Source organism: Miniopterus schreibersii (genome assembly GCF_964146895.1).
Source record: "Miniopterus schreibersii genome assembly, chromosome: 6".
In the NCBI taxonomy this organism is placed as follows: Eukaryota; Metazoa; Chordata; class Mammalia; order Chiroptera; family Miniopteridae; genus Miniopterus; species Miniopterus schreibersii.
In genome coordinates this window covers 86,683,395-86,798,497 of record NC_138107.1, presented here as the reverse complement: position 1 = coordinate 86,798,497, position 115,103 = coordinate 86,683,395, and the positions used below count along the sequence as shown (strand labels likewise).

The following is a 115,103-nucleotide window of genomic DNA, read 5'->3' as shown; positions in this document are numbered from 1 at the left end:
TCAATCTACATTCAACACCTCAAAAATTAAGTGCTTTAGCAAGATGACTGCATTTAAGATCAATATAAAAATCAGTAGCATTTATATTATAAAAATGTTATGAAGGAACAAAGTGTAGCAACTGGGTGAATCTTGGGGAAAAAATTGAGTGCAAAGGCAAGTCGAAGAAGGCTGGATGTTCATCATGGAGCCACCATTTTAAAGAAGCTCAAAATCAAGGACAGCTAGCCAACGTGTTGCTTAAAGACACACACGTGAACCATTTTAAAAAGTAGCAACAAGAAACCCAAGCTTTGAGAGTTTGCTCTCATAGGCCAGCCAGTCAGGAGGAGACATCTAGGCCGTTTTAAAGGTACTGGTCTGGTTCTTAAGTGGAGCGATGATCCTCAGACATTCCTTTCATAATTATGTCTCACAGCTGGTGAAGGCACAGAGTATTCTGCGTTAATGAAGTATTACATTCAATATTTCTGGCACAAGCTAAAGCATCAAGTGACTTGTTGGTCATACTGCAAGTTTTGGACTTTGTTTTTCCACTGGATTCTTATTTCCTGTGGGACTTTCAGCCTCCCGAGCCAGGCCATCATGACATTGTGAACGTTTCTGCCCCCCAAATAGCCCCTTCTTCCTTGTAGTCACACACCCTTCTCTCTGCCCAGCTCCCTACGAATCGAAGACCTAAAGCTGCCGTTGACTGGAGAACTTTCTCCCAGCAGACCTCTTGTTAAGACGTGTCACCCCTCCCCTGTCAGCAGATTGACTGACTGTCCAAGGCTCAGGGCATGGAGCTGTCCTTGAAGCCCTTTTATGGGAGAATGGGCTTCTCAAGGCTTGACTGAGTTTGTGGGACCAATGGATTATGAACATGATTCAGTTAAAAGCGTCCTCTGTCCAGAGAGCCATGGAAAAACTTGAACCGGGAAAGTTGAGTTTGAGGCCCTGGCCAAGCAGGTTTGTGGGGCCTGCCTGTCCCCTTGCCTCTGCCCTGGTCAGCTTTGTGGACTTGCTTTCTCTCTGCCTTCGTTTTTCTTTCCTTAAATGAGTTGTGATCAGATTAGCAGACTCTGTGGAGCCATCGGGATTCCTAGTTAATAAAACCAGCTGGAAATGTAAACAAACGTGCACCGAAGCATGTGGAAGATTTCGCTGTCAGCGCCGCCCGACCCCCACCTGGGACTAGGTCAGTTTTGCACCTGATGCCCAGAGCGCTGGGGCCATGACCCGCCCGTCACCTGCAGAGCTGGGATGGGCATCGCGCCGAGCTGCTGGCCGGGCAGAGTGAAGACTGGTGTGCGCACCTCACCGACAAAGCGAGGGGGACCCGCGCTCCCTCCAGGGCTGCCGTTGTGCGTGTGTGCAGCCAACTTTCAGCTGAGTAACTCCACAATTGGCAAGTGCCGAAACCATGACTGAGTTCATGGGCCGAGGAGTTAGGAACATGATTTAATTAAAAGCACCCTCTCCGTCCAAAGAGGCATAAAAAAGCTTGAATCGGGAAAGTTGAGTTCAATGCACTAAGAGGCCAGTGTGGGTTCAATGATACAGGTGGAGCAAGGGGGCCGGCAAGGGGCCATGGCCAAGTCCAGGCCAGAGATGGGACGGAGCAGGGCAGCCGGGGCATGGTGGTGGGAGCGCCCTTGCCAGGGCTGGCACTGGGTCTTCCTCTCTGCTTCTCACGCTAAAGTCTGGGTCCGCCCGCGTCTCACTCCGATTAGTGGCCTTTGTGTATTGGGTGACGTGGTTGGGAGCATGAGCAGGGTAGTCAGCACATCACTCTGGGTTCCCAGCAGAAGCTGACTTTGGTAGAATTCCTTAACCTTTCTCAACAATAGACTGCTGCTTATCAGTTTTTTATGATGTTTACTTTATAAATATTTATTATCATTAAATCCCAGCCTTCCGGATCTTCATGGGTGTTGGGGTGATGCTGTGATGCTCTTTGAGTTTACTCCCTAAAACTAAAACTACTCTTCAGTCACCAGGTGTCCACTGAGTCACTCTCACTGTCCTCCATGTTCCTCACTCAGCTCGAGGTCCTCTATCCGTCACCATTTCCACTCTGAACTTTCCCCACAAGGTGAGAAAATCGTACACCATCAGGTGGGGTCATATGTACAAAACCATACTTTTCATAGAGCCCTTTAGAAACTAGAAAAAAGGAAATTTCAAGACTGCTTTTTTTCTTCCTCCCCATGCACCTGGGGATTGGGGCAAGGGGAGCTTAGAGGCAGCAACACCTACAACTCCGGAGGTAAACTACAACTCCATGTGTGACAGGTTCAGAATGATTGATTGTGTCACTTCTTAGAGTGAAAGGTACTTGAGCAATCAAGCTATGAGAGGCTGTCCGCTTGTTGAAGAAAAACTTGAAGTTGAGATCAGAGGGAAAGCAGTGCCGACCCCGACGTCCCCTCCCTGCTCACCTCCACGGCTTATGTATCTGAGTCCCTGAACCAGGGCAGCTTAGTGCAAATACCCCGGCACATTTTAATTGTTTTTAAGAGGACCCGCCATAAATGTCTTTGTGATAGCTCAAATTCCCAAAGTGAAGGAGCTCTCTGAAGTGTCTTGACCAGAAGGTGTTTGTGTTGGGGCCAGAAAAACAAAGGAGAAAGCACACCCATCCCCACCCGGGCTGTGTGCAGGGCTCATGGCCAGCCCTGGTCCACACGCAGGAGCCAGAGGCCAACAGTGACCTCAGCTCCACTCCCCCACTTCCAGGGCCAGGCACGGGGCCTCAGGGCCTTGACCTGGACGAGACTCTGAGCCCTGCAAACCAGGCCGCAAACCACAAGGCTCTCCTGCTCCAGCCTCTGAGGAGAGCCGAGGTGGGCAGTTTACTGACTGACCCACTGTGGGACTTTCCAACCTGGAAGCCAGGCTCCTCTTCCTGTTACAACAATAAAAATAAGTACTGCCGCTGTTGCAGTTTTGCACTAACCACCAGGTCCAGACATCCGCATCACACTAAGCTGCAGGCCCTTTAGTGGAGATTTCCCCACAGCTGCAAAGCTCTGCAAAACGAGAACAGCTGCTGCCGCCTCTGCAAAAGCACGGCAGGAATGAGGACGGTCCAGTAAGAGAACTGGCCAACGGTGCGTGTCCTCACGGCCGACGTGGACAGTGGTTGCTTTCGGCTAAAGCTACGGAAATGAGAAACGAGCCATCAGTCAGTACCATGAAGACAGGACCTTCATTCATCGTACAGAAAATTGGTGGAAAGGGGAGAAAGGGTGGTCTTGAGTTGGATTTAGATTATATTCAAATTGAGAGGCAGCCTGAAAAGCCTGGGACAGATTAGCAACCTTGTTTTGGTCAAAGAGGAAGAATCAGCTGCAGGAATTTTGGAAGGGACCTATTTCCATGCTGTTCTTGAGTATCCAGTTTAGTATTATGCAAGCTAAGCTTTATCATTACCTAATACTTGTTGCAGTAAATAGACGAGGTGGTCATAGCTTAGAGGAGAATAGTTAATTCAATAGGAAATCAGTGACCCTTTTTAAGAAGAGCACAGATCTGTAGTGTTTGTAGCAGTGTCTCTGCCTGTCTTGCTCTGCACTGAGACATCACCAGGCCTGCGTGGCCTGAGCAGGAGAGGTCCCTTAGCTGACTTGGCCGCTCCTCCCCGATCTTAGACTTTTTCATCTTTCCAGTTGTCCTTTTCCTTGGTCCTGTGAGATTACTTAGGGGGCCAAAGCCAGGGTTCTCTGGAGAAACAGAACCAAGAGAACAGCTGTATATATATGAGAGAGAAATGTTGAGGAATGGACTCACACGATTATGGGGCTGGCAAGTCCAGCATATGCAGGGTAGACCGGCAGGCTGGAAATCCAGGTGGAGTGTTTATGCTGCAGTCTTTAGGGAGAATTCTGTCATTTTAAGGAAACCTCAGTTTTGGCCCCTAAGGCCTTCAGCTGATTAAATGAATCCCACCTACATTATGCAGGGCAATCTTTACTTAAATAAAGTCAACCAATCAAAACTGTCCACTACATCCACAAAGTACCTTCACAGCAACATCTAGACTAGTGTTTGACCAAACAGCAGCACACCACAGACCAGCCAAGTTGGCACGTAAAAGTAGCCATCACACCTCATGTCTGCTTCACACATCCCAGAACTGTTGAATTCCCAAAGGAACCAGGTCCCTAATGCTGAGCTTTGAGGAGAGCAGGTGGGGCCCGGGAAAGTGTGAATGTGAGGGGGAATGTTCTGAGCACTCTCTCCCGGGGGTGGGATAAATGTCATCTTCCCGTGCTCAGTGTTAACATTTCCAAATTCTAGGGCACTGAAAGGATGCAATAAAGGTGACTGAGGGCTAGAAGGAGAATACCTCTTAAAATCCCGCCGCGGGTGGCTGCCACTGTGAGGCCAGACTGTGGAAGCGTGAAGGTCGGCCTCCCGTTTGCTCCCTCCCTCTCCAGGGGTGGCCCAGGAGCTGGTGGAAATCGCAGGGCTCTCCTGCTGGCGCCCTTGAAACAGTCCCAACCCATTCCTAAGAGACACACATTTTTAACTAGAATGGATTCAAAATTTGATTGTGTAATTTCTCAGATGAAATTATGAGCCTAAAGGTTTTCTGAAGTTGCTCTTTTTAGTCTTAAAAATCTTCTATTGTTTACATCCTTTGATATTTGTAAACTAAATTCCCAGAAAGTCAGAGGAGCATTTTTTTTTAAATGGGGGTGAGGCCTCAGTGGTTATGTCTGTCCAGCTAAAACCCATGTTTCCTAAACCTCACACGGTATTTCTCAAATCACTCACTCCGCCCTGTGCTCCTGAGATCTCACAGCTGAGGCTGTCACGGAAGAAGGCGGGACTCTGAGCTCTGCCCTCGCCCCTCTTCTCTGTGCGAAATCTAGATGTTCATGGCACTAAGGACAAGAACGTGTCCACCGCCCAGTTTCATTGCGGTTCAGCTGCTGGTGGGCATGTTTCTGCACCGTTTCTCCAGTTCACAGAGAAAGGGAAGAGGAACGGGGTGCCCAGGTGAAGGCCGAGGCGGCCAGGACAGGTCAGGGGGCCTGACTCTGGCCTTCAGCCCGTCAAGGCAGACTCGGCACGGAGCAGCCGGGGCCGCGAGTGACGAGTCCGGCCCTGCGGACGGGCAGTTTCCCGAGCGCCCTGCACGAGGCGGCCGTGGGGAGTGTGGGCTGACCGCCGCTCGGTATTATTTTGCTTTGGATGCTCCTCTAATTTGCTCTTGATGAAAATGAGTCCTCTCCATAAGTGACAGTTGCAGAGTCAAACAATTCACAGCTTCACTTTGCCAGGGTGAGGTTAAATCCATCAAGTGGCGAGTGTCTGCCTGGAATATAATCACCTAGTCCCTGGAGCTGAGTGGGAGAGAGGGTTTCCCTTACCTGTGAGATTGGACCCGCTCTGTCTTTGTCATCAAGCTTCTTTGACCTCAGTCATGTTTTCTTCTCTGTTTGTGTTGTATCTGTGTGTGTGTATGTGTATCTGATATATACATGTGTATACATAAATTACATTAAAATATATTTTTGGGACAGGAGAGGTCTCAAAGTTTGCTGGATTCGAATTTATATTTTGATTAATCAGAAATGTATGTCTGCATTAACACTGTTCTTTGAAAAGTCCAGAGAAGAACTTAGCCACCTGTGTCCTGGTTTCCCAATCTGACCTTGCCTTTTGTGGGTCCACTGAACTGGTACCAGTCTCGTCCCTTGGCAGTGGTTTTGTGGAATTACATTTTCTGAGTAGTGGGGAAAGGCTTTTGGCTCTAAAACCAGTGATCAGATTAAACTGAGGTGAAATGCAATTTTAGGACATCAGAATTATGTTTTCTACTTTGCTGTCTATAATACCCATTTTTAGCTAAATCACAAGGATTCTTACAATAAAGGCTATTCCTCTAACCAAATAGAGATAGTGATTTTTAAAAAAATACAAAACCTACAACTTCCTCATAGAGAAAGGAGTCTAGTGCGCACATCTCAGTAAGTTAGTCATTTAAATAAACAACAGGCTCCCAAGCCCTAAACTTAGCCCCATTCCCTTTTTACAGCTCTGAACCAACCTGTCCTCTTCATCCTCAGGCCTTGAGAGCGGTTCACAGATTTCCAGGAACAATGGCAAGTTTTCAAACACTCCCTAGGAAGGGTGTGGCCACGCATTTCTCATTACTCTCCTCCCGGTACGTCAGTGACACACACAAGCCCAGGTTTTTTTTTTTTTCTTTTTTCCCCTCTTTACCTCAGTTCATTCAAGGGTGAACCAGAGATAACAGCCCTTCTGGGCGATGGAGGGGGAGCTGTGAGAACCAAGGAAGAGGCACAGTGTCCTCAGGGAAGAAAGCTTGGCTATATTTCTGTCCCTTCTCCAAAGCTGTTAAGTTTCTAATCCGTTTTCCTATACATTTTGATTCCTTTGAAAACATCTTGCTACTTTCCTAAGAGAAGCCTCCAGGGGAGCAAGCTTTCCAGGCCCCCTGCTGAGTGTGTGCCAGCCCAGCACTGGAAGGCCGCTGGCCTGCAGAAACGGGTCAGCTCACCGATTGATCTTCACCGGCCCTGTACCCCCGCTGATACTTAACCAGCACTGAGACTTGCAGGCGTCTAAGGAACATTCTTTTTGGAAGCCATTTCTTCTCTGGGCTTCTTGACTGCTATTATGATGTCATTCACGCTCCCCTGGTTTTATTCCAGATGCATAACATTAACACAAAGCGCTGGAAGTCACGATAGTGTTGGGCTCCAAAACCTCATTGCTTGTCTTTTCATAGCCAGTTCCTCAAATGGCTTGGATTTCTAAACCTGAAGCTGGCACCTCTTAGCGTTTATACAGTTGGAAGTCCAGTGTGTGGGGGAGGGAGTGGGGATGGGGTAGGTCCACTTCTATTCATTGGGGACCCCAATAATATTATAGACCCAAGATTATGTCGTTCTCAAGGCAGTAGCTTACTGTTATTATAGATAAATCTAAAGAGCTTTCGATTGCCTTCACCAAGTTATGGAAGGGCTAGTAAATACACTGGTAGGATTATTTACCTGCAGGTATGTCTGCATAGGCACAGTGACACCGAGTCCCACCTCCAGCCCCCCAAGTGAAAATAGTGTGCCTGGAATGAAAGCATAGCTCCAGTGCAAAGCCCCCACACCCTTCTTCAAACCAGATGGCCAACCCCTGGCCCCATGATTTCTTATATTGAGAATCCTATATCCTGGGAGTGAAATCAGGGTAGTCTCCAGAAGTCTGTGTGTTAGTTACCTGTTGCTGCATAACAAACGACCCCAAAGCTCAGTGGCCGAAACAACCATCCTCCTTTATCGTTTCTCACAGTTTCTGTGCGTCAGGATTTCAGCTGGGGCACAGCAGGGATGGTCTGTCTCTGTAGGGTGACCTCTGGGGCCTCAGAGGAGAGACTAACAGGCTGGGGGTTAAAGTCATCTGAAGGCTCATCACTGTCATATCTGGCAGCTGATGGTCGCTGTTAGCTGGGGGCTCAGCTGTGACTGGGGGCCAGACACCCTCATGTAGCCTGGGCTCTTTACCACATGGTGACTGGCTTCTAAGTGTGGCCGTCTTGGGACAGAGAGGGCCAGGCAGAGCTGTGCCTTCTGTGACCTTTGGCATGCAGTCACTTCCACTGTGCTCTACTGTTCGAGGGGGTCACAGAGGCCTTGGTTCAAGGGAGGGAGCACAGACCCCACCTCTCCTTGCAGATGTGTCGAATCACACTGTGAGAGCACGGGGGATGGGAAGTACATTGGTTCAACCACCTCTGAACAATACAGTCTGCTGTGGGTACCCCTCTGTGTACATTGGATGTCCTGTGGAAGTGGTGGATTCCTTGACATTACATGGCAAAGGCACATCCTGAGTAAACACTAAAGGAGCTCTGGGAGACCTGCAGGGACTCCAGTCTCCTGTGGGGTCCAACAGTGGTTTAGCAGTTCGGTGAGAGCCCAGAAGAACTTGCCGACTGGACAAAGAAGCCAGCTAATTGCTGGGCTCTTCTCCCCACTAGGCTTTGGATAAACGTCTGGAGAGCACAGGGTTCAGCAAGTCAAGCGCCAGCTAAAGCAGCACCACCCTACACTTTGCTGAGCTCGATGTTTTTATAAGCCTGCTCCCGTCTGACTCACCAGACTGCAAGCGATGGAGGTGTGGATGGCCTTTCACAGGGATTCAGTGGTAAACAAGAAAGACACTCCTCTGTCCAAGGATTTTACATTCTAGTTGGAGGAGATGCACAATAAACAGAACAGAATAGACAAAGTGACCAATGAATAAGAAAATATGAGCTGGTTGGGCATTTTGGAAACACGCACAGCATCATCCCTAGCACAGCCGTGCATTCAGAGTATTCACTAATCACCTCTCTGGACTCCTGGGATATGTGTCAGACACGGGACCATCCTGTGGATGGAGGAACTAAAGTCACTGGGCCTTCATGACACCAATGCCCAGCAGAAACCCCACAGGGTGGCTTAGCAGCACAGCCAAGGTGAGAACTCCGGATTCGGGGCTGAAGCCCTCCCCCCCCCAGGCTGCATGGCCCTGGGCTGTGGTGGCCCGTCCAGTGCCTCGGGTCAGTGCGCAGAGGGATTGAGGCTGCCATGTGCTCTCTCCATCTGGGTCCTCAGGGGCCCTTTGAGAACTGGAGAATCATTGAGTAGCCCACTGAGAAGTACAATCTTCCCTATCCATTCTGATCAGAAAGTGAGCTAACACTTATATTTCTTTACATAGCACATTTGCTCATGAAAAGTTGGATGTAAATATAATTTTTGTGGATTAAATTGCATTTTAAAAGCTCTCTGACATCAGGATTGACAAAATGTTGATAATCATTGAAGGTGAGTGAGGGGTGCATGGGGGCTCATTATACTATTCTCTGTATTTTGTTGAATGCTTGAAAATTCCTTAAATAAAAACTAAGTACTGTACATAAGTAAATAAATAGCTGTCCTTCTGGCAGTGGCTCTCATTCCCCGCCCCCTTCATATGAGAACAATTAATTCTACTCTTTTATGCACAATCAAATTTTTGCAAAATAAATTTATAGCTGTCCCTGCACCCTGGGTTTTTCTGAAGCCAACATTAGAATATTGAAATGATTTGCAGGATTAGCTCCACCTTTCATTTCTTTGATAGTTAAATAATGTGAATAGTTTTTGCCTATTGGGAATTTGTTTATGAAGCATCACAAGGAGACACAAAGTTGTTAGATAAGAGACGAACCTGGAAGTTACCAGAAGGGTCGGCCCCGTCTCTCCCCAGCCAGGTCTGTGGTCCTGGGCATGTGTCCCTATAGCTCGGGCTTTCAGTTTTCTCATAAGCAGAGGAAGAGCCTGCTCTGGGCCATTTCAGACAGCTCTTTCCCACGATGGAGAGTTCTGGGCGTCAAAGCCTGTCGTAACCAAGGTCACTTGACACAGAAGACAAGGAAGAGAGATTAGAATTCCCACTTCTTTGGACTAGAAACCAGCACAGCCCCTCGAGTCCTGTAAGAATTTCTGCATCACCCATAGGCTTCTCGCCTCCGCCTCCGCGGCGGAGGCGTCTCCTCTCCCTCCCTGAGGCTGAGCTTTAGTCTTCACGAAAAGGAAGCCAGTAACAAGGCGAGGAACAGCTTCTGGCTGTTGACAATATTTTCACAATAGTTTTGAATTTCTCAGACAACACTGCACACAATGTCATTTGCTTCACATGGGAGAGGTAAACGAGCCTTCAGCCACTCCCGCACCCCCACTCCTGGCACCCGCACCCAACTCTTGCACCCCACCCCTGGCACCCTCACACCACTCCCTGTATCTTCACCCCACTCCCATCACCCTCACCTCACTCCCTGTACCCTCACCCCACTCCCGCACCCCACTCCCTGCACCCTTACCCCACTCCGACACCCACACCCGCACCCCACTCCCTGCATCTTTTCATGCTTGTGGAGGGAGTGAGTCCCACACTCGGGTAGTCCACGTGCCATGAATGGGGGGTGAAATGATGGAAGTGGAGGGGCCCCACAGAGTTTTGAGTTTATTTCCTGCACTGGGCACCTCACAGGGTGAGTGGGCTTCACACCCACGCCAGCTCCTCCAGCCCCATGCCTCGTGCCCCGTGCCTCGTGTCCTGTGCCTCGTGCCCCGTGCCTCATGCCTCGTGCCCTGTGCCCCGTGCCCCATGCCTTGTGCCCTGTGCCTCGTGCTCTGTGCCCCGTACCCCGTGCCCGGTGCCTCGCGTCCCTTGCCTCGTGCCCCATGCCCCTTGCCTCGTGTCCAGTGCCCCGTGCCTCGTGCCTTGTGCCCCGTGCCCCGTGCCTCGTGCCTTGTGCCCCGTGCCCAGTGTCCCGTGCCTCTTGCCCCGTGCCTCGTGACCCGTGCCTCGTGCCCTGTGCCTCGTGCCCCATGCCCCTTGCCTCGTGCCCAGTGCCCCGTGCCTCTTGCCCCGTGCCTCGTGACCCGTGCCCTGTGCCTCGTGACCCACGCCCCTTGCCTCGTGCCCAGTGCCCCGTGCCTCGTGCCCCGTGCCTCGTGCCCCTTGCCTCGTGCCCCATGCCCCTTGCCTCGTGCCCAGCGCCCCGTGCCTCTTGCCCCGTGCCTCGTGACCCGTGCCTCGTGCCCCGTGCCTCGTGACCCACGCCCCTTGCCTCGTGCCCAGTGCCCCGTGCCTCGTGACCCGTGCCTCGTGCCCCGTGCCCTGTGCCTCATGCCGGGCTGCGCCTGGAGCCAGGGGCGTGGGGATTCCCGCCACCGCCTCGGGGGCTAACGGACAGGCGAGTGGTTAACGGGGCGCCGGTCTCCCCACCAAGCTCGATTCCCCTGGGTCCCGAATCCTCTGCCCTTTCTCCAGGGTTTGGCCAGCCCTGGCCCTGGGCACAGTGTCACCCCTCAGGAATGCAAGATGGTCTTGTCCCCACGCAGCTTCGCCTAATCATATGCTGCAAATTCAGGGAGCCCATCTGGGTGAAGCACAGCTTTTCCTTCCCACGAGCTTGCCGCTTTCTCCAAACGTTTGAGGAAAGCGCAGCGTCAGCCGTTTGGCCACTTGGGGCTGGAGCGCGAGCCCAGCGTCTGGAATTCCACGTCTCTTCTGGTTGGGAAAATGAAAGCCTCTGAGGCGTTGGATCTGAGCTCGGCAGGGCTTTCGTGGGGCATCGGCTCAGTTTTCACGGACCAGCTGACGCGGGGACATCAACCCCCCACCCTTCACCGCCGAGACTGCCCGCTAACCCTTCACACCCCACAAGGGTCCTCCTGAGGAGGGGGTGCTGCCCTTCCACCTGGCCAATGACAGACAGGGGCCCCCCTACTGTCCCCTCCATCTTCCCAGCCGTCCTCTCCCCACCCAAAGTGACACACACAAACTGGAGGGCCAACGCCAGGCAGCGGGTGAAATGCCTTCTGCAGTAGCGGAGGCTGGAGAACGGGGCAGCCCCCATCAGGCAGTGTCCCCTCCCTTCCCCTGTGGCGCAGGCACGGAGCCGCAGGCGTTTGCCGTGCGACAGTACAGGAGTTTCAGGGGCGTGGCATGGCGATTAGACATTTATAGAACCTAGGCGGCGGCCACCCCGATCTGACACTGTACATAGTTATTACAACGTTATTGACCAAGTTCCCTGCGCTGCGCTTTACATCCCCGTGATCGTTCTTATAACTGGCAGTTTGTACTTAATCCCTTCTCGTTTCCACCCGTCCCCTCACCGCCTCCCACCTGGCAACTGTCAGTTTGTTTATTCGCCTATTTTGGTTTTTAGATTCTACATATAAGTGAAATAATCTGGCATTTGTCTTTCTCTGCCTGCCTATTTCACTCAGTATAATACCCCCCAGGTCCATCCATCTTGTCGCAAATGGGAAGATTTCATCTTGCTTATGACGGAGTCGTAGTCCATCGATGCACCGTGTCTTCTTTATCCACTCATCTGTTGACGGACACTTAGGTTGCTTCCATATCTTCCTTATTGTAATAATGCTGCAGTGAACATATGAATGTTACGTGTCTTTTCAGTTTAGTGCTTTGGATTTCTTAGGATAAATACCTAGAAGTGGAATTTCTGATTCCTTCTTGTCTCTTATTATAGCCTTTGTTTTAAAGTATTTTGTGAGATATTAGTATTGCTACCCCAGGTGTTTTTTTTTTTATTTCTATTCTCATGAAATATCTTTTTTTGGCCCTTCACTTTCAGTCTGTGTGTATCTTTGGGTCTGAAGTGAGCCTCGTGTAGGCAGCATATGTAAGGGCCCTGTTTTGTTATCCATTCAGCCACCAAATGTCTTTTGATTGGAGCATGTAATCCACTTGCATTTAAAGTAATTATTGATAGGTATTTAGTTACTGCCATTTTATTGTTCCTATTTTTGGACTTTTTTCCTTCTTCTTAAATCCCTTTAACATTTCTTGTAATACTGGCTTGGTGGTAAGGAACTCTAGCTTTTTCTTGTCTGGGATCTATTGCTTTCTTAACTAGCCCCCAAGAAGCCATGTTGGAGAAGCCCATGCGGCAAGGAGCTGAGGGTGGCTTGGCCCACAGCCAGCAGGGAACTGAATCCTGCCTGCAGCTACTTGAACTTGGGTAGGGCTCTTTCCCCAGGGGAGCCTTCAAATGAGACCTCAGCCCTGGCTGACAATTTCATTGCAGCCTGAGGCAGAGTACTCAGCTGAGCCACGGCTGGGGTCCTGGCTCACAGAAACTGTGAAAGATAAATGTTGTTTTAAACCTTTAATTTGCAATTATTTGTTACGCAATAACTGATATAAGTAGTACCTTAAAAACATGTTAAAAATATCTGGGGATACATGATTGGGAGGTGCTGTTACTGATAATTAGGGCACCAGGGAACTATTACTGTAAAAATATGATATTTAAAACAAGAGCAATTAATTATGTAGTCACAGGTTGGTGAGGTTAGAAGAGCCTGGTTACTTGAGAGTTGCTTGTGAATTCTTTATTTCTCAGAATGATTTCTTACCCTTTGCTCAGTGCCCCCCCTTCTCTAGTCATTCTACTACTGCCCTCCTGGATGCTCCTTTCCTGCCTTCCTGTGGACCAGTGACTCAGTTGGACCCTGTGCCTGTCTTTGATTTTAGTTTATTCAAAAGGACTTGGTCCCATTGGCTCCTTTCATGGCATCTAATGATCAAGGGCAGCTTCCCCGCCCCCCACCAGCCCACGCTCAGGCCTGGGTCTGGGGACTTCACATCCCAAGGGGAACCAGACCCTCCGAGCCCTCGTCTGTGCAGAGAGGGGGTAGGCGCGGTACGCATCTGTTCAAGAAAGACTTGGAGCAGTAAATGCACAGCCAATCAAAGTGGGTTCGCACAGGAGGCATTTAAGGGGATAGCATCCAACTTTAAAATCTGCAGCCTCTGGAGGCCAGCCAGCCCCCCACAGCCTGCTGTTGGGGTCAGTGCTGCAAACGGAATTCGGATGGAACACAGGCCAGCCCACTTCAGCCTGTGGTCCTCTCACCACATGTGATCTTTGGTATCCGTTCCCGACAATTCCAAGCGGCAATTCCAAGCAGGGCCCCTCACTGCAAGAGTCTGGAGCAAGTCCCGGGGACCTTTGTTGTCCAGGAAGTTGCTACCTCCCCCCACTCCATACGCCCCAGCGTTACTCTGATCAAGACCAAGACCTGCTTCCTCAGTGTTTTCTCTCGGTTGAGATGCAGTTGGGGTGGAGAATCTGCGTATTTCCAAGTCTGCAGTGGGATTTCGAGCATTCTTAATTCCTCCTTGGCCTTTCAGCTTTATCTCTCAGATGTGGTGCCCGATGGGCACCCTTTCTAGGTGCCTTCGTGATGCTGTAAGTTCTGCTGACACTTCAGGGTTTGATGAAACACTAGAAAGATGTCCACAGTGAACAAAATGCAGTGTTAGGAAATTACCCACACTGTGTTGTCAAAAATAGGCTGTTCTTCTTAATTTCTTTATATAAAAGTATTTGGATTAACATTATTTTAAACATAAACTTTTGGGGAGGTTTTCTTTAATACATCGGCCACTTGTATCTCCTTATTATGAAGCCCCCTCCCCAATACATCTCCACCTAGACATGAAGAAAGATAAAAGGATCCATGTGCGTGACCAGTTTCTCATGCCTGACCTCCACACAGAGCTGGGTGCCACAGGGTGCTGGGGATGCTGCCGCCTCAGGCTGGGTGCTGGGCTAGGTAACTCTCAACTCTTCTATCCTGATAAACTTATTTGCCAAACGCTGTCCTCACACCGCCACGGGAGCAGGTGGGCTGGGGGTTCTGTAGAGTGGAGGGTAGAGTGGCTGTGCTCAGCTGGGCAACGTGAACTCTCAGACCAAGGGGAACAGCAAAACCGAACCGTGTATCCAGATTTCTTTCTTCCCTTGCGGTGGGTCTCCAGGGGCCTGGCCTTGCACGGAGCTGTCCTTGCATGGAGGAGGGTTGGGGCTGCAGACCCGGAGGAGAAAATCAGCGTTCAGAATGGAACAGGCAGAGCAGGAAGAACAGGAAGGGACGGCAGAAAGGAGGAAAAGTCCCGCAGTAACGGCTGCACGTGGGGACAGCAGCATGAGTGGGGACCGGGCGGGAAGGTGGAGACTCGGGAGCTCTGGGAGGTGCGGGACCTCAGCAGGGCCCACTGGCCTTGCCTCTGGCAGAGAGGGAGCGGGAGGCCAACTCAGCACAACAAATCCAGGGTTCCCGTGCCAGGCACGGAGCTTAGAGAGCTGCCAAGACAGAAGGGCAGCCAGAAGCTGGTGTCGGGGTCATGATCTAGAGTGAGCAAGACGAGACCACGCTCAGATGAGGCCCAGTAGCGAGGGGAAGTGCAGGGTGGAGGGAGAGCCTTGCCTGCGTGGTCTCGGCTTGCGTTACTAAGTCAACCGGCGCAAGACCGGTGGGTGGGTCAGGTGGGTGACCGAGAGGGCCGGGGCTGCAAGCGGTGCTGTTAGCTCAGTGTGGAGTCATGGCCAGAGAGCGGCAGAGGCTCTGGAGAATCTCATCCCCCTCGTGGGAAGAAGAAACACAAACCACGGGGCCTGCAGCCCTCGCGTCTGTTGCTCCCCAGTGGTTCATGGGGTGCAGTATCTGCCTGTGGGGAATGAGCCATCTTTAAGGACCACAAGGCAAAGGCAGGATTTCATTCTCTTGCCTGGAGCTCTAGGGGCCAGACTGAGGTCCTGCAGGGGGAGAATTCGGACGTTTAGTTGACATTTTCTGGAAGCCTGTTTAGTCCCTGTGATCCAGGCTAAGCCCTGGGGATGCTACTGATGCTGTAAGAAAAATGGCTGAGGACTGAGGATGCAAGCCTGGCGGCTAGAGCATTCGTTTCCGTAGCTGAATTGAGCATTTTCAGATTTTCCTGCTTCGGTTATTTTGCTGTTAGGATTTTTTTTAACCTTATTTTTTCTCCTTTGTCAGTAGGAAAATGTGTGTTTCACATTTTTCTTGAATGTCTTCTTCTCTTTCCCCCAAGGGCAGGGGTGGATCTGGTTTTGTGGGGCCCAAAGCTTAACAAGTTGGGAGGGTCCTCTTTACAAAAAAGAATATAAAAATTTGAACATAAAATTAGCTACAGAAGTGATGATATTCATTTGGAGAAAAGAAGCCGCAATATATTACAAATTTTTAAAAGCTGTCAAATGTAAAACATCACAAGACCTAGAGAAACATCATATTGTTTTTATTAATTAGCCGTCTGACTCTAATAACTATTTTCCTACATGTTTGACTGCATGCTCTGATCACCTCTTCCTATAACAACAATTTTTAAATTTTATTTTTAGAGGGAGGGGGAGGGGGAGAGAGAAACATTGATCGGTTGCGCCCCAACCGGGACTGAGGATCAAACCCACAACCTAGGTATGTGCCCTGATGGGCATCGAGCCCGCAGCCTTTGGGCGGACAGGCTGCGCTCCCGCCAGCTGAGCCACGCAGGCGGGGCGGGCGGGCTGCTTTTAACTTGCAGCACAAGCACAGAAGAGAAGCCTCCGAGGCTCCTTTGCCAGCAGGAAACGAACATTTTGCAGAAACGTTTGTTCCAGTGAGAATGAACTAAAGCAGCTGGCTCCTCATTCCTGTTCCGCAGGACCCCAGCTCGGACCCTGAAAGGGGGAAAGCATTTTCCATTTAAGAACCTCCAGATGGAAGAATCCAGAACCCCTTCAGTCAGTCAGTCAGTCGCGCAGGGACTGTCTGTTTAGCGCTGACAGGTGCCCTGGTGCGGGGCTGGGCTGGGCAGATAGGAGGCAGCCTGTCTGGGCGAAAGCACGGAAACAGTCCCGGCTGGTGGCGAGAACCGAGGGGTCACACGCACTGGTGTCCTCGGCCAGCTCTGGCTCCCCACACGTTTTGTTTGGCTTGAACAGTGTTGTGCTCCATTCATTTTTAAAATTGTGAAATAGTTGCCAACATATAAAGATTTGGAAAATGTATGCACACCCACGAACACTCCCTCCCTACACATTTACAACCCAGTTTCCAAAGTCTCTAAAAACTCAGGCGAGCTAGGGACACTGGGCCCTTGGTCCCCCCGAGCTGTGGGCACGTGCCTAGGCGTTCTGTGGTCCCCACCACTGACGGGGGAAGTCTCAGGGCAGTCACGGTCACCTGGTCACCAGCCAGCCCATGTGCTCCTTTGACTTGACGACTATGGTAACTTTATAGCCACGTTAATAGAAATACAGTGCCGGCCTCAGATGCGAGCAACACATGCAACATAGTTTCCAGCAGCCATTTTTACAAAGGAGAAATAAACAGATAAATTTAATGTATTTTATTTAACCCAATATGTCAAAAATATGATGCAACCAATATAAACATTATTAGTGAGCTATTTACATCATCCATACTAAGTCTTCAGGGCCCAGTTTTATTCTGACAGCACGTGTCAAGTCAGATTTCCCGTTTCAGGTGGGCGCAGGCCCCAACGGCGCAGGGTTATGCCTGGTACATGGTGGAGGGATGCATGGTGGGAGGTGAGGTTGGAGGCGAGGGGACAGATCTTGGGTGACCCTATAAAGCAGGTGCTTCTGGTACCTCCTTCTGTTGACAGCTGGAAGGCACTGGAATCCTGTTTGGGAGCTTCAGCCCAGAGTTATACAACTCCTTCATCCTATCTCACCCTCCTCCTGCCACATTTTAAATCCATTTACTCTTGGACTGTCTCAAATGTATACGAGCAGGAGCTTCTAGAGGTTTCCGAACTGTTTCCTTTTGAGTGTGGGGCTCCAAGCAGGGAGCTCAGAGGAATGGTGGGTGGGAGCTGGACCTGGGCACCGTGCCAGCAGCAGCAGGGGCAGCTCCACCAGCTTTCCATGTGAGGTGTGTGCGAGACTATATTTATAGAAAGAGCTCTACTGTTATGTTAGCTTTTTACTGTTCAAAAAACACTCTTTTATGGTATAATTCTCCAAAATATATAAAATAGTCTCTTCCATGTTGGCTGTTTAAATACTTGGTGTGTTTCCATCGCCTTCATACATCTTTTATGGACCCTTTATTCCCTTTAATGCCTTTATTCTGGGTGGCCCAATATAAATTGGGTACCAAGTGTGGTCATATTATGCTAAGAGAGGCCTTTAAAGTCCTGTCACATGTAATGCTTCAGACCTAGAAGGCTATTTGTTACCAAGTATCTTCACAAAGCTGACATCAATGAGGAACTATGGATCCGATTGTATAAATATAAGCTTTTAAAATAACTGTTAAGCCCCATTTTTTATTAAATAAATGTGAACAGTAGTCTTTTGTAGAAACAGATTTTCTACGAGGAGGAAATGGACTGTGAAGAAAGAATTGGCTCTAAACCTTCTAACCAAAATGACCAAGTTTACCCACTCCCTCCCCAAAACCACAGTAAGCTGATCCCCTAGCAAAAGGAAAGAAGGCTCTCCATTTTTGTGGCTTGTATGGAATAAGAACGTCCCCGCCTCTAGACTGACCATCTCTGCCTTTACTGGGCTCTGTGGCGAGAGGGGGCTGCAGAGGAATCGCCCCTGCACTGCCGCAGGTGGGCTTTGGGAGAATTGATCTGCCTACGATGCTGAGTTGTCTGGTCTCCTTTCTTCCTCTGCTCCTCACAGCCTTTCTTTTTATTTTAGTTGGTAATTGATTATTACTTACCTGTCAACCAACTGGAACATTTTATGATGTTTGTAAACATAGCTTTATAGCACCAGGTGGCTTAACAGATTCTTTCAATATGAACCTGATGTGTCCAGGCAGAGCCGGGGCAGAAACCCCGCCGAACCCAGAAGTACTTGCAAAGGAATTCCCAGGGCGTGTTCTGTCCACTTTCTCAGTATCCCTCACACTCTTCTAAAGGGCCAAAGGGAAGCCAGATGTGTCCATGAAGTAGCAATGGCTAATGTAACAAGGCTGGGGTGGGAGAGCATGCTTGGGGACTCTGGGTGGGACAGCGCTGTGCCCCCACACGGTATTGGGTCATGCATTCCCTGCAGTGTACTGAGTGAGGAGCTCATTCATTCAGGGGCGGGCACACAGGGCATCCTCCAGAAAGGGGAGCTGAGGCCAGGAAATCTATTCTAGGGAGAAACATGGGAGACCACAGGGTGGTGTCACACCCCATCACACCCACAGGCAAGTCCAACTCTGACTCCACCCCTCGCTCTTGTACAAGGACGTGCAGAGGGATGCAGGGAAGGATGATGCTGTTATAGACATGTATTTACATCAGTTCTGACAGAATTAAAAAAGTAAATCATTTGCAAACTTTGGTACCCGAATATCAACCTATCACATTCCTCAGAAATGATCCCAGCAAGGAATAAATACAAGGGCCAAACCGACTCCAAGCATCCCAGCAGGAAAAGATGGCACATTAACTGGGGACAGTTAAGGAAAGTTTAATACTGTGAAGTACAGTTTCTACGAAATGCCTATCACTTGCCCACAGTTGTCAAGTCATAAAATTGTTAAGTCAAACCATGGTAAGTCGGTGACTGCCTGTATTACAAATTACAGAGGAACCAATATCTTATGGTACTGGCATAAAAATGGACATACAGACCAATAGAACAGAACTGAAAACCCAGGGATAAACCCATGCATATATGGTCAAGTGGTATTTTATAAGGGAGCCAATGGGAAAGGGTAGTCTTGTCAATGAATGTTAGGAAAACTGGATATGTTCATGCAAAAGAATGAAGTTGGATCCCTATTTTACACCATGCACAAAAATTAACTTGCAGTGGATTAAGGACTTGAACATAAGACCCAGATGGTGAAACTCCTAGAAGACAACACAGAAAAAGCTCCCTCACATAAGTCTTGGCAATGATTTTTTAGATATGGCACTGAAAGCACAGGCAGCAAGAGCAAAAATCAACAAGTGGGACCACATCAAACGAAAAAGCTCGACACAGCAAAACAATCAACAAAATGAAAAGGCCACGTACGGAAGGAGAAAGCATTTGCAAGCCCCGTGTCTGATAAGGGATTAACATCCAAACATACCGGAAACTCATACACTCAATAGCAAAAACCAAATAATCTAATTAAAAAATAAGCAAAGAACCTGAATAGACATGTTTCCAAAGCAGACATGCCAGTGGTCAGCAAGTACATGAAAAGCTGTTCAGCATCACTAGTCATAGGGAAATGCCAATGAAAACCATAGTGAGACGTCCCCTCACATCTGCTAGAATGGCTGTCATAAAAACACAAGATGACAAATGCTAGCGAGGGTGTGGAGAAAGGGGACCCTCGTGCACCGTTGGTGGGAATGGAAATTGGTACAGTCATTACTGAAAACAGCATGGAGTTTCTTAAAAAAACCCAATAAACCAATTAACAGAACTACCACGGGATCCAGCAATCCCACTCTGGGCATTATATATGAAGAAAACAAAATCCGTCTCTGGAGGGGATACCTGCACCCACATACTCCTGGCAGCACTGTTCACATCAGCCCAGGTACGGAAGCAAGCTAAGTGTCCACTGACAGGTGACTGGGTGAAGAAGGTGTGAGACACATGCACGCTGCACACGTGGAATATTATTCAGCCACGGGAAGGAAGAAAACCCTGCCGTGTGTGACAAGGTGGATGGACAGAGAAAGGAAAATACTGTATGATCTCACGTGAAATATTAAAAAACCAAAACGTAGAAACAGTAGAAAGACAGTTGCCAGGTGCTAGGTGGTGGCAACTAACTGTCTGGGATGTTGGTGAAAGGGCACAAACTTCCAGTTAGGTAAGGTAAATAAGCCCTGGGGATGCCATGCACAACACGATGGCTGTGGCTAACAATATTATATTGTGTGCTTGAAAGTTGCTAAGAGACTAAATCTTAAATGTTCTTCCACTGTCACCACAATAAAAAAATGGTAATTATGTGAGGTGATAGATTATAACAACCTTATAGTGGTAACCACTTTGTAATATAGACGAGTGTCAAAGCATCACACTGTGCACCTTAAACTTACACAGTGTCATCTGTCAGTTACACCCCAATAAATCGGGGGGGAAAGAATGGTGTGGCGCCGACTTGTGGATTAGTTATCAGGGCGAGAGGCATTTAAGTGGGGTTAAGATGATTATTGCTACGGCTGAAATTGGGGCAGTATTTAAGATCCCAAGGCTTCAGGGACCCAGAGGTGTGTTTAGAAGGTTGAGCAACCCAAATGCTAGCAGGTGGGGATCTCAGTGGGGCCTCGAGGGTTCACATCACAGCCAGCGGGAGCATGAACAGGCCTCTCTGTGGGCTGAACTACAAGCTTTACATCTCAGTGGAGGGCGAGTTGAAAGCCTGTTGATAAAATCCTGACACCAATGTGGACCATAATAGATGGGGCAGGCCGAGTAACGAAGGCAAAGACTCCTGTGCCTGAACTTGAAAAGCATATTCTGAGTATATAAACATACAAAATACACATGTTTATAGGGCTGCAAAAATGACAATAATTTATCCATTTTTCCTGAGGACTTAAGAAAATAAATGGGCCATCTCTCAGATTCATTGTTTTTGGTAAAGTAACATAGATGTGCACAGATAAATATACAAGTGTTTGCAGCAATCTGAGGTTTGCCAAGATAGTTTAACTCTGTAAAAACTCTATAAAACTCTGTAAAACTGGTGGTTCTGCCTCGAGGGCACCATATTTACCCTGGGATGGGGTCTCTACAGAAATGCACTGGGTGGGGAGGCGTATTGTTCAATAGGAGGACCGCCACCCATCCGGCCTGGCTGAGGCGTGTCAGTCCTTCCCGAAGCCGGGACCTGGACCTGAAGCCCTCCCACGCGTGATTTTCTTAACAGCTCCCAGGTTTGGAGATGCCGCTTAGGCAGCGTGAGAGAGCTGGTTTGACCCGATTTTCCCACAGTGAGGGAAGAGTTCCTTGGGACTCGTGTGGCCCTGCAGGGAATGTCTGTTTCTCTGCTCGTTCACTTTCTGTGGGTGTATCCAGCATCACCTTCTCCTCCGAACCCGTGAGGAACTTGCCTCTGGTCGTTTTCCTCCGTCGGCATCGGCATCCCCAGCTCGGGCAGATAGACAGGACGGGGAGTTTGAGGCCAGCCTCATTCTGGAGTCTGGGATCCCACTGTACCAGGAGGCAGAAAGGACCGGGCCCCAGAGGAGGTTTGGCTTAACTGCCTGATGCTGCCGCTAGAAGCATCGGCCACACCAGGCCTTGCCTCCCGACGGGGCGGGCCCGGGACTCCCGCTGCTGTCCTCGGAGACCGTCAGGATGAGGACTCCCGCACGCAGGGGTGAGGACAACTTGGGACGCCCCTGGCTTCTCCCGGCCTGGGGCCTGAGTCTCCAGGAAGGAGGGAGCCCAGGCATCTGGGGGGGCTCTGGGTGGGCTCGGGCTGTATTCTCTCTTTGTGCACAGAAATCGGAGGTCTGATAGAGTGTTCGCTTCTCCTGAGGGACCCAGAATTGCCTTGTCTGGCTTCAGCCCTTTAAAAGAGCCACCGCTACAGGGACGATTGAACAGTCTGATCTGAACCTTGGATAAAAGGCTCTGGAATAAAGCTGACGCCCATTAGGGGTCTCTCTTAAGGCAGCTCTTCTCCCTGGTCCACTTATTTTTGGAAGATTTGCTGTCCTCCCTGATTCTGTCCCTGCTGGTCGGCCAGGCTGCTGTCTCTGTCCCTGGGCGACAGCCTCTCGTGGACACAGTGCCCTCCATGTAGCAGCTCACCCAGGGTGGCCTCACTGGTCTGTTCAGCTCTTTTGGATACTTTCAACCTAACAGCTTCCGAGTAGGGCTGAGTCCACCCTTGACTGGCAGGGTGTCATTGAACCAACCACAATGAAGAACAAAAAATCCATTGCCCTTTCCTACAGGATCCCTCTCAAGAATGTGAACACTGGTTTCTCTGTCAGTTAACTTAAAATACATATCTTTTCACATTACAAAGAAATTGTTGTTTATTTTCCCATAAGGGAGAAACTAGATAGTTCACACTCCTGAACGTTACTGGGTAAAGGTGTGCCAAAGCGGAGGGCACTCAGTACGTCCCTCTCAGTGACCTCTCTGGGCATCTTCCGAGTCATCCTGCTGAAACTCCGAGAGCTCATTCCCGAGGAAGCTTGTGCAGGGATGGTACTGCCTTTTAACACTAAACTTCCCTTGAGGCTGTTCTACGTTAATACAGCCATCCATGGAGCAAAGCGCTTTCTTCTAAGAAGTTTCCATTTAGTGAGTGAGGGGGGAAAAGACATTTGATAACTGCTAGTCTGATTCCCATGAGGTCTAAACCCATGACCTCAAATGTCCTTCTTATCTCACATGGTCTCTTTGTTCTGTTTTGTTAAAAAATGAAGGTTTGTGTTAATGAGCTTCCAATCGTGGCAAAGTTGCATGAACAGTAGGGATATAGAAATGGCTTTGGTTCACAGGTTCTTAAGTAACTCATAAGAGTAACTCATAGGAGTTCGCGGTTATAAAGCCCCAACCTGGTGCCGAAGACCACAGCCCTCCCTCAACCTGCCCTCCCCCAACCCTGTCTCCCCACCACCCTGGGAGGAGGTATTGTTTCTTTTGCTCTACAGATGAGGTATCTGAGAGGCTCAGAGCAGATAAATAAAGCCTCGGGTTGGACAGCTGGTAAGTGGCAGCCACCAGGTGTGTTTCCTTCTTGGTGCCAGACCCCAAAGCTTGTGTCCTTACCCCTCTCCTTGTAGGTTTAAGCCACAAGTAAGCAAGAAGCAGCCCCCAGCCTCACACCACAGCGTCTTTGTGCCATATGAAGGGATTAACGTGACAACCTGGAGTTTGCCAGTCCCAAGGGCGCTACTCACAAAAATAACCCCAAACGAGGGAGCAAAAGTGTTAAAGGGAAGTACATCTGCCTAACTCCCAGCAGAGCCGCGCTGCTCCGAGAGGGTTTTCATAGTGACTATTAAGATTCCTGTTTGAAACCCAATACGCTTGACAAATGGTACTGGCTTCAGGCCTCTCCCGAGTTTCCACATGGCTGGGTACTTACGCTGCAGTGACAATTTAGGGATTTTGTCTTGTTCCAAGTGCACTGTAACGTGGAAAGTTTGCTGGGCCCTCCCTCTCACCCCCCACCCCCACTACCTCCCTTGTGTTTTCAGTCCCTGGCCCAGGACACAGCTGCAGGAGTTCACTGGCACCAAAGCAAGGCGGGCGTCTCGTTTGTGTTCAGCCGTGGGGAGAACCCCGGGACTGGGGACACGTGGCCGAGCACAGTGGCTCTGCTGGCCTTCTGCACACTGTTTCAGGCCTTCGCTCTCTTTCCTGGGGAGTTCAGTTCACACGCACAAGGACTGCCCATTGCTAAGCTTGGATTCGAAGGAAGGTAAAAACAAGCTTGCATGCCAGCCAGTCCGCTCTCTAGCACTCGGTGAGGGGAAAATCTATTCCCTGAGGCTTCAGGCAAGAATGTGCCTTCGGGCTAAAGTGCAGATGCCCCAGGAGGGGTTACGAGGATTTGCTTTTAATAAAAATTGCTGAAACTTGCCCGGCCGGGCGTGGCCCAGTGGTTGAGCGTCGACCTAGGATACAGGTGATCGGGGTTGGATTCCCGGTCAGGGCACATGCCCGGGTTGTGGGCTCGATCAATGACTCTCTCATCATTGATGTTTCTGTCTCTCTCTCTCCCTCTCCTTTCCTCTCTCGGAAATCAATAAAGATATATTTTTTAAAAAAAAAAAAATTGCTGAAACTTTGTTCTAAAACTCAGGTACGTTTGTGAGGTTTCGTTTTTAACCTGCCTGTTTACAATAAGCCCACCTCGCCTTTCTCAGGGTGAGCAGCCGGCTTCTCAAGCCCGAGCCCCAGTCTCCAGCCAAGAAAGAAAGAAGGCAAGCTGACATTTTCACAGACTTTAGGCTTTGAGTAGCTTTTTCGAACATGGACATTTTGTCCCTGTTATTGTCGTCAAGTTAAGATAAAAGCTGAGCTTCTGCGTCTCCTTAATCACGAATTGACTCAGCAGGTCCCCAGCCTGTGCTCTGCCCCGGGGCCACATGGACACCTGCCACCTTCGCCATGGCGCTGGCGCGGAGAAGGGAACAGGCGCTCGCAGGAGAGAAAGGCGGGTACAGCAGGGGAGCCCCAAGGAGCACGGTCTGCAGGGTGCACACTGAGCCGCCAGCTGCCAACCGCGCCCGTCCTGTGTCCACGTGCAGCCCCTGCCACCAGGAGGTGGGGTCCGCTTCCCTCCCCGACTCGGCTGCCGGACACCGGCTTGGGCTTGACCACAGGGTGAGGCAGAAGTGACGACGCGCTGCCCAGCCTGGCCTCGGGCTCCCAGCTCTCCTTTGCACCCCCTTTGAAGGCAGCTGGAGCTTGGAAACTCGGGCAGGACCGTGAGCGGTGGGAGGTCACAGGTCACAGGGAAGGAGGGAGGCCACGTGGATGAGAACCGAGGCACCCAGCTGACGCCCTGGGAGGGAAGTGAAGCCGCCTCGTCTAAGTCCCGCCCAGGCCCCCGACGCCCCAGAGCGCGGGCAGCGGGACCGCTGTGGTTCGGGGGCCGAGCTCTGGGTGGTCTGTCGTAGAGCAAAGATAACCGAAGCGACACAGGTGGTGACCTCTGCAACACGGAGTGAAGAGAAAAGTCAGTTCTACTGCATCCCCGGGAGCGTGTCAGCGGCTGTGTGTTTTGGGACAGGGAACCGCAGTTACTGTCCCCGAGCTCCCAGCTCGAGACAGATTCACGTGCAGCCAAGTGAACACCTGCGTGACGCTCTCCCACGCCAGGCGCTGGGCCCACACGCAACTCATTCAGGCCCCATGAAGAGCTTCTGAGGCCGGGGTGCTGTTACCAATGGGAAGACAGGCTCAGAGGCTTAAGGAGCTTGTCCCAGGTCCCACAGCCAGTAAGCGGCCACCATCCTTGGCCTCCAGGCCTCCAGCGCCAGCTTAGGCTTTCAGCCTCCACAGGTCTTTCTGCCTAAAGCCGGAGGGCAGGAGGAGCCCGGCTTTGGCCCCTAACTGTTAGAATCCTGTTGAGGGAAAGATTTTGCCTAATGAAGACACATTTGAAAACCATGGCCTGCCGAGATGATCAGCCAGGTGCTGGGCTTCTGCAATTGATTGGCTGTCCCCTCGGACCCCAGACCACTGGCTGCTGGACGTCCCTGAGCACATGGCCTCCTTTCCTCTTCCCCTTTCCTGCACCCATCCGGCCATTTCTAAAAGGCACAGGCCCAGGGATGTAGTCTGATCACCCGGTTGGTGTGGGACCCACATGGAGGCAGGAGGCAGGGGACGAGGGTCTCTTCCAGTGATTTGATCTTTACATTTTGCACCAAACCAGAAAACAGCTGTGGCCAGAGTATAGCCCTGTTAGTATTTTGAAGTTTTATTCAGATTTTTCCAGGTAAAGGATTTTTAAAAATTTAAAACATCATTTAAAAGTTGTATTACATGCTTAGAAGTTTAATGTTTATTATTCGGGGACCCTATCCATAATGGTCTGTAAAGTTTGATAAAGTTTACTTCTGAGGATCATGCTGATTCCACGGAGTGAGGCACCCCACCCACATGCGCGTTCTCTGTATTTTATACCCAGTAGAGCCCCCGACTTGGCTGAGTGCAGTAGGCTTCTAAAGCTCTCATTTCTTCTTGTCGGTGATTGGGAGCAATTTCTGTGCCCTAGAGGAGGGTCCGGCGGGGGAACTGCAGTCCTGCCTCACGTGACCCAGGGTTGAGCAGCTCATCTTTTCTGAAGCTGGTGAGGAATCACACAGCGTCTGGGGAGCTGGGATCAGCTCTCACAGTCGCCCTGGCTCAGTCAGGCCTCCTTGAAAAACACACGAGAACCGCACCCTTCTCTTTTGGGCCCCTGCCTCCTTCCCTTTCTGTCCCTTCCCCACGGAGTTCCTGCTGCAGTGTGGTGTTGGTCCTGTTCTCCATGGGCTAAGGACCACTGGCTTTAGATCTTCACCACCATCTCTGTAGGGAACTGAGAAAAACAGACCTCGGGTCGCCATGGGCCACACCCAGGCTGTGGAACGCTAGTCTTGGTCATCTGACCCTTTACCATATGAAATTACCCTCTGCACTCTCATATTTTTCTTCTAAAATGTACTTTAATACTAATATAGCTGCCTTAGTGTTTTTTTTCTGATTAATGTATGCCTGGTATATCTTCTTCTAGATTTTTGCATGTAATTTAGTTGTGTCTTTACTACTTAAAGTGTTTCTTGTAGGCAGCATGTAGTTTGCCCTTGCTACCTTATCAGTCCCGGCAGCCCTGCCTTCGCATTGAGGCAACACCCCTCTGAACACTCAACCCGACGCCCCAGAGGGATGACCTGTCCTGCCTGGCTGCTGAAGCAGTGTCCTTACACACCCCCATCAATTCCAGCTACTCTTTCCTCCCGTCTTTTTGGAAGCTGCTTCTCCTTGCATCCTGTGTTCTTGCACGTGCACAAGCTGATCAGTTCTCTGCTGATGCTCTAGTGGACTCTGCAGATTACGAGGTTTCTCTCGCTGTGGAGTCCTCTTCTCGCTAGTGTTTTCACCGTGAGCTCTCACTACCTTGGTCGCCCTGGACTTCAGTCCCCACATCTTTACTCAGGCTGGCTCCAAGCTCCACTGAGGTCCCCCTCCCTGTCCTACATCCTGAAGACTGTCAGGCAGTAAGTTGGGGCAATTATAGGCCTTACTTCATTTGTTTCCCATTTCTCAGGGATTGCTGTCTTTCATTTCCTGATTCCCAGAGTCTTGAAAAAACAGTTTCCTATATTGTTTCTGTTTTATTAGTGGTTTGAGGTGGGTGGGTAAATCTGTCCCTGCTACTTGGTTGGAAGTGGACGTCCCAAGACAGGGAGAGCCCTTCCCTCTGGAGTGAGCAGAGCTGAGCCCAGAGGGCAGAGGTGAACCCAGGGGGTCTGATGAGTCTCCCACTATTCAGCTATGAAGAACAGTGTGCTCTTATTTTTTAAACAAGTCCAAAGTATTTACAAATTGAATTAGGCCACTTAGTAATTAGCTATTTCTATCTTTTCTTAGACTTTGTATGCTCTGTGATTTCCTTTTTCTGTGGAATTTAGAGATATAAAATCATGGGGAAATAAGTTATTATCATTTTAAATGTTTTTATTGATTTCAGAAAGAAGAAGGGGAGGGAGAGAGAGAGAGAAACATCAACGATGAGAGAGAGTCATTGATCGGCTGCCTTCTGCACACCCCCTATTGGGGGTCGAGCCGGAGACCTGGGTATGTGCCCTGACCGGGAATCGAACCGTGACCTCCTGGTTCATAGGTTGACAGCTCAATCACTGAGCCATGCCGGCCGGGTAATTTTTTTTTATACAATTCCCAACAAACTAACTAATAAATAAAACCTCAAGGGTATGTGGCAAACATTTGGGCCAGTTATGGGTGTATATTTTCACCTTATAATCAGGAGTCAAAACCACTACTTGTAGAACTGTGGTCACACCTCACACCAGAACACGTTCCATCATATAATTCTGAAGTGAGGGGACATAGCTCTGTGGTCAATTTTCTTTATAATAAGGACTACCCTCAAGTAGAAAAATATAGAAAGTTAAATCTTTCTGCAGGAATCATAAAAACTAGATTTGCTGCAGTTTCTCTCCCCGTTGAAGATGAGTGAAAATGTTTCATGATTTTGTAAGGACCCCGGCCACCAGCTGTGCTACAGGATCTCTCTCTTACCAGGGACGTGTCTGGTTACAGATGCTCAACAACCTTCTTGGAGAGGCCAGATGGATATTCCAGTGAGAGAATTCAGAAGATCAAGGAAGGAGGAGTCCAGGAAGTTGGAAATGAGGAGAATCTGTATTGCAAGAAGTGACAGGAAACTCGAAAAGCAATGACTGAACTGTCAGAGGACGCCCGAGCATGTTGATGACAATGAGGCCCAGACCTCAATCTAACTCACTCCAGTTTCCTTTGTTGTTAGAAGTTAGATATGTAAACACACTGTCTCTAAGGGTGTTTTAACTGCTCAGAACATTTGTTTGATTTAATGAGGCACCGGAACCCAGACATCTTCCAACTCAGCCTTCTGCAGAGCACGCTCACTGATCTGGATCCCTCATTTCAGATCCAGATGGAAGAAAAAATCAGAGAGTGGGTGGGACCTCAGGGAGGTCTTTATCTGAGAGGGAAGGGACATCATTCCAGCAGGAAAACACTTCCTGTTGCCTAGCTGTTGATCAGTATCCAAGACAACCTTCCTTCCCTGCCCCACAAAATGCACCTAGAACTCTGCATTTGTAGAGGTCAGCTCTAGAGAGATATGGAACAGAGTTTTGGAAGGATGCTTTACCTTTAAATCTAAAAAAACCCACAAAAACATGAGTGGCTGAACATTAAAATAATCACAGGGAATTAAAAAGAATCTGTTTTGGGGTAGATTTTTGACTGCATTAGACCCTAGAAAAGCCTCTCTTCCTATCCCCTAGGGGGTGTTGGCAATGGCAGTGTGGGTTTCTCACCCTTCTGCACTAGCAGCTGGCTACCTTGAGCTGCTCTATGCTGGTAGTGGGGAATTGTGACCCATCTACCATTCTTTTGACATTGTTTCTGTAAATGCTGACCCTGACTAATACGTAGCTTGTAGATAAACAGCATGCTTGTATAAGAATCCTAGGAACTAATTTCAGAAGATGCAGACTCCAACCTTCAGCCCTCCCAGTTCTGCAGATTTGCTGACCTTCAACCATAGGACCAGGATACGTAGAACCAGGCTGAGGAAGACCAGGGTGACACACTCGACCATCTCCCCCCACCCTCCGATATAATCTTGTATCCATGGAGTCAGAAATGGGGCAATGTCAAAAAGTAACACTTTTAAAGTAACTTACATTTTAATCATCTTAACAGCATCTATATACATGTGGAAAATAGTGCATGCAGTATTTGTTGTCCATATGAATTTATGGACCCCTTTGCTCTCTCCCCACCAAGGAGCCATTGCCCACAGTTTGAGGACCACTGGTCTATTTAGCGCAATATTGATGGTACTACAAGGTGAAGTCTGGGAGGTCCTGAAGCCTTTGATGTTGACCTGATAGGCCTAATAAAGTCCTCTTGAATCAAAGATAACAAGGGAATTATATATCCTTTGAGCTGTTAATAAGTAACAACTTGGTTTCCGGACAAAATATGAATGGAGATTACATTTCTAGAAGCGGAGTAGGCAGTCAGGCATGAGCAGAGCAGGAACGACGGGCCAGGTGCGGGCATCACAGCCGGGAGAGCCCAGGTGCCCAGCAATGGGCAAAACTAAAGCCCCTGCGCGACCGCTCCCTGAAGCATTAACCCGGAGATGACATCTAGGCCTCAGCTGTGCTTCAGCCCCAGGCCCAGAGAGGCAGCAAAGTCAGACCGAGTGACGCCAGGCTGCCAGCAGGACCAGCTGCGCTGACTGATGACCCCAGGCGCGGGCCAGTCAGTGGAGACGTGACCCCGAGGAAAGCCGGTGGATATTCCATAAAAGCCCTCAGGAGGGAGGCGCAGGGGGCTTTCCGGTGGGGTACGCCGGCACTGTTCCCCGGGGAGGCTCCCCAACCTCTCTTCCCCCCCCCTCAAGGCGCGTATTTCTCTCTCCCCCCAAGCAACTAGGGGCCTTTCTTTTGCTATAGCTTCTCTCCGGAGTCCATTTCTTCCGCCTCTGTGACTTTCTAAATAAGCTTTCCCTTGTAATTGGAGTCTTGGCCCCGAGTTCTCTCTCAGCCGGGACTCCAGGGCTGCTGTGCTGAGCCCGGCTCGCGCTTGGTGCCGTTTCCCTGCTGACAGGATTCCGCTCAGTCCAAACCTGAGCCGGTCCAAGTTTACATCTGTCTAGACGGCGTTGGGCCCTTCTGCTAGTGCTGCCATCAGTATTTTTGCGTGGGAATTGCTCTGATGAAATAGGCTTTCCCAATTAAGTGTTTTTTAAAAGTCAAGGCATTTATTTTACTTTTTAAGCTTTGATAGCTCATACTTCAACAAGGAAAACATCAAGCGCCATTATTCAAATGCCTGCACATCTCCATGAAAAAGTCACAGCACCCTTTTGTGTTGGTTGGTTTTATGGGTCGTAATAAGGGAATTTAAATGACTGGTATTTGCAATAAGCTGTCCTAGGCACTGTGGACAGACAAACCTTCCTGTCCCACAGAGCCCGAGCCAGGCCTACCTGTCTACACTTGTCATAAAGCCACCCACACTGCCAAGCCACTTCCAGCCACTTCCTCTGAGGTCAAAGAGGCACCCAGAGATCCTGACCTGGCTTCCAGGGAGGCAGGTCTGCCTCTCACAGCTTCGTTGGAAGGAAGTAGGGACTCTCGGTGGCTGTTAAGTGGCCTCAGGTGGACATGATCTTGGAAACACAATGAAGAGGCCCACTGGGGGAGGAAAACGCGTCACTCTGTTCTCTCAGCCATTGTTTGGGAGGAGTAGGGAAGTAGATGACTGAAGTGGAAGGACAGACATTTAGAATGGAAGGAGCTGAGAGGACTCAAAGCTAGGCAGAGAGGAGGGACGCTGGCGAGGAGAGGGGAGACCACCCCCACTCGTGATTGCCACGTGCGCACGGCCTCCCGTGGGAAGAGACCACCTGAGTCCACCGGAGGTGGGAACCTGGGCTTGATGGGATGGCACGTGGACCCCGGCCTGAGGCAGGGCCCGAGCAGACAGGATGGGGCGCGGGGCGCCTGTGCTCACCAGGATGTGGGGCTGGAGAAGACAAGTTAATGGGTTAAGGAAGAATCCAGTAAAACGAGAGGGATGCAGAGGCAATGACCCAAGTTAAAAAATAACCCAAGTTTTCCAAATCACGGACACACTTTCCACCTGTCTTAAATAAGCGAACTCTAATCTGGTGGTTACGACAGGCACCTGGAGTCCCTGGCATGGTCAGCCCACAGGTGTGGACAGAAAGCACAAGGCGGTGCTCTCTGCAGAGGGGACCCGTGCGGTGCTGCTTCACAGGGCCCTGAGGCTCCCGCCATCGCAGACTGTCCCTCTTGCACACAAGGGAGCCATCGGGCGCATCTGTCTTCCCTACAGTCCAGCCAGGCTCCTGCTCACAAAGCCCCCGTAGCCTCTGCCGCTGGGAAGGTCACCCAGTGATCAGGCCCCACCCTTCCTGCCGCAGCGCACTCGTGTCTTCGCCCTCTCTGGCCGCCCGGGGTCCTCTGGCCCAGGTGCCGCCTCCTGCGTCTGAGCAGGAGCCCCGGGCTTCCCTGCGCCGTGGCGCCTGCAGCCGGCAGCGGCTGGGCCGCGCAGTGAGCCAGCGACGGAAATTCAGCTGCCGAGCGGGGGACTCCAACACATGTTCCTCCTCGCCACAGTCCTGCGGAACTTCGCAGAGATGCACATCGCCCTTCTGCAGGCCGAGCCTTCTGACAGGACGCAGCCTGTCGCAGCTCTCGGCGTTCACGCTGCTCTTAATGGTTTGATCAGTTACCCAGCGCAGGATGTCCCTGTAACCCTCTCGTGGGCCACAGGCAGAGGGCCGGAGCAGGCCAGGGTTTCAGAAAAGGCCGTTGGCCACATTAGCCGGGGTTTCATGTAACTCGCCTCCTGTTCAGGGCCCCACTTAGCACATTTTCTCCTGTGTTCAGATTCTGATTTTTTTTTTTTTTTTTTTTAAACCCTCACCCAAAGATATGTTTCCATTGATTCTTGAGAGGACGGGAGCGGAGGGGGGGCGGGGGAGAAACATTGATCAGTCGCCTTCTCTACACGTCCCAGTTGGGGACTGAATCCCTAACTGGGCCTGTTCCCTGACCAGGAATTGAACCCAAGACCCTTTGGTGCGTGGGATGACGCCCCAGCCAATTGAGTCACACTGGCTGGGGCAAGACCTTTCTTTATCCTGACACCTCATTGCTGTTTCCTACTGTATTGGGGTACATTTAAGTTCTGGCTTCACAAGGCAGCGTTTCCATAAACCATCTTTCTAGCCTCTGTTCGTAAGTGGATCTCCAGCAGAGAGGGCTGCCCGCTTAGGCTGACGCTAATCCTGCAGGACAGGACGGAAGTGAGAGCGAGCAGTGACAGCCCCGGGTAGCTGCACGAAGTTCTAGCAAATTCCAGAAATATTTTATAGGCTGCTGATCTCATGTTGTCTTTGGCCAAGGAGGCTGACTGTGCAATTACTTTTCTGTATTTCTCAGACTAAAACTCGGAGCTCTCGAGTGGTAAAGTCAATTTCTTTGTCTTGACCTTAACCCTTCAAAGTGAATCAAAAATAGAGAATAGGTCCAACATGCTTCAGAATCGATGGTGGGATTTCCCTGAAATTATAATTTTCTCACTTCTGTGCCCAAACAAAAACTTGACGGGGAATTTTGCTTTGGAGATGTAATGGGTCATATACAGTACGGGCTCTTCGAGGGCAAACTGACACACAATTATCCTTCTCTCTGGACACCTCAAAAAGTAGTTTTGGACTCTTCTCCTTTTAAAGATAGTTCTTGTAAAATAACTTCTAATGCTCATCAGCTCAAGTGAGGACTCCTGACATTGGTTTCCAGTCCTGCTGGATGTTGGCTAAACTGCTTTCTCCTCATGTTCTTTTCTGCTACTTACTAGTGTCTGCGAGGCCCTGGGTCCCCTATGAACCGATCCAGTTTCTTCAGAAACCTAGAGTTTGCAAAATTAGTTGTGAAAGTTTATCCCAGAAGGGATGTTCAGAGGTCTCCTTAGCTGTTTATGAGGGAGCGATCAAAAAGCAGGATTCTGTTAATTGATTTAATTTGCCTTTTTACCTTGGGTGAATTCAATTTCAAATTGGCAGGACTGAGTCTTTAAGTGGGATGTAAGGCTCTCCAGCAGCCCCTAGCCAGGTCAAGGCCTAAGCAACTCGAGACCCTGAATGAAAGAACCAAATCACCAGGCACCTCTGACGCTACCCTAGAGCGCAAACTTTTATACATTTTTACTCATCAGATTTAAAGAAGGTAGACACACAGTAAGTTTCAGAGGCCCTGACTCTGATCTTGACAGCCCAGTGACGTGCGGGATCCAGTGAGTCTGTTTGTGGCTTCGTAAATACAGCCCTTGGAAGGTCTTTTGTTATTGAACTGGTGTCAAGAAGGAAATGTCAAAATACCCAAAACAGACTGAAGTTAAAAATCTGGCCTCCAGTTCATTAGAAGTTGATTCATTCCTCTGATTTTAAACACAGAGGTGACCTCACCCTGTCACATGCAATGGGAGCAGAGGCATATGAAAACAATCAGATGGGCTGCACAGAAGTTCCAAGGCCAGGACCCGTGAGTAAGCGGGTGCGGAGGTGAAGGGCCCTCGCTGAAGTAGAGGCCTGGCCCTCTGCTCCTCTGTTCACATTTCCCCGAGACCCAGGAGGTCCAGGGTTCGTCGTTGCCACCCATGCCCAGCATACTGCATCACATCAGATCGGGCTTATTTACATTCGTTAACATGTATGGAGTTGGAACAGTATTTAAAGAATCTCTTGTTTAGTTTTCAAAGCTTGTTCTTTAATTGCAAACGTTCTTGCAGAAATTCCAGAGGATTCCATAAGACTGGGGCGGAGGCTGAGGGGAAGACAGCGGGGGTCAGGGCCAGGCTCCAAGCCTCATCTCCAGCCAGACACCCAGACACATTGCATCTTATCTGTTATTTATATCAGGGTGTCAAATTCAGATCACTTTAAAAAATGCTTTAAAACACTCCCTAACCCATGGCGAAGCTCAAATGTACAGAAGGGTTGATAATTGCCCAAGATCACATAATTAATCACTGGAAAAGTACAATGGAATCTTGCTCCTCTCAGTCTCAATACGCTTTGCAGATTTTGAAATTTCAATCTCAATTTCAGGTTTCAAAACTCTCATTAATCTCTCAAATGCTTTTCTGTAGTCGTGTATAAATTCATGCTGTGAGTCGACTGGAAAAAATTCAGGAAAGATTCATTTTGTTCTAATTCATTCTCCACCAACAAATCCTTGTAATTACCAAGCTACTCTGTTTTCTTAAGCACAGAGCCTATAGGCACAGACACAGGTGAAATTCTCTAATTTGGAATCCATCTGACTTTTTATGTAACTTATTCCAGGCTTGGGTAAGCGGCTTACGTAACATACCAATGCTGATCGATTGCTAGTGACTGGCTGAGAAAATTCCTGGGACACCACTGGCCAGAGCCAATGCAGCAGTGGTCAGCAATGTCTGCCGTGGATGTGGAATGAGAGTGTGGTGTGATTGCTCATCTGTCAGTCCTGGCCTCTCCTAAGGACACGCTTTGGCTTATAAATTATCTTAGAATTTCCCCTTCCCAATTAGACTAGGAGTTCTCAAATTCAGGGGCTGCAACTGAAGTGCCTAGCAAGTCGCTCGATATAAATGTAGGTCTTAATAAATATTAATAAGCCTGATGGAATTGAGCTGAGTTGAACTAAATCAAATTGACTTAAATAGTTTATCTTCAACAGAACAAACACTCAACGGGGAACACACATCGACTCAGAGGCCAAAAATATTTGTAGCAATACTTAAAAATCATTCTAGATTTTATTTGAGACTATGTCCCAGCAAGTTACTTTAAATCGGCACAGAGTTTCCAAAAAATTTTTGTCTGTAGGGTATCAAAGCACAGGGTCTTGGAACAAAATGAAATCTAAACAAATGAAATGTATTTTGTGGTTGTGCTGTCCTTGGCTGCTGAGTTATCAGAAGTCATGAGAAACTGGGAGTGTGGATGTTGAGAGACTGATTCTCAGACACTTTTAAAAGGATGGCTAGAAACAGGATGGTTGAAAGGATGGAATGAATTGGATCAGAGAAAGGAGCGGACACCACAGATTTGCAGGCATCACGAGGATGGGATTTCTCTTCCCAAGATGTTATTTTTGAGCTGCCTTCCCAGAGGCCTTTGCCTCTCAGCTCTCCTCAGGAGCTTCCTACTCTGCACAAAGCAGAGAGTAGACTGAGTCAGCTCTGGCTGCTCGAACAGAATACCACAAGCCGGGGCCCTTAAACAGACCTTCATTTCCCACAGTTCTGGAGTCTGGAAGTCGGAGACAAGGGTGCCAGTGTGTCGGGTCCTGGTGAGACCCTTCTCCTGGTTTGCGGCCAGCCACCTTCTGGCTGTGTCCCCACATGGCAGGGGAGGGAGAGAGCAAGCCCTCTGGTGTCTGTTCTCAGAAGGGCTCCACCTTTACAACCTAATCACCTTCCGAAGGCCCCATCGCCTGACACACTCACATTGGGATTAGGGTTTCAACATGTAAATTCTGGGGGCACACACATTCAGTCCATTGCAGTGTGAGAAGAGGGCTGGGTCTAGGCTGGTGAGTTTGCAGAGGTGGGAGGAACCTGGGAGGGTGCAGTGTCCCCTCCTCCTTTTGTGGGGCTGACCCCTGCCTGGTGAGTGACAGGCCGAGGCCTGCTGGCCTGCTCTGACGTGCAGATCTGTTAAGTTTGCTTTGCTGGATTTTAGCATGGGTTTCGAGTATACAATGTCTCTAGGAAGTCTTATCTGATCCCCATAGATATAAATCTCAGTCCACCATGTGAGAAAAATGTAACTTGATTTTCAGCCTCACTGCCCTGACTCCACTTGGTGGCATCAACTGAGTGTTCCTTTCTCTGGGGTTGTGGCTGAATTCTGTGGGGCGTACATTAAACCAAGACATCGTGCACTTGGGAGGGGGACAGGGACACAGTAGCCTCAATGCTGTCTGTCCAAGCAGGCGTCCACTGAGATCTCTCCTCCCATCGGGTCTGTGGTTATCAGTCCATGTAGGTCCTGTCCACCTGGCCCCTTGCACACCCAGGGACTCAGCTGCTACTTCCATCCCTCCCTGGGTTCAGGACAGTTTTGCTCCTGGCTTGGGAACCTTGCTGAGACTTACCTGTCTGCCTGGACTTGCTGGTCCCTCCCCAAGATCTGGCCATTTGGACAGGGTTCTAGAGGGGCCACTACATAGAACCCCCATCTCTGTAACAGAAGAGCCTTGGACCCTATGGACACCTTTCTGCAATGGTCATGCCAACCTTACACCATCCCACTGACAGGCCCAGGTCGACACCTAGAGCCATAGACCCAACTCAGAATGAGCGCATCGACGCCAGCACCTCCTCTCCTCTGCTGCCCTTTTCATCTGCAGCCTCCCCCATCTCTACAGAGATCCCTGGTGCTTTATTACATCTGAATTTTCTCCTGCCTCCAAAAGAGACGAGACTTCGGAGTCGATGAGGCTTAAGATTTTCCTCACTGCGCCTCTGTTCGTAAGGCCCTGTGTCCCACTTAGCTCTGTGGCCGACGGGCCCTGGCATCTGGGCAGCAAGGAGACGAGTGGTCGGAGGCTCTGGGCATGTGAGGTGCTTGGTACCTTTAACAAGCAAAGGGCTTTGTGTCTTGTAGAAGTGAAAGTTAGCAATCCGTTTTTATTTCAAGTCTGGCAACAGACTTTGATTTTTTTGAAATGAGAAAACAAAAAGCAGAGACTGTTTTTAAAAATCCTCTTTTTAAATAGGTCTTTCCACATTCCTGCTCCATGTGCAGCCTGCATACAATTACATGCACAGTTACAGCGCTCAGTCCACAACAGTTCCCACACGTCCGTAAGCAGCCACCATTAAATACAGTGCCTAGAAAATTCTCCCGGTGCCCAGGCCCTGCTGCGCGCGGGTTTACAATGTCAAAAAACGTTACACAAGCAGCGTTCACTCAGGGTTTTCTCCAAAGACACTGATTAATGAAGTTGACTTTCCTATAGAAACAGGCATATATAACTTTATAATTCCTATTTTACATACATAGACCTTATTTCCACATTTAAGAAATCATTTTATGATGGTATCAAGATTCAGGTGGCTTTCTTTAAGGGGGTTCCGTCTGCAGAATTCGATGACATTTGGAAATGTCTAGGAGCATCTTGGTGGCTTTTGAAGGGAATGAATCTAGAGATGTTGACTTGCACCGGTATCATAGCAAACACCGAGGAAGTATGAATCTTTCATAAGCTGAGGGCCACCCGTATGGCCTGGATCAGAAGCCACAGAAAATTAGTGAGTTTAGGATTTCAGACTGAATTCAGATGTTATTCCTCGATTTAAAAATGTGGCTTTTGCTTTCTCCACAAGGAAGTCTTCTTGGCTCCACCTGAATGGGATTTTAGTCGATGAGATGTAGATGGATCATCCATGTAGAGATCAAGTTTCTAATAATAGGTGGATGGCATTCAAATTACAGAAAAGGAGCTGTGTAAATGCACTTGAATTTTAATCTGACTCAAAGCACATGAACAACAGTCCTGAGTGATTAATGAGCCCATAACAATCTAAGGGGTTCACCCACCATAACGTGGCAAGTGACACGGGAACCCTCACGTACTTATGAACACGTGGTTGGCTGTCCGAGACCAGAGACCTGCGGGTAGACTATTGCTCACCAGGCGGTGGCTGCAAGTTATCGAATATTGACTACACGCAAGGCCCTGTCTCAGCCCTTGAACAAATTCGCTTGCTCAGTGCTCGCAGTGGTCTCCTGAGTGATTCCTCGCTCGCACCCCTTCCTGCTGAGCAGCTCCGGGGGCTACTCGGCCCCCCTGCCTCGGGCTTGGCGCAGGCACAGGGCCCGGCGCAGCCCTGGAGCCCCCTCAGCAGGTGCCGACACCGTCGGGGCCCTCGGCACGCACGCCCGGACCTCCCCGAGCCCCTTTCCTGATGGGTAAGTTTACATGTCAGCGCGACTGGACTCTTGGCTGACGTCATACTTGGTGGTGAAAGGCCAAACGCTTTCCTCCTAGAATCAGGAACAGGGTGAAGCGCCTCTTTCATCACTGCAGAGGGGCCTACCCAGAGAGAGGCCAGAGAGAAGAGGCAGGCAGGCCGAAGGGAGGATCGGCACTGTCCTTTTCCACGGGCTACTGGAATCCTGCAGTATTTGTCCTGTGACTGGCTGGACAAGGACAGTTGGGACAAGGCGAAACCAGAGACAGAAAACAGATCAGTGGGTGACAGGCTGGGGTGGGGAAAGAGGAACTTGGGGGGCGGTGGAACTGTTTAATTAGAGTGATGCTTACATGATAAATTTGTCAAAATTTAGAAGTCGACACTAAATTTTTAAAATAAAAACATGTATGTACACATGCAATGGAATATTATCCCGCCCTTAAAAAGAAAAATCCTGCCAATTATGACAACATGGATGAACCCAGAGGACACTGTGCTAAGTAATAAGCCGGTCACAGGACAAATGTTGCGGGACTCCACTTCTCTGGAATCTGGAACAAACTCTTGGAGCAGCGAGGAGGATGGAGGCTGCCGGGGTGCGGAGGGGCAATGCAGAGGTGTTGGTCTGTTACGCGAGATGAGACCGTCCCAGAGGTCCGCTCTGCACAGACCTGCAGCTAATCCTGGGGTGTGGGCAGACTTGCTGAGGGCAGATCCTGTGGTGTTCTTATCGCACGCATGCAGAATGGTAAAGGCTGGGAAGAGACTGTTGAAGGTGATGGGTGTGTTCCTGGTGCAGACTGTGGTGATGGTTTCACAGGTGTAGACTCATCTCTGAACTCGCCACATAGTATAATTAATTATAGCCTTTTGTATGCCAGTCATGCCTCAATAAAGTGGTTTTTAAAAAATCAAAGAAACCCCCCCACAAAGAATGAAGCTGTCCTGGCACCTGGGCAGGACTTACTAAGGTTGCCGGCTATGAATGTGTAAACGTGGGCGCATTAATAATACCTACATTGTATTTGAACTGTGACCCAGGACACAGCCATTTTCCACTCAATTACAAACGACTGCAGAAATAGCCCGATTACAGAGAAAGCCCTGAATTTACACCGAGGATCAACTGACTGGTCAACAAGTTGCGTACCTCTCAGACCACCATCTGTTTCTCGTTAACTAGAACATTCCCAGAGGACAAACAGCGTTTTCTGATTCAGCATCAAACACAGAGCGGAGTTGTGGTCACCAAGCAAATATTTCCAATACAACAGGCAACCAGAAATGTGAGAGGCGGTTAGACAGCCCCAGAGGAGCTGCACGTCAGTGGGACTAGAAAAAGGGAGATGACAGCCACAAATACACATGCCGGGCCTGTCACTTAGGTAGTACTTCCCCAAGCTTTAGGCAGGTCCAGCTTTTCCTGTGCTGTTCAGGGTAGACTGTGGGCTCTGAGGTGGACACTCCCTGGCACGTGTGGCCACTGAAAGTTTGTGAGAGTAAAGAAAGGATGGATAAGTGCCCCAGCCACGAAGAGAGCCTGACATTGCTTCTGAACATCCCCACGCGCTGAGGGCCGGAGCTGGCTGCACCCACTCTCCCCATGTCCCCTGAGTCTAAGTCGGAGCCCACAGGTGCTGAGCCAGGCCGGGCACGTGGCGCGGGGAGCTCCGCACATGCACCTTCATCCCAGAATCTTGAGTGTTTTCCAGAGCAGGACTAGTTCCCACTCCCAACTTTCAGACCCATCTTTGACACCAGCACCGCGTCCCCCGAATTCCCCAACTTTTTCATCCAGAGGCACATCCACAAATTTCCAAACCTTCCAGGAGGTGGGAGCAGGGTGGGGTTGTTAGGGGCTGAGGGTGGGCGATAGCTGTCAGCCATGCCTGAGGGCCAAGTGGAAGGGCTGAGAAGGGGGGTGCCTGGCCCCCCTGAGGCAGGCACGAGGGGGGATGCAGTCAGAGGTCACAGGAGGCGGCTGCAGGAGGCCACTGGGAAGCGTAGCCCTGCGGCCAGTCTAGGCTCAGAGGAGTGGCGTCCATGCTCTCCCCCTAAACCTGACTAAACTTCTGAGGGTGACAAACACACCCTCTGTCCCTTTGGCCTCAGCAGCAGCTAGCACAGTGCTGAGTACACAAGGGCTTAAGAAATCCTTGATCAACTGAACAAAAAGAGAACTTGGAACCCAAATTTGTCAACCAAACCAAAACTGGATCCCCTTGGGTGGAAAAGTCTGACATTTCAAACTATCACCCCTCCTCTATTCTGACCACATATCGAGGGGCCCTGGAAGCGTTAGTTCTTATTAGGAATAAAATCAATGGGCTAAAGGTGAAGGGATCAGCTACAGAACAGGTGAGCAGAGCCCACGGCCGGCAATTAGTGTGTGGGGGGGGGCGAGGGCCGGGTGGAGGTGGGCGGGGGAGACAGGGGCACCTGTAACGGTGTCAACAATAAAAAACCTAGACAACAAAACTAAGATGTTTACAAGGATGAGGCCGCGGAGGGCCGAGTAGGTTTGAACTTGACCGCTGGCGATTCATGGGGGAGAAGTCCTGGGGGTCTGACCCAACGCAGATTCCCTAGGAAACCGCCTTCGCTGATCAGCAGTGCCTGTTGGGAAGAGGAGCGGTGGCCCGGTGCTCACCCCTGTCACCCCTGCTGGGGGACAGCAGGGCTTGGAAGCAGGTGCATGACTTCGGCAGGTGATTCCAGGTCCCAGGGCCTCGGCTTCCTCAACTGGTGGTTTAAGCTGAGCACCTTGAAGGCCTCCACCTGCTCCAGGAGGAGAGGGCGCGGGGAGGCCCTTTCCACCCAGCCGAGCGCCCCGCCAATGGTCCCTACTCATGGCGCCTGCCGCCAGCGACATCACCGCTGCTGGAGGGAGCCGGGGCCTGGGCGAAGGCGCCGTCACCCCGAAGCCAGCATCTCTCAGGCTCCGTCTCCTTCCCTCGCCCTGCTCTCCGCCAAAGGGCTGGCCCCTGTCGCCCTCCTCGCTGGGCTTCCAGGTGGGTTTGGGTGACCGGGACGCTGGCAGGGGGGAGGGGGGGAGGAGGCCTGCTCCTGCCTGCAGGGTCCCCTTGGTCCCCTGAGTGGGCTCATCGCTTCTCTCACACGGCTCCGCTGAGGCTCTCCTGGGTCCTGCTCACCGCTCCTTCCTCTGGCCTCCAGGCCCCATTCGTACAGACTGTGAGGGTGGGGTGGGTAGGGGCTGGTGAGTGATTCGGGGGTTACTGGGGAGCTTCCCAAAGACATCTGAGGAGCAAGGAGACCTTTTCCCCAAGACAGGCGAGTGCTACTTGGGGTTCCATGAGCAGGGCCCTGCAGCCCCCAGGGATGTGTGGAGTGAGGATGACTGTGGTGAGCCAGTGAGGCTGGATCTTGGGCCTGAGGAGGTTTCCAGCTCACCCCAATCTGAGCACCCCCCACATGTCCTGCAGCAAGGGGGAGCTTGCCATTGGGGACCCCAGAGGCCTGGGCAGTGGACACAGCAGGAGTGACAGTCACTCCTCTCATTCACTCGGCAAATGTCAACTGATTCCAAGATAGGTGCCCCACACCATTCTGGATACTGTGGTTTCGGGTGACCAAAGTGCCCGCGCCTGCCCTCGTGGAGGAAGCTGCCTTCAGGTCCAAATCCCCTTGATCGAGAACAAGGCCTGGCTGCTGTCTGGGAGCTGGAGGGAGAATCCAGGTGGGCAAGGGTTCAAGCACAAGCTGGGGCACACTGTCAAATGCTGCCCAAAGTCAGGCAGACACAGACTGATTTCAAGCGAGAGATGGAGCATTTGCTGGAAATGAGTCTGAGTTGTGTGGTAGCCGGGCACCGCGGTCACCTCCAGGATCCAGCAGCCCCTCCCCCACGTCATTTCCTGTCCCAAGAGTGTGTGGCCAACCCTACTAACTCCTGTGCTCAACATGTGGGGCATTTCTATTGCTGGCCAACAATTTCTGCTTGGGAGAGTATTACTTTCCCAATTTGGACCAAGAAATTTTTTGTGTGTGTTAAATTTATTGGCTTCCATTTCTATACTAACTTTATTTCACTTTTTATCATAAATCTTTATGTGCTTAGCTCTCATTGTGACTTAAAAATTTTGTATATTAATAACCTTAGAGCTGAGATTTAAAACCACACCTCCATTCATAACAGGAGCACTCTGGGTTTTCATACAATTTCACTGAGCTCAGCCTAACCTGAGAATTGGGGTATGGGATGTTTGGGAAGATGTTTTGCCTTTTAAACTCACATTTTACCTCCAATTGCAAAGTAGTTCCATCTCGAGGAGATGAGTTAGGGCATCTACAGCGTGTAGGATGCTACAGAAGCTGTGCTGGTTCTATCAGTAGAGTCGTTTCATATTTATGTGTTGTGACTAAGACCTGTGCCCGGTGCCCAGAGAGGCAAACCCATTCTAATTCCATTCATTGTCACACTCTCAACCCCCCACCCTCATGGACTACCAAGATTTGTGGCTCGAATAGGTTAAAGAGAAAAAAATAAGTCAAAAACTCACCTGGTCAAACGTTGGGATTATGTTTCCACCAAATACTAACATTAAATATGCATGAAGCCTCCTAAAGAGCATAATACCCCCGAGACCACAGCACAAACACAGGGCTTGCCAGATGGGAAACGGGACTCCAGGGTCCAACCACTCAACAGAGGCCAAGTTTACGAGTCAGAAAATAAATGCGGCTCAAGTACAAGAAAGGCAAACAAACACCTGTGAAGTAGGATGTGACGGTTTTAAGTTAGGACTTTGCTTACACTGTCTTTAAATCTCAGGAAAACTAACCCTCAGCTACGCAAACTTTCTCTTTAGGGTGAGATAGTAAACATTCCAGGCTTGTGAACCACATGTGGTTTCTGTCGAATATTACTGGGTTTTTTGTTTTTGCTTGTCTGTTTGTTTGGTTTACAACCCTTTAAATTCAAAGAAATCATTCTGAGCTCCCCGGCCACGTGAAAGCAGACCGGGGCCCCCACGTGCCAGCTCAGACATTTCCCGTCGTGTGTCAGGCTGTTCGGGAGGGCCGTCTCCCCGTTTGCCAAGGAGGCTCGCTCTGCGTTGTGTTGAGTCGCAGGTTCTTTCCCTTTCGTTCCCACCATGTCCACTTCTGACCTCCAGAGCCGGTGAACTCTCCTCTTCTCCGGAGCCTTGGGAATGAAGGCTCCTGTAAGGAAACGGCCCCATTCATGGCCTGACTTGACATGGAATGGTTTTCAGGCCCTCGGCATTCCTGAACCGTGGCCCCCAGAGTTTACACACAGCTGGAAGCTGGATGTGACCGTGAGGACTCATGTGAACTGTGACGTAACCTCGTTTGGACGGAATATTGGTACTGATACCCCCTTGGCTTAGATTCAGTGTTTTTGTTTTGGCTGCTCTATCATCTGGGGTTTGTAGTAATTTCCATCAAAACTTGCACTTATTTTTAATAAAAGTTCAGATTTCTATAATCAAATACAGCCTAAGGTACCAGGCAGGGCTCAGCAGTCATCGCATGAGTGAGCTCCAGTGAATTCTTTGTATTTCTGGAAGGGAGTGAGCGTGAAATCCTTTAGTGTGAAATGAGCGCAGAGCCGGCCGTTCGGTTATGAAAGTGCGACCCGTGAGGGACAGAGAGGTCCTGCCCCTCTGCCGTCGGCTCTGTCTCCCAGAGGCGGCCAGGAACCAGGCCCCGTGCGAGCGCCTCCGGGAGGCTGCGACCTGCGGGCCGTCCCCGGGGCCTCAGCTCGGCACCTGCCTCTTCTCGCCCGTGGCCGGCCAGCGGAGGCCGAAACCAGACAGATTTGGAGAAGCAGGTAGGAGAAATAAAGGAAGCAAGTTCTGTCCTTAGTAGGAAAATTCACTTATAAAGATGTTATCTTTGGCGTGGCATTGTAGAGTGTGTTTGAGCATTAGTAAGAGTGAGAAATAAGGGGCGTTTTAGACATCCTTTTAAAAAAAAATCCCCCTTTCATGTACAAGAGCCCCAAAGCTACTTAAAGATTCCTATCCTAGTTTGCAAATGAAAATGGAGTGACACGAGCTGGGTGTCTGATCTGTCCCCTAAGGGCTTCTCCTGCTCCGGCCCTGCAGCTGGAGTTTTCACTGCTGTTTGCTGTCGGAGGGGGATGGCGGCGGAGGGAAGCGCCGGCTATCTCAGCCCCAGCACAGACCCGCCCAGGCACTTGTTCGCTGGTAAATGGCCTTCACCCTACGAGACACACCGGTTTCACCTCAGCGTGGTGGCTCCAGGAGCGGGCTGCACCCTGCTGTGACACCCTGCATGGGAGCGGTCAGCCAGGGCCAGCAAAGCGTCTGCCTCTCGGTCCCAGCCCTGCTTCCCTTACGGGGAACCTTTACGCGAGACGACAAACCTTGCACTCCGCAGGGCTGCCGGAGGACACGGAGGAGCCAGGCACGTGAAACGGACGCGGTGCTTTAAACAGGGTCCCGTGTCTGTAAACACCCCCTCGTGCTGCAGCCAAGAGGGGCAAGGTGCTTACAGTTCAAGGAGTAGACACGGAGACGGGCAGGGGTGGGAAAAGGAGCTCGTTTGTTTGTGATCCTCACCTGAGGATATTTTTTCCTGTTGCTTTTCAGAGCGTGGAAGGGAGAGAAAGTTGATGTGAGAGACATGCTGGTTGGTTGCCTACTGCACACGCCCCAAACAAGGTACATGCCCTTGGCTGGAATCGAACCTGGGACCCTGCAGTCCATGGCTGACGCTCTATCAACAGCCAACCCAGCTAGGGTGGAAAGGGAGTTTTTTTAAGACTGGATTTTCAAATCACTCAGGATCTAAACTCTCAATCTGAAACACCCTGGATATAGAGACGAGCAGTATGTTTTTCACATGGGCATGGAAAGATAGAAGACACTCGGTCTGCAACAAGCTTCTCACCCGTCACCCAGTTTGGGAGCACTCCCGGGAACAAGGTGTGACTTTCCCTTGTCATATCACCCAGAGTACACATCCTCTGGACACTTCAAAGAGATGTTAATAAACAGCACCTTTGCTCCAAAAAGTCCCACACACACTTATCTAGTGAACAGGTACAAATTCAGAGACTTTAATCAACATTCTTGCAGACAAGTATGGATATGTATATGCATATATACATATATATACCAAATGGGAATTTACAAAGATTTGATACATTTGGTCTAGCAGTGGGTGGGTCCATGGGGTAAATCTTAAGCAGGATATTTCCTTCAGTGGTGACTTGAGTAATCCAGTTCTGCATATAGACCCGAAGTTTAAAGTCAGCTAGTTTGGGAGGAGTCCAACGAGAAAAGTGTGTAGCATCTGCTGCTGTTCCCTGGGGGGGTCGGACTTTGTGCCTAAGAAGCGTGAAAGGAGCCTGAATCAGTGGGCATCCCCTGCAGGCAGGTGCTTTGCTGTCTCTGGGATGAGCTATTACAAGCAAAACGTGTGGAGAAGCAAAGTTAACAGCAACGTTGAATCCTGTGTGTGGCCCAGGCCAGGAAGTGGGGCCAAGTCCAGACTGAAGATGCCCCAAATATCCAGTGTCCGTCTCATGGCCTCGCTGGCACCGGGGCAGGAGGCTGGGGACACTGTCCTCCTTTTCCTGCTCACGGCCCTGAGTGCAAGTTAGTCAAGGGGGCTGGGCAGGGCGAGCTTTCCTCGTGCTGTCCCGTGGTTACCACTTCCCTGGGATGGAGACCCCACACTCGTACCAGCCCACGTAGTAATAGGGGGTCCCAAAGCCAATGCTGCCAAAGCTGACGGGCTCCTGGCGATACTGGCGGTAGTAGCCTGGAAGGGGAAGAGGAGGGGGAGAGAAAATGCACCTGTGATACCGCAGTTTCTAAGAAGTACGTTCATCCCTGTCCCTGGCACAGAGCTCCTAAAATCCCTGGGACTTCCTAGGTGATAAGAGCAGTGTAGGTGTCTTGATACTGGTAACAAACCCCTGTCAACCACACCTGAGTTGATGTTCATAAGGTGACTTTTGAAAAGCACCTATATATTTAGTATGTTTGTTTTGACGGTTAATTTTCTGTATCACTTTGGTCACATATTATTCTAGGTGTTCCTGTGAATGTGTGTTTCACATGAGATTAACATTTGAATCTGCAGACTTCTGAGTAAAACAGATTACTCTCCATAATATGGGTGGGCCTCATCCAATCAGTTGAAGGCCCTAATAGAAAAAGACTGACTTCCCCAAACAGAACAGTGTTCTGCCAGGGGACTCAAACTGCAACACTGACTCCTCCCTGGGTCTCTAGCCTGCTGGCCCACCCTGCAGACTCGGCTCACCAGCCTCTACAATCATATGAGCCAATGGCTTGACATAAGTACCTCTCTCTTTCTCCCCCTTCCCTGAACTGTTTTTAGGATTTTGGGGTTTTTTCTGGAGTTGCGTGCATAGGGGAAAAGTTCTGGACTTCATTCAGTTGTTCTGTCCACCTACTTGTTTGTTGGGGGTTAGTAACATACTGCAAGTTGTTCACATTTGAGGTGAGTATACTTGCTCTCACCTTGTAACTCCATCATCAAATAGTTGAAACACTGTCTCCTGAAGCATATTGTGATTGGTCTGCATTTATTTTTTCTCTCTGTACTTTTGATCTTGCCATTCTCCACCTGTCTAGGGATCTACTTAGCCCAGACTGTCTCTTCTGAAAAACCTTCCCTCGCAGTCTCTGATGGCTTGCGTCCCTTGAACTGAGATAGTGACTGTGATCTGCACGATTACCTGACGATAGGACAACTGTGTGACATAACTCTTGTCATTCCCTAAGCTTTAAGTTGTACACTGTTAGTTCATATATTTATCTTCTCTTTCTAGTCATGGACCATGTTCCTGAGAGTAGGGATAAGGCCCTATATTCCATTGTATCCCTTCCTTCCCTAGGCTCACCCCAATTCTAGCACATGGTAGGAGTATTTTGATTTTTTTATGATTTGGAATGCTGCCAACACCTGTCTTCCAACGGTAAACCAAAGGCAGGGCCACAGTGAATCTCGTATTAGCCCTGCTCTCTCCGTGTAATACGTCAGGCCTTTGCTCCCGTTACCTTGGATGGGAGGGAGGGCCTCTATGTAGGACTGAGGCCCGGTTCTTCCGTCCAGGTGGGAGTCCACAAACTGGCAGTGGTCTTCCCCTCTTCCCCAGCTGTCTCCGATGCTGTAGAACGTATCTTCATGGAGGAAGAAGAAAAGTCAGTGACTGTTCAGAAAATGCCGCAGCCGGTTTAGGAGTCGGCACAGGCTTTGGAGCCTGTTTGAATTGGGTACATTACTTAAACTCTGTGTGTCATACTTTCCATCTGTGAAAAATGGTGACAATGGCACCAACCTGTAAGTGTTATAAGGTGCAGAGAGATCACGTGTGCTAAACACTTAACATGTGTTCATTAAGCAGAGACTTGTTACAGGCAGTTTCGGACTATAAACGGTAGACCCTTTTACTCCTTGGTTTAAAACAAGAACAGGTGAAACTAGTCAGAGAATGTATTGTGAAATAATTATGAAAGGTACGAAGATTTATAAAAATAGAACCCAGCTGGGCCAATGTGGCTCAGTGGTTGAGCGGTGGTGACCTATGAACCAGGAGGTGACCGTTCAATTCCAGATCAGGGCACAGGCCTGGGTTTTGGGCTCAGTCCCAGTAGAGGACGTGCGGGAGGCAGCCGATCACTGACTCATCGTTGATGTTTCTCTCCCTGTCGCTCTCCCTCCCTCTCTCTGAAATCAGTAATAAAACAGAACCGATCTTCTTACATGACTAGCAGAGCAGAGTGTGTCTGTGGCATGAGACACTGTCCGTGGTGCTGACCCCAGCTGCACAGTAGGGCAAAGTTGTTTCTCTCAACCCTGGTGCGCGGGAGACGGCTGTGCCACCTCTTAGGGACCCGGGTCACAGGAGGAAAGGGCAGTGGTGGAAGAGAAGAGAAACGAAAGGCAGACAGACAGATGGACGGTGGGTGCTGGGAGAGGCACACATATTGAGGGACTGCCAGGGAGACTTTGACATTATCTTGAAATGATACCACTAGCAAGAAACCAACAACAAGAGCCACAACAAAATACAGCCCAGCTGAAGAAAAGCTGGAAAAAAACGTATTTACTAAAAAATTAAAGGTTGTGTAAATTTTGAAATAAAAACAAGTTGGGGGTTAGGTAGAGGCGGGCAAAAAGGGGAGGGAAAGGACATTAGCAATAAAAATAAAGGAAAAAACTCCAAAACAAACCAAAAGAATAAATAAGAACAAATCTGCGTAGTTGGGTGAGGCAGTCGGCTGGGCCAAAGGGCACGTTGAAATGTTAGCAGCTCAAAGTGTGTATGTTGTTCATTGTTTTAATCTCCACCCATGATGACAACAATGCAACTTCTACTTGGACACAGAACAGAGAGTACATAGCACTGCCGACGTCCGTCTCACTACCTACATTTTCCTCTCTGTAAAGCTGTGCCAAGAGCGGGGAATGAAGGGGGTGTTTTCCTCAATACGTCCAGCTCATACTCATACCTACTACTCAGTTAATGGCAAGAATCGGCCTTCAAGTTTATGATAGAATTTTGGACCTCATTCCTAAAATGTAGTCGATTAAAAAAAAAAAAATGTTTCTGGGTGCCAATGTAAAAACTTCACCCTAAAACAGGGCCTGTGAAGCTGGTTTGTACTTGAACTAGACCTAACTGTATCCTTATACACCTGTGTCGAGTCAGTGTCTCGTAAAATCCGAACTTTCCGTAACCCGCGCAGCCAGCCGGCCTGGACCTACCTTTCAGGCTGTCGCTGAGGTAGATCTTGTACCGCAGCGAGTTGCAGAGGACGACCCCCACAAACTTCCTGTACCACGTGCGCTTCACGTACTGCCGGCCGTGGCACTCGGCGTAGCCGGGGTCGTGTTTGAAAGCGAACGGGATCCAGATGGGCTCACCGCCTCGACAGAACACAGCGGGTCAGGGCGTTCGCAGCGCTCACTCGCACGAGGCGCCGGGCCCTGGCTTTCTGCTGGGCCTCCCCTCTTCTCGGGCTCTTCTGAGCAAAGTCCCCCCCCCCATGGCTCCCTCTCTTTCCTCTTTCTTAGACTGAAACGCAACTGGGGAGTTCCTTTTACTTGAACGTAGTTAAGGGATTCTCAGAGAAAGAAAAAGGCATTAAGCCTCGAGGAAAATAAGCTATAATGGCAAAAAGTTGATTCTGCAGGGCATGCCATCCTACCCGCCCCCCCGCCACCAACCAAGTCCCTCAGCATAGGATCCTACTGTTCCTATCACTCTTGAGCTGCCCAGGACTTCAGCAATAGACCTTTCTCAGGTTATTTAAAAAACAAAGTAAATTTTTGTTATACACTTAATACATTTTGCTCTCTTTTCAGCAATTTAAAATATTCGAAGGAGGCTGAATGCAAATAGACTATCTATTCTCATAGATAGTGGCCACCCGTAATGATTTTTTTATAGATATTGGCTGCTGTGGCCCTACTGAAAAATTCCCAGATCGTTTTCCCCCTGGATTAGGATGAAGGGTGCAAAGAAACCACCGACACTGTCATAATATTATAAGAATGCAAAAATGGTCCAGTGTTTCTACTTGTAATTGTAATGATCTCATAGTTAACAATCAACTTGATTACTAAAGTATCAAGTTTATCGAGAAGAGAGACTTACCTGGTGGCCTCACTACAAGCAGAGGGTTGTCTGTAGAATGGAAAGAAAACAATTGACTTCATTGTCATATTTCACAACCATGCAATTGTTGACATGTTTATCACAACTGAGAGGCCTACCCCAACTGGAATAGGTAAATATAGTTTATCTGACAGATGCCAAGGTTTTCCTTATTTTTACTTTCTAAGCATTTCCTTTTGAGAAATACGTCATTATTTATATAGATGCTGTGGGTCTCTGAAGATAATATTTTGACATTGGGTACTACAAAATAATTAAATACTCGTTATGTTTTAAAATGTGTCCATCTTGGGAAAACCGTTTGGCGGTTTCTTAAAAATGTAAACATGCATCTACTATACAATCTGTCCATTGTACTCTCGAGTATTTATCCAGGAGAAATTAAACATGTCCATACAAGCACTTATACATGAATGCTCACAGCAGTTTTATTTTTCCATAGTCAAAAGGCAGAATCAACCCAATGTCTATCAACAGGTGAATGAACAAACTAACTGTGGCCGGTGTGCAATGGAAAACTTCTAAGTAATAAGAGAACAAACTAATTTGTATCAAACCACTCTGATTTCAGACCTCCGTTTCTTGATAGGGGCTTAAATTTGAATAATTTGGTTTTCTTCCTATAGATTTTTTATCATGTTAATTCTGATGGCTGCCAAAAGTCTATTTTATTTTTAGGAAATACAGCTATAAACATAGACACATTCCCTACTTTAGCCCATTAACCACTGATAATGGTTTTCTCTTCTTAATTACTGAGAAATATGCTTCTTAGATGAAAAGGGTAAAAACACTTTTGAGGTCCTTTGCCTACATTTCCAGTATAGAGCATATTCTCTCAAATTTTCATTTTCTTCCACATATTCTGATGCAGCTGATTTCAGGTCATTGCATTTAACAATATCTTCCAATGACAAATGTTCTGGGATCAAGCTACATGTGGGAAATGATATAACCACACAGAAGCCAAGTTCCTGTTTCAGTGTGGAGCTGGCTCGGCCGGGCTTCTGAGGGGCCCTGGCTGAGAGCCTCCGGTCCCGGGTCTCCAGCCGGGCCTCCCGCGCGGAGGGGCTGCTGCCCAGGGACTGTCTCCATGGCCGGCTCTGTGCTGCTGCGGACCCCGAGCACAGGCACATTTCAGAGAAGGGCTCAGAGCCCACACACCAGCATCCCAGACACGGGCATCTCTGAGCGGGAATGCTTGTGAGACTGAATAGTATTTTACTTATTTTTAAATTTTTACTCATTGATTTGAGAGAGGAAGGGAGGGAAAGAAAGAGATCTATTTGCTGTTCCACTTATTTATGCATCATTGGTTGATTCTTGCATGTGACCTCACTGGGGATCAAACCCACAACCTTGGTGTGTTGGGATGGTGCTCCAACCAACTGAGCTACCTGGCCAGGGTCTGAATAGAATTTTAATTAAAGTCTCCACATTAAGTAAAGGCATCTTCATCGCCTAGTAAAAAAAAAAAAGCATCTTGGAGACCTAACTGTTGGAAGCAACTGCCTCCCAAGGCTCATGACATTTATGCTCTTCAGCTGCTTGCAATAAAATAATTATCTCTGCAACTAAATATTTTGCAGATAGATTCAAACTTATCTTTCTCACATGGCTGAAAACTAGATTTTCCCCCTTTCATTGGAATTTGACCTTTCCATGTTCCAGGCAATTCCAAAAAAGACTACTTTTAATATTATCCACGTTTTAACCTAGCAGAATGTTTATTTTATAAAGTGACATCCAACATGAATCCATTAGACAGGGAAGTTAGGATTCTACTGCTTCAGTTTTGAGTCTATTGTAGTCATTTTCCTAATTATTTGTTTTTGAGAGAAGGGAAAACTGAGAAATGAAGTCGTCCAGCCATACCTGATTCTGTGACAAACGATACCGAGGGGCTGATGGGGCCATAGCCGTGAGGGTTTTTGGCTTGAACTTTAAAATAATACCTGAAAGGGAAGAAATACTTCCTGAGAGAGAAGCTTAAGTTCTGTGTAATAAGACAGACTCCCAAACTACTTGCTCTGTGGCAGAGTTTGAATCCTATATATATATACTTATATATTTTACTAATGCATACATCCCTGCTACTCCTATCTCTTCTGAATTTTCTCATTTTCTAATAACTTTTCAAAATAATACAATTAACAGCATAGACACGTGGCTGATGGGAACAGAAGGGGCGCCACTCAGAGCGTGTGTCCGTAGGGCGTCCAGGTAGTTCTGCCCGAGACACGGCCCTGGGTGGTGTGCTCCCCTGTCCTGCTCTGTCCCAGCTGGAGGGCCACGGCCCGAGGGGGAAGCCGGAGCAGCAAAACACACCGCAGAATTCACACTTGAACTGATTCTTATCGCTGGACTCCGTGTGAAATCGCGACTGCTGGACCTAGTAATGCCTGTTGGCAGGGAGCGGGCAAGCCAGGCCAGAGGCCAGGTCCCCGAGGGAACCAACACAACAGCAAGGTTTTGGGGGCATGCCAAGCTCTGTGTTTGGCTCCGAAGCTTTAGGAGTTTCGAGCTTCTGAGCCTCCAGGGAAGAGCAGGTCCAGCATGGGGATGTGGGACAGGCCTGGAGAAATTCTCCAGGATCCACCTTTGCCTTGGACCAGGAGGGGCGAGCGCGCTGGCTGAGCTCATGCACCCCGAGGGAGGCCGGTCGGCGGGGCTGGGAGTCAGCACCCCTTGCTCTGCGCGGGAGCTGCAGGACAAAGCGGGGGTCGCAAACACGGGGGCCCAGCCCCGCAGCTGTGACCCGCTCTGTCCCTGAAGCTTTGTGTTCCCTCCCTCTGCTCTCCTGGTCCTCAGCTACGCACAGGTGAAGGGGTAAAGTCCCGTGAGTGTGGCTCTCCGCCGCGTGGGAGAGTTCGTGACGAGCCTTCCCCGTGACTCTGGCCAGCAGGAGTCACACTTCAAGGTTACAGAATTCTGTCAGGCACACATTAAAATACACTGGGCTTTTCAGAGGCGAGTTACTGACATTCAGAGAGCAAAGGCTCATGTCTGCTGCACCACCAGCCTGGTGCCAGGCCTCTGAGCTGCTGCGGTCACCAGGGAGCTGCGGCCTCGGTTACACAGGGACAGTAGCAATTTTGTGTCTGATGAAACAGTGGGCTGAAATGGTTGAGATAATTAAGCATTCGGTAAAATTAGTCTTTTAAGCCTTTCAAGAAAGTCATTCACATTTCATTAAGGAGAGAATCCTTTTTAAAATTTCATTTAAAAAGTATGCACAATTAAGAACACATGAGTTTCCCAATCTCAATGTGCTCAGCCGTTTGTGTTCCCAGTGGTGCAAACTTTTATTCAGCAGTTGTGGATAGCTGTGGATTACTGAAAGCAAAGCTGCAGGCTGTTCAAGCGGTGGGTTTGGCATAGGTTACAATACTGGTTAAACTGCAGATACTTTCTTTTTTTTCCCTTAAAAAGGAAATCAAAACCTAAGGAATGACACATATTCTGAGGCTGCAGGGGACATTTCTACTGAATGCTGCTCAAGCCACTGCTGGAGCCGTCCGGGTACCACTTCCCGCAGCTCCGAGCTCAACCGCGCAACTGAGGAGATGGTGAAGGGCTGACCAGTCGACTGAAAGGAGCTACTCCACTGAAACCCATGTGTTCTCCAAACCCACCTTCCCTGTCCGCACAATTACTCCACCCTCCACCCTCCACAAAGCCCACGTGGCCCAATTCCAAAGACACATTTCCACTTGAACTTCACCTAACGTGTCAGAGTTAATTTAAATATGCTGAGCTGGAAAGTAACATGGAATTATGAAAAAAGTACAGTTCCTATTTTCAAAAACCACATTAAGCTTTTGCTATGAACTAAAATATATGTTTCATACTCTGAATAGTGTTTGCCTCATCCAAGTAGCAGAAGCGACCCATGCCTGCCTCCTTGTATAAACTTTTGGCCCTTCTTTTGAACAGACTCCACAGTGACAAATCGTTGCACTTTAAGTGTGGATTAAAATATGCACACTCCCTGTGGGTGAACAGTGCCCATGTAAAGTCAAAAGCAAGATTCAGCTACAAAGAACCACAGATGGTTTTTACGCTCTGGCTCTTGCGTCCATGGACTTCCTGTGTCTCCGATGCACGGGGCTCTGAAGTCGGTGCCTGGGAAGCCCCGGGACAGTGATGAGATGGGAAAATGGACTCTGTGGAGGAAGCATGTGGATTCCGAAAGGGAGTCCACCAGAGACCCTGCGTTGGGGTCATGCAGGGACAATGAGCACCCTTCCATCACAGCGACACTTCCCTGGCTGGAAACGTTGCGCAGCTGTTCAGAGGGGGTTTGAGGAAATCTGTGTGGGAGGAGGCACTGTGCTTGCATCCTTGCCAGCAGTGATGGGGAGCATCGGAACCTGGGGAGGCCACAACTGCAGCTGCTGTTCCAGGTCTATCCACCAGGGAGCTGAATGTGGGTGGAGGGTAGGACAGGGGACCTGCCTGTCCAGCCTCCAGCCTTCTCACCCCCTCCTGCCGTATCAGCCTCCCTTCCTACCTAGAATACACCATCTTTTTGAACATCCCTTCTGCCTGGAACGACCTGGCCCTGCCCCCCTCCTTCTCCAGGTTAACGGCTGTTTATTCTGCCTCCCCTGTGAAGCTGATCTGATTGCTCCCCAGTCCCCAAGCTCAGAAAAGAGTCCCCGTTCTACACTCACAGCACCACGTGCTTCTCCCTCAGGACACTGACCAGTGAAAGTTTATGTTCTTGTTGCAAAACAACCTGCTTCCTCTGTCCGACTGAGCAACATGAGGACAGGCCATGGTGTGGTTTACCCCCCTTCCCCCACCCCACCCTCAGTGCACATGATGGTGCCTGGAGCAGGGCAAACAGTAAGTACTGACTCAATGAATCCCGGCTTTCATACCTGTTGAAAGGGAATAAACCTGCATCCTGTTACCATCTCCTGACATTCAGAACTCAACACCAGTCTGGCAGCAAAAGTGGACAGACACTGGACTTGGGGGTGGGGCACAGAACACAGGGTTCGAGGCTACTGCAAGGGCTCTGGGCAAAGCATCGCTAAGGCCCCTTTCAGCCTGTCACACAGGCTGTGCTGAAAAGGCCTTGTCACTCTGCACACCGCAAACTGGGTGCTGACCCTTTTAATTTTTCTTCCTTTCATTAATTTTTCATCTCTATTGGGGAAAAATAAAGTGTTTTATCAACTTGCTGTTTTCCTACTTGCTTTTTATCTGCCAAGTCCTGAAATTCACAATAGTTTATAAACGCTCAGTTCAAGTGAGCCCAAGGGGCACATTAAAATCTGCTGACGAAAGTTCTTAGCTGGTTCAGTCTCTCGGTGCCCATGGCTGTTGTTTGGTTTCTATCCCTTTTAGCACATTTCTGTTTGAGGACAGAATTGTGTTTCAACCTTTTCAGTCTTCCTTTGACTATACAGAAAATGAGAGACCTCGGGCCCACAGTCACGTCCCTTAGCACTCTTTACTATGTAAAAGTGGTGGCTTGACATGACTGTGTGCTGGAGCCATTTGCACAGGCTTAGGAGTTCTGAATGCACTCTGGTAGCTTGGAATTGGCTATGGTGGGAGCATTTACACTACAGAAATTGGCAATCACTAAAAACCAAGGAATTTTGTTTCCTAGAGAGATGGTTTACAAGCACACCACTGCTCGGCCATCCTGTGCTTGGTGCTTCGCCCACGTGTGCCCACCAGGGAAGCTTTCCTGATGGTCATTACCATCGAAACTGGATAGCACGAAAGCAGAAATGCACACTCCCCCACTCTGTGCCTCTGGCTCCCAGATAGACTTCTGGCCAGCCAGCCACTTGCCCAGTATAGGAAGTCATGGTTGAAACCTAAACCAATGTGTAAAATGCATCTTCCTTGAATGATCTAAACCTCTATATCATAGTTTGAGTGCCAGTTAATTGAAATGTTCAGCAATTGTGGCTCCATTAATGTCACATGTGGAGTCCGTGCTCTCCGTACGGGTGACTACAAATGGATCAATTCCCTTTCAACACACAGAACTTTTCTTACCCCAGTGGTAGGTAGTGTTCAGTCTCTGGAAACTAGGGAATAAAATATCAACACAATAGACTAACAATTATAGTATATATAGTAATTTCTCCCAAGAGAACTATATGTCCTATGGTAAGTGTGCACTGACATTCTATACGAACTAAACAGAGAATGCAAAAGAAATCATAAAACATTCTGACTGAGCTTTTCATTTCAGCCCAAGGATATCTGTAACCACATACACAGGCCTTGTTTTGTGGTTTTTCAATAACTGACATATCATACCTTGTGTTTGGCTTCAGGTTCTCAATGGGCAAATGAGTGACTGTTGAAGCTTGTGTGGACCACTTGTTCCTGATGAAGTCTTCATAGGATGCGCTGTAAACCAAGTAACCTGCATGTGGCAAGAAGAAGAATCCAGTGAGCATCAAGGAACCACGTCACGCAAGAGGTGTAACCCATGGAGGATGGTGGGGGTGAGGCAATGGCACAGGTGGCTCCATGGGAGAGGTTCCAGAAAGAGCAAACAGCGTGGTGGGAGAGGAGGGGCTCTAATGTTGGGATCTGATGTAGGTAACAAAATTAGAGACACTTCCTGAGACTTGCTAGATCCCCACTTTGCCCTTCTCATTGTCCACATTCCCTGGCCTCCCCCATCTCCTCAGAACTAATCACACGGCATCTTGACTGCACAGAGGAAAAAGCAGAAGGGAAGAGCAGTGACAGCCACACAAGTATTTAAGGATTTACGGGTTAGAGACATAATAGTGCCAGGTAACGTCAAACTCTGACTTATACCACCATCACCCACCCAGCCCGAGAGACACACACACACACATACACATACATATTCCTTCCTCTTATACAACTTGCAGGCACAGAAGAAATCATTCACAAAGGAAGGGTCTATTCACAGAAAATATCAATTCTCTTCTGTAAAATCGTATTACAGTAGATTTCTCTGAAATGTATCCTTGGCAGAGTCAGATGAACTCATGACCATCTCACAGGCCAAGAACTTAGGAGGCTCAAGACATTTTTCCATCGTATCCAATTCCCACATAAGGAATTCAGAAGCAATAAGACTGATCTGAAAGCACCCATCAGGCATGGAAAGAAGGGAAGACACAGAGTCAGGAGGTAGCACACAGTAGGAGCTCTTTCACCATCCATGCTGCAGGATCTAATCTTATAAGTGGCTATGTGGACTCCCTGGCCATTTTGCAGGATTACAGAATGAAACGGATGTAATAATATTTTGCATAAGAGGAAACCAAGGCCCAGGAAGATGAAGTAGGTAGTTCAAGGTCATACAAACCCATCTTGGACTCGGATTCTGGACTTCTGACTTCCATCCAGTGCTCTTCATACTGTTCCACAAGACTTCCCTTGTTACCTTATGTCATCCTTTTGAAGGAAGACACCTGTATCCATCCATCCAATCCACCTATGCATCCAATTCACCCATTCATCTGTCCATCCATTCATCCATCCTCCACCCATCCATCCATCTATCCATCCATCCTTCATCCAATCCATTCACCCATCCACTCATCCCTCATCTGTCCATCTATTACTATTTCCCACCTACATGTTGATGGGAACTCTGAGCACCTGCCTTGGACACACCTGTTACCACATCTCCCGGGGTGGCTTTGTTCCAGTCCACAATGACAAATGAATGGCAGCCTTCCATAGCAACAATGGTGATATTGCGGGGGGCATGCTGAGGAGGCAGGTCACTCTTTCTCATGTCAGTTGGAATGATTTCATCCAGGCTGTCCACTTGGAAGTGATCCAGAGCATCGGTCAGAGAGCAAGGGGCTGATGGATCTTTACTTAGGTACGTCACATAAGGAGCTATAAAAGAAGAGATACCCAATCAGATTGCTGAAGGCTTTCTCTGGAGGCAGAAACAATGTCTGCTCCATGGAGTAGACCAACCATTCAGTCTCTCCCTGCTAGACAGAATTTCTAAGGCCTGGTACCAAACCCAGAAGCATATCCCTAGCTCTCCTTAATGGATCCACCCATTTACATGTTAATCCAGTGGTTTCAAAAGATCCAATTGCCCATTAACATTGATGACTATGGCCTCAAAGTGACTAAAAGATCCCCAAACTGCAATTCATTTAACGTGTTAGGTCTGCAGTAATTTACCATGCCCGAACATTTGGAAAAACGTGAATCAGGCCCAGCTGGGGTTCTCTCAACACGGTTCTTTCCCTAGACAGTCTTGGGACCAGAAAGAAATATACACTGATCAAGACACACAAACTCTGACCTCAGTCCTGGAAGGCCTTCCCTAGGGCTTCGGGGACCCCTATAACCATCTGGAACGTCTGCAAAGGCCAGGCCTGAACAGCTTTCTACAACACCTCTGCTCAGTACATAATAGCAGCCCACACTTAGGAACAGCTTCGAGCTTTTCTGACACATCAGCTCAGTGGGCACAAGGGCACCGGAACTAAGGCAGGACTTAGACTGGTCCCAGCCCCAGCTGGGTCTATTGACACTGAGGGGGCCCATGAAGCAAGGGCCCAACATGAGACTCCAGCTACGGCTCACAGGCCTTTTTGTTATACACACTCTGTAAGAAGTTAGAAACACCAGGGAATCTGGGTTGGGCTCTAAATGCAAGGCTCCTATGCACTCCCATGTAACACATTTCTAGTACTTCCTTAAATGTCCCATCACATCTTTTGGTGCAGGTTCTCATTCTCAGTGGCCATTACAACTAAGAGCAGTTTTTAGCTCCTCTATTTTCTGATAATTTGTATAAAATCAGGCCTTTAGGGCTTGTCCGTGGGTCTTATTGGGAAGTTTGGGGGAGTAACCTATGCTTTAGAGAGTTACAGACACATAAAAGTAGCCAGACAAGGGTGGCAAGCCTCTCAGTCTTCAGCAGAGTGCTCTGGCGCAGCAGGTAACAGCGCTGAGGGGCTCTCAGAGTCTGCCGTGGAGCCAGGGAGAGGAGCAGGTTTGGTGGGCTCGGCCCGGCCGCTGAACGCCGCAGCCAGCACTGGCATGTGCCGCAGGAATGCGACCTCACGTTAATTACTCTGGTTCTTCAAGTGCTACGTGTAGCTGAGACACTCAATGCTAATCTTGGCTGGCAAGAGCTGTTCTCTGCTTACGGCAGAACATTTGTTTTGGATACGAAAAAGTGCGATATTAGTTTAAGCTGTTGTCAGTCTCTACTTAGTCACATATTACCTTTTTCCACTTAGTATTACATTAATCTAAGTGCCTCGTTAGTGGAGTTCATTGAGGACGTGGGAAAAGAAGACTCCCAAAGGGAATGAAACATGGTTTAGCAAAACAGAATTTCCTCTCAAAACCATTTTCATGACTGCCAAAAAAGAGTAAAATAAACGTGGAGGCCCCAAGTCCTTGAGGTGAATGAAAAAGACAGGAAATAAGTGAGAACAGCCTCAGCTCTGTGATACCTTCGGAAGCGCGAGGCTCAGTTCAGGCCACTGCCCATCTCGGAGGAAGGGCCCTGATGTGCCGGCCAAGCCCCGAGGACGTCTCGTCTCGGGAAGTTGGCTCCGGCAGACGTGCTGGAGTTCCCTGGACCTACGGCTTCTATGTGTCCCTCTCTCAGGCCACACAAGGCAGCCTCTCTAACCCCTCCTCTGTCGCATCCCGGTGCCCCCGCCTGCTCCCCTCCCCTGGCGTCTGCAGAGGGCTCGTTCACGGCGTCTAGGCGGGCGTGGCTCGCCCAGTCGCCCAAATGGAAGCTTTGCCCTGGGAAAACTGCTCCACTGGGCCTCCTCGGCCAGGCCGGGGTTAGCTACGCTCTCCAAACCACACGTGGTTAAAAACCCACGTTCCTCTGATTAAGAAAGTTGAGTTTACCAACAAATCGTTTCTTTCCAGCCAGGTCGAATTCTTCTTCGGGAAAGGAGCTAATGGTGCCTTCTGGTGAGATGATGGCGGGCGTGGTGGCCGTGGTGGAGGGCGCGGTGGTGGCCGTTGGCCTCGAGGTCTCGGGTTCGTAATCTGAAAGGACACGGAGGCTTTGTAACGGGGCACTTCCGGAGGAGGACTGTGTGCAGCCAGAAGGTGCCGTCCTGAGACCCAACCCAAGAAAAACCCCTGCTGAAACATCCCCTCCGGGCAGCAGCTGCGGGGAGGGGGGGGGGGGATAAAGCAGCAGACACGTCCAGAAAAGGGAGGCTCCGAATCGGAGCTGGAGAGTGCCTCGGGGTGCGTACAGTTTAGCATGTCCCTGTTTCCGGGCCAAGGCCATCCTCCACCTAAGTAACTTTCCCTCTTAGAGCACAAAAGGTTCACATCAGAAAATAAGCTTGATTTCTTTTCATTTATCATCTTCAGGCTTGCTTTCTGGGAAGGAGATGGGATTAGTTCTACTAAGAGAAATAATCCTTTCACATTTAAAATAAAACTGCTCTCTTTCACCTGCTCAGAGGTCTTAAGAACAGTGCACACTGTTTTCAAGGGTGCTAAGAAACCCTCCCTTGCTAGCTGACATCTGGTGCTTTTCTTGTAAGTTGGTTTTTGTTTGCAGGATTACACCACATCGAACTTTATTATGACTGCATCGAAGGAGACCTGCTCCCACATTTGCGATTCAAGACCATTGGAGCTGTGGATGACAGCCGGAGAGGTGGAGCGCAAAAGTGAGGACCCTCTGATGTCAGGCTGGCACCGGGGTGGGGACAGGATGCCTACATGAATTTCTCCCACTGCACAGGCAACTCATAGAACACACAGAAGAGATGCAGGGCCGCAAGTATAACAACTCCACTAGTGACCGCCCAGCTGCTACCCAAGGCGTTCTGTAGTCTTCTCTTGTAAACTTACCCTTACTTGAAAAGATTCTATGATTTTTTAAAAATCAACCCATCCATAACATTGTATTTTTTAACGGAGTTAGAAAAAGAGAGAAAAGGGAAGACTGAGAAGAGCCGAGAGGAAGCCGAGACGATGGTCAGTTTTACAAAGAGCGGAGGACGGGAAGCTCAGCCCTGGCAGCTCCAGAGTTTCTGGCGGAAGGAGGGGCTGGAAGGGAGAGGCGGGGAGCACAGGGCACTGGATTGGAAGCTGCGTTTCCTATCAAACACACTTTTTCTTTGGATCCAATATGTATCGGTGGTAACTCAGAAGCATGGGATACAACCAGCCTTCCCTAACCAACCTTGGGCCACCCAGCCCAGGGTTCTGAAGGAAACCGCAATTCAGAGCACCCACTGAGCGATGAAAACAAGATCCTCCCACCGAGAAAGAACTTATCCAAATAACGTGCTTACAACCAGTCAATACCTTCATCATAGACAACGTAGGCCTCCTCCGTGGGCGTGGGTGCAGCCGTGCCGGGCTCCAGTCCTGAGAGATCATCTAGTGGAGGGAGAAAGTATCATCGGTGCCAGGCTTCCTTCCCATGGGTCGTCCAGGGCACAGCGGCTCATCCCCCGCGGCCGGTTCATGGGAACAAGTCCTCAGAGCCAGGGCCGCCTGCACCCCCTGAGGCACAACCCGGCTCCTCTCCTTCGAGCTCAGTGCAGGGCACTCAGATGCCCTCCCGCCAAAGGCAAGACCCTGCCCACCCAGCATCCGGCCCCCAGCACAGCTCTTTCTGCCCTGCCTCCCACCACCTCAGGGCCCCTCACCCCCTGCTCAGGTGGCTCTCAGCACACGGGGGGGAGATCCCCGGGCTCATCCTGCCACAGGCCTGAGAACAGGCCTTCTCAGGGATCAGCAAGGAGACTAGGAAGGAGGGGGCGGCCGGTGCTCGGGATGGGGAGGGAAATCCTCCACCTGCTTCACTCTCTCCACACACCCCCCCCCCCCGTCTCCTGCATGTTCTAGAAGCAGAATGATTTCCCGCCTCCCCGACATTCTAACTTTGCAAACCACACCGACGTGAGTTCCCTCTGCTTTGAGAGTCCCACTAACCTCTCACCCTCTCTCCCCAGCTCAGGAGATAAATTTGTATTAATCAGACTTCTTAACTTGCTTATGAAGTTTGCAAATAATATTCCGATGATCACAAATTTCTCTTTACAAGCAGGTTGGGCTTTACTTACAAGACCACCAGATCTATTATTACTGCAGAATTACCCTTTAAGTGCACTTGATAGAATTTCATGTGACTTCTGTCTTCCAGGAAGCCCTAACTATAAGAACCTTTACTAAAATGTATTAATGGTGGAGCTGATATTTTGAGCATGGATAACAACATGGTTAAGAAGCTGAGTGATTTAAGCATAAAACCCACATTTTTGCAACCATTATCTGGGTATTTTGAGCAGAAGTCTTTTTGAGAAAATGCAAGGAAATCAACGTATTATTTCTCTACTTGGCGGAACGTAGAAGCAGCTGTAAAAGGAGAACATCTCTCTGCAGTCGACAAAATCTCGAGGCAAAAAGTTTGCTAACTGGAAAAAAATCAGAGGCATTTCTTCCCTCCCTCCGATGAAGTCTACAGCAGTTACACAGAACTCTAGAGGCCCGGGGGAGGGCGAGGGCGGGCAGGGAGAAAGAGCCACAACTCGCCCACCGCCGCGTTTGTTAACTGTCCCATCTGACTAGTAGGTACACGCGAGGGCTCGTGCTCGCGTCGTGGCCACGGATGCCAAGGATTCACACTGCGCCGGGAGTTACGCAGCAGGTGGGGGGCAGAGCGAGAACTGACTGCACTTCAAACCCTCTGGCTCCAAACCGTGTACTTTACCCTCATAAAACGGCCTCCACTTTTTAAACGTTACACTGGCCAGTGAAATTGCCTGTAAACCCTAAGCTGCTCTGTGAGAACCATCGCTCCTCAGCAGAATGAAGGGGAGACTGAGGTAGGAAGTGTATGAACCCCCTTCCCTAAAAAATCACAGGCACCAGTTTGAAATTTTCATCATTAAAGGCCACTGATCATTCCCCAGAAATATTGCAATAGAACCATTCTACTGGCCCACTCTGAGCCTAGTTTGGATAACATCACGCATGTGGTGGAGCCAAAACCAACCCCGCCAGCAAAGGACACTGGCGACAGCCCTGCCAGGGAATACAGTGCCCAGCACCCACTTCATCACGGCGCAAACACGGCACGTTCTGCTGGGGCCCATGAATGGCCACAAGAGAGAAGTGGTGCATCGCCCATCCTCAGGGCTCACCACGGTCATGTCACCAGAAACCATTATAGACAGGTTTTCCTCTGCTCATTCCAATGTCAATATGCCTGGGGCCAAGAGGAACTACTTCTGGGCTGGTTTAAATCAGGCAGTTTCAAGTTCACAGCGCCTAGCGTTGGAGGTCATCCTGCCGTTGTTTCCTGGAACCCTGCTTTCTCTCCCTTGTCGACTGTGAAGAGCATAGTCTTGTTTTTCCTCATTATCGGTTCAGATCCATTTCTTTTCCGTTATTTTTGGCCAGGTCAGAAATGAATAGGTTGTACAATTTTTGCATCTCAGAGTGAACAAAGAAAGGGGAAAGCACAGGGTTTCCTTCGTGGGTTCCCGGGGTTAAGTGCAATTCCTGGAGGTGCTGACATGCTCCAGGGCGGCAGCAGGTCACAGAAAAGGTGCCTGTACCTGCAAACTGGTATGACTTCTTGAGGTGACAGTTACACCATCTGGCAAAAGTAAACATTGTACTGAATGATTATAGTGCTCCTTTTTTAAAAAAACAGTCAGGCCTATTTGTCTAAAATAGCACCATCTTGGTTCCAAATGAGTTACTTCAGAGATGTAATGAAGTGTATTTACTTTTTAAAAAAAAAAAAAAAAGCTGACCATCAGAATTTGCCCCACCTGAATGTCTCTTCAACCACTTGGAACTATGTAAAACTGGATGTTTTATGAGTCAACCCGCATCAATGTCAAAAGCTTCCACTTCATAAAAAGTGACTGCCAGCCACCAACCATGTGGAATGGTTTCTCTCGAGTGGTTTATTCAAATGGCCATAAACAAAATGAGTGCAAAATATCACCAAACAATTAGGGCCTTAGCTCCAGAGATATTTATGAAAACTATAAAAAATATTCTCAGTAGTAGTTCAAGGAGGTGAGTGACAGCCACCTGAAACACAAGGATATTTGCAAAGTGCAGGGTTGGTCCAGTTCCAGTAAACTTTTAATTATTTTCTTTGTCTTCTCTGTCTTGAGAGTGAGCAGTGGCAAGGTGGAACCTTCCACAATGACTGATGTTTTTCTGAGACAGGCCCCATGGTCATGTCACAAAGGGCTGAAGATGCTCCGTGGGTGCCTCACATTTCCAAAAACATAACCTCATCAGATCTGCTGTAGAAACGGAACCTGAAAGACGGCCTGGCTCCCTCTTCTCAGGTAGAAACAGAGAATGCCTATCGCTTAAGGTATTATTTAGATACTCGAAGATGAAGGATCTATTCTAATTACAGTTCAATTTTTAAAAAGAAACACGTTAATGTGTGTAGAAGAGATCAAGGAAAGTCTTCGTATGTTCATACCAGAAATCCAAAGGTGAAATCTACTTTGCATTCCCTGGGTAAACTGAGAATGGTCTTCCCAGTGCTCCTCCTCAGCATGTTTCCTTGGTCTTTGGTGTGGATTTTAAGATGTGTGAAATATTCCTGTTCATTTGGAACTTTTTCGTGCAAAGACTGACTTCAAACAGAATTCCCATCTCGGGTACGGCATTCAGGTTCACGCTGATCGGGGCTGATCACAGTCAATGGTTCTGTGTGAGAATTCTGGGCGTGCAAATGATGGCTGGAACGAAGGGCCTTCACTCTACAGTAGCTTAAAAAGACAAGCTTTACAGCGACACTGCAACTTGCTTCACCCTGAGGGAAAGAAGGCCAATTTGCCTCCTCCAAGCCCGGGCCCGAGAACAAGCCTGATGCAAATGCTGGGTGGCCTCTTCCAAGGAAGAGGGAGACAGACTCAGCAGCAAAGGTGACAGCATCTCAGCTCCACCACAACCTAACAGAGCATCCCGGCTCCGTTCTCTAGGGGGAGCAGGCTGATCTCAGGAGGAAGACATGCAGGGGCAGAGGACAGCCCTGATGGGTGTCCCAAAGCAGGGAGATGGTGCAGGCTCCCTCCCCCAGTGGAGAGCCCCTCCTGCAGATCAAAAAAGTGTTCTGCTGCCAGACGTGCTAGGGAAGCACTTTTCCTGGAAATTCACAATAAGACTTATACAATGATCCAACAGTAAGAAATCCATTTAACCTGTTTAAATCACATAGCTAACCACAGAACCATATACATATATATACATAGATTCTATCTCTATATCTATCTATCTATCTATCTATCTATCTATCTATCTATCTATCTATCATCTATCTATCTATCATCATCAATCAATCAATCAGACAAGTACTAATATCCAGGGGGAACCCTTTGGAAACGCTAGTCCAAACTAATAATGTCCCATGTTTTAGCTACTTGGGTTGTGGGAACGGTTGCCAGATAAAACTCAGGATGTCCAGTTACACTTGAATTTTAGGTAAATAGCAAATCATTTATCATGTAAGCATGTCCCATGCAATATTTTTGTTTGCTAAATCTGATAGCCCTAGCACTGTTGAACAAACCTTGTAGGATTAGAAACGCCCGTAGTTTCATTCCCACCGCACACCCTACTTCCCCGCTCTGCGGCCTTTGGGACCCTCCCCTGAAACGCAGCGCGCCAGGCGAGTGGGCTGCCGTTAGGTGAAGCCAGTTACCTTCTTCAGGGTAGCACTCTGGGGCCCCACTTGAGCCCATTATCAGGTTGCCATCTTCGTCATGCCGCTCCAGGGTCCCAGGGGGACAGGTGGGGATGGGGGTGGTGGGCTCAGGGGTGGTGGTGGTGGTGGTGGTCTGTGTAGTGGTTCGGATGGTGGTCATTGGGCGCCTGGTGGTGGTGGTCCGGCGGGTGGTAGTCCTGGGTCTCAGGGTCGTCGTGGTGGGCCGAGGGGTGGTGGTGGGCCGAGGGGTGGTGGTGGGTCTCGCAGTGGTGGTGGGGGCGCGGGTAGTTGTTTTGATGACCTCTAGGCCCACTAAGGGCTTCCCTCCAAGACTCAAAATGGGCTTATCCTGGGCACTGGCCAGAGGTTTGCCATGTCGCCCCTGCCCGAAGAGGGGGAGCCCGTCGGGACTCACCACAGGGGTCCCTCTCAGATCTGAAACAAAATCAAATACAATCTGTACAGTGAGGGGCACAATCAGAGGAAATAAAAAGCGAGTGGAGAGCGTTGTCTCAGAGCTTATTATTCTTATATTTTAATTGTAAAAAGGCAAAGAAATAATTGAAAGGATATCAGCTGAGGTAGAAACATCTGCTGCTACCCAGAAACTTCTGGACTTACTATATTGTCCATTACTCTGTACTGCCTTATCTAAATTAATAAGTATTTCATCAGGATGCCCCATCACCCTGAAATAACTCTCAGTCTTTAGTAAGGAAAGTAATTCTTTCCTCTTTCTCATTCCTACACCCAGGAAGAAAAAGGTTACTTTGGACGAGGGGTGGCAAATGTTTTCTGTAAAAAAACAGAGTAAACACTTTAAGTTTTATGGGCCAGAGAGTGCCCGATGCAGCCATTCAACTCTGCCACTGTAGGGCACAAAAGCCACAGACAGCACACAAATGAGTGTTTCTGTGTCTCAACAAGCCTCTGCGTGTGAACACTGAAATGTGAATTTCATGTAATTTCACATATCACAAATATTTTTAGTCTTTGATTTTTTTTTGGCAATCATTTAATAATGTAAAAACTCTTTGAGCTCACAGGCCACACAAAAACAGGCAGCAGAAAAAAACAACCAACCACGGCCCAGGCAGGGTTTGGCCAGCAGGCTGCAGTTTGCTGACTCTTGCTCAAGGCTGCCAATTTCCAGAACAAAACTGAGCGCCACCTTTTCTAAGAGGGAGGGTTCTGGTAGAAGAATTACTGACAGTCGTATCAGGGAAAAAGCACGTGACCGAAAGTAACCAGACCAAGGCACCCATTAAAAATTGGGGAGAGGAAGAAAAGAAGCTATTCGACAGCTAAGTCTGGACACCTCTGTTCCTTAAAAGCGACTCACCCACAATGGTTCGACCATCTCCTCCTAGTTTAACTCGAAGAGGGTTGCCATGGGAATCCTGGAGGTACCTTCCTTCTGCATTCAACACCAGCCCACGATCAAGATCCACGACCTAAATTCATGACACAGATTAATGACTATATTGGACATTTCACAATGTTCACATTCATCCAACTACATGAATACATGTATGACGCTTCCACAGAAGGAAACCCTGAAGTGAGTAGGAAACATTTTTGTCAGCATCCTTCATAAGGTTTAATAAGAATCAAGTGTAAAACAGTATTTCTTATTATAATTGCTTACCCATACAGTATGCAAATTGTTTTAAGTTTCTAAAATATGCAAAAGGTGATCAAAATACTTTTACCATTTAGTATGTTGTGTGTAATGCTGAAAAGTAGGAAATAACCTAAGTGTCCATGTATGGGGGGCAGAGATTAAATACATTATGGCATATCCATACAGTGGAATATTATGCAGCCAGTGAAAAAGTTTGAGAAATTCTACATATATTGGCACATACTGATATGAACTCAGGTTACAGAGCTGATTATTTTTCAAAAATAAAAGTACATTCACCTGTGTCTATAAGCTTAAAACTGCAGAGAGAAAAATCTAGACGGCTGTATCCCAAACCGTTAACAGGAGTATCTTTGAAAAGCAGTTTGGAATGCTTGTCATCTTTTTCATATATTTCTGAATTGTTTTAACCTCTTGCAATGAACATGTATTCCTAAAGTATTAACAACATGAAATGCTTCCATTTTACTGTCAATGTCAAAAGTCAAGGTTGCTATTACAAAGACAACTTAATTTGTAATTAAATTGCCCAATATAGTATATATGCAAAAACCTTATATTCTAAAGAATTATAAAACTTGAAAAAAAAGGTATTGTCATCTCTATTAAGGAACAAACTAAGCTCACGCTCCACACTGGTGGTTCTCAAAATACGGTCCCAGCCCAGCAGACTCAGAGCCACCTGGGAACTTGTGAGATATGCAAATTACCCGGCCCTACCCCAGACCCTGCTTGACAAACCCCCAGGGACTCTGATGCTCACTAATGTCCGAGAACCATGACTCTGCACAATCAGGCCAGTGAAGGAACCCCACTTCGTTGGGTCCTGTCTCAGTAATTAAAATAAGGCTCATTAATATAAGCCCTACTTCTGAAATCTACCCATACACTTCAGTTCAAAATTGTTTACATGACATTTGCTTTACTATGCGTTCTTCCTAGAATAAATTTCTGTTCCTCTGAAAAAATGAGAAGATGTGTCTTTAGATAGCCTGTGACTGAACATTGCACAAAGTCCTTCAATATGTTTTCCTAAAACTTATTGTTATAGACAGGAAGTGTTGACGGGGAATTTCACCATGAATGATTTTTTGATTCTTATAAAAATATATTTTAAATCTCCAGACATTGTAAAGTGTTCTGCCCATTACCCTAGACCCACCCAAAACCCCTAAACATTTATCTTAAATCGAGGAAGTTAGTCATTTAGCTTAAGGGTACATAAAATATGTACTTATTTTTTATTTTTTAATTATTGAAAGATTCAAAATGTAATATGATAAAAAACTGCCTATTTATTCAGGGTTTTCTTATTCATTTATTTTTACCCTGCTACCTTTTACAAAGGATTTAAGGCAACTTACAGAAAATATCTGTACTAGTTAACTACACCATAAAAATAAACTGGGGAAATAGAAGCTTATTCGAGAGGCCATGCCTCAAGTTCTATGTCACCGCTGTGGTCAGGCCACACCTTTGAGCTCCCAAACGAGAAACAAAGGCCCAGGCCTCATCGTATCAGCTATGAGAAGAACACTACTCAGGAGAATCAATGATCTTTCTGATCGTTGGAAGAAATGTATATAGTACAGCATATTGACAGACGAGTGGTTAAAACTAGAGAAAAAGAGAAAAAAGACCACTTCATTATTGTCACACAGTGTCCACCATTTCTCTCTTCCCAACAGCATGAGAACTGAGATGTGTAAAGAAGTTTACCCTACCCACTTTGTTCCTTGAGGGCCATTGATAATTCTTTGTCCGCTCGGGTTTCCATTACTACCAGGCAGTACTCTCCCTTCTACACTTGGCCTGCCATTATAACCTACACAGTACAAAAAAAATAAGAGAGCCTGGTCAATTCCACACCCCCGCGAAGTGGGCTTCATGCCAATCTATAAGCAGTAACACATCATTTCAAACAGAAACACTGAACAGAATTTTAAACCAACAGCTCATATCTATGAGATGACAGTCTAAACTGTGACTTCTATGTGACAAATGTGAATGTCCATCAAGAGTACACTGAAGTCACAGTTTTCTGACAGTATTGGGGGAATGGGAGTGTTCAGCGTAATTATCCAGATGAAGATTAAAGGCCTTAGTAGCTGTAGCTTTATTTTAACCAGTTGGAAGTTGGAGGGAGGGAGGGTAGGAAGGATGAGAACTGTCTCTAAAACGTTCCAGCTGCTGTCCTGCTCTCAGCAGATTGACTAAGCACAACCATTCCTAGCAGACTCCGGTCCCCGTCATCAGCCCCCAAGTACGAAAGCACAGTGCTGAGCTTGCTGAGCTCCGTGGGCCGCGTGGGCAGTACCTGCTCAGAGAGGAAGAGCAAGGCCCAGTTAGCGGCCCTTCTGGCTGCTGTTTCCGTCTGTTCCTCTCTGCTGCCTTCCTCTCCATCTCATGCCATTTCTCAGCTACAGTTCATGTGAGGCTCTGCTGGGAGCATTATGTGGTTCAGCCCCTCCGTGGGATAAAGTGCTTGGGATTTCTGACGACGATTTGCCCGTCAGAGACTTCTCTTGCTCAAATAGTCAATGAAAATTAAATATTTACTGAGTACTGTGTACAAGGGCACGTGAGTTTCAAGTTTATTATCAGGGTCTTAAGCTTGCTTAAAATAGTCCATTTTAATGGAAACTGATCTTGATGTGAGGCATGTGTTCTATGCGTTAGTTTGATTTTGTTAGTTTAGCCCAATGTAAAGACATTATAAAAACTAACAATACGTTGTACAGGTGAACAAATACTAATATATTCATTCGGAAATGTTCTATTAAGCCCTGATTACACACAAGGAGAGTGCAAGGTACCACTTAACCAAATGCAGATGTAGGGGAAATACCTTGGGCCCTGCCCTGAGGTCTACGTAGACTCCAGTTCACTGTTCATAGCTGTCTACCTTCCATCCTCAGAGTAACTCACACATCTGCCTGTTACAACTCTGTGTGACAATCATCTCGAACACATGTTTTTTACCGGTTTTAAACAGCATTCATTGAGTGCAGTGTCTGAGCAGTTCACAGCCAAGACATCTGAGCTTGCCCCCCTGGTTTGTTCAGTTGCGAGTTTTGTGTGCAGAATCAACAAGAACACAGTATCCCAAAGTGTCTAATTTCTTACTGATTCCTTAAATGTACCCTGGCTGGGGAACAGCTAAAAACCACCCCAGTGCAGGAACCTGGGTTTGGCATCCTGGCTGTGACACACTTTGGGGCGAAGAGCATGTGCTCAGGAGTGCTCAGGATGGAGGGCTGTGGGACTCGGCGCTGGGAGTAGGACCGCAGCTTGGCCACGTCCCAGCTGTCCGACCTGGGACAAGCTGCTCAGACCCCTCGGCTCCAGTTCCTCATCTAAAAACCGGGAGGCACACGCTCAGGCCCCACGAGGCGGTCAACAGGATGCCATCGGGTCACATCTGCAAGGCCGCTAACGCAGAGTCTGGGCACAGCAGATGCTGATAAAACAGAAGCTTCTGGGGGCCGGCTGTGAACACGACTGAAGCCTGCAGAGAAAATGTGAGTTAAAAACTAGGTACCTTGTCTGAACGAGGGCCTGGCGGGCTGGCGCGAGAAAGGGTTCCGGAACCTCGAGTTCATCATGCGCTGCCGGAGGGACAGCATCGGGGTGGTGGCGGCGTGGACGGCAGGGGCGCGGGTTGTGAACCGCGGCCGGGCCGGGGTGCCCGCGGGCGCGCTGGGGGTGCCGGGGCTGCGAGGCGGCGGCCTGGGCGGGAGGTGCGAGGCTCTCGGGGCGCCGCCTGGAGCAGGGGGACGCTGCATCAGAGTGGGGTTCTCATCCTGGGGCGAGCTCCCTTTGCGGGGCGCAGGCGCGATGGCAGAGTCGGTCTCGGCGCTGTTCGCATCCGCGTATTTGCCGCCCCTGGGGATGGAGGAGGCCGGCGGGGTCTCGCCCTTCCCTCCTTTATTAAAAATCCAGGGGTCCTCGGGGTCGTCCTCGGCCGAGACGGACTGGGGCGACTTCGCGGTCAGGGGCTCCTTCAAGGGCGCGGCCTGGGAGCCCCCGTCCCTCCCCGCCGCCGGGGGCGCTGCGCGGCCCGGGACCCTGCTGCGGGCGTGGGCGTGGGGCCTGCCGGGCCTCGCGGCGGAGCTGGGGGGCCGGCGGAGGTGGCCCCCCGCAGCCTCCACCTGGCGGTGCTTGGGCAGGGCCGGGGTGGCGTCCTTGCCCTGCGCCCGGGCACCCTGGGTCTCCGCAGCTGTGCTGTCGCCGTGGCCTCCACCGTGTCTGCTCTCGGAGTCCTCGTTCGGATTCTGGGGAGACGTGGGAGGCACCCCTCGGGAGCTCGCCGGGTGGGGAGGCCCAGCCGGGGCGGACGCGTGCTTCCTTTTGGGCACGCTAGACCCGGGGTGGTGCGGCCGAGCGGGGGACAGCTGCGTTTTGGGGGAGTCACCCTCCTCGCCCGAATCCGTGCTCTGCTGCGCATCCTGCGCCTTCGAGGTCAGAGATTTGTCCCGAAGGTGCCCAGCTGCCCACGTCCCCGCGTGCCCGAGCTTCTCCGCGGGGGGCGCCCTCTGCGGAGGGCTCGTCCCTCTCTGGGGGCCCCTCAGGGGCTCCGCGGCCCCGGAGGCGGGCTGCCTGGAGGAGGAAGGCGCGTGGTCGCGCACCTCCGTGGCCGGAAGTGGCTCTTCGTCTTCCGCTTCGCCCTGCCCCCGGGCGCCCGCGCGCAGCCTCGGGTCGGACGCGGGGTGGGAACTGCCCGCCGCGTGCGCGCGGGGGGCCGCGGCCGACGGGGAGCTGGAGGGCTGCAGCCGGGGTCCTCGGCCGTGGCCGAACCTGTTCGGGTACTTGCCGTGGGCTGCGAAGGGCCTGCTTCTGTGCAGGCCGAAGTGTCCAGGGCCGGCGGGCAGCCGCGCCCGGAGCGTCTGGGCGGTGACCTCGGCCTGCCTCCCCGCCGCCCCGTCGCCACCGCCCGCAGAGGCGTCCGCCCTCCGGGGGGCCTGTGTCCTCGAGGTGAGCCGCAGAGAGGCCGGGGAAGGCTTGGTGGGGCGCGAGGGCTCGCTGGGCTTGGGGACTGGGGCCTCGTGACCGCCCGCCCAGCCGCCGGAGGGCGGAGGCCCGGCGTGGGGTTCGGCGGGCAGCAGCCCCGATGCTCCCCCGTGGGGTGGAGAAGGTCTCGAGGGCGGGGCCGAAACGCTTGAGCTGTCCCCCCCAGCCTCGGAGTGGGGGGCCCTCCGAGCCGGCAGGGCTGGCTTTGCGCCGGGGCGCACGGGGCTCCTGCTGCGCGGGGCGCTGCGCCCCGGGGCCGGCCGGGCGGGGCCCGCGCCCTTGGGCCGCGGAGGCTCGGCGGAGGCGTCTTTGAGGTGCGGGGAGCCTGCGGCCCGCGCCGCGGCCTCGTGGTCCAGCGAGTCGTTGTCGGCGGGGCTGGGGGGCCGGCGGGCCGGGCGGCGGGGGCTGCCGTCCGCGGGCGAGTGGGGGCCGGAGGCGGCCGTGGCCCACGGGGATGCCCTCGGGCGGGGCGGGGCGGGCAGCGAGGAGCCGGGCTCGTCCACGCCGTCCTTCCGGGGCAGCGCCGGCGCGCGGGCTCTCACCGGCGCCCTTCCGGGAGCGAGGGCGGGGTGGGCAGGCCGGCTGGGCGGCCTCTGCTGCGGCTTCTGGGCCGGGGTCCCCGAGGGCGCCGTCGGGGGGTCCCCCTGGGACTGCAGCTCCTCCGAGTCCGAGAGCGCCGTCGACTGGGGCGTTCTGGGCGCCGCGCCCTCGGCCGGTATTCTGTTCAGGTGGAGAAGCGGGTCCTCGCCGTGCCCGCCGTGGGGAGAGGCGGGCGCGCGGGCGCGCGGGGCGGCGGCCTGGCGAGAGGGCGCGGCTCTCCAGGCGTCCTCGGCGTCTGCCTTCTGCCGGGCATCAGGCTCGCTGGTCCTGGCTGGGACAGGTTGGAAAGAGTCTGCCGTCAGAGAAGAAATTCAAAAGCTGGGCAGCACAAAGGGAGACTGAGAGGCAGCGGAGGGGTCTCGGACGGGCCGACAGGTGACAGCTGCTCATCCTCAGGCAGGACACCTGTCGGTGGGCCGCCTCCTGGGGTCCCCTCTTGCTTTGCCTCATCCACATAGTTCTAGAAAACGTGTGTGAGCTGGGTTTCTACAAATCGAGTTAGGCTACGTCGCCGCGTATTGTTTGAAGGAATCCTCAAATGAGTACTTTGAAGGAACCCATTGATTTTGCAAAAGCAAAATCTGACATAGGATTTTCTTAAACTAATATTCAGCACGTTACAAATGTGTTACAGCCGTTGACAGTTTAGGCAAGAAATTCACAGACACCTGGTATAAAATGAATGGTCTCTACTCGTGTCTCATGGGGATGGGGTGTTTGTGGCTGGCAGGTGACTTGGGTGAGCCACAGGTTTGTAAGTTTTGAGGCGTTACCGCGAGTTCCCTATTCCTCTCAGGTGTCCTTCCTTGCTTTCTCTTTCTCTATTAAAAACCTCTGATAATGGGTACATTTGTAATTCCAAAATAGGGCCAAAAGTAAAAAGACTCCTGAGGTGGACAGAACATTCAGTGTACCCTACAGTTTACCCTTTCTTGAGAGCAGACTGAATGCAGAAAGGGGTGCTGTCAGGGAGGGGAATTTATAGAGCAAGGGGGAATCAGAGGGAGCAAACCGCATCTATTTCAGTTTCTTCCAGGACAGTGCTGTGTGACACTGCGGTGCCCTGGGGATCCTCACAGTACACAATGAAGGAGAGCGCGACCAACATCTGGTGTGAGTGTGAGTGTGAGAGGCAGGAAGGAAATCACCCTCCAGAAACCACCCCGCTCCATTTCTGGATTTTATTAACTTGCTCGGTTTTGATCCTGATCAGATAAGCAAGGTCCCTGAAATTCTGAGCAAAGCTGCCCTCCAAAGTAATGGGGTGTAAACTAAACACTTCAAATGCTGTTTAGAAATTGAAGAGAGCTAACAATTAAAAATGCCATACAACTCTTGTAAAGATGTTCTTTCCTGTCACCATAAACCCCAAATTACACACTGATATAAGATTAATCACATAATTCAAACTTTCACGTTTGTGTACTATGTAATTAAAGTTATTAGCGATCAATAACAATTTAGTCTTTGGGGAGACTGCTTCTAAAAGGACTATGATCACTGTGCAAACTTAGCTCCCAAATCATGAAAACCCAAGCAAGAGCCATGATTCATAGCGACACACGACACAAAGACGGGAGAAAGAGACAATGCTTACTTGTTGGCATGGCGACAACGAAGGCTTTGGAGTGAGGCCCCATTCCTCTCCTGTTTGCGGCCCGGATTTTGAAAAGATAGCGTTCCCCAGGCTGCAGGCCGTCCACTAGGGCAGAAGTGGTCTCTCCAGGGTAGGTGAGGGACTTTGCTCCGAATGGTTTGAGAGCCGGGGCGTATGAGAGAATGTATTCTGAAATGATTTGGCAGACGGTTGGAAGGAGGAAACTGAAAACAGTCCTGTGTCCAGCAGACAGACTGTATGGGCAGGATGAATTAGAACGTGCATTACTAGGGTGAATGCTCCGGGAGTGCACCCCAAGGCAGGCGGGAGCACAGGGGGAGGGGAGCCGGCATCAGTTGGGCTGTGGGACAGGGCTAATCAGCTGGCATTGTCCGTTCTCAGCAAGTTCAACATAGGGAACCCAAGAGGCCAGTCTTCATACAGTTCACCAAAGATATTTAGACTGTGTTTAGGCTTTTTATCCATTGTAGTTATATGCTAATTTACTATGACAGAATTAATAAGTCCTGAATGGAAGAAGCTGTGGAAAAAGAAATGAGAGCTGCTAGGAACTGATTCTGAATAGCTGCTGACATCTCCAAGAGTTCCAGTTAATTCACCTGGGCTACTTTGATTTAATTTAAGCCAATTAAATGTCATATTTGGAATATAATTTCATTCTTGTAGGAATTATAAAAGTTCTTAATATATGCAGATAAGGATATTTCATAGTATTTAAAACTGTGAGGAAAAGTTGCTAAGTAATAGATTTATGCAGTATCTAATGTTTCTATCTGTAATTGGCTACATCTATAAACATCTCATGCCCTTGATTGGAAATCATAGCAAAGTCAGTTCAAGGCTCTAATATATCTCTGCTTCTATGAAATACTGTCACATAAGGAAGCCATGTTTTAAGGCACAGTTTTCACCCTCAACTAAAAACTGTCACGCATATTTTCCTCCCACTGAGCTCAAGATTTACAAAACTTATCAAATTAATATGACTAGGAGCTAACCAAAAAAAATTGCAGAAAAACTAAGCAATTATCATACTTCCTATTGGAGCATGGAAGACATTTTCTTTTACCTAAGATCTAATCTTTAAAAAGTATACTACTGTAAAATTTTTCAACCAAAAATGCTTTCGCAGCATTTGTAGGAAAAAAGGAAGCGTTCTTTTCGTGTTGAAAATGAACAAACTAGTCATTTGTGGTGGTCAAAAGTCAGAATTAAAAGTGCACTGTCTATGAAATTTGGTAATTCAGATTTTTTTATGGATTCCGTTTCATTTGGAAAAAATTTAACTACGTCAAAGTATTCTTCCATTGTGTTTTGTATTTCTCATACATAAAAATTGTCCCAGGATAATTATGAATTTTCAATCCCACCACCACACCCTTATGAAAACTACTGAAAGCAGGTTAAGAGCTGTGAGTTCTTTTGGACATAAAAACTCAGTGGCTGTTATTTTTTCTGGTGATATTGAAGCTACCAGGGAGCTTCTTTCACCAAAGAGAGATAAATGGAAACTAATGTGTGCGAGAGGGAAAGAAAATAAAAGTAGCACAGTAATAATGTCACTAAAGGAGCAATGATTGATTTTTTTTATAACTAAAAAGAGTAGTCAGCCAAAAACTGTCCTTACTCATTTCCCAGAAGCCCTTGCAGCATTATAACAATACTTGATTCAGAAGGAGCCAGTGTTCAAATTTTTATAAAAAGTTATTTAAAAGGGCCAACTAAATATTTCTTGTCTTCATTTCTAATTTATCCCATGGGAAAGAATGAGCAAGAATAGTACAATATATTCTTTAAAAACTGGAACGTGAGGAAGCCTTAAGGTTAGAGAAGACTATCTCATGTCTACCTTCCTTCTGTTGTTCCACGAAAAGGTCCTTACAGGTCAACAAATAACTTACAGTTGAATACAAAAGGGAACCATTCATTTATTTCAATTAAGAAATTCTCAGAGGAGATCAGTGGCAATTTTCTGGATTTCTTTTAGCTGACACAAACTTTTCATAGTTTCCAGACACTAAGTTTCACAGTTTCTGAAGACTTAAAGTTGTCTTCCAAGATTGTGTAACAATAAAAGGTGCCCTTGGGGTACATTTGTATAAACTGATGTCAAGGAAAAAGCTCACTACGCCCTTTACAATAGCTCAACAGACTTCTGAGAGCTGCTTGGATATTTTTACATTAAAAAGAAAAGACTGTACTTTAATTTAGTATTCTCAACAGACTTTTTTGAATTTAACTATTTGGGAATATTTTCTTTTCCTTTTAAATCTACAGTATTGTTTTAAGGTCATATTTTCCTCAACTCCCCCAAAGTAAGTAATTTAAAAGGCTGACAAATAGGGGGGGAAAACATTCTCCATTTGATCTTACTGAGTTTTCAACCCCATTGAAAATATCTTTGGTCCCATTCAAGACACTTATGGACCCATGGGGCTCCTGCTTACTCCTACTTTCCATGATCTTACTGGCACCATAGAAAGACCCATATATCCTGAAAAACAAGGGTTATTAGGATGTCACACCCATACAATTGAAAACACAAAACTCCCCTTCTGATAGCAGCACCCAAATCCTTGCGGATACAGAAGGTGAAAGTCGTCCTCATGACCACCTGGTCCTTAGTGACCACGGGAAAAACAGCCCTGCATGAAATCCCCTTGTCTGTGACTTCCCTGTTTCCTGTGCAGTCAGCCTGTGATTAGACGTGGTGTTTATCAGAGGCGACGTGCACGTGTCTGTCTGGGGGGTTTCAGTCCCGTGCGCGCCATATACTGGGAGTAATGAGGCTCCTACCTTTCACTTTGCCCTCAGTCTCAGGCAGTGCGTCCCAAGCTACAGTGACAGCTGTAGTTTTGCCATTGACTGGCCAGACTTTTAAGTTCTCAGGAGCTGTAGTAGGAGCTGCAAAAGGAAAGACAAGGATCCAAGGTTTAAAAATGCCCTCCTGCATCTTCTAAAGGTAAATGGCATGCGGTCCTTACGTGTACAGTTTTATTGAAGAGCTGTTGTGTTAACTTGCATTGTCATGAGAGAAAATTTTACATTTGCTCTTGTGTAACATGGTGATTTATATGAGTTCCACCAACTCATACAGTAAGTTTAGACATATCTAGAGAAATGCTTTTAGGAATTCCGAATTCCTCCCACCAAAATAGACCAAGAAGATTAAAAGCCAGGCTTTTAAAAATAAAGGCATCATTTAAAAGAAAATAATTGTAACTTTGGATACAGAGCAAAATTCTCCCCCAGAATCAAGTACAACCTCAGCCTAAGGAAAGACATCTCCCCTGCACTGCGGAACCATGGGCTGCTCCAGGGGTATTCACGCATACAGTGGCGATTCATGGATGCTCCACGCTGGCATTTAAGGTATGCACATGTCAGTAACAAGCTGATGAAAACAGCCAGTGAAAGATATGACATGGACCCAAGGAGATCGTTCCTTACCTTCTTGGTGTTCATACATAGACACACTACCAAGATTTAGGGCTAATGTTACTTTAAAAAACACCTACACTGGCCTTTATCACTACTGGCTTCTTAAACCGTCTTTACATCTTATTTTAGGGGTATTCCCAAACTGACAATCCCAAGGCCACTTTCAGTACTGACCAGATTCTGGAGTTCTTTGGAAAACAGAGGTGCTCCATTTGCCATCTCTTTCACCCTGTGAAATGCGGACTGCAAATTCGTACATGGTGTCTGGGAGCAGGTTTTCGATCAGCACCCGCCTATTGGAGACCTGCTTGTAATCCCACCTGGCCAGTTCCCCCTTTTCTCGGTAGCGCACCGTGTACTGTCTGCAAGGAAACAACAGGCAGCAATGCACCCAGGGGCCAGTTCTCGCCACTGATGTTCTTCCTCCCAGAAGTGATGGCTTTGGGAAGTCAATAGGGAAATCAGAGAAGAGAAAAATCCACACTTTGTCTGTAACTCAAGTAGATTCTTTGAGCCAATAACATAGTCAAAGTGTCTAGAGACGAGGAGAGATGACTTTTCAAGACTATAAAGTCTTACTGCTCAAAAGCTGGAACAGAAATTCAGAAGGGGGTGGGGGTAGAAGAGGGTCGGCTTTGATGAGGCAAGTGCCTTATCAGGGGTGTGTGTGCGTGTTTGTGCATATGTGTGGTGTGGAAAGGGCGAGGTAAGAATCAGAACTGGCCCAAGGTATCTTGGCTTTCCAGAAAAGAAAGACAAAAGGACTCATTTCATGCCAAACCAGGCATGTTTCCTAGAAGTTCGAGGAGGAAGGCAGCATGTGGTTTTGAGTAGACTAATTACCATGAGAAGGAGCAAAAATGTGTAATAAACCGAGCAGGATGGAGCTGATAGAAAGAACCTGAATGTGAGATTGTCAAGGAGAGAAACAGTGTGAGCAGGCGTGGCAGCAGTCCCCAGTCCCAGGCAGAAGACAGTGCAACGCTGAGTGCTGCCAATGACATCTACTGGGCTCCTCTGCCAAGGAATTGTCTTTGTGGACACTGTGCAGTAGAAAGCATTTGATGCATTGAAAATGTGCTGTTCGTTATGACAGTTACTGAGTCAGGGTAAGACTTCAGTTGCTGACACGGCATACCAACGAACACCAGAGCTCTGTTCGGAAAACTCAGGCCCTCTTTTGTTTTCATCAAGATGCTGGAAATCAAAGCCCACGGGTTTTAGAAACACTTCATGTTGAGGAGACATATGGCTGGGGAGAGAGTGTCTATGAACTTCTGAGGTCTTTCAAAGGAAGCAGATGTCTTTTTTTACTAGCAGGCAGTGACAGAAACTATATCTAAATCAAATAACAGTATATATATTATATATATTTCTCAGCACTGTATCTCATTCATTTTTTAAAGTGCTTTTCCTGGTTGCAGATAGGTTCAAAAATTAATATGTAATGACTAGGCCACCAGATCTATGGCTGTCTCTTGGCTGTATAAATTAAGTCACTTAACATAAACTTTTGATGACTGTTTTAATCTAGCACTAGCTAGAAATAGTGTTCATTTCTAGCCTTTTTAACACAAAAATTATTTTAACCTTATTTTTTTTAAATATATTTTTATTGATTTCAGAGAGAGGAAGGGAGAGGGAGAGAGAGAAACATCAATGATGAGAGAGAGTCATTGATTGGCTGCCTCCTGCACACACACACACCCCCATGGGGATCGAGCCCACAACCTAGGCACGTGCTCTGACCAGGAATCAAACTGTGACCTCCTGGGTCATAGGTCAATGCTCAACCACTGAACCACACCGGCTGGGCTAGTTTAACCTTAGGATTGGCTTTTCTTCTGCCTATTGCAAAGCAATATAAATGCCAGAATAGCACCACATCATGGCTTAAGGAAAAATATTCATTTGTTATGCGCAATTGAGCTGCACGTGAAGCAGTCTGGTGCTTGACAGCTGTCTAAAGGGGAACTGCCAAGTGCTAGGGTTAGACGAATGCCCACCACTCTGCCTAAGACCCTTCCTGCTGCCACTCTGCATGGGTAACAGAAAGAAGGGCAAGACTCCTCCTCGGATGGGCCTGTATCCTCTGCACGTGAACAGAGCATTAATGAGGCAAAGCAGATGCAAATAGGGGCGAAGAAAGAAAGGGGATCATGGACGTTTGCAGACACAGGATAAAGCTGAGCAAGGGAGATGTGAGGGTCCACTGTGTGCATCACACACGGCGTCCTGGAAGCACCTGATCTGTGGGACACGGGTAACCACATCCAGGGTTAGCTGGATCGCCACTGCACAGTCTAGTGTTCAGCTATAAAATATGTCAGAAAATAAAATCATTCGAGTAAATACACATCTCTCAAGGCCAGAAAACCCACATCTCTCATGCATACGAAAGAGGTACCTGGAAGCGACAACTTTCTTCTGTTTTTCCACAACAGGATCCACCCAGGCCACCAGCACAGACTGGGAAGACATAACCCGGACGTTGATGTCCTCAGGCACGTCCAGCTCTCCCTCTTCTGAAATGACATGGGGCGCGTGGGAGGCTGTCCCTGACAATAGGTTCCTCCCTAGCTCTTCGGGCCTTCAGAGTTTATTATTCACCCAGGACAGTTTTTACATTGCTTATGCTTAATGCAGATGAAATGAAATAAATACCAAGTTAAGCAATTATTTGATTATGTAGGAAAACCCAAATCTCCACTCACCCTTCTCCAACATAGTCTAGGAAATAGGCAGTTTGCTTGCAAAGCTGCCCAACCCAATGGGCATGGAGCACAGTACAAAAGGGAGGCTGAGCCTTGGTCAGAGACACCCCAATAACTCAGTGTTTTCTCGGTATGCAATGTGAGTTTCTGGAAAATGATAAGAGTTTTTACAGGAAGCAAAACTTTAAGGGAAGAAAAGCTCAGGTCGGCATTTCCTCAGTGATCGTGGCAGGAAGTGAAAATCCTGGTGCAAACAGCACGGACCACGTGAGCTCAGTGTCCTCACATTCGGAAGCGTGAGATTCCAAGACAAATTATAGGAGAGTTCAGGCTGCGATTTCCAACAGAAGATGTCGCAGACACAAAGCTTACAGGTTCTGTTCAGTCTCTACCATAAACTGAAACGCACAAGACGACTTTAGTTTTGCTTTTGAGTTTCTTGGGCTCTTTTGGGTGTTTTTGTTTTGTTTGATTTGTTTTTTTCTTTTCAACTTTCAGGGACCCTGTCTGTGGCTGTAACTACCAGTAGGGGAAGGTGGAAATATTCAGCCTGTTAGAAGAGTGATATAGGGACTTCTAGAGCAGCAATTAATGACTAATAAAGGTGAAGTATCATGTGCATGGGCCTTGTTATACAATGTAAACAATTATAGTGATAAATATAAAGTTATATAACATAATAATGGATAATATGCAATATAAAATTATAATTAACAAATAAATTATAACTTCATGAAGATAATTATACTATAGATTGTCTCTTTCAGTAAGGCACATGATCCAGGAAAGGTATATGTAATTTGTCAGTATACGAGTAATATAAAAAATATCTGTAAATAGATGTGGGAAAAGTATCCCTTGGCATGGGACCAGTGATCTGGTGATCAGCCTGCCACTGCTGCATCTTTTCTTACTCTGCTCAATGCCACTGTTACTCAAGCTTAACTGAAATAGTTTGACTGCAGTCCTGCATGTCGCCCTGTCCACTCTCCTCTCTCCCTCTCTTTCCCTCTCTCTCCCCCTCTCCCTCTTTTTCTCTTCATACCCTATCACCGGGGCAAGTTTCTGCATCGATCAAACTGTGCCCTTAAATGGAATAAATGTTTGGCTGCTCTTATTATGACAAATCTATTGCACAGCGAAGACATTAAAAATACACAGAGAAATATATTTCGTCACAAGAATACTCTGTCCTCTGAGTATAAAAGAAACACACTTGTAACCAAGTCCACCCCACTGTTTCCTTTACACTCAAGAAAATCCATGGATGCGTCACCCAGCCGGCATCACTTGGAAGCGGCACTGAGTTCACCCTAGACCGTGGTGGACCAGGTGCACCCTTAGAAACCTACCTGAAACCTTCCGTTTCGTGAGGGCGGCCCTGTAGACTGGCTGACTCTGCCCCCGGGAGTTCAGGGACTGCAGGGAGACCACATACACCGACTCGGAGGCTGTGGACCAATGGGCGGGCGGTGAGGCTTTGCGGTGGTTTTCCCTGAACACATCCCTCTGTCTTCCCAGCTCATCCCTCCCTCCTTCCCAGCCCATCATCCTGGGGCATTCCCTCTTCTTCCAGACAACTAAAGATGAGACCAAGCATGGGGACTAAACAGAAGAAAGCACTATTGTGTTAGGATATGTGGAGGTGATTTTACCTGTCATTACTGAAAAACGGGTTTCTCTCTCATCGGCATCAAAGAAAGATGAGCAGGGTTTTAAAAGAATGGAATCGCATATTGACCACATAGGGTCCCCAATTTCCTTTTGTTTCTAAAATAGAGACGAGGGGTGACTCTGTTTTTATCTGTCATCAAAAAGAAGGGAGAGGAGACAAGAACAGCCACTGTGCCAGATCAGCGGCCCCGGGGGGATACGTGCCCTTTGAAACCAAAACCCAAGGAGAACCCTCCAAGCAAAGGCTCTGAGGATTTGCTAGGAGCACATGACACTCTTAAATGTACCCTTCACTTCCGATTGTTCTTTCCCTTAGTTCCCCGCCTCCCCATCTCCCAAATTGTACGTTGGCCCCACGAGTATCTAACTTAACCTAAACTTGAATACTTTATTTGGAAAAAGTAACAATGATGAAATAAAATGAATAACTCTCTCAAGTACTCTGCCATCATAGATTCTGAGACCCGTGAAACCTGGGTTATCTTCCAATTCAACCTTCTTAGTTTACAAATAAGGGCATGAAGCCGTGAAAATGGATTGCCGCGTGATCTTCCCTGACGCCTGACTCCGGGCTCTGCTGCCCGAGCTTCCTGCAGCAGCCTGAATCCACGCAGGAGACAGCCTGAGGAATCTAGTGTGGGGAAAACCTAAGGCAACTAGCGGAGGGCACGCTAAGGTCCTAAACTAAACTCCCAACCGGGAGCTCTTGCTTCAGGAGCCCCCGGTGTTCACGGGCAGTGGGAAAGAAGTCTCCCGTCTGTGCAGCAGCTTGTCCAAACAGGAAGGGAGGCCCGTGTTCACAGCCCTCACACGGAGCCCTGTGTGCGTAAAGCAAACGTCTGCAGGCTCATCATTCGGGGGAAGGGGGCGCGCCTGTCCACCTGCCCTCTCCAGACCCCGCAGGGGCACCTCCCACCCGGGCGGGAGAAAGGTGCTCAGGCTCAGGCTCTCGCATCTCACTCGCAGACGCTTCTGAATGTGTTTTATGAAAGGGACGAATCAGGCTGCAACACTGCACTCAGAGCATCCAACTCAACTGAACAGGAGACCCCCTTCAGACCCGTTCCTTCCTTGCTGCCACTGACACGAGACGCGCCCGGAGTCATCACAGGAAGAAGGCTGCCACTTATCCTCACGGCCCAGGGACAGGCATAAATAGCTAAACCTGAAGGGCAGCGGCCAACATTTACCAGGAACCACCAAGAGCCCGGCCCGAGTGGCTCACTTGGCTGAGCATTGTCCCAGGCACCGAGAGGTTGCTGGATCGCTGCCCGGTCAGGGCACATGCCCGGGTTGCAGGTTCGATCCCTTGTCAGGGCACATCCGGAAGGCAACCGATTGACATTTCTCTCTCACATCACTGTCCAGGCCTGTCCAACAAGGCAGCAAAGCTGAGGCCTTGACCCAAGCTGCCTGGTTTGCAGGCTTCCTCCTTGGCCCCACATTTCATCTCTTGGGGACCTAAGACAAAGCTTAAAGAGCAAAACGGTGAAAGCAGAGGCAAGATGCAAAAAGCATTAGCTCCTGTCCCACGTCCAGAAAAGTGGCGCGACTCAAGGGACCCGTTGGTGCTGTAGATCCAGGGAGCAGCTGACAGGCGCTGGAAGGTGGCCTTGTCCTGCTGCTGACTGAAGGGTGGAGGCACAGGAGACAGGGCAGAGAAATAACAGCGGATGATTATAATACCTGGGAGATAAACACTGTCAGGAACCAGCTTCTAAATACTGAAATGACGGGAAAGATCACCAACTGCCGAGCTCCAGCGCGCGTGACACTCACCCAGCTTCTGAATCTCGTGCGTGCGCTCATCTCTCGTCAGTGGGACGTAGTTCATCTTCCGGCCGCTCTCCCCGTAGCCCAGAAGGAAACCCCGTGATCTGCGTGGACTCTTGGCTCCAGACAGGCGCGGCGCCTTCCACGCAACGGACAGCCGGTCGTCTGAGGAGCGGACCCGGACGCGCAAGGGCTTGTTGGGGACGTCCTTTTCTTAAAGAGGACACGACACAGACAGTTAATCAGGACCCCGGGCCCCGCAGCCGCTGCGTCACGTCTGTCCAGAGACCGAGCCGCAGCAGTGCGCAGTTGGAGAGGGGTGAAGGTGGACTGCCCCAGCCAGAACACAGGCAGGCCGTGTGCCCTGCTGTCCCCACTCTGAGCCTGAGTTCCCTGTCCCCAGCACGGGCCAGGCCCAGCGCCGACGGGCCAGCGGCCGAGGCGGGGTAGCGAGCGCCACCCGCCTGTCCGCCGAGGGCGCCTCGGGGCAGCTCAGACGCACAGTCCCCGCGCCATGAGCGAGTGAGCCACACTCCTTTCTTCCACATGCCAGCGTCGGCGACGCTTATTCTAACGCCGCGCCTTCCTCTCAGCACCACCCCAGCACTTTAACTGGTGACTGAGTTTCTGTGTGACATTGGGGCAGGCCCGGCTCCTTAACAGTGAGGAGGGAGGGAGGCTCATTTCTTTATCTGGGCACAGTGTCTCTCAGAATGTCACCAACCTTCATCATCTGTTGGATCCCTACCAGCTCTAAGGCATGTGACTAACATCCTCACTGTAACACAACGCCCCATGTACAGACAGAGAAAGTGAGGCTCAGAGAGGCTAAGGGAGAACTTGGCAGCTGGACAGGTGGGCACGGGCTGGTGTTGGAGCCACGTCTGTAGCCCTGCAGCCCCGGGTCCCTCTGTGTTGCTCTTTGGCAGAGTTGGTGTCACCAGCCGCCACACTGGCATAGCATGTGCCTGCTCTGGACCAAGGTCCCCCTGGTGCCTCAGACACCTCTGGCAAAGGATCTGGTCTGTGGCACCTGGGATCACAGTCCAAATTCATGCCATGGGCCACCACTTATAGGAAATGCCGACTAAGTTCCCTAGGGCCTGGAGCTCCTCGGGGGACGTCAGTTCACGTGTCCTGTCAGACCCACACGGCACTCGTCACCTGACTTGTGTTCATGTTCCAGTGCCCCAACATAGGACCATCTGAGGAAGAACCCGACCTCTGACAGCTCTGCATCACTCAGCACCCAGCTCAGCTCCATACACACTGCCCCTGCCAGGGTGCAAGTGAAGGAAGGAGCCTCCAAATGCATTTCCGCTAAACAAACATTTATTGAGCACGTGCTGTGTGCTTGTCCCAGGCTCTGAGAGGCAGACATGAGTACATCTAATGACCTGTCCTTGAGGGGCTCACTGTCCAGGCCATGAACCAGAACCAGTTTTGCTCTGCAAATTGCACACTTAATAAAACTTAAAATTGCACAAGAAAATAATGCTGGAGACGTTAATTCCCCACTGGCCACGGACTTGAATTAAACTACTCTGTGAAGAGAGGACAGTCTTTGATTCATAATTTGGCACACAGCAGCCCCCAAATCTGGCTCTGAGGCAGTGTTATTAAAACTACATATGCTTTGGGCTGAATTTTGCACACACACCCAAAACTCATGTGTTGAAGTCCTAACTCTATTAGCTCAGCATGTGACTGTATTTAGAGATTGGGCATTTTAAGGGGTGATTAAGTGAAATGGGGCCATTAGGAGGGGGGCCTTAAATCCAATCTGACAGGTGTTCTTATAAGAAGAGGAAACTTGGACACATAAAGAGGCACCAAGGATGTGTGCTCACAGGACAGGCCGTCTGAGGACATAGAATGAAGGTGGGCATCTGTGAGGCTAATAGAGAGGCCCCAGGAGAAGTCACACCAGCTGACACCTTGATCTTGGACTTTCGGCTTCCAAACCGAGAAGATAAATTTCTATTATTGAAGTCGCCCAGTCCACGGTCTTTTGTCATGGCAGCCCAGCAAACTAACACAGGGCACACGCATTGCCTTGGCTTGCGCGCTCACTGCCTGTCTTTCACGCTAGAGTACAGTCTTCGTCAAGGTGACCCCCGTGCACTTGAGTCGTCATGTGCCTCCAGCACCTGGACCTGTGCCCGGAAAGCTGCAGGTGCTGAGCGAGTGAACAGTTAAAGTCCTGTCTTTACAGACAGTGAGGTCAAGGTGGTCTCCGCCAGCAAAAGGCGGCCTTCTGGGACTTGAACGGAAGCCACTGTTTTGGAATGGATTTTCCTCTGGTTTCAAATAAAACGCGGGAGGAACATGCGGTGTTAAGTCAAAGCATTAAAGCAAACGCTTGGGGCCTTACACCAGGTGCTGATACCAACGTCTATGTTTTGGGACAAATCCATGAAGATACCACTCCTCACAACAATAGCAAAGTATATTTTCCCAGCTTCTTAAAAAATATAGATGCATGTTGGTCCCTAACTGATCACTTCTCACACATTATTTAACAATAAAATGTAATTTTTTCTGGAGCACTGTAACCAAGTCTATGCATTCTTTTTTCTTTTTTAATTGGCTTTATATCATATGCTGCAAATGGTTTGAGCCAGCAATTTCCTCCAGTATCTTTTTTATCATAACGTACAACAAGTGCAGTGTCGTGTATCATGGCAGAGTGCTCTTTAGCAGCCAGGGCCTATGAAGGCTTCTGCAGAGAGAGATTAAGTTGCTTTCACAGTGCACAAAACCAATTCCAAGTCAGAGCATGACTTTCTGATCCCCGACACCCAGGGTTCCTGCAACACGTGTTTACTCAGGAAGGTCACACACACGCACGTTTCTGTTAAGGAAGACACACAAAATTAATTCCTGTTCTAAAACTACTGCCATTCAAAAAAAACTTACCAGGAAGATTAAAAAAATGAAATAGTCATTTAAAATACAAAACGTAAGATTCAGATGCAAGGCACAGTCCATCTGTCAGTAAAAGGCTTGTGCGTCTTTGTGAATGTTTACATGTGTGTCTTCAGGGGTAGACAGCGTCTGAAATAAGCCTCCTCTCCTGCTTTGCACACTGCCTAGGTGTGCTGCCTGCTCGACTGTTTTGCCATCAGTGTCGTCCAAGGTTTGCTCCTAGCCTCCTGCTCGTCTCTCCAAATTCTTGTGCTCTCATGTGCTCTCTACTTCAACTCTCACTCTACAGCATGACTCCCAAGTCCATGTCTACCCCTGAGCTCTCTTCCGACTTTCATCCCCTCATCTCCCGTCACCTACAGGCATCTCCATCACAACGCCCCACGCTCACCTTAAGTCCAATGTACTTGAAGAATAGACCACCTTTCCTCCAAAGTCAGTTTCCTTTTCTGTTTTGTTTCCCCCCCACCACCTCCTTTTTCATATAAAAGGACTTTGAACGCTGCCTACACCCATTAAATCTGATCTGAGAAGCAGGTTAGAATCATTGGTTTCAACGTACTCACCTTCCTCTCAACAGTAACACAAGATCAATGTACATTAAAAACATGGCTCATGAAAATAAAACACAGCTCCTCTCCCTACTGCCTTGGGATAGTAGCCAACACACTCTAAAATAACTGCATTTGTTTTTGCATTATTTTTTCACCATTAATTAAATATATTCAAGGAATACACAGAAATGTCAACACGTCTCTCAACAAGTAAAACAACATGATTAGACAACATCAACATCCAAATGATAAAAGATACATATATACAAATACGGAGCAGAGATGGAAGGCAGGTCATCTAATGTATCACCCAACAGCCCACGGTTTTAAGAAAATAAAGACTTGAGGCAACGTATTAGCCAATAAAAGCCACCGTTTGGTGGGTCCCATTTGTTCATGTCATCCACAGGTAACAGAGCTGCAAAATCGTCATCAGGCCAGGACTGCCATCTCGGCCACCATATTTGCCTGTTAACAGCACACAGAATCCCCAGATGAAGACACAGACACGTCCCCACACCAGAACATGAGAGAAATGGTGAGAAATGACCGACACTGGCTGCAGGCTGGTCCGTCAGGTGCACGGCAGATTGACCAACACTGTGTGGCGTGTGCGTTAGTTTAGCGATGGGGACTGGATGAAGGTTTGTGAGCACATGTGTGTGACAGAAACACAACCCCCTTGCGGGATGGTGCTTCAGTGAGGACATGAACCAAATGAGCACATAGTACCTGTTACTGTTTCATTAAATGATCCTGGACCCTTAATGGGGAAACCACCAATCTCGATCCATTCACCTCCTGAATTAGGAAAATGCAACCTGATAGTTAGAAACGAGGGCTGGAGGATGCTCCACATTTCAGAGCACCCCAACTTATCTCTAAGTGGTCTTTTCAACAAGCTTGAAAGGGATTGACTGCCTCGGGCCATTTTGGTGACTCAGCCCCTAAGCTTTATGGATAGTACAACTTTTTTAGTCTTTTGTACATGGCTTACTCTAGTGAGCATTCAAAAATTTAGGACAAAACACTAATAACCCGCATTAAATGACTAAAAGAAGGGATACATCTCTCCTACTTTGCAGTCTTTCGGCTTTCTCTACAATTCTAATTTTTTTTTTATCGGGAACTCTTCAGTGATTATAAACTTGTATTGACCTGTAGAAATAAGGAGGGATGTTTCTCCTAAACTAAGTACCTAAGATACAGCCTCCGACTCCAGGTGAGACTTACCAGGCAGGCTTTCAGCTCTGTAAACGGGACGGCTCACTCCACTGTGGTTTTCTGCAGTAACCAGCACAAAGTACACTACCCCCGGCTCTGAAACACACGGTTCATATCAAGCCACTGTTTCAAATCTCCAAGAACGACAGTTTGATTCACTAGCTGTCTTCCTTATGCCAGTTACAACCAAATATAAACATTTCAATTGAGTGATTAATCTAACTTCAGCTTTCTCTTTCTTTTTTAAAATCAAAATACTAACATTTCTCATGCAACTGGAATACACCTGACCAAGAACACAACATTTATTTAGTAGAAAGTACATGGGATGTGAAATCAACCTGGGTTTGTGAATAGTCAACAAAAAGACCTCTAAGCTTTTTAATGTGAAATCAACGTAGGGAATAGGAACGCATTGTCCACTAAATGGATGTTTTAACCTACAGTGTCCGTCACTACAAACAATATTTCCCCATGAAGGCTCCCAATAGAAGTCTTCAAAAAGTAATTAGAAAATGTCAACATCACTCATAAAATTTAGCACATGGGGAACCTTCACTGCAATCAATAAAACATCATGAAATTTTCTCATTTTCACAAGAAAACATTCCCCTTACTATGTCTGCATGTTGCCTTCTCCTATTTCAACAAATATCTGGAAAAGTATTTCCTGGAATCTTGGAAATGCTAATCTTGAAAGAATCGGGCTTCAATTTATGACTCGAATATAGGGCTCAAGGTCAAATAGTGGTGTCCTTGGCTGAGCTCCTGACGTCGTTGGGATGGGAAAGGAAACCAAGAGGCCCGGTTATGGCGTGCGTGTGCCCTGAATTTGCTGCTGTGAAAAGCTAAACTCTAGTGGGCTGGTTTTCCTCAGAATGAGTTATTATCTTAAGAAATGTAAGTGCAGATGCCAGAGATGAGAGTTGGCAGGCATTTGAGGGGACAAACGTTGGAGAGGTTAGAGTTGGTTCTATCAAAGGCAATGATGCTGAGTGCATTCCTCAAAGTGAGGCGCGGTCCCCTAACAAACTTCAGTTCTCAAGCCAGAGGCGCAGAGACGCAGCCACAGGCCAATATCGTCTGCGACACCTGCGGTGCTCAAGACTGGTCTGACTTCTGCCTGACCACAGCTGGGCCTGGTGGCATCTAGGGTTTGGCATGACCTGCAATGCTAACTGGGAAATGCTTCAGGTTCAGACAGAATGTAAAATTATGCTTCACCAGGCACCTTCCCTCTTCATTCCGAGCTCATTTGTGTTTCAGAGAAATTTAATCCATGTCTCTGCCTCCCGCTGAGCTAACTCATCAGAGCGGCTTGGGAGACGAGCTGTTCCGTGAGCCCTCAGCCTCTCCTGCATGTGTTTCTTCTCTGTGGCAGTCGTAGCCGCCCAAGCTTTGAACAAGCAAACGTGACCCTGCGCGTGCCTTTGTCCATAGAGCCTCCATCTAACCCCATAGTTGGACTCTGTGGGGCCGTAGGGGTGGAGATTCGGGAAAATGTATGTTTAGCTGGAACCATGAGGAAGGGACTCTGACCCCCTTATCTCCCTTCTGTGCACTTTCTGCCCTGATACCCAGAAAGCCTAATATTGCAGCTCAGAGACGGAAAAGGAACATGTGGCAGACTGTGGCAGGAAACTGAGGAGCACTGTCGATTCTGATCCACTGAAGGAAGGCAGCAAAACCCTAACGTGGCTTGGGGAGGCCTGGATGTCACACATGCTGACGTCTGTCACTTCCTTATGATCCTCTTAGGGTTGGACCATGAGATGACTGGAGAGTAAACGGGAGTTGCAGGCTCCTGGGATCAAAGGAGCAGAAGACAGAGGACCCGCAAGAGGCAACCCAAAGCCCAAGTTCAAAGCCACCTACACCTGCACTTACACAACAGTGAACTTAGGCAAAATTTAAAATGCTCCAAACTTCCAGAATGAAACTGCATGAGGAGAAATGTTACATCTTGGAACCAGAGGTGGGTGAGCATACACACCCCACACGCCTTTACAGGGACCTACTTACTACCTGAGTAATCCCTAATTATTAAACGGTTCATAAATGAGAAATCTCCAGATTAGACTTCAAAGTTGTCCGGTGGTCAAGTGTCTATGTCTCATAAAAATTGTTTCTGACATCAGTTTGGAGAGAGGTCCAGGAACACTGGAGTTCCGGTGCAGGACAGGAAAGCCCCCTGGCAGGATGAAGGCTGTTACATAACAGATTCCTGACCTTGGCTTCCCGCTGCCCAGGAACCACGTGAGCCTGGCCACGCTCTGTCTCACATAGTCACCCTGAGAATGGAACCGAGAACGTAGGTGCACAGTGAGTTCTGAGTGGGAAAAAGACCAGGGCGTCACTTACCCACATCCTCAATAAGGAAGGACTGTGTCTCCGCAGTCACCTTGATGTACTTAAGACTTTTCAGTGACTTCCCATAGGCAATGTTGTAATGCTCCACGGGCCTACTGGTAGCATCTTTGGGTGGGTCCCACGTGACTTTCAGGCCCGTTTTAGTGGACAGCAGTTTCACGTGCCTTGGCTTCAGTGGGTGGTCAGCTATGCAAACAGTGCAACTATCAACTTAAGGGAACGGCAGATGGGAAAGCGAATTCTTTCCAGTGTTCTCTGACATGGTTAGCAAAAGAGCAAATGGCGTTTAATCGGATCCTGAAGACTAAGCGCAGGCACGTTTGGACATCATTACAGAGTGACAGCAGAGCAAACACAGGAAACCCACAGCCTTTCCGTGTTCTGGGTGACTGTGGGTGGTAAGTTTAAACCCAAAGTGAAACAAATCGAAATAAACTCTAGGGCTGCTCGGGCTTGATTATGGAGCCTTGCTGGGCAAGAATAACGAATCGGTAATTTGACATCTCCAGAGGCATTTTATGTATTAAATAAGTTTTTTGCATGGCACAGTTATATAATTTTTACATCACCTCTGAATAGAACACAAAACTCTCATGATCAGGAAGAATCTCCATTGATCCGAAACAAGAGGCAGAAGCGTTCGCTTCCACAGAGAGAACAAGCCAGAATCATCAACGCATTAGGTAACCTCTGGTTTATCTGCAGGTAGCTAATTAAAATGTCTCCCCGTTTTGTCACAGACGAAGAAAAGTTATTAAGAAGCACACTTACATTTTTATCTTCAGTTATGAGGTTCTAAAAAAGTATTCTTGATTTTCAAAAATAACCACAATGAAACATAACATGTAACTGGTGTTGCAAAGTCACACAACATAAATATATAGGAAACGGTCACACAACAGTCACATTTGGGGCAAAGTGGGATCTGAAACCTGTTATTCAACCATGCAAGGCATTCTCAGGGGTAGGAGGGAGTAAAGAAACCCAGAGCCCTTTAAACTTAGAAACATTGAAAAAAATGAATTTGGACGCTCGTGGAAGGAGAAAGGGAAGAGCGAGTGTTTTGTGATGGCACATAGATGGTTAGTATGTGATTTCAATACTGGATGAGATTCTGCACAGAGTAAGTACGGCTGATTCGAATACCCATCACTTTTCCCCCAACAGCCCAGCTGCCTCTAGAGGAAAACACTAGAAAAGGAAAGAATGCCTGTGACCCTCCCTGCCAGGGAAACGCAAGGAAAAAAAATTTTAAAGCATGGAAATGATGATTTCCAAGCATCAGGGAAAGGAAGTCCACTGTGGAGACAAAAGTGCAATGTCAGGCCATGGGCATGGGTAGAAATCCATGAGTTCCCTCCCCAGCTTCAGAGGCGAGGCTCCTGTAGACGGCGACGGGAGAGGTCGCAGTCCAGGAAACCCACTGCCGGCCAGGCATGTGGTTAAGGAGACCGTGACGACAGCATGCCAGTGAACTGGGCAAGGCGGCCATCGTGGCGACTCCCCAGGCGCTCGCATTGACCCTTCCTGGCCCGGGCGGAACTTCAGGATTTTCTTTACCAGAGGACGGGGGTTCCCCTTCCTTGGTTCCCTTTGTTCCTCCCAAGGCTTCACTACAAGAAACTCTCCTCCTCAGCCATCTGTCCACTACCTTCTGGTTGAATCCCTATTTCCCGAAACAGCAGAAATCGGTCCAGGAATCCGATGTTTCACACCGACCCACGGACAGCGGAGACAAAGCAAGTCTCGGGAACCGCAGAGGGAGCCTCGCGGCCGGGGGATTCTCCCAAGGAAGACAGCAAGTGAATGGACACGAGAGTCACGCTTTTCTCTAGGGTTCAGTCCCAAACCTCCCTAAGAGAAGTTCGAACCTGGACACAGTCCGCAGTGTGAGACCCGTGAAACCCCAGCACCCCGTTTTCCACTGGGCCCTTGTGATTCAGGCAGTGCTCGGCCTGGGCCGGAAAGCCGTTTACTCTCATTACCGACATCTGAACCGAGGAACGTGTTCTCCCTGCAAAGCTTTGCGTCTCTCCTTGCACATGACAGAATAAATTCTAACTCACACCGGTTCTAACTCACGTTCAGATAGTTGCATCGGCCCAGCGTAAGGAGAGACACGCAGAGTCTTCACGGGCTGCAGTACGATGAACGCAGAAGCACGGCCGGGTGGCCAAGTCCCAACGGCCGCCCGTTCATTCCGCCACCCGTCAGCTGCCCGTGTGTGCCCACAAATGAGTTTGTTTGTTCTCCTGCCAGGGATCACGTGCCATCAAGCAGTATCTCAATGCAATACATGCCTCCACCAGCGTTTGTGCATTTAAAAAAAAAAAAAAAGCCAGATGGTATAAAATTACTCAGTATATAAAAATGGGTGAGTGAGATGGACAGAAAAAGGGTCTTACTGAGCGTCTACCACCTGCCACCCACTTAACCTTACTCTGCAGGAGGTGCTCACAGCACATGCAACCTGGGAGGTGGTGTTGACGCCCCCCGTGTGCAGGAGAGGAAAGCAGGGCCTGGAGCAGAGAGGTCAGGAGAACCGCCCAGAGTCACACAGCTGGAGCCAGAGGCCAGCGCAGCTTTTGCCCAGCTCTAAAGCCAGGCTTCCCACAGCTCACAGACCTGACACTGCCCCTGCTCATAGAGGACCAATGGCCACATTCACAGAAAGTTAATTAATGTAGGAAGCCACTGCTCTCCTAGAACCAACTGTGAAACTCCATGGCTGTGTGAACTGTTTCCTCCACGGTGTACCCCACCTTCCCACGCCACTGTCCTCTTTGGGGGGGGGCACTTTTCAAGGCTCTGTGTCCCATGAACTGCCTCTCTAGAGAGAAAGGACAAACCCAAAGCCAGTACAGGAGCAATGAAATGGCCTAACGGGGGCACCGGGAGGCTCCTTCCAGAGCGCGCAGGACGGGTTAGGGCCACGGCAGCTGGGTTTCCACCAGCACGGGACGAAAAGTGAGGCAATGAGCTTCAGCTGCAGCCTAGGGGATTTTAGGAAAGTAGGAAGAATTTCCTGTCCGTGTCCTTCCCCATCGCTCCCCATCCAAGGCTGTCTCTGAGTGGAGACAGGTGCGAGGTGCTCCCGACAGGAGGAGGAAACCGCCGATCTGCTGTGACTCGGGCCATTTCATTCCATGGCAGAGCCATTGCTATACTTCATACAAGTGACCTTTATCCAGGTGCAAGAATATGTTGCCAGGTGCCAAGTGGCAAAACGATATTCTGGTGACCTTTCAGATACCTGGCAACTGCCAGGCTAGACAGGTCCACACCATGGCTCCCCTGAGACCCCTACTGGTCTGTTCAGGAATGGGACATGAGGGTGCAGCCAGCACCTGCAGTTTTCACTGTGACCTAGCTCCCGACTCCAGGTCTTACCTGAGCAGGCCACTTTGGTTCAGGGTCAAAGTATGGGTCTACATCTACTCGAGGTTTGGAAACCAAGATTCCAATGGCTCTGCAATGTCTGTCCTCGGAGGGTCTTCCTATTCTGCAGAGTGGCCTCAGGGATCCTCCAGGGCTGACAGTCACCCTCAGAAGCCTGAGTCCAGAGCTAGGTCCCAGCCTGGCCTGACCAATGTCTTCATGGCCCACGCATCATGGTAGACGGGTACACACCTCATCTGTCCTTCCCTCGTCTTCCCACTCTGGCATCTCTCTTGGCAGCCAATGTGCCCATGTATCTGGTACTCACTTAAAATGCTCATAGGTTCAAGAAAAAAATGTTAGGAGAATTTAGGCTAATGAGGTCAGCCAAAGGTCTCCAACCCAAACACTTCCCAGGATCAGAAAGATCAAGCAGATGAGTGAAGACACATTAAGGCGTGCACACTCCATCGAAAGGCACAATTTCATTTTTAGGCATCCGTTGACAGATGGGGGATTCAGGCCCCATATTGTCCAGTATTCTGGGGTTTCTAAGAAGCTAGAAATCCTGATATTTTTGTATGAAATCTGCCAATTTTATACTAGTTGGTGATTAATTCAACTTTTTAAAAACACTATGTGAGAAAACACACACCTCCGGCTGGCCAGACTCAGTCCCTTGATCTATCTTAGCTCCAGGAGGAGCCCTATGGTTGCTGACCCGGACACCTTCCCCATATCCTATTCAATCCTGAGAACCCTGGGAACCCGGGCCCACGAGGAAGGTCTGCAGGTCAAGATGAAGGCTACATTTTGAAGAACCGAAGCTAAAGCTCTCCCTGCCCCTGAAGGCTTTAGGTACAGACCCGCTCGAAGAGTCATACCCCACCTCCAGACTCCATCAACCCCCTCAGGGACCCAAAGGCTGAAAAAACTGGTCTGGGCTCCAAGGAATTAGGAAGACCCAATCCAGGATAGCTTTGGGGAGGGAAGTGTGGGATGCTCTGTATAAGCTTCAACTACCAGCACAACCAACAACCTCCACATGCCTAGCTCTGGCCTAACCAGTCCCTGCTGTCTCTCCTACAGAGGGGACCACCCCAGGATCACCGCCTCGCAGGTGGGGCAAGAGCAGCAGCACCCTCCCCGTGGAGGAGTGGAGGCAAACAGGAAGACAGACCTAGGGGAAGAAGAGACTCATTAGCCTGTGTCTCCTGATCCCCTTAGTGCCACCGGGTGGGAAAGTGGACCCAGGGACACTGGACTCTTAGCACTCACCTCTCCTGCCTCAGGGAGGGGGGGACCGTGGGATGAGGGCAGAGGGCAGAAGTGAAACGTGAGGAGAAGATGGAAGTTTCCTAACATCCCCGCAGGCTGTGTCCTGACACCACTGGACATGACTGTCAACCTGAGGTCGTGCGGTAGCTCCCTTCAGAGCGAGGACCAGGGCCACCTGCCCCACCTTCTGGAGCCTTCCCGGCACCAACCACTGGCCTACCATGTATCCTCTTGGGGTTATGGGTGAGGATTCCCTTCCCCGCCCCCCCATTTCCCAAAGGCTCTGAAGTGAGGAAGACTCATTCTGTAGCCAACTCCAAAGCCAAGTTGCCCTCTAGGCTGAAAACCCATTCCCGCCTGTGCTATTCCAGTCCCAAGTCTTACCCAGCTCACGCCGGCCAGGACAGCCCACCAGTGTTTCAGCAGTGAGGTGAGAGGACAGCGCAGAGAGGCCTGAGCACACAAAACTAGCCATGTAGCAGTGTTCTCATTTCAGCAGAGCCCTTCCCGTTACAAAATTCCCGGGGGACATTGAAGGCCGGGAGTGAAGCCTACTTGGTCTTATGGCTTAATTTCAATCTAAAGAAATTCAAGTCCACATTTCTTTCCTCTCAAACTGATTGAGTTTCACTTCAGCCGGAGAAGATCTGTTGAACTACCCAGGTGGGGTCAGGGTTCCCTCAGCAAACTCGGTCACCACCACCTTTTGCTGGAATCCACGTAGAATCTGCAGGATCCCCTGGGGTAAAAATAACTGAATCCAAAGTCTCCCACTTGCCTGAATTCTTACAGCCCCAAGATGCTATGATCTCCACGAGGCAGCGGATCCAAACTGCTGTGTACAGGACACATACTAGTTTCATCTACCAGTGAAGCCTGGGTTCGAGGCATCCCTGGGGCCTGCTCAACTCCTGCACTTCCCAACGTGAGCCCCCACAAGCCAAGAAATTCTGGGATTTAGATTAGTTCAACCTGGGTGTCTGCCACTTGCAGTCAGACCCTGTCGGCCGAAGAGACTATTAATCAAGATCTTCTATGAACCTTGAAAATAACTTTTTGAAGCAACCCCAGCAGCCAACACATTTGGTCACAAAGGGCAGCCAGTGCAGACACACCCAAAGAAACTAAGGCAAGCGCCAGCCAGGGGTGGCTGCCCTTCCAGCCCAGTGCCCCTGCAGCCCACCCAGTCTGGCAGTGGCTCAGGAGCAGGATAAGACAGCCTCAGGCAAGAAGAAAACCCCCGAAGGAATGTTGAGGGCTTTTGAAATAAGCTAGACCATTAAAACCCCAAAAATTCCAAAATCATTTAAGTATACCAAGGATTGCTCTGTAGTGCAGCAAACCCTGGTGTTTATGTAAGTCTCTTTGCCTTGTCTTTGTTTGAAATTCAAGCTTTACTTTCCACTGGAAACCGCCAAAGACTTCCCAGACTCTGAAATGAAGAAAACACAGATCTCTGAAACCGTGAGGGTTTGACCAAAAATCCAATCAATCAGCCACAGAAGGCTGGATGTACTAAAACTGCAGGACAGCCCAGGGATAGGAATCAACGTGGAATTCAACCCTGAGACTGCAATTCCGAGGAAAGGTGGGAAAATTCAGCTGTTGTCCATAAGACACACAGGAATTCTCCAAAATATAGAAACAGCCAGAAGGTTGGCAGCCTATGGGCAAAACACGGAAATGGCTGAGTTTTAAATACTTTTTCAAATGGGTATTGGGATCATATTTGTCAAATAATTATTACTCTTCCCTCAAAAAAAAAAAAAAAAAAGAACAGAGACAGTAAGCAGAGGTTATTTTGCAACCCTGTGAAATAAAACTGATCCTCGTGGAATTTACAGTGTTTTCCACCTGGAAGGCTCGGCTGGGTAGACAGTCTGAGTATTAAAATAATGGCCTGGCTCCTCTCCTGACCTTTCAAGTGTGCACTGGGCTCGATGAAAGTTTTCCACACTTGGCGTGCTTCTCTAGGGACAACAGTATAAAAAATGAAACCCAGATCTAGGTCTTTGGAGTCTCTAAACTTAAAAAACACTCCAGGGAGCTGAACTGGCTTTGCAAAACAGAACCTGTGACCCTGCCACAGGGAGGCCCCACAGCAGAGAGAAACACCAAGGCAGGCAGGTGGCCTGGTCCCTCGGGCGATCGGGGCAGCCAGGGCTCTCCAGACTTTGTCCCTGGTCCACATTCCTCAAAACCCAGTCAACTGCCCCATGCCTTGGTGACTGACTGGAGTCTACCACCGTCCCAGAGCATCCTGTTTTATTTACCTGGTGAGGGGGGGAGCCAGAGTGAGAAGCCAGAAGACAACAAATACCCTGGGTTGCTGTGGGTGGCTGGGCACCCGTCCCTCCCTGCCCTCAGCATTTCCTAATGAACAGAGGTGCCAGCTGGGCCGCTGGGCTCAATGTGGCCTCCTGCTCACCTCTGCTGTGGCCTCCGCGAAACCTCAGTTCCCCTGGTTGTCCCTGACCCCTCAGGTATTTTCCACTGTTTTGATAACAACAAATCATCATTTATTCTCACTAAAAGGCCAAATTCGCATGCATATATGCCAATGTGCTTATAAGGGCACTAGATGGCCACCAAACACAATTGTGAATCATGTTTTTTTCTCCATCAGCTCAAAGAAGCCAGGTGGTAGAGCCATCCAAACCTCCAAATCTTTAGGCACAGCTTATCTGAAGCCATTTCTGTTCTCTCCAGACTGTCAGCCCCACCACCACCCTCATCCATCTCTGTGCGAGCGCCTCCACCTTGGAGAGTCTCAGGTGGCCACGTCACAGAAAGGGGGGATCCTCACTGGCTTCAGTAAACTGCTCCCCCTGGTGCTGCTCACAAGCTAGTCACGCCCAAGGTCACCACGCACTCCTGCGGGCACATGGGAACTTCCCAAGGAAAGAGCCCCAATGCCACTTGTCCTCCAACTTCCCATCCAGGTCACCCTCAATGCAGCCACAAAGGCTGTCGTTCAAATGCTATCTCGTTGCCTAAAGGGTAATGGCTCCTTATGGGCAAAGTTGGCCTAGAATGTTCTAGATTCTAGGTGGTTTACTTGTATTTGGTGGAAACAGGTGTAAAGAGAAAGACCAAATACTTGTTAGTATAGTTTATTTCACATTATCCCCCTTCATTCTCTTCTCACCCCCCCCCAACTGGAAAAGACCTACAAAGCAGAAAACACAAAAATGGACAATGAAACGAAGCAGCAAGGAATTCTGTTTCAAAACAACAAGTAGCAACACTAAAGTTAAATTCTCAGGCCCTAAGGATACTCTTAAAAATGAATCTGCCTTCTTCCTCAAGATGTTTTCTGAGACAATTAAAGTTAAATCTTTATTAGTGCCATTCAAGTCAAGTTTCTCCACTAATTCGTAACAGTTTAGCAGCTTGCATTGAATTCAGACACTGCCATGGTAGACACGCCTTTTTTCAGCTGCTTCCTCCCTTGCCTTCTACAATAGAAGCTGGGAAGTGAATATTCAGGACCCTAAGCCTCCCTTGCAGCTATGGGTGGTCATGTGATAAGTTCCAGCCAATGACACATGAGGAAGTTACTGCTGCTGCCCCTGCCAGGAAAGCATGATTAAGGCGTCAGGATCAACTGCCATGTGCTTTAGGCCTTTTAGATCTTCCTCCTCTCCCCTCCTCTGGGATGGGATGATACCTGGAGATACAGCAGCCATCTCGGAACATGGAGTCACAAGCCTGAGATGATGACCTGGCCTGGGATGCAGGAGTGGGAAAATGGAAAGGTCCTGGGTCTCTGAGAGCCTTTCTGCTCCCAGGTTTATCAATTCCCTTACCTGTTTAGCCACTGTTAGTAAGAGCTTGTGTTGTCAGCAGCTCAATCCATTGCTCCCTGGTGTCATCATTTTTGAATCCATAAAATCAAGTCACTTTTTTCTTGATTTCTAAGTGAGAGCTGCTTTGTTTTAACTTGAATCTCTTTCTGTGGCTGCTTCTACGGGATTCAGTTTTGACAGTGTCAGTGCTTTCTTTGTCATTATGCCATGGACTTGAGTAAGTACATCTGTCCAGAGAAGGATGCAGCCAGAAATTAGAGTGAATTTCACCAGCAGAGCTGGCAGAATGTGATCATTAGGATTTAAAGTTTTTAAGCTCTTAGCCATTTTATTCAGGAACCAATGTAAGCAAAAGCTACTGTTCCAGAGGAAAAACAAGAATGTTTCCCATCTGAGCCATGGACTTCCCAGAATGGTTTAGGGAAGTGAGGTTGGAGGAACTCCATAGGTATATTTATTTATAACAATAAGAAAACAAGGGACCCTAAAGAGAAAATGCCTACGGATGGGAAGGGAACGCAGGACTCACGCCCTCTGTTGACCAGCATCAGAGACCCTTCAAGAAACCAGTGCTTTCCAGGTTTTTGTGGGATTTCTGCACATTCTTTGAATTCAATTCGCAGCTGAGAAATAGTTACGTAAAGAATTGCCATTGTTTGCTGGTCCAGCTTAAGCTCGGCCTACTTATAAACTGCTTGACATGCCCGCCAAAAAAAACTCCCTAAAAATTCATTCCTTTTCCCAAAATGTGAAAGTCATTGTCTAACTATGTTAAACACTTGGGTATTACTGTCGTTAAAATCACCACTCATCTTGCTCAGAAACTCCCTGAAAAATATCCTCAGAAGACAGGCCAAGCAAGTGTTGTGGTGAAGTAGGTATGAAAGAGTAAATGAAACAGACACGACCAGAAGCCAGACCACATGGACCCAGTGACAGCTCAGACTCCTAACAAAAACTTTTAAAAATATTGTTAATATTATAAATTTTTTAAATATTTCAGGTGATCATTTCGTGGTTATGAATGAACACAGACAAATAATCTTTTAATGAAGAGGAAAAATGCATGACAGCAAAGAGTTTAAGTGTTACAGTAGGGCCATTTGTGATCAATCGAAAATAGAGAAAGAAGCAAAGAAGGCTGGACATTCGTTGTATACCTACTAAATGCCAGCCATTTCCTTTACTCCTACAACAGCTACTTATTGAGTACCTACTATGTGTCCGGTTCTGATCTGGGCACTGGGGATGCAGAAGTGATAGGAAGAGTTCCACAGTCTCATAACACTCAGCTCTTGAATCCCCAGCGCTGCGCGCTGTGCTCTGGCGATCCATAAACGCGGAGCCCGAGTCTTAGAGAGTTGGGTGGCTTGCCGAGGGCACGCAGCTAGTTAGTGACAGCAGTCAAACCCAGACCTATCCGAAACCATAGACCATGCTCTTCCTACTATACTTTGTTCTCAGCTGTAATTGTAACTAAAAGGGATAAATGTAGGCCTGGAGAGAATCGAAAGTATAAAAGTGAGAGTCAACAGTTGAAGCTGCACTAATTCACAGGGATACATGAGCTCACTGCCCTGAGCCAGCTCGTATGAATGTCAAGAAGACTCCGTGTTGCCAACCTCATCTCTTGGTCCTTGATGAGCTCTACATCTACAGGAGCCGAGTGCTTCTCCTCCTGGACGCTCTCTTCTCCTGCCCCCCCTCCCCCGTCTCCTGCCTTCCAGGTCACCCTGCTCCCCACTTGCTCTTCCAGATCATCTGTCTCCCAGGCCAGAACTCAGAGCATTCGAGTGCTTCCGAGCCCAGCCCCCGGCCCCCCTCTTCTCCGCATGCCCTCTCTCCCTAACTCTGCACATCTGCTCCTAGGATTGCAAACGTCATTTGTCTGCTGACAACGCCAGCCCTGGTTGTTCCTCTGAGCTCCAGTGTGTCCAACTCTCTACTTGACATCTCCAGTGGGGCCCAAAAAACAAAGGTGCCTGAGGCATGACCGAGGAGAAGACATTTTAAATCTGAAATATGAGTGATAAAGAGGAGACACATTGCATCGTGGAAGACCAGAGTAGAGAGCTTCTCAGGAAGAAGGGAACTTCCATCACTGTCGAATCAAATGAAGGCCAAGAAGAACCTTATCATCAGGACAGTGTCCACCCCCACTCACAGCCCCAAACAAAGCAAGTATGCCGCTGAAGTTTCTCTCTGCAAACCGCATTTAATCAGGTTCTTTTCTACAGCTGTCCTCAAAGGATTAATGTAAGAATAAAATGTGAAAGAAAATCATAAATCACTCAACAAATACAAGATACAGTAGGAGGAAGAAGGGCCACAGAAGAGGGAGGGTGATGGGTAGAGGTGGAAGAGGGTATGGGGGCGGGGAATGGTGATGGAAAATAGAAGAAAAGAAGGAAAAATAAATAAAAAATGACCAACACGATTCCCAGGACCTGGGCTCTCGGCCAATCTCCCTCCTCACTCAGCCAGAGTGGGCTTTGGGTCATTTTCCTCAATCTTGGGCAAGGTACTTTGAATTAGAATTTAAGAATCTTCAAAGTTGAAAGGAAACAGATCATCGAATCCGCCTGCCCCCTTCAATCAGCCTCTCAACTGTGGTCTTCAGCACTTCCCATGACTAGACCTTTCCACCCAGGTCCAACATGTTCTCCCCGCCTTCAAAGGTGAACATCTATGAACGTGTGCTCAGGTGGTGACACAGAGTTACAGACAAATCAGATACATAAGAAAAGCAATGGCCATCAGTCTTCCAAGGGAAGCAGTATATTGGCAAAGAAGAGTAAGGGCATCAGACGTTTACTGTCAGCTGAGTGTCACTAACAAACTTTATCAGGGACTGAAGGTGGGGAAGGGAAGTCCTCCTCCAGCTAAGATGACCAGAAAGTACAGCATCAGTGGGATTCAAGGAAGAACACTGGCCACTGCTTCCTATGGCTTGCATTTGAAGAGGACATGGACTCAGGCCCACTCTGTGACTCTGCCCCAGCCTCCGCTCCCTCTCAGGATGCTCTGACGTGCTTCCTGCAATGATAATTCATTAGCAGCTCAGAGCATCAGTGGACTCTGTGGAACTCATCCCAGAAACCCCACGTCAAAAACCCCTCATGTTCACCCTGGCCAGTGTGGCTGAATGATTAGAGCGTAGGCCCATGGACCAAAGGGTCTTGGGTTCAATTCCTGGTCAAGGGCACATACCTGGGTTGCAGGTTCGATCCCCAGCCCTGGTCATGGTGAGTGCAGGAGGCAACTAATTGATGTGTCTCTCTCACATCGATGTTTCTCTCTCTCCCCCCCCCCATCTGCTCCCCTCCACTCTCTCTTAAAAAAAAAAAACAATCAATGGAAAAAATACTCTCTGGTGAGAATTAACAACAACGAAAACCCCTCATGTTCTATAAGAGACACACACAACCTGCTCACACAGCAGCCTGTGTCTCCTCTCCCCGACCCTGTCCTCCCAGGTGTCAGAGTCAAAATGCAGTCATGACGCAGCTGTGAAATGATCAGCTCAGGTCTCAGAGAGTCAGGAGCTCGGTGCTGTCCACCCCTCATTTCATTTCTCTTTGGCTGTGGTTTGCTTGGACTCTGAGAGTTAATAACCACAAGAGGATGCTTCAGTTCTCCCAATCAATCAGAAAATAACAGAAGGAAATTGCTGGGTGGGGTAGAAAATGGTATTTAAAACAGAGCAGGGCCAGGGCATCTGTTAGCACAGAAGAGAACACGGCGGCTTCCCACACGTAAGAATGTCATCGAGCCAAACATTCTGTGGGAGAACCAGGCCGCCTCATCTCAGCAGCTACAAGTCTCAACTAGGAATAAAATCTGTAAAAGAAAGACAGAAATTCTACTGAAAAGGGAAAAAAAACAACAACATAGATTGAATCAACATCAAAGCGTGCCCTCCAGGCGAAGTCCTCAGACACTTTTTGTCATTTCTCTGGCTGATCTTATAATTCTACGTATGTCAATGTGAAAACATTCAGAACTAAACGCTTGCTACACTCATCACATCAATGCCATTATTTTTCACCACATCGATCCCAACTTCTTTATTATCAAGTGTTGCGGCCTGTGCCTCAGAGCCTAGCACGGTCAGTTGCCCATAGAAGCTCGGAGTTAATGACTTAATTACTTTATGAATGAAGGCTCTAGCCAGGCTCCAGATCAGGCCCGCTGAGTGCACGTGGGACTTTGGAACTCCAGTGGACAGCTTAGCACACACAATAGCAACAGTGACTCACGGCTTCCCACGTCTCCACTGTGGCCCAGCATTGGAAGCCATGTGAATTCTTTCACCTACTCAGCAGGAATCGCATTGGTCAGCATACCATATGTCGTGGGTTGAACTGTGTCCCCCAAAACGATATGCTGCCCAGTACCTGCGAATGGGATTTGGAAATGGGATTTTTGAAGGTGTAATTGAGTTAAGATGACGTCATGCTTGATTAGGGTTGGCCTTAATCCAGTATGACTTGTCCCTTTAAAGAAGACACAGGGAGCCCTGGCCGGTTTGGCTCAGTAGTTAGAGCATCAGCTTACAGACCGAAGGGTCTCCGGTTTTATTCCTGGTAAAGGGCACGTACCTGGGTTGCAGGTTCAATCCCGGGCCCTGGTCGGGGCCCATGTGGGAGGCAACCAATTGATGTGATTCTCTCACATCGATGTTTCTCTCTCTCTCCCCCTCTTCCCTCCCTCCCACTTTCTCTAAAAATCAATGGAAAAAATGTAAGGATTTTTTAAGAAGAAGACGAGACAGGGAGAATACCAAGTGATAATGGAGACCGACTAGAGTGACGTATCTACAGACCGAGGAACGTGGAGGACCGCTGGAGACCACCAGAAGCTAAGAAGACACAGGGAAGGTGTCCTCTCCAGCGCCTTCAGAGACAGCATGACCCAGCTCCACCGATTTCAGATGCCCAACCTCCAGAATTCTGCGAGATTACATTTCTGTTGTTTAAACCACCCAGTCTGCCGTCGTTTGTTGCGGCAGCCCCAGGAAACTAGTATCCTGTGGAAATAGAATTGTCCACCCAGCTGTGGACGGGACTTCCAACACGAGCCAACACCCTTCAAAACTCATGTGCTGGCCCCACAGGGTTAGGGTGAGAGGGTGCAGGGGACTATCCCACACTCGTCACCCCCCATAGCCTGCTGGTGTCATGTCAACCTACATAAATATGTTCAATGCCTATTTTAAGTAATTAATACCAAAGAAAGCGCATCCAGTCACCCATCAAATATTTACTCAGCATGTGCTATTGCAGGAAGCTTTGTAGGCAATGAGGAGACTTCAGTGAACAAAACTCACAAAATGTCCTGTCCTCGTGGAGCTTCCATTCCAGCGAAGAAAGGAAGGTGGTTATCAAATGCAGTTGAACTATCCGGTGGTGAAAAACAGCTAGAATAAGAAGTGCCAGAGGCAGGGATAGGAGAATGCTGTTAAATGAGAAGATGATGTTGCGTAAAGAACCTGAAGACAGGGACAGGTCAACCCACAGACGTTTAAGGAAAGTTGTTCAGAGTGAGTGCAAAGGCCCTGGGGCTGGAAGGCACCTAGCATAGTAGAGAACTGGCAAGGAGGCCGAGGGGCTGGAGCTGAGAGGGAGGGAGGGTGTGGTGTAAACAGCCAAATGCAGTCCTGACAATGTGTTAGGACTTTGGTTTTCATCTGAGGGAGATGGGGAGCATCTGGAAGGTCTGTGACTTCATGCTGCGTGAGAATCACTGTGGCTGCTGTTTTGAGAACAGAGTGTAGGGGAGAGGGCAGAAGCAGGGAGCGGTGAGGGGGTCGCTGCGTAACCCGGGAAAGTGCCACGCCCTCCTAGAGCAACATTACAACGTGCAAGCTACCTGCCGTGACCTCAAGCAGAGGCGGTAAAAATAAGACTTTCTGAAAATAGGCTTTTACCAATCTCAAAAGGTTGCATATTGTACGATTACGTTTACATGACATCCTTGAAATGACAGAATCATAGAGACGGAGAACAGGTTCGAAGCTGCCCAGGGCTGAGGGAGAGGAAGCAGGAGGGGAGTGTGGCTGTAACAGGAGCACGAGGGATCCTCTGCCCGAACCTTCTGTGTTTGACTGTGGTGGTCACACAATCTGCACACAGGATAAAGTTACACAGAACCACACACACACACATGCATGCACACACGCACACACGCACAGGGTGGCACCAATGCCCGTTTCCTGGCTGGGATATTTATCGCACTGTTGTCATGAACGATGTGAGCTTTGGGAGAGACCAGTGGAAGGCACATGGCAGGCTGCATTATTTCTTACAATTGCATGTGAATCTTCAACTATCTCAGAAACTTTTAAAACCATTTAAAAATAGTCTTTAACGCCTACGGTGACGTTAAAGGCACTGGCCCTTAAGCCAGGGAGAAAAGAGCGCACCACAGGGGACGCGTGATGAAGCGACCACTTCAGGCTTCTTGGAAACTGAGCCACAGCAAACAATACGCCAGCGGCTTCTGTGGAAGACCCTCCTTCCACCTTGTGTGGAAGCCTCGGGGTGACGACCACACGGCTGCACCGTCGCCGATCTGAGAGGCTGAATCGCATTTCATAATACACTCGAGGACGAGGCCTTGCTGCCCTCATGAACCCGTGCCATGAGGCAGCTTCCCCTCTATCACCCCAGGTGACCCAATCGTCACCAGCAGCCCTGGACCTGGCCCTTCAGATGCAGTTTACAGGGCCCTGCCTGCCCAGCTGCCCATGGCTGACCTGGAGGAGGTCACTTCTCTCGAGCTCCTAGGAGGCCACACCTGACCATTTGGGGTCTCTGGCCTCTTTCACCCTTCCCAGCCCTGGGGGATCTGGCCACAGGTGACAGTGGGTTTTCATCTCCAGCCCAACTTGGTGTCATCTCAGACCAGGAGCCATGGATACATACCCTGGTCACACTGTTTGCTACGATGCTTACTAGTTCCAGCCGCAGCGCTGGCGCTCGGGGGACCCACTGCCACCCTTCCTCTGAGAGCAGCACAGGCTCACCCCCAGTTCAGGTCTGCAGGCTCTAACCAGCCATCAGTCTGCAACGAAATGGCTTCTGGGCCCTGAAAGGAGTTGACTTTTAGGTGACCTTCACAGGGGCGTGTCACTCTCTAGACTGTAAAAATCTACATAAATTATATCCACTGATTTCCTCTTTAATGCAGTGGCTCACCGGGTGGAGTTTCAGTAACTCCTCAAATGACTCGCACCATCTTGCCCTGGGAAACCGCGCTGAGCTCTCTCCGCAGGCCCCACCGCCAAGTCTGCCCACGGGTGAGTGCCTGAGACTCCCGGTACCCTGGAACTCCTTCCAAAAGGGGACTTTTCTAGAACATGCGAGCCGTTCCAGGTAGGACTGAAGGGAAAGACAGTCAGCTTGGTCTGTATTGTAATGAAGAACCACCCCTCAACCGCAAATAAACAAGCAGATATAAGAGACGGCCCCCCCAAGCGCAATGAACGGAGGCCCCATCTGCCCCCGCCTGCCTCCAGCGAGGTCCCCCCTCAGCTGCCGGTGCAGCCTCCCACCCACCCCGCCATGTGCCACACCGAGGACACTCCTTCAGTGGCCACTGTTGCTTTGGATTATGGTCAAACTCTAGGACCTTCGTGAGCTGGCTGCCGCTGACCCCTTGACCCTGAATGTCCCTGTGACCCCAGGGGCTGAGTCTTTCCTCAAACGCGTCACGGCGCCTTCTTGTTCCCGTGCCTCACACATGCAGCATGGTCTGTTCCTCCACTGAAATGCCCTTCCTTGCCTTCCTTCTCTAACAAATGGCCGGCCGCTGTCAAAACCCAGCTCCGTACCGGAGACCACAGCAGGGGACTGTGAGCATGAGCAGCTCTCCGGGGGTTTTGCTACGGTTATAAACCTGCCTTCGGATTTGCACCCACTGAGGGTTGCGTGGGGATACTTACTGAGACTGATTAATCAAAACTCACTCAAAGCTGACATTCGGTGCCCTGGAGGCAACTACACCCCTCGGGTGTCCTTTGTCCCTCCACAGTCCTCCAGCTGCTGCAGCTTTGCCTGGAACCTGCTAAAGGGCTGCTGACCCAGCTTTAGGTTTAGGCTTTGAATTCTTTCTCACCAACGGTCAGTTAAAAATTAATAAGTAGCAGAATTGGAAAAACAGACAAACGCTAAGGGAAAACCAAAGCAGGTAACTGAACGTTTGACCTAATTCTCTTAACTCTAAAAACCACAGCTCCCAGGGTCAGCAGGCAGTGGGAAAGCTGCCCGAAGGCCAGGGGCGCCCTCTAAGGGCCCCGGGGCGCAAGCGCTGCCGCCCACAGGGGTCTGAGCTGAAAAGAAAGGAACTGGGAGAAAATCTGGGAGGAAAATCTGCCTTCCGCATGACATCGCCTAATACTAGTAGCACAAAAATTCCATATTCAAAATTTCTAAATTTTAACCATCTGTTCCATACTGGAGAAATTTCTTAATTAGTAGTAACACAATTTCCAAAAATTGAATTAATTCATATTCTTTGTAACTAAGACAAGGATAAGTTCTAGAAGGAAGGAAAGAAGGGTGTTCGTTCATACGTATAACCAGTACCTCCCTGATCCCAAATGCTCTAGCATGTGTCTACTAAACTGGTAACAGAAATACTGAAACAATATGCCTCCCCACCCCCAGCCACCCAGCTCTCCTCAAAGGTACCCCAGGTTTCAGTTTCTAATGTAACCTAACAGAAATATTCTATTAACAAGTAAATGCATATACATATATATTCTTTTATATCCTTTATTTTTATACCTTTAAATACCCACCTCTATATTTTCTAACTAAAATAAAAGCTCCTGATAAGAGGTTTAATTGTAACTCAAGAAATCTCCAATTTCCATAAGGAACAGTGAAAAGAAGTCTCCTCAGCCAGCAAAACATGATGGGGCTCCCCCCTGAAACCCACCCTCACCCTGCAGCAGCAGAATAGTGGCCCCCAAAGATGTGCATGGCCTGATCTCTCTAACCTGTAAACATGTGACCTCACATGGCAAAAGGGACTTAGCAGGTGTGATTAAGGGTCTGGAGATAGGGAGATTGTCCTGTGGGTCAAATGTTATCACAAGGGTCCTTGTAAGTGGAAGAGCAGACAGGAAATTCAGAGACCTGTGGATAGCAGTGGAGCGACTGCTGATAGGGGTTGTGACTGGAGAAACACGGCACCTCTAGAAGCTGGGAGAGGTGAGGCTGGATTCTGCCCTAGAGCCTGCAGAAGGAACACAGCCCATGATGTTAGCCCACTGAGACCCATTTTGAACTTTTGACCTCCAGAACAACAAGATAATAAATTTGTTTGGTTTTAAGCCACTAAGTTTATGATAATTTGTTACAACAGCAATAGGAAACTAATACAAACCTGCCAGTCCTCACCTCCTCCCCTGCCTGTTTTCAGGGAATAGGCCTTTATGACTTAGAGATATGAATGGTCTTGGTAAGACACACTGATAATGCTCTGGGACTGGCTGGTGATATCTTTCCAGGGACATGAACTGTCTCTCTGCAACCCTATTACAACCTCTAATTCCACAGTAATGAACTGTGTACTCAGATGATGAATAAAAGTTCTTTTATCTGGGTGGGCACCAAGGCGCAAGGTACAAGGAAAGGGTATATTCACCTTCTCCTCTCAAAGAGAACAGAAGTAGCAAGGAGACACTACAGAGCTGGTGGCAGGCTGGGCCACAGGAAAGCCCTTGAGAGCTTCTACAGGTGAAAGGAATTTACCCATTCACTTCATCTAGTGGAGACCGACTGGCCCAAGGCCATACAGCGAGTGAATGACAGCACCAAGGCTCCAATCCAGACATCTTGATGTTGAACCTACTTCCCATCTATAAACCTGGTTATCAATCTTTCTGTTCTCCAGATTCCTTTCTACTCTTAAACTAATGATCTTACAGAGGTGGTTCATAGGGGTTTTATCTACCGATAACTACTGACCAGAAATTAAAACCCAGAAGAGGTTAAACTCTGTGTTAATTAATTTATTTTTAAAATAGCAATAGTAAACAATTACATATTGACATAAAAAACAAACAAACCTGTATTTTATGGGGGAAAAAACTTTTCTAAAACAGAAATAGTGAGAAGAGTGGCCCTGTTTTGCATTTTGGCAAATCTCTTTAATAGAAGATAGCAGGATCTCCTATCCACTATCCCCTCAGTCTACTGCAGTATGTTGTTTTGGTGGAAGTATATGAAGAAAACCCAGCCTCCAGTTGGAATAGTACTGTAACAGCCTTACGGGTAATTTTGGAAAATCTTTGATACTACACCAAAACTCATCAAGTAATAGATTCTTCAAGGTTAGTTGTAATGTAGAATCTGAAACCATATAAAAAAAATTTTTCACACTTTGTTACATTAAAAGTCCACTGGGCTCTCTTGAACTTTGAGTGGATCGTTTAGCCAGGCACGATTTTGTAACACTCTGCATCAGTCACTTGGATTTACTGATTCACTTGGTTATATAAGTTCACATGCTTTATAACACACTATTTAAAAATCACATTCATTTATATCACCACTGATCTTGTTAGAAACGGTTTTAAGTATTTAAAAGCTTTCAAATTTATGATGTTGGAGATGGCAAAATTCTAATTTTCACTTGAAAGCTCAAATTTTATCACTGGTAAGACATGCCAGCGGTTATTTTACTAGTAGTGGCAGGCCCCCTTTGTTGATTTTTGAGAAGTTGTCTGCCAAATACCAAGTCAGAATAACTGGTTTGTCTGCAGTCATTCTTTCTGGTAAATATGGTGTTCTTGGGGGGGGAAAGCAGCTACCAAAATTCAGTTCATAACTCAAACCATCACACAAGTGCTTTTCCTTGGGATTACCATTGAACTTGGGTAGTCAGAGGAAGTGCTTTGTGTGCCTCTCCTGTTTCTCCACACAGAATATTAAAAAGACATGCATTCAAGAGTAGAGATTTGGCAAAATTAATAATTTTTGCTGTTGCACCAAGGACATTCTTAATGGAAACCGGCATCTCTTTTCTTAACATCAAAGGCTGAAAGTGCAGTGACTATGAGTTCACTATGGTGCCAGTACCTAGACTCACACTAAAGCACCAGCGGTTTTCCCAAGCTGTGCACCTTCCCTGCAAATGTCGAGGTGGCAGAAAAGGCAGACAGCCTCTTAGTATTACTTTGAAAACAGTTTTAACCTTGCAGATTCCCTGAAAGGGTCTTTAAGCTTTAAATTAAAAATAGAAATCACCCATAACTACCCTAAGATAACCACTATAAAAGTACGTGAGAGTGTATCTTTCCACATGTTTTCAGAAAAATGTCTCTTGGCAAGCACCATTGTGGTGTGTGTGTGTGTGGGGGGGGTGTCGGGTCAGGAATCACTTGCTTATTTTATATTTTAATTGACCACCAAGTTGAAGGGCTTATTTAGATCTTCAGTGTGCCCTGCAGATCACCTCTATTTTAAGGAAAGTCCCTCGGAGCTGTGGTGGTCTGCCACTGGTAATGTGGCTCCTCATGATTCCATTACAGGGACTCTGGCCCCAAAGGTTTGGTGGCCAGGGGAGGGCCTGACTCTAGCAGCTGGCTGGGCACACGCATTAATTCAGCCAGAGAGGGAGCACTGTGGCCATGGCCATGCCGTCAGACCCGGAATACAGGCAGGAAGCCTTCCAGAGGAGCAGATGAAATAAATTATGTGCCCCATGATCTCTTTCCCAGCGTGGAGAGCTCTCCGCAGGTCTGTTTCTCCCTTCTATTATTTCATCTGAACACAGTAAATATCTATTTCAAAATGTACTTGTCCTCCTTTGTCCATTTCTAGTCTGGTCATCACTTTACTGCATATTCCACGTCAACACACTAGACAGAAGTGCCAGCAAGAGCCCCAGCTCCACCATCTCCCTGCTTAGTAATGAAGAGAGCAGAAGGCCAGAGACGGAGGGAGGTGCCACAAGCGAGGGGCGACCTCAGACACGCTCAGTGGGACCACAGGCGGGTGGCAGTGCTATCTAACAGCAATAAAGCTGTAATCATCATGAAGGCAGTTTGCCATTCGTTCCATTTCATTCCTTTTTCTGAAACAAAAACTCAGCATTCAGAAAATTTTAATTTAGAGGGGGAGAAAAAAAAAAGCCATGGGTTGTAGGTGGGGAAGTCGAAAGACTCTAAAGTACTTCTATTCTTGTTCAGTACTGTACGAAATATTCCGTGACTGCTTTCCTGGAGATCTCTAACGGAGAGGAAAACAAAACCTACCACTGGTAGAGTCTTTTATGGGGGGGAAGAAAAAAAAAGTGACATTTGGCATCCCAGCACTTGGCACAAACCTGAAGCAAGCATTGTGCCTGAGCACCCACCAGTGACCCCGGCACTCGCCCTTTCCCTTGCGGTAAGAGGGCCACGGAGACACGGAAGAGCGTCATTTAAAAAGCGGCCCTCGCTGGCATCGCCTCTGGAATCTTACAGCCCAGCCGGGAGGGAACAGTATTGGGCAAGGTCGCCTTCTTGGACTCCTGCAAACCGATGACGTGAGTCAAGCCCCACGGCTTCGGGTTTGAAGATGCCAGCCCAGGACGTGGGAACGAGGGCCACCAAAGGCGCTGGAATCAAACACCCAAAACCCCAAAACCCCGCCGCAACCCTGTCTCTCCGCGGGGACGCGCGAGCAGTCTGACCGCGGCACGCTGGCACTTTCCGAAAAGCGTGGCTCACATGCCACCCGGAGAAAGCGCCCCTCCCGTCGGTGCCCAGCCTCCGCCTTGGGGGGCAGGGTGCGCGTCTCCCCAACCGACTCCCCGCTCCCCTCTCGCTGCGCGCAAGACGAGCGCCCCTCGCAGCCCCGAGTTCCCACCGGGATGCGCGGCCTCCCCCGGGCGCCAGAGTGCCCACAGCCCGCGGCCACCCGCGGGGCTCTGGACAGGTCTCCCCGCCCCTGTGCCACCTACAGGGACCCCAGCCGCGGGGCAGGTGAGACGCCGGGGAGGGGGGGGCTGGGCGAAGGAAAGCAGCACCCACCCCCACGGCAACGCCAAGAAGGCGCTTTTCTGCCCCCGCCCCACTTGCGCCTGAATCTCCCGGGGGAGGTCAGACGGCTCAAGTCTCCCGAGTCCTGGGCGTCCGCTGTCAAGGTTGGAACTGAGGGCCCTGAGGTCCCCGGGCGCCCACGGCGTCCCCACTCCCTCCTCCCGCTGGCGGGACTGCGGGTGCCCGGACTCCGCGTCCCCGGCCGCACCTCCGAGCCCTGACCCGTGAGCGACGAAGACGCACAGGTTAGTGACAGGACACGCAGCCGACAGAGCGCAGGGCGGTGGCCCCAGAGCGACAGGCGGGGTGGGTGGTGCGCGGAGGTGGACAGAGCAGCGGTCAGCAGGCGCGGAGAGCCCGGCGGCCCTGCCCGGGCTGCGCGTACCTGGAGCCCCCGCCGAGGCGACGACGGGCAGCAGCGCCGCCAGGAGCAGCAGCGCCGCCCAGGGCAGCAGGCGCCGAGCGCCCCGGGGCGCCCCGGCCGCGGGCGCCATCGGGAGCCCGGGGTGCGCGGCGGGCTGGGTGGGGTGGCCGGTCGGTGGGCGCTGGGCCGGAGTCGGGGATGCGGAGGCGCCGCCGTCGGGTCCCCGCCGTCCGCGCAGGTTTGCGCTCCGCGCTGTGCCCGCCGCGCCCCCGCCCCGCGCTGCTCTCTCCGCGCCCGCGCCCCGGCCGCCCAGCTCCGCACTGAGGCCGCCCGCCACCGACCGCGCCTTTTAGCCACGCGCGGGCGCCCCCTGCCGGCGGCGGGGCGGCGGGGCGGCGGGGCGGGGGGACGGGGGGGCGGGGGCCCGGGCTCAAGGCTCCGGATCGCCCCGGAGTCCCGCTCGGCGTTTCCGAAAATTCAGGATTGCAGTGTGGGACGAAGTGGCCGGGGAAGTCCCTCCCACTGTCTAACCTCTCTGGTTTTCTGGCTCGGGAAAGGCCCATCGCGTCCAGGCGCTGCCAAGCCCACGAACGCCCCGTCCCCTTAAATAAATCCCTCTGGTTTCATCGTTGGGGACGGGGAACAAGCGCCTTCGCCTCCACCTGCACGTTGTGGTCTTTCCTTCGGCTCCCCGCCGCCTTCCCCGCCCCCCGCGTCCCCCGCGCCCCCCGCAGCGGGTGCGCCGTCCGTGGATGCTGCGCCCCGGGCGCACCAGCTCCTTAGGGAGGCCGCCGCCTGTCCGCGCAGCCCCGCGCAGGGCTGCCCGCCCTGCCTCCCCCGCCCCCCGCGCGCGCGGCCGGGGTCTCCCTGCCGGACCCTGGCGGCGCGCGGTCAGCTCCGGCCTGGGAGCCTCGGGCGCCTCCGCGTGGCTCGGGGCGCCCCTGGAGGCCACGGGGGCGCCGCGCGCTGCGGTCCCGGCCTCTCCTCGCGGACTTGCCGTGGCTGAAGCTGACAGCCTGGAGGTGAGTCCCCTCCGTAGGGACCCCCAACACTCGCGCGGATTCGGGTCATTCTGCAGAGAGGGAACAACGTTAGGGGAGTTGCAGGCTGGCACAGGAAACACGGCGCCCCTCTTCTGAAGCGAAACAGCAGCACCCTGGCCGCTCAGCCCTGGCTGGTGCCTCTGGCCCAGCGGGCACCCGCAAAGAGCAGGGCCCCACAGCCCTCGCTCCGGACATCTTTCTCCTGGTTCCCAGGGAGGGTTCCTTCTTCATTCGTCTGGTAAGAAACGTCAAAGGTATCACTACTTTGAGGTTTAAAAGACTCCAAACACCGAACCTAAAGGTCATTGTCATCTGCCCTGAGCATGACCATCTCAAAAACATAAGCTCTTGCCCTGGTCTGTTTGGCTCAGGGATTAGAGCATCAGCCGGGAGGACCAGAACCAATCGATCTCTCTCTGTCTTTCTCCCCCCCCCTAAAAAAAAAATCAATGGAAAAAATATCCTCAAATGAGGATTGGAAAAACAAAAACATAAGCTCTCTGAAGTTTTCTTCCTTCTAGTCAATGTTTAGTCCACTCGGTTGTCATTACTGTCCTGATAGACTTCATTATTTTCACATAATTTCTTAAGCTCCTGGTCGTTGCTTCTATTTTGTTTATCAAAACCAGACAGAGTGGATGCCATCAGCTGTTTAACTGTGGTCCTTTACTAGCCTGCCCCCAGGTGCTCCTGTGGTTTATTTCCAGCTTCACGTGTAGTCTGTGATCACACGCAGTATCTCTGGTTCTAGTTATTTTAAATAACCACACACTCAGAGAGTCCAGCGCTCTCCATACGTGTCGGCATGACATTTCCATGTGGTAGGGTAGAATCTGAATGCTAGTCTCATGTTTCGTGTGGATAAATGAAAACCAAGTGCAAACGACCGTCCAGGAGAAACTCCAGTGGAGTTTTGACAGCGCATGTCTCACACCATCGTCTGAGGTCAAATCTTGTTCCAGCTTCAGCTGGGCTCTCGTGACTCTTTAAGTCCTTTGTAAGCACCGCGTTTGAACAGATCTGTGTGCCGTGACAACTTACCCAAGACTCACACACAATAGTGACGTGCACTCAACTTTTAAAAGATGGTGTAGGAGTGGAATGAGAGGGAGGGAGGGAGTACCCGCGATGCTTGAGTGGCTGGGGAAATCATTAGTTCAGACAGGACAGATCTGGAGGAAAACTGTCTCTAGGATTCCATAAACAGAGGGAAGGCGGAAAGAAAGAAAATAGTGGTAGGC

The 115,103-nt window shown here is 49.2% G+C and overlaps 1 protein-coding gene across 1 annotated transcript; it reads right to left on the bottom strand.

Moving 5' to 3' along the window:
* Positions 1-45,101: 45,101 nt before the first annotated feature.
* On the bottom strand, positions 45,102-113,121 carry FNDC1 (fibronectin type III domain containing 1). The gene is made up of 23 exons (XM_081141244.1): positions 112,841-113,121; positions 90,946-91,140; positions 88,594-88,680; positions 88,093-88,161; positions 83,885-84,091; positions 81,784-81,882; positions 80,125-80,242; positions 77,892-78,079; positions 77,073-77,180; positions 74,256-74,444; positions 70,590-72,929; positions 68,773-68,873; positions 66,746-66,857; positions 65,401-65,838; positions 61,020-61,094; positions 59,592-59,735; positions 57,360-57,590; positions 56,016-56,124; positions 51,600-51,679; positions 49,704-49,733; positions 48,812-48,973; positions 47,101-47,223; positions 45,102-45,832 (listed from the first exon to the last, which is right to left on the bottom strand). The coding sequence occupies exons 1-23, from the start codon at positions 112,947-112,949 to the stop codon at positions 45,717-45,719; spliced, it is 5,430 nt and encodes a 1,809-aa protein (XP_080997370.1). The 5' UTR covers positions 112,950-113,121; the 3' UTR covers positions 45,102-45,716.
* Between the last annotated feature and the right edge of the window lie 1,982 nt (positions 113,122-115,103).

Excerpts from the sequence above, each read along its gene's own strand:
- FNDC1 (XM_081141244.1), bottom strand. The coding sequence starts at position 112,949 with ATGGCGCCCGCGGCCGGGGCGCCCCGGGGCGCTCGGCGCCTGCTGCCC. Across the intron at positions 91,141-112,840 it reads CGCCTCGGCGGGGGCTCCAG|CTGACCACCCACTGAAGCCA; the intron begins GTACGCGCAGCC and ends CTGTTTGCATAG. Across the intron at positions 51,680-56,015 it reads AACCTGAAGCCAAACACAAG|GTATTATTTTAAAGTTCAAG; the intron begins GTATGATATGTC and ends CTTCCCTTTCAG.